This window comes from Mesoplodon densirostris, chromosome 18 (genome assembly GCF_025265405.1).
Source record: "Mesoplodon densirostris isolate mMesDen1 chromosome 18, mMesDen1 primary haplotype, whole genome shotgun sequence".
In the NCBI taxonomy this organism is placed as follows: domain Eukaryota; kingdom Metazoa; phylum Chordata; class Mammalia; order Artiodactyla; family Ziphiidae; genus Mesoplodon; species Mesoplodon densirostris.
This window is the reverse complement of record NC_082678.1, coordinates 23,751,811-23,876,538: the sequence shown is the minus strand read 5'-3', so window position 1 is coordinate 23,876,538 and position 124,728 is coordinate 23,751,811. Positions and strand designations below refer to the sequence as shown.

Genomic DNA, 124,728 nt, shown 5'->3' with positions numbered 1-124,728 from the left:
ATGTAGGATTTCATAAGCATCTGAACAAAATAAAAGTAAGCAGATCGCTAAGGACTAAAAAAAATAAGAAAAGATTCAGGTCAATTTTTAAACGTGAAGACTAGGAAAAAACTGAAATGTATTTCAATTCGCATTGCACCGTCTATCTCTGTAAAGAGTTACAAACTTCTTGACCTGCCAAAGTAAATCGCAAAACAAGAAATCAAAGTCCTTGAATTGGGAAATCTCAAATATTTGACATGGCTCCCAGTCCACAGATGTTAATAATCATAAAGCTGAGAGATGTTCTGGAGAAAAGAGGTATAATTTTAAAACAAACATTTAAAGTCATGGTATTTTTTACAGACATTTCTCTCCTTGGTAATTAGTTCTGTTTTTAAAAATAGTTAACAGTGAAATAGTACATGTCTTTTACATTAAAAATTGGCAAAAACAAAGTAAAAAGATGTTCTAAATGCCTCTTGGAAGGGGGATGGGGTGGACAGTCATAAAACTGTTAAAATTTTATATCAATAAAAGGTCAATGGCCCAAAGATTCTAAGTTTCTTTTAAATCACCTGAAATATAGTTTTTATAGGTTTTTATTATTATTTTATTATTTTATTTATTATTTTATTATTTTATAGGTTTTTATTATAAAAAATATAGGTTTTTATTAATTTTGTTGTTACACTTGTTTTAGACCCTGTAGACTCTATTTTAGGAATCATTTTCACTTTGCCTTTCTTACAATTGCATTAAGATTCACAACTACAATATGAATAATTAGTTAAATATATTTTACTAGTTTCACTTCTTGTCATTGTTTCTTGTGTATTCTTTTTATTCCTCTTTCTTGACTCCTTTACCCTGATTTATTTTTATTTTAGGGGCTATTTTCCTTACTTAAACCCAAGGATTTCCCCAGAAATATGACTGAATATGATAAGGAAATGCCTGCCCTCCAGCTAGAAGCACATTGAAATAGTGAGTAAAATACATCTAACACAGATGTTCAGATGTATAACCAACTTTAAAAAGGAAGAAGAAAAAATAAAGGAAAAAAAGGAAGAATCAATGGAAGAAACAGAGAGAAATGAAGGCACATTGCCAGAAGCTAAAACTGAAAAGAGAAATTAAAGCCAGAACTATGAGTGCTATGTCAGAAATACAATAGTCCAAAGAGGTATTTCAATACCCGATGACCAGGACTTGGCCCTTGACAGGTTGTAAAGCTGGGCTTCATATCTCTGCATGAATCCAGAAGCTTCACAGAACTGTTCAGTGCTAGAAAGAGAAACTAGAAAAACCTCACCTACTACCCAAAGGAAAAGTAGGGATATGTATTCTTTACCCAATCTCTGGGTTAAAAAAAAACAAGTTTCCTCCATAGAAAATGAGAATCCTGAGTATATGTCACACATGTCAGGTACGGGAAAGAAATCTGAATTTACTGTCCGTGCACAGCAATGTGTCTGAGAACAGTATCATAGCAGTTAGTGTTACATACTCTGGAGCCAAGCTCAGGTTTGAATTCTGGCTCTGCCATAGCTGTGTGACCTTGCATAATCTATTTAACAACAGCCCCTCAGGTTTTCTCATCCATAAAAATGGAGATAACACTGTGTGTGCATGTGTGTGTGTATACAGTATGTACGTGTGTGTGTATATATACAGTTAATAATATATATAGTAAATAATATATATAGTTAATAATGTATATAGTTAGTAATATAGTTAATAATATATATAGTTAATATTACATATAGTTCATATTATATATATAGTTCATATTACATACATATATATATATATATAGTTGGGGGGGAATTAAATTCATTAGTATAAGTAAAGTTTATAGAACAAGGCCTGATCCAACAATTCCACTCCTGGGTATACGTTTGAAGAAAACAAAAACACTAATTCAAAAAGAGACATGCACCCCAGTGTTCATAGCAGCATTATTTACAATAGCCAAGACATGGAAGCAATCTAAGTGTCCATCAACAGATAAATGGATATAGAAGATGTGGTATATATATTCAATGGAATATTACTCAGCCATAAAAATGAATGAAATTTTTCCATCTGCAACAACATGGATGGACCTGAAGGATATTCTGCTTTGTGAAATAAGTCAAACAGAGAAAGACAAATACTGTATGTTATCTCTTGTATGTAGAATCTAAAAAATAAAACAAACTAAAAAAAAAGAAGAATGCCTGGAAAATCATAAAAGCTCAAAAAATGTTACTTGTTGTTGCTGATATTCTTTCTTTTCCTCCTCCTCCTATTATCCTGGAGCCCCAGAGAGAAGACACGAATAATTCTATAGAAATATGTCCAGAATTCAGGGCACAAAGCAAGAGAGGTAAAAGTAAATATTCCTCCTGGAAGCTAAGCTCACCATCAAAATCCACCATGAAAGAGAATCAGCAGACCAAAAAAAAAAAAAAAAGGGGGGGGACTATTAGCAATCTCAAGTACTGAAGATAATAAAAATTATGATAGAGACTATAAAATATATAACTAAAAGGTTAAAGAAGTAATATAGGTTAGTTAAAATAGGAGACAATGAAAAGGAAGACTAATAGGAAAACAACCCATTATAATTTAAAGACACTTACAGTGATTAATAACAGTTAAGATTAAAAACTTACAGATAAGTTTTATAGCAGATTAGAGACAGCTAAACAGAAAATTAATAAACCAGAAATACCACTGAAGAAATCATATGAAATTTAGTGCAAAGACAGGACAAGATGGAAAAATATTGAAGAGAGATTAAAAGACATGAAAGACAGAATGAGGGTGTCCAGCACATCTAATAGGCATTTTATAATAAGGAAAATAAAGGGAATAAATAAGAGGAATTGTTCAGAGATAAAATGTATGAGATTTTTGAGGAATTGAAGACATGAGTCCTCAGATTAGAAAATCAATGTATCCTGTGCAGAGTTAAAAACAAACAAAAATCCAACAACTATGTTGCACTAAGATTTCAAAATATGGGATAGAAAGAAAGAGGAGAAGGGGAAATATTAAAAAATAATAAAATAGAAAAAGACAGATTATCAACCCAGGATCAACAGCCAAAAGATGTCATAAAACAATAGAATAATACCCTCAAAGAGCTGAGAGAAAATGAACCGTTAACCTCAAATTCTGTACCCAGCTAAATATGCATGAAATAAAGATATCTTTATAGCTCATTTATCCTGTGCAGCAGGCTGAAAGAATACTAAAGGAGATACTGTAGTTTAAGATAAAATCATAGTTTTTTAAAAGTAAATTGAACTCAGACAGAAAAAGCTGAGTGTCAGAGGGTTTGACAGATAAATTGCCAAAACTAGGTATTCATTTACTGTAAACAATTTTGTGGGAGAGGAAGCAGAACTTCCTGTCATCCTACACATTTCTTCAGTCTCTGCTGATGAATCTTCGAGATTTCTATGATTTTGTAGAGCTTTAATTGCTAGTTGAGAACACAGATGGACTTGGCATGGGAATGGATAATATTAGGGTTTTCACATGTGTATTATGCCACTGTTTTCCTCAGAGTTTGTTGTAAGGGGCTCAAAGTTATCTGGATTACTGTCTTCATCTATTTGTCACTAGAAATCTCCCATTTCACCTAAAAAGCAGCCCTTGTGAGCCCCTGTGGGAGGGCAGGCGTTTGACAGAGCGTATCATTGAGTGGGGTGGGGGGATGGTGGTAGAATCAGGAGCACAGGTGTGGATTTTGGCCTTATAGAGAAGAATGTTATTCATTCACACTAATGGGAATTAAATTCACATTAATGGGAAGAAAGTCAGAGTCTATGGGTCCAATGAAACCTGGTTGGTTGCCGAAGTTGTGAAAGCTTATGAAGACATTCTCTTTTAATTGCTTCAATTTCACAGTCAAGTGGAAAGCAATGTCTTCTCCTGAGAGTGAAAGAAAAGAATGAGGTGTTCAAGTGTGAGAAGCAATATACTTGACTGTCATTTAATTAGTTATTCAATCCAGTGAAAGAGTGAATATATTAGGGAGACATAGTGGAGTTGGCAGGCAGAAAACCATGGCTCCACTTGAAGCCAGTGTTCATTCATGTAAAGTGAGACTTTCCGTTCATTTTGTTCATGTGTGTCTTCTACCAGTGTTGATCTCCCAAATACAGGTTTAATGAAAGTTGGGGTCTTCCCAGGCAATTATGATGAAGGGTGAGAGGGTCAAGCATTGAATGTACACATGATGGAGGGGCTCCTGGATGAGGACCCCTAAGTGGAGATGGTAGATACCTCTTCTTTCTTGCCAACTTGATTTGGTCCACTGGCTCCTAGATTATGTTTTCAAGTCCATGGTAAGAGTGTGTTATCCCTGTGTCTGGAAAGATGGTGAACTTTGGGTGGCTTGGCTGTCCAAGGTTACATGCAAGCTTTAATGAGGTAAAACAAAATATGTGGTCATGATTCACCTTCTAAATAATGAAACTTTCAAGTAAACTAGAACTTAGCAGTTTAGCAGCATATCAGAGCTAGCCACAAGTTTCCTGGAATTTTAGCTGCAGCAGGATCTTTAGCCGTCTATTTCCTCTTTTGCATGTTTTTCTCTTACAAGCTTCAATATTTTGCTTATCTGCTTTATGAAGAACATATACAGATATCCATCTGTGGCCAGAATGACCAGGATTAGATATCAGGATTATACCAGCATTGCCCTAGGACAAAATGTCAGCCCCAGGGGTTTGTAGATATCTCTGTAGAGCTGCCCCAGCTGCAAGCATGTCAGTGCTCACTCAGACCTCTGGGACAGAGCGCGAACGAGCTCGCCTGCGTTTGGCACTGCTCTGGCTCCAATCTGTTGTTATCCTTAGTTTGGAGGCACATGATGTAGGTGCAGCTGTTAGAGGTCCACCCCGTGAGTCTGCCAAAAAGAGATAAAGCTGTCCCCAGAAAAGGGGAAATTGCTGTGAGCTTGGCAAGCACTTCGAAATGTGACTCATATAGAATTCTAAATAGTAGTACTTTTTAAGGACTTCCCTGTTTCTGCAGTTAACTGTGTTACTTTTTTAGAGCACCTTGCTGATTATTCTACTAAGGTTCAATCTTTCTATAGTTGAATTCTCCTCATCTGGGCAATAATTTTTTCCATTAATGGCCCATATTACAGAGGTCTAGATTGCCCAGCATGATGGTCAGTTGTTGTGGACACTCTTGGCAACTGATTAGGTCAATGTTACTCTTCTTTTTTCTTTCTTTTTCTTTTTTGTGCAGCGTTCATAATGTACTACGTGGTCATCACCGTGATGGTGTTATCTGGTGAGACACATTTTTCTCTGCTACAGGGATAAGCCCTGCCAAGCCAATGATGTAGCACAGATAGACCGTAGACAGACCAGTCTCCCCAGGCGCAAAAGAGAAACCTAGTACTTTCATTACAATTCTTTATAGGTTGAAGTTTACAGTCTGGTTTACACTGAATGCATTTCAGGTAAGTTCTTCCCTAATGACGTATGGAATAGCAGAATAATCAGATGCATAAGCTGCTTCCAGATCCAACTTCTAGGGCTGGCCTGCGGACTGAAATGTAACTGATGGAAGTTAGACACTAATGACGTTTAATTCCAAAGTGCCTGGGTATCCTTGACCTTAACTTTTTGATCTTTTTCTTCCAGTACTACCACTGTACTCATCTTATTGAAGTCTGCAGCATTGCCCACTAAGCACAAAAACTAGACATGAACATTTTTAGCTGCATTATGTGCCTAGCACAGAGGCTCATAGGGTAGGTGGTTAAATATATGGTGAAATGAAGTAAATTTTAAAATATATCTGCTTCATCAGAAAGTATTTTATTTTTATAAGACACAGGAAAAAATCTTTTAAATTGTATTAAAAAGGAAATTATGGGAACAGCCTCTAAACTCTATTGCTGATCAGTTCAAAAGCTCACAAGGGCTTTAGGTTATAACATAATAGGTAGTCCCCCCTGCCCCCCTCGGATCTCTGATAGCCTCTTTCAGTGTCATAAAATATTCACTATCAGATGAAACCTCTTGTCAATTTTCAAAGCTGTGAAGTCCTGTATGTCAGCTTCCACTATAAAATAATGACCTTCGGTAACCTTTCTTTCTTTCTTTTTTTTTTTTTTTTTGCAGTACGCGGGCCTCGCACTGTTGTGGCCTCCCCCGTTGCGGAGCACAGGATCTGGATGTGCAGGCTCAGTGGCCATGGCTCACGGGCCTAGCCGCTCTGCGGCATGTGGGATCCTCCCAGACCGGGACACGAACCCGTGTCCCCTGCATCGGCAGGCGGACTCTCAACCACTGCGCCACCAGGGAGGCCCCGGTAACCTTTATCAGTAAATCTGTGATAGGGATTTCTGGCCACAGAACTCATAGACTTTGTTGGTTGATGTAGGCTCTTATATTTACTAACTACTGCCTTGTTGGTTTCTTTACTAACATCATTAATTTGAAAATAGGATAAGCGAGATTTCATACATGCAGGAATACCACTGCAGAAGTTATAAATGGCATTCTTTAACACAGTATTCACAGCACTCCTTTGTTCTTTGGGGAACTTCTTTGTGAGTGTAGATTCTTCGATTTTGGTTCTTCTGTGTCAAGATCATGTCCCTAATAAAGCTTTAGGTTACTCTTACTTGAGGCAAACAGGGAGGACTCTTTTCTTTCAGATGTTCCACATTTTTATAATCTTCTTCAAGAGATTCATAGTGGTCCTTGAGTGAATTGTTAGTTTTTTTTTTTTTTTTGCGGTACGCAGGCCTCTCACTGTTGTGGCCTCTCCCGTTGCAGAGCACAGGCTCCGGATGCACAGGCTCAGCGGCCATGGCTCACGGGCCCAGCCGCTCCACGGTATGTGGGATCTTCCCGGACTGGGGCACGAACCCGTGTCCCCTGCATCGGCAGGCGGACTCTCAACCACTGCACCACCAGGGAAGCCTGAATTATTAGTTTTTCATACTGAATTTCCAATTCTAATTTATTTAGAAGTTCATTTGCTACAATGATCTCATCTCCATATTACTTCATATAGTCTTTAAGGTAGGTTCTTGGCCACAGTTTCTTTTTTTTTTTTTTTCAGGCTATTCAAGAAGCTTTTATTATTATTTTTTTTTTAATTTTTTTTATTTTACAAATTTAATCAGTTATACATATACATATGTTCCCATATCCCCTCCCTTTTGCGTCTCCCTCCCACCCTCCCTATCCCACCCCTCCAGGCGGTCACAAAGAACCGAGCTGATCTCCCTGTGCTATGCGGCTGCTTCCCACTAGCTCTCTACCTTACATTTGGTAGTGTATATATGTCCATTTGGCCACAGTTTCTTAATGACAGTTTTTAAAAAACATATTGCCAATCTTATCATTAATATGCGAGCATAATTGTTTCAGATCTGAGGTCATCCTTTACACTTCTCATAAAGTCTAGTAGCGAAGGCCAATGTTATTTTTTAAAAAAACATTTTTCCTTTTTGTTTTTCCTTTTTTTGGAGGTTGGTAAGCTAACCCCTCTCTTTGCCTTCCCCTCCCTTTCTCTCTGTAAAATGAGTAAATACAAGATTCCTCAAAACAGAATTAAATTGCACTTCACTTAAACTGCAACCACAGCCTGGGGATGGCTTTAGCTGAGTATCCAAAGTCCTTCCTAGTATTTTTTTTTCACTCTATGTGATCCTCAAGCTGGCTCTGAGGAGGGAAAAATACAACAATATGGTGGTCCCTGGTAGAACGAACATTTTCGTCCTCAGACTAACCTCTGCCATCTCTTCAGTGCTAGATGAGACTTTCCTTTAGCTTGATCGTGCTTCTAGGACTCCCCCCACCCCACTGAGGAGGGAGAACAGAATAGGGGCTTTCAAATTCTGCTTCACTTTTTACTAATCTCCTTGCTCATCCATTGGAGAAGTGTATGTGTGCTGACTCCTGGTATCTTCCTTTTAGTTCAGTAAAGGATGTTTGGGTTGCTAACAAAATTATTTGGGGTTTATAATGAGAGTCTGGGACCTTTTGTAGTCCCATTATAGATGTATATTTCTGCCATCTTTTTGGGGTTTTTTTTTGTTTTTTTCATTTTAGTAAATAGAGTAAGTAAGGGTACTCTGGAAATGGGCACTTGACTTGTACTGATGTCTAACAGTCTCTAATTCCTTCCTTTCTTGGGAGATTCCTGCTTTAGAGGAGCTGACTTTCACGTAGAGTCAGGGACCTGGCTGCAGTGTACCGGGAAACTCCTTGGAGATTCCTGTGTTGAAAGCCTAGGCATGTACAGAACCTTTGACCCAGTCATTCTAGGAACGTACTCCAAGTGATTAGGTAGAGAATTGCCAAAGACCTACGTGCAACATTCTTAGTTGCAGCATTGTTTACAAAAGGGATGTTTAGAAAGAACCTATATATCTTTCAATCAATTTTCAACTAAAAAATGTTGGGTACATCCAAACACTGAAATAATACACAAGCATCACAAAAAATGACATAGATATATAATCAACTGGTAAGGTGTGATGTTCACAGTATGCTGTTAAATAAGACAATTACGAAACAGTAGATATGCTATTATCCTGCATGTATAGGATAGAAAAATGTATTAGCTAAGCAAGAGAATTTTCATACTTCAGACCGGTTTAACTTTGTACGATTTTTTATAGCAATCATGCATTAAGTCAGAATTATTTTAAATTATCTTTTTAAAAATCAAAGGGATTAAATTTGCCATTGTAACTATTTTTAAGTGTACAATTCAGTGACATTAATTACATTCCCAATATTGTGCAACCATCATCACTATCTGGTTCCAAAACTTTTTCATTATCCAAAACAGGATATCTGTGACTATTAAGCAACAACTCCCCATTCTCCCCTCCCCCAGCCCATTATAGCCTCTATTTTTCTTTCCACTTCCATGAATTTGCCTATTCTAGATATTTCATATGTGTCCCTATTCAGACAACACCTATGTTTAGTTTATTTCAAGAAAATCATGTTATATGTATATTTACAACAATTTAAAAAAATCAAATAGATTGAGACATTGAGAATTTCTGGGCAATAAATGCCCATTGATTTTGTTTGTAACCATGAGTATTTTTAATCCAATCCGGAGCCATCCCACTAGGTCTTCTGAGGCACTGGCTTTTGTATTCATCCCATCTGCATCGTGCACTGCTGTGCTTCAAACGCCCACATGTTGCACGCATTCAGGCATCAGGAACTGCCTTTGGGCTCTGCTTCCAGCCCGGCATCTCACTGCTGCTTCTCACTCCTTTCAGGGTGGCTTCTGCATCAGTTGGTTTTCCTGCCACGTCGGGGACAAGCCACATTTTGCAAAGATCTTGTTTGCCTGAGCTCCTGTTCCTCCTCAGTGCTCCACAGATCACTTTTAGGCTGACTTTCTCCCCAGCTTTATTGTAAGTTTAAGGTATACAAAGTGTTGATCTGATACACTCCTATATGGCAAAATGATTACTGTGTGTTAGCTGACACCTCCATCACGTCACGTAACCATTTCTTCTCTGTGGTGAGAAGATTTAGGATCTACTGTCCTAGCAACTTTCAAGTATATAATACAGTACTGTTAACTACGATCATTGTGCTGTATATTAGATCCCCATAACTATTCATCCTATAACTTGAAGTTTATACCCTTTGGCCAATATCTCCACATTTCTCCGACCCCCTGGAAACCACCACTCTACTCTGTTTCTGTGAGTTCAGCTTTTTTTGACTCTACATTTAAGTGAGATCATGCAGCTTTTGTCTGTCTCTCTCTGACTTATTTCACTTAGGATAATGCCCTCAAGGTCCATCTATGTTGTCACAAATGGCAGGATTTCCTGCTTTCTTGTGGTTGAAAAATATTCCTGTGTAAGTGAGTATGTGTGTCTATGTGTGTGTGTGTGTATGACCCTCTTTATCCATTCACTTGCCAAAAGACGCTTAGGTGGTTTCCACATCTTGGCTATTGTGAATAATGCTGCAAAGAACATGGAAGGGAAGATAGCTCTTCAATATCCTGTTTTCAGTTCCTTTGGATATACACCCCCTAGTAGGGTTACCGGATCATATAATTATTCTGTTTTCAACTTTTTAAGGAACCTCCGTACTGTTTTCCACAGTGGCTGCACCAACTGACACTCCCACCAGCAGTGCACAGTGTTCCCTTCTCTCCACATCCTCGCCAAAACTTGTCACCTCTTGTCTTTCTGATGATATAGGCTGACTTTTTCAGTTGGGATTCCCGGACCACATGGATAGTATAAATTCTTGCCCTGCTGCTTAAGCATAGCTCAGACTTTTCTTTTTTACAGCCGGTGTCTGGAACAGCTTCTCCAGGCGGTAGGCACTGCCTCTCATATCCCCTGTCCCAGCCTGGGCAGCCTTTCGTAGAAGCTGGTTTCATGCAGCAATCATTGTTCTAAGTCCTCAACGCCAAACCACGGCTCCTCATGTGGGCACACAAATCCCAGGCTCAGTCTTAATGGTTGCCATCCAGGTACAACACAATACTGGGCCACTGCAACAGAAACTGAAACTTTTTGCTCTCATGGTATTTAAGTGGCTTTGTCTTATTTTACCCGGAATTTCATGCATTTGCAATGGGAGGAAGGTCTGTGTGAAAGGATAAAACTCTATGTAGGATTTAAACTCCACATGGGTTTTATTGAATATGACAAGCATGGTGCTTCCCAGCTGCATGGCTGCTTCATGGGAACCTGCCCTCCTGACGGATGAGGCCAGGGTTGTTCTTAATGGAAGGCTGACCGTCATTTGTATCATGGGCCCAAGACCACAGCGCGTTTAGCCTATATGTTGTTCGTTGTAAAAACCTCAGCTCAAATAGAGGCAAAGGCAGTCACAACCTTGGCTCTCTGGGATTTGAACTGGAAAATGCAGAGGAAGATTAAAGATGCCCGCAGAGGCAAGGAGGCGGGAGGGACAAAGGAGGCCAAGGGGTAAGTTAATACTCGAAGTAAACAAAAACTTTCAGTAAAAGCAGGAGGAGCAGGCTGAGCAAAGACATAGCGAGCAACGCGTGCCGCAGCCAGTTAGCTGGGAGGAGAAGTAAGCCTGTCATGAAGCACAGCCGGGTTGAGGACACCAGTGAGGTTGCACAATGTCCGGGTCACGGACATTCCTGGTGCATCTTGAATCTACAAGGACCTTCAAGCTGGCTCTTTCAGTCCTGTTCTTATTCTTAGATAAGCCTGGGATTAAAACAAGCCCCTCCTTCCCTGAGCTAACATGTGTGAGTCTATTCCTTGCAACTGGAGACACCCTGGGAGCCCAGAAAATACTACCAGGAATATAGAGATTTGTGAAATAGGAAATCACCAAGAATGTGGAGATTTTGTAATTAGTTAAGACATAATGGCTGAAAGCACTGAGAATGTTCTACCTATTCCAAAACTGTGTCTTCTTGGTAGTCATACCATGACTTCTTTGCGGCCATGGGCAAGAGCTGCAAAGCGACAATTTTAAGGGTGTAAGGAAAGAAACCGAGCAGAGTTACGTGCTTTTCATCTATAGCAGTAGGAAATTTACAAAGTTAAAGTCCAGGATGCCCTACTCAAAGCAGCTAAAGAAATCTGTTAAAGGAAGTGCTTTTATCCGGCAGCCGACGGTGTTCATTGGCAAATAGCTAGCTGTATCAGAAGAAATCACAAAACCTGTTGCACCTTTCTTGGCCATTTCCTGTTTGACAGGAATGAGAACATTTGTGGAAAGTGGAAGGTGTTATTTTTCACGGAGCCCCTCATTTTAACCAGTTATGAGAATCCATCACAAGTATGAAGCAAACCCTCCCCCTAGTGTCCTCCCACCCATCTCTGCCCCCATCCACATTAATTTGTGTTAACGTGGAGTTAATTGTAAATGCTAAATGCTTTATTTTCATTTCTGTTCATTGATGTTCTCGGTATATGACTTTGTCCCATACTTCAAGGGCTACTAAGGACAATGTCTTCACTCTTTGTACCTTCAAGGACATATTTTATCCATGAGAAAACATATAATGTATATAAAATAATATTTGGCTTGAAATATAAGTCAAATTTTTATGCACATTTTAAGCATTCTTATAAGTTAGGAGGACTTGTGTTTTTAAAGTGGAAGGTGTTGGGACTTCCCTGGTAGAGGAGTGGTTAAGAATCCGCCTGCCAATGCAGGGGACACGGGTTCCAGCCCTGATCCAGGAAGATCCCACATGCCATGGAGCAACTAAGCCCATGCACCACAACTACTGAGCCTGCGCTCTACAGCCCGGGAGCCACAATTACTGAGCCCGTGTGCCACACCTACTGAAGCCCTTGTGCCTAGAGCCCACGCTCTGCAACAAGAGAAGCCACCGCAATGAGAAGCCGGCACCTCAGCGAAGAGTAGCCCCTGCTCGCCGCAACTAGAGAAAGCCCGCGCGCAGCAACAAAGACCCAACACAGCCAAAAATAAACAAATAAATAAATTAATAATAAAATATTAAAAAAGACAAATGGAAGGTGTTACTTTTCACTGAGCTCCTCTTTTTGACTGACTGTGATAAGCCATCACAACTATGAAACAAACCCTCTCCCTGCTACCTGTGGAAAGAGTCATTTGTAAGAATCAAGGTAAGGGGCCAAGTCTTACCTTTAAATCAATGCCAAGGTGGAGGTAAAGGAACTGACCACAGAGCAGATAACAGAGTTCAGCTGATGAGCAAAGTCAGAGTCAAGAACGAGCCTGAGATGAAAAGTTCCTGGGGGGAATTGAGAAGCTTAGGATGGACACTGAATTTTTCTATGGGTCAGAGGACAAAGTTAGCAAAATTTCATAGAGCAGCAAGCCAGTAGTTGATATCCAAGCTACTTATCCTAAGACTCTAACAAAGAAGACATAGGAGAATCTCACCACTGCTTTATTTATAAGAGATAAATGTGCATGTAACCAAATGTCAGGCAACAGTAAAAAGGTTAAGCAAAAACCACAGTAGTACATCAGAGGAACGCCATGGAGCCGTTACAGAATACAGAAAGGCTATAATGACAAGGGAAAGTTCATTAACTATTAAGTGAAAAAATATAAAAAACTACTGTGCTCACTGATGTCAACTTTGAAAAAGTACTCACAAAAAGCACGTTGATTATAGGTCAGCCAAAATATTTACTGTGGTGTTTTACTACAGATTACTGTTATCTTCATCCATATAATTTCTATATATCCTGAAATTAGCAAATATTTATTTTATCAACAGAATACATAATAATTGGGCTTCCCTGGTGGCGCAGTGGTTGAGAGTCCGCCTGCCGATGCAGGGGACACGGGTCCAGGAGGATCCCACATGCCGCAGAGCGGCTGGGCCCGTGAGCCATGGCTGCTGAGCCTGCGCGTCCAGAGCCTGTGCTCTGCAACGGGAGGGGCCGCAACAGTGAGAGGCCCGCGTATCGCAAAAAAAAAAAAAAAGAATACATAATAATTATATCTAAAGGTTATACTGTGTAATTTCATCTATCAGCTTATTAGATCTTCTGACAGTCCATGTCACATTAAGTTGGTCTTTAAGCAAATCATGCTTTAAAAAGATGATATACTTAAAGTTTAGGTTTAAAAAAACCTACAGTGTTTTATTTGTAAAATGTGCTCAGCGGTCAGTCTTACTGATAATAACAAAAAACTTGTCTAACATTATGTGATTTTTGAATGAATGTTAAGCACAAAATAGGCCTATATTAGTGATTAATATAATGTCTGGTTATGTTAATTTTGTCTGCTACCTTTTCCTATCTTTGCCTCTTCCCTCCATTCTAAAATTTTAAAAACCACTTAAAACCTTAATCACTATTGGATGTTTAAACTACTGAATGTTTTGTTAATTGCAGTAATAACGAAAGATTATTCTAGAATTATGGAAACTAAGAATGTAGTAAGACCTAAAATCTAATATTAGGAGATTCAGGGTTTTAAGGCTCTTCCTGCAGGAGAAGTTTCCATCTAACTCTTGTATCAACTTCATCATCAAAATTTCCCAGCTCCTGCTCTTTGGAGAGTTCTAAGAATACCTAAGTAGGAGAAAATAAATAAGGAAACAAAAATGTCAAGGTGTTTCTGAAAGATGGTTGCACCCAGAGATTCACACAAAGTTTACCTGGATTGATGTTCTCTGGTTTAAAAACTCACCTGTTCCCAGGTAGCCTGAGAGAGGCTGTGTTCTTCCAGGTCAAAGGTCTGTTTCACTGCATTTAATGGGACTGACATTAGTGGCTCACAAATTTTTCACCAAAAGTATTTTCAAAGTAGGCAACATAAACGGTGACTTCAAATCCATGAGGTACTTTAAGATATAGGCCAAGTAATTAAATTTTCTTGAAGGATAAATTAGAATGCTGATACGGATAATCAAAAGATAGCAATACATTCATGTATAAATTACCTGTAAGCTTTCTTGTTAAGGAGTACCTTGTGTCCTATTATTTCAGTATTTAGCCTTTTGATTCTCTGCACATGTATGTTTTGGACTCCAGATCAATTGTTGGGTATTGCTTTAGTCTACATTTATAAAACCATGGAGTATACTCCATGCTGGTCCCCTTTTAATGAATCCCATGCTTCTTACATGTCAAGACCTCGTAAGTATCTAGCGTGCACTCTAGTCAATGTCTCTGGAACTAGTTCAGAACCCCCTCATCAATCCTGACTTCTCATCCCTCTGTATTTTCCATGTAGTTCCAGCACTAATATAAACAAATGGATCAATGGGGTAAAAGAGAGTATTGACAGATTGAGTCCATGGTCCATAGTCTTGCTCCTTGAGCCTCTGACTTTGACAAACATGGAGATGCCAGAAGCTCTCCTTGGTGTTCTTTGGGCTATCACGCTGATAATTATGCTCCAACAGTATGCAATGGAAGCAGGACAGAATATTCTGACTTATTTGCAGCTGGGTTTCCTCATTAGCAGAGGGGAAATCAGTTGGAGGAAAGCCAAGTCAAGGGGCACCAATACATTCCCTTCAAAATTTTTAAGACTATTCCAGTGGAAATTTTCCAAGGTTTGATTGATGTTGTAAGTTTTCTACTTGAAGTTATCTAATATGTATTCCACGTGAAAATATGCACCGTACATTAAGTCTTAATATGTCTAAACTTACCTGCCTCTAATTTGGAAAAGGCCTGAGATAGAGGGTGAACATCCTCGACAGGTAATTTAAATGCCATCATGGAGGAATACCTGGGAGGAGGAGAGAGTGAGGGTTACTGTGTTTTTTTTGTTTGTTTTTTTACATCTTTATTGGGGTATAATTGCTTTACAATGGTGTGTTAGTTTCTGCTTTATAACAAAGTGAATCAGTTATACATATACATATGTCCCCATATCTCTTCCCTCTTGCATCTCCCTCCCTCCCTCCCTCCCTATCCCACCCCTCTAGGTGGTCACAAAGCACCGAGCTGATCTCCCTGTGCTATGCAGCTGCTTCCCACTAGCTATCTATTTTACATTTGGTAGTGTATATATGTTCATGCCACTCTCTCACTTTGTCACAGCTTACCCTTCCCCCTCCCCATATCCTCAAGTCCATTCTCTAGTAGGTCTGTGTCTTTATTCCTGTCTTACCCCTAGGTTCTTCATGACATTTTTTTTCTTAAATTCCATATATATGTGTTAGCATATGGTATTTGTCTTTCTCTTTCTGACTTACTTCACTCTGTATGACAGACTCTAGGTCCATCCACCTCATTACAAATAGCTCAATTTCGTTTCTTTTTATGGCTGAGTAATATTCCATTGTATATATGTGCCACATCTTCTTTATCCATTCATCTGTCGATAGACACTTAGGTTGTTTCCATGTCCTGGCTATTGTAAATAGTGCTGCAGTGAACATTTTGGTACATGACTCTTTTTGAATTATGGTTTTCTCAGGGTATATGCCCAGTAGTGGGATTGCTGGGTCATATGGTAATTCTATTTGTAGTTTTTTAAGGAACCTCCATACTGTTCTCCATAGTGGCTGTACCAATTCACATTCCTACTGTGCTTTAATGTTACAATATTGGAAAGAACTTGACAGCTAAAATAACCAAAGAATTTCTCAAAAAGTTTCCTTTAGGGACTTCCCTGGTGGTCCAGTGGCTAAGACTCCATGCTCCCGATGCAGGGGGTCTGAGTTCGATCCCTGGTCAGGGAACTAGATCCCACATGCTGCAACTAAGAGTTCGCATGCTGCAACTGAAGATCCCGAATGTCACTATGAAGATCCTGCATGCTGCAACTAAGACCCAGCACAGCCAAATAAATAAAAAAGTCTCCTTTAAATAAAAAGGTAAATAGTTTAAATTTGATAAAGCATGAATCTGAGCCAAAATATTTGTCTTTAGTCATAAAAATTTGATTACAACAAAAATCTGATTGTCCCAAATTTAATGTCCAAGATAAATTCTTAAAAATAGCTCTGATAATCTTTCTTACTCAGCCTGTGGTATCTTTCTTTTGTGTTATAGTTCTTACTCTCAAAAGCCCATCTTTCCATGCTCCCTGGGACCTTTTTATCAAATTATTTTCTCTGCATTTAATTTTCAATCTCTTATACAAGAATTAAAACCTGTTGAACTCTCTCCTATTAAAAAAATTCTTTCTTGACCTCTAGCCCTCCCCCCTCCAAATAAGCTCATCCAGGACCACCATGTTGCACAATTCAATGAACATTCTTTGGTCCTTATTTTTTAGGCTTCTCAAAAGAATTAAATAAAATTGTACACACCCTCCTTAAAACTCTCTCTCTTCCTCTCTCTCTCTCTCAGAGCTTCTTTTATAATTTTCCTTCTAACTTTCTAGACCAGCTCTGTTTAATATGTTAGCTAATAGCTACACATGGTTATTTATATCTAAACTCACTAAAATAAATAAAATTTAAAATCTGAAGTGCTCAGTAGCCACATGTGGGTATTGGCTGCCATACTGGACAGCACAGATATAGGACATTTCCATCATCACAGAAATTCTCTTGTTCAGGGCTGTTCCAGACATGCTTTGCACACTTTAGTATTTGTCCTTATGGTTGCTGCTGAGGTGGTGGCAGTTTCCCCTTCAATCCACTCTCAATACTGAGAGTTCCTGGGGTCCATGCTAGACCCTCTCCCCTTTCCATCTCTTTTTTGACCTTATCCATTCTCCTAGCTTAATGGGCTTATATCTGTGTGTTAAAGATGCCCCACTTTGTTTATTGACAGACCTGATCTCTCAATGACCTTTCCCTTCTCTTCTGAGCTACAGGCCTACATCTTTGTATATTGGCATCTCCATTTGGATATCTCTTTATACATCATGGATATAAGCTTTCTTTCCATCCTATGCACGTAGAGCTCATTCTTGACTTAGATTCTTTTTTAAAAAAATTAATTAATTAATTAATTAATTTATGGCTGTGTTGGGTCTTCGTTTCTGTGTGAGGGTTTTCTCTAGTTGTGGCAAGTGGGGGCCACTCTTCATCGCGGTGCGCAGGCCTCTCACTGTCGTGGCCTCTCTTGTTGCGGAGCACAAGCTCCAGACACGCAGGCTCAGTAGTTGTGGCTCACGGGCCTAGTTGTTCCACCGCATGTGGGATCTTCCCAGCCCAGGGCTCGAACCCGTGTCCCCTGCACTGGCAGGCAGACTCTCAACCACTGTGCCACCAGGGAAGCCCTGATTTAGATTCTTTACACGTGACGTTTTCTCAAAAGAGTGACTCTTATCCCCATTCTTCGACTGGCCAAACCCTGCTCAGTCTTAAAGTCCTACCTTAATGTCATTTCCTCATTTGCATCTTCATTTGCTTAACACCCTTGCCTCACAAAGAAAGCAAGCACCATAAGAACCTTGTCTATTTACTGACTACTCTATACACAGTCTCCAGCACATGGTAGGTGCTCGGTAAATATTGTTTTCAAAAATGAGTAGAAGTAGTATATAAGAAAACTGTACATCTTTCAGTTAAATTCAACCTTATTCTGCTATTCACGTGGATTTGGTTATCCTTACTTGTAACTCATAGCTGACCTCATACAACTTTAAAGGAACCGTTGGGAGGATCAAATGATTTATAATCAATTAATTTAGGATAGAGTCAATCTTTCTGAAGCATGCGAGGCTATTTGAACTCTTGGTGCAATTTTATATTTGATAAAATGCTATAGGCTGATACAGAATTTTCATTGTCTATTTAAAACACCATTAAATTGATGGGTATATTTGTTTGTACTTCCTAACTCTGTCATTCCACCATTTACACACACACACACACACACACACACACACACACACATATACTCCATGCATCTATTCTCAGTATGAAACACTCACTGAAAATAACTTTTCAATTGCTGTCTTTCTTCTGTACTTCCTAGTGACCCCCAAACAACTTGTTTCATAATAAACAAGCAGCTGAGGCTTTCTTCCTGTCCGGACCAGTGTAAGACTAAGCCATGCGTGCTGGAAAGTCCTTATACCTGTCACCCAAGCCAAAAGCATCCTCACCTTTCCTGCCGAGCAGCCTGTGGAAAAAGCTTCAGAATCTCTGTGTGGAGAGGCCCCACCTGGGTGAGTTCCTTTACTTTTACTTCTAGTAAATAATCTTTACCAAACTTGCTTTGCTTTTCAGATGTTGAATGGAACCAATACAACTAGTCCAGGGAAGAGAAAGAAGAGCTGAAAGAAAAAAATACGTGTCTCTTCATTTCTCCCTCAATTGCAGATGCAGAGGAAGGTGTCTGATCATAGATCAAGGAGCTAAGAAGCATCAGCTGTTCACAGTGAACAGACACTCTCTCTACAGGAACTTGGGGGTCGAGTGCTGGCTCTGGATGGGCACCCACCTCAGCCTTCCGGATACCACGACGGCCATGCAGTCACACATGGCCTCGGCCTTGGCCGCGTAGTGGGTGGTCAGGAGGGCATCCCCCTCTCAGTGTGTTTAACAATGGTCCGAATTGCCAGCCTAAAGATGAAGTAGGGATTGTTTGAAAGTAATTTGGGAAAAATAGATGAATGGGAATGAAAAAGAAGCCTAAACAGAAAATGTTTGATTTGGTTACAAGAAAAAAGAAATCTTTGCTCTAGAGAGAAAGAAGAAAAATTGTACCACATTACATAATTATATCATCACATCAATAGGCCTCACAGAATGAAAAGTAGATGCCTGAAAATTGAGTAAAATAGTGTTTGTTAAAAAAAAAAAGTTGAAGTACAGAGAAACACCACACTGTAGGATTTTCAATAACTGAAAAATAAAACAGAAGAAGAATGAGGCAGGGGGAAGAGCAGCAAGAGGAAGAAAATTCAGTCGAATACATTCCAGAGGCCATGTGGTTCTTAAAATGTCTATTTTTCCTCCCCTGAGGAATTCTGAATACTGTATCAAGTTTCACTGAATCAAGTAATAGAGGGTGTGGGCCTTAAAGGTTAATGGAGCAAGACTAAAAACTAAATGAGTCATCACTGTAGACTTATACTATCGACTTGGGCACTTCACATGAAGCCCCTCACCACATGTGCAGCTGCCCCTCAGGGTCCATCCCTGTCGATGGCTCGTCCTGAAGCGCCACCGCTGGGCTCCCCAGGATGCTCAGCGCGAAGCATAGCTGGAACGAGAGGAACCACGTCTGGCACCGACCTGGGGGTGGACCCCAAGCCCCGTCCTACCTTTCCCTTCACTCCCTCCGAAAGGCCTTGAGGGGAGCTTCAGCTATAGTCCTGCAGCTTCAGTGCATCCACCAACCTGCAGGAAACACTGATATGTCCCTACCTAACACACTGCAGGTAACCCTAGCATTTTCAATCTGAAAAGAGTACACTAAGCCCCATTCACATTGTCCCAAATAATAAATCTTATGATTGGGTTCTTGTTCAGATTTTCAACCACTTTATGTGCATGAAAAGTAAAGACATTGTTCATCAGCTCCTTTCCATATTTAATGAGCAAGTTCTATATCCCTCCCTTCCTCCAGCTACAAATAGTGTGAAGGAGGCTTCTCTCTGTACCTTGAAATACTAAGAGCAGCATTCTCTTCGCCCAGTCCTTTCACTGCCAAACACAACTCCAGGTGTTCTTTGACTGTAAGATGGGGCCACAAGGAGTTCTCCTGGGGACAGTACCCCAAACACCTGATGACATCATCTTCCTGTTGCTTCCGAGGTGTTCTGCTGCCATTTAAAACCACCTACATCGAACACTGAATGTCAGATTCACATCTGGCTTTCACTCCAATCCTCCTCCTTCTAAGGGAGATAAAAACGGCCATTCAGCTGCAATCTTTTTTGAGCATGCAAGAGATATTTTATAAATTCTTTCATCTGTTTATCCTTCTTATTTTAAAAAAAATCATTTCATGCTGGAGAGGGTGTGGAGAAAAGGGAACCCTCCTGCACTGTTTGTGGGGATGCAAGTTGGTGCAGCCACTGTGGAGAAGTTTGGAGGTTCCTCAGAAAATGAAAAATAGAGCTACCATATGATCCTGCAATCCCACTCCTGGGTGTATATCTGGAGAAAACTCTAATTCAAAAAGATACATGCATCCCAGTGTTCACTGCAGCACTATTTACAATAGCCAGAACATGGAAGCAGCCTAAATGTCCATTGACAGATGAATGGATAAGGAAGGTGTGGTATATTTATACAAAGGAGTATTACTCAGCCATAAAAAGAACGAAATAATGCTATCTGCAGCAACATGGATGGACCTAGAGATTCTCATATTGAGTGCAGTCAGACAGAGAAAGACAAATATCATATGATATTGCTTATATGTGGAATCTACAAAAAGGCTACAAATGAACTTATCTACAAAAGAGAAACAGACTCATAGACATAGAGAACAGACACGTAGTTGCCAAGGGGTAGCAGGGCATGGAGAGGGGTGGACTGGGAGTTTGGGGTTGGCAGGTGCAAACTATTACATTTAGGATGGATAAACAACAAGGTCCTACTGTAGAGCACAGGGAACTATATCCAATCTCCTGGGATAAACCATAATGGAGAAGAATATTTTAAAAAGAGCGTCTGTATGTGTAACACTGAGTCACTGCTGTACGGCAGAAACCAGCACAACACTGCACATCAACTATACTTCAATAAAAGAAAATCATTTGACGGACTGCTCGGAACACTGATATTTAAGAGGACATCTCCCCTGGCCATGAGCTTGGCCCCCTCCCATGCCATGTACCCCTCCCGCGGTGGGCTTTGTTTCTCCAGCTATCATTTTAATAGATGTACTTCTCCCAGCTCCATTGTGTCCCAGCAAGCCCAACGCTTCACGTGGGGAAAGGTTCCCCATCACTATTTGTACTGTAGAGGTCAACTAACCTAAAATCACTTAGCTCAGGAACGTTTTGAAACAAAATAACATTTCAAACTGCACCTTCATCATTTTCTATATTACGGAAAGACTTTGGATTTACACCAGAGAATTTGGTCTTCTGGATCCAAAATCGGTTGGTTTTCTTGCCATTTGATTTGAGACAGGATTTGGAAGTAAAAACGTTTCTCTGCTGACATGTCAAGTGGTTTTCTAATCACATGTTAACCAAGATATATGAACAGACTCAAAGAATGGAAAATTATTTCCTTCATAGTCCTAAGTAAAGAGAATAAAGAACATTCTAATAGAGGAAATGTTATTGAAACCTTTGTCAACACAGAAGGAAACATTCCAAACGGCTCTTTTCTTCCTTCTTGTTGAAAAGCAACTTTTCTTTTTCTCTTTGTATTCCTTGTGTAAACAGCTTGCCATTATTACTGGTTTCTGAAAAACATGAGAAAGCATGATTTTCCTGTTAAATGTCACATATTTTGTGCACTCATGTTTTATCTTTCATTTCCTAGGCTATGAATTTAACCAGATTTTGTGCTAATAGTAATTCAGCCTCTTTTTTCAAATAAAACACCCAAATGTACGTTTATGAACGAGAACTTCTCTGTCAACTCCTTCTAAAAGTAATTCCTAATCAAATATGTTCCCTTTTTGTTATGCTAACCTTGCCTTTTGCATTAACTCCATGTCTAGCCCATTTGTTATTGATTTTCATACAGGGTAAATTCACTTGCTCTTTTTCATATGTTATTTAGAGTTGTTGACGTTTCAATATATTGCAAAATGAAATTGAAACTCTTGAAAAAGATGTGGGATTTTGTTAAAAATTGATAAAAAAATATAAGAATTCTTGAATTGTACTGATGAATGAGGATTAAAACCCACAAAGTAATGGAAGAAGAGAAAATTAAAGGAGTGATGACAGGGTAAGTACTCCCAAAGATAATGATTTGAATATGACCTACACATGGAAGTATTACAGAAACAAAAGCAAATTTTCACGCTAAAACCAACAGTTTGGGTTTCTCTGGTGGCGCAGTGGTTGAGAGTCCGCCTGCTGATGCAGGGGACACGGGTTCGTGCCCCGGTCCGGGAAGATCCCACATGCCGCAGAGCGGCTGGGCCCGTGAGCCATGGCCGCTGAGCCTGCATGTCCGGAGCCTGTGCTCTGCAACGGGAGAGGCCACAACAGTGAGAGGCCCGCGTACCGCAAAAAAAAAAAAAAAAAAAAAGAACAGTTTATCCACTCTACAGGACAAGCTAACTATCCCATTATTTCATCAGGGGTTGAGTCACTTGTTTTCACCTCATCCAAGTGGGAAGTAGTGAGTGCACTTGCAGTTTTCACTCGTTCAGTTTGAACATCTTCATCTTCTTCTTCTGGCTCTTCTGGATTTGGATAATTTTCACTTCTTCTTGGAGAGATTCTACAGAGAAAATCAAATAACATTAAAATGAAATTCTATCTGTAGAGCAGCTACCAAGAGAATGTTGCTTCCATTATTAACTCATTATTCTTTGCTTTAAGAGAATATAAATGATTAATTTATTACCTACAAGGTTCCCCTGGACAGTAATAACCCACTCAAGTAGCCAAGTCCCGTGAAATACTCTTTGACCATTTATTCTCTTTAAAACCTTTTATCCCATCGGTCAACCAGCTCTCTAAATTCTCTCAAATACAGACTTATCAGTCTTCTTAGTCTGTTTGCATCCAGATCATCATCACACTACATCATAAATGATCACCTTAACTGGCTTCTCTTGCCTTTTCAAAACATTTCACAACAAACTCATTTTTCATTATTGTGTCTTCTAGTCAGAGACCTATACTTGCCACAAGCAGGAGAAAAACAAGCTTTGATGCTTAACCACTGCATATATAGTTCACAAGATAAATACTCAATTTGCCTAAAATCAGTAAGATCCATGACTTAGAAACTATGTATCACTGCATTCAGTGTAATCCCCATTTTTTGTTTTTATTTTTGTTTTGTTTTTTCAGAATAACACTGTCCAGTGGGCTTAGCCAAGAGGTGGATAGTAAATCCATCCTAATAAAATGATGTTCAATGTACTGCTGTAAACATTAAATATTTAAATTATATTCAGATGTTAATGTTCTCCCAACCTGAAAACTGGATCTTTCCTCATTGTTTCTTTTCCATACTTCATTTCCAGACACCTTATAACAAAAAGGAAACTGATGCTCTGAAGGTACGGCTAAAGGCAAAGAAAAAAATAGAATTAGCGTCGTTATGGGACTCAAACTCCATGGGTAATATATGCCTTCTGTCATAGAAGATTTTATCATTTTCTTATAAATTTGATACAGATCTTAAAAAATACTTCTCACATGGAGACGTTTATTCAAACCAAGCCATATATGTGCTGCCTACAAGAGACTCACTTCAGATCTAAAGACACACACAGACTGTAAGTAAGGGGATGGAAAAAGGTATTCCATGCAAATGGAAATGAAAAGAAAGCTGGGGTAGCACTACTTATATCAGACAAAATAGACTTTAAAACAAAGACTGTAATAGGAGACAAAGAAGGACATTACATCATGATAAACGGGCTGATCCAATAAGAAGATATAACAATTGTAAATATATATGCATCCAACATAGGAGCACCTCAATACATAAAGTAAATATTAACAGACATAAAAGGAGAAATTGACAGTAATACAATAATAGTATGCGGGGGGGCTCCCCTGGTGGTTCAGTGGTTAAGAATCCCCCTGCCAATGCAGGGGACACGGGTTCGAGCCTGGTCCCCACATGCCACGGAGCAACTAAGCCCGTGCACCACAACTACTAAACCTGAGTTCTAGAGCCCGCAAGCCACAACTACTGAGCCCAAGTGCTACAACTACTGAAGCCCGCGCGCCTAGAGCCCGTGCTCCGCAACAAGAGAAGCCACCGCAATGAGACGCCTGCGCACCACAACAAAGAGTAGACCCCACTCGCTGCAACTAGGGAAAGCCCGCGCGCAGCAATGAAGACCCAACGCAGCCATAAATAAATAAATAAATAAATATTTTTTTTTAAAAATAAAAATAACAGTAGGAGAATTTAATGTCACACTTATATCAATGGACAGATCATCCAGGCATAAAATCAATAAGGAAACACTGGTCTTAAATGACATATTAGACCAGAGGGACTTAATAGATATGTGTAAAAAAATTCCATCCTGGGCTTCCCTGGTGGCGCAGTGGTTGAGAGTCCGCCTGCCGATGCAGGGCATACGGGTTCGTGCCCCGGACCGGGAAGATCCCACATGCCGTGGATAGGCTAGGCCCGTGAGCCATGGCCGCTGAGCCTGCGCGTCCGGAGCCTGTGCTCCGCAACGGGAGAGGCCACAACAGTGAGAAGCCCACGTACCGCAAAAAAAAAAAAAAAAAAAAAATTCCATCCCAAAGCAGCAGAATACATTCTTTTCAAGTGCACATGGAACATTCTCGGAATAGAGCTCATGTCAGGCCAAAAAACAAGCCTTGGTAAATTTAAGAAAATCATATCAAGCATCTTTTCCAGCCACAACTCTATGAGACTAGAAATCAACTATAAGAAAAAAACTGCAAAAAGCACAAACATGTGGAAGCTAAACAAAATGCTACTAAACAACCACTGGGTTACTGAAGAAATCAAAGAGAAAATGAAAAAATACCTGGAGAAAATCAAAGAAATGAAAACAAAAACACAACGATCCAAAATCTATGGGACACAGCAAAACCAGTTCTAGGAGGTAAGTTTATAGGGATACTAGCTTACCTAAGGAAACAAGAAAACTCTCAAATAAAAAACTTAGTCGTACACCAAAAGGAGCTAGAGAAAGAACAAACAAAACCCAAAATTAGTAGAAGGAGACAAATCATAAAGATCAGAGCAGAAATAAATGAAATAGAGACTGCTAAAAATAGAAAAAGATCAAGGAGAGTAAGAGCTGGTTCTTAGAAAAGAGAGGTGAAATTGAGAAATCTTTAAGCGGAAGCATGAAGAAAAAGTGAGAGTTCACAGCGGCAGAGCACGAGGATGTGGAGCTCCTGCCCCACAAACACATCACATCACACCTACCTGGGGAGCCGCTCTCACGGAAAAGCACCTGGAAATCGGAAGAGGAACTCGTGTACAACCAGAGCTGCAGGGGAGACGTCCACACAGCTGAGCAGGGCCGAGGACAGGCGCACGGTCGGCACCTCCGCCCCCGCAGGGCGTGATGTGCAGAGAAGGCTCGCACCGGGGTCCCTGGCCCGGGGGAGCGAGCGGGTCCAGCCACAGGCTGGGGTCCTGGGGTCCTCCGCAGAGGAGACAGGCCCCCTCGGCTGCCGGGGGAACCGCAGGCACAGACAGAGGGGCTGGGACGCCTGACTCCACTCACAAGGAGGGCCGCTCGCGGGCCCGCCCACAGCCAGGGCCAAGGGAGCTTCGCGCCCGCAGCTGCCGCCTCCCCGCCGCCCTCACTCCCGACGGAGCCAGCCCCGCGGCCCCCGTCGCTCCACACCGCAGCTGGGCCAGCCGGGCCCTTGGAACACGCCGCGGCTGCCGGCGCAGAGACAGCCGGGCGCCCGGGCACCAGCGCGCACGCAGGGCAGGCGCGCCCCGGGAGGAGAGGTGCGGATCCGGCAGCCCCAGCCCAGGAACGCCCGGGCCCCAGCCGCTCCATGGCCCAGCCTTGCCCCAGACCGGGGTGGGAGGGGGCGTGGAGGACGCAACCTCGGGCCGCATCCCGGCAGCGCCGCGGCCGCGCGCGCGCGCGGCGGCACATCAGCCCTCCGCGAGCGCGGGCGCCTCACCTGCTGCGGCGAGCCCCGCTCCGGGGCAGGGGGCGCACCGAAGGGGAGCGGAGCCCGACTGAGCCCACCATCAGGGCTGCAGCCGCCGCAGCCGGGGGACAGACCCCACCCCTGACAGGGTGGCAAGAGCCACCGAGCGGAGAGGAGGTCCCGTCTCACGTCCTGCACAGGCAGAGCCCCTGACTCCAAGCACACCCCCTGCGAAGGTGGCAGAGGCCAGGACACTCCGAGGAAGACGTGGCTCGTGTCCAAAGCGAAAACTGCCCTCGCACCAGAGACGCCGGGCACACGGCCTACACAGGGGCGCTCCCACGGCGAAACAGCCCTTCAAGACCACAACAGGCAAGGGTTTCCCCTAAATTCATAGAGACAGAGAAAGGCGGAGGAACTACTCCCAATCAAAAGAGCAAGAGAAATCCCCTGAAAGAACACATGATGAAACGGAGCTCCCCAGTCTGCCAGACCCGGGGTTCAAAAAGGTGGGAATAAAAATGCAAACTGAATTAAGAAAGATTCTCTGTAGAAACAGAAACGTCTGTAACCAGGAACTAGAAACTATAAGGATGAAGCAATCAAAAGATAGATAATTCAACTTCTGGGACAAAAAGCAATCTAGGAGCAATGAATAGCCAACTAAATGGCACAGAGAAAGAATAAATGAACTGGAAGATAGAATAATGGAAATCACACGATCATGGACAGCAAGGGGTTTGTCTGTTGTGTTAGCCAGAGTTTTACATTTTAATGAATATACGTCCCAATCAAACAGCTGTATAACTTGAGCATTTATTAATGGTCAGTAACAAATGACGACATATGGAACGTCTTTGCATATACTGACAAAATAGGAAGAACACACATTCAATATACAAACACCCGTGTGAAAATGTATATAATTTTATAAATTTATGAAGTTATAAAAATTTTGGAAATTTTCTCCCTTCTTAAACTTTTCTGCCATTAAGAGAAAACAAGGAGTCTGTAATCCATTGTGTATCCCCGTTCTGCCTCATTTACTATAATGCACGGAAATAATATTTATATTTTGTTTCAGCATCTTTTCCCAGTACAAAATTCCACTTACTTTTTTCTCTTTATTCTTCATTATTCAAATTAGCTTATTTCTTTAATCCATATTTAAAAGATTTTTGGTCACATAGCACCTTTGATATTTCTTACAAACCACCTCCAATTGTCTTGGGATACATATATCAGCAACGTATAGTAATAGTGATAATAATAGCAATCTAGTCTTTAGAATTTCTGGTATATATTATACTGTCAATTACTCTATATAGAAATATACCTTCAGGTTTTACGACCATTACATTTGATTGTAGAATACAGTAAGAGCAAGTATTTGGGGGATATTTAAATTTCCCATTCTTTGAATAAGAGCAAGCATATCACATGGTTATAAATCCTATATATACAGGTAGAAATATTTTCTTACTATTGAGATTGTTAGGAGAATGATTTCATCAATTACACTTTTTCCATTGTCCTGACTTTCGGAGTTTCCCTTATACATAGAGGACAACTGTTGAAGAAAAACAAGGGTTATATGAAAGTTTCTTTGCATTATGAATATAACATTTTTACATTAAATATGCCTATATTGTCCTTGATGGTCCATGGGACACTAGGGAATATTCCGTGAAATGGGATAAGACTTGTTCTATGACACTAAAGTCTGTTGTGAGCTGACACCCTTCAGAAAACCAGGGCTATCTGAAGGAAGAGAGAAAAGTTCCAGTGGGTATATTTTTTCCTTTGAGAATCTTGAATAGGAATATTCATCCATTTCTCACATTGACAAAAACCTTCTCAAAACATACAGAAACCAGAATACAAAACAAGTAGCTCTAGACTACCAGTATCCTGAAGAAACACTATTTTTTGCTCATATATCTGAGACCTGAAACAGGATGAGAGATACATGTTTTGACAACTCACCAAAGACAGGCCATACAGGATAAAAAGTATGAATATCACCATGAAGCCAGTAATGACTACAATTTGGATAAATGTTACAACCAGAGCCATAAAAATGGACATGATGAAGATGAAGCCAGCATACATCAATGCCCAGGAGAGCCTATGGTAGAAACAAAGGATTAATTCAGAATGTTGCACAATAGTTCAGAGTATATATTGCAAAATATTTCAGCGTACACATTCTGCAAACCAATAGACTAGAGTCAAATTTACTATAAAATGTGGCTACGTACATTCTAGCTATGTGATCAGGGGCAAGTTTCTTATCTTTTCTCACCTCATTTGTAAAATGGGGTTAATTGTGATAGCTATCTCTTATGGTTGTTTCAAGGATTCAAGGAAATAATGCACATGAAGACTTCAGACTAGCAATTATTATCATTATTTTTACAAATACAGAATGAATTTTAAAATTAATATGATTACATATAATTTGGTTTTAGTCAAGTGACTATATAAATGTCAAGGGAAAAATAATACTCTCACCTTTAAACTCCCTTTAACTAAACTTCCTTATATAATTGTTCTGAACATTTAATTGAAATCTCCCCGGTTTAAGTAAAGCCCATTTTCATTTTTTTTATCCTTATATGGCTTTGGACATTAGCCACTCAGCATATGTTTTTAAGAATCAGAATACAGCAGTGCTGCTAAGAAGCACAAAACTATAATAAAGCAAAAGGTGTCATGGGGGTTAAAGGTGTACAGCAGTGATCCTATATCACAGTAGTCAAGGCTGGTTGTTTCTGACAATCTGTGGAAATAGATGGAAAGAGATGTTTTAAAGAGGATAATGACTTCACTTTTAAAAACTGACCTTCCATGAAAACACTGATAAACTGCAAAGTTCCCTCTGGATTTATATAGGGCTTTCAGCGTAAGTGTGAAACTTTATACAGATAATGCATTTGGAAGTCTTTTATAAACTTTTGGGTAGCACAGAAAAGTAAGTAGTTATTACTATCACAAGTAAACAGCATTTTTCTGTGCACTAACAGTAAGCTTAAAGGATCACAGTTTTCCTAACTCTCCCAAGTTCTCATTACTTAATTTGAAATTTTAAAAATCTTTTACAAATCCAAATACATAACAATCTTATTCAGTTGATTTTGAAGATAAGGTAAATCTTTCGTCTATGAAGATATCTATTCCTATTAATTAAAGGTATTTTTTGAAAGAGCGAGCCACAGATTGAGGTAAAAAGAGCATGGAATATAAAGATTAGTTAAGGAGAAAAGAAATGAGAAAAAGTGGACAAATTTCATGTTCACTGAATTTATAAGAACATCAGATATATGTAAATATATAAATAAAGGCATAAACCAAGTCAAACACAATTATTTTCTATAATCCATACAAAATGGCATGTCCATTCTGGAAAACAGTTCTGCAGTTTTTTATGAAACTAAACTACCTTACAACCCAGCAATCATACGGGTAGGCATTTATCCCAGAGAAATGAAAACTTCTGTTCATATAAATACCTGGATGAGAACATCCATAGGAGCTTTATTTGTAATAGCCCCAAACTGGAAACAACCCACATCTCCTTCAAAGGTTGAAGGGTTAAACAAACTGACAGTCAGTCATCCCATGGAACAGTATTCAGCAATAAAAAGCAACAAACCATTGATAAATGCAGCAACTTGGATCAATTGCCAGGGAATTGTGCTGAGTGAAAAAACCAACCCCCAAAGGTTACGTACTACATGACCCCATTTATAAAGCATTCTTGAAATACCGAAATTATAGAAGCGGGGAACAGATCAGTGGTTGCCAGGGGGCAGGGAAGAGAGAGTGGAATGTGGTTGTACTCACAGGACCGTTCTGTATCTAACTGTACAGATGTCCATAATGTGGCCATGACTACAATGCTTTTACTAGATAGTATCTTTGGGGGAAATCTGGTAAAGGGCACATGGAGTCTCTCTAATTATTTCTTACAACTGAACATGAATCTGCTCAAAATAAAAGTGTTTAACTGGAAAATACTGTAGTTACTTGTAGAATGATGGCTAAATCGTTTAAAAAGAAAAAAGTATAACATGTACCTTGTCACTATAGATACAGTACAACTATAAAAAACCTGAGGGATTGGAGAGAGCATAGGTAAAAAAAGTATTTTTTTGTTATTATATTGAAGTAATACTATTAATGTTGTGAGACTGTTGTACGTATATTTCTGGATAAAACAAATGAATAATTAGGGATATTTTAATTTTAATATTCTCTGTATTTCTCCTGGAGAACCAGAATTCTCAGTGCATCTAAAAAAAGATACAGTTCTAATATGGAGGAAGTTAAGTAAAAACCCTATAGTACTATGTTTGAACTGTGTCAGTATGAATTCATAAGACATCTTTAATGTGTGTGTGTTAGTCTATATATAAAATTTAGAATACACAGTTAGTCTCTGTCTGTCTGCTGAGAAGCCTAGAAACAATGACCAATCTCACAGCAAAGAATATTTCATTCACACAGTGGTCTTGAAATATTTTCCAACTATAAGAAACTGGGGCATCTTGTCACACAAAATAGCAAGGAAACTATCAAAATAAAAGAAAACAAACAAACAAACAAACAAACTCAGAAACCAACCTGAAGCAGCTCCCTTTGGCCAAAGATGGAACAACTGGAGTTTCAATAAGAATAATTACAGTGGATTGAAACCTAATGTTTAAAACTTGTTCATCTGGGCCTCCCTGGTGGCGCAAGTGGTTGAGAGTCCGCCTGCCGATGCAGGGGATACGGGTTCGTGCCCCGGTCTGGGAGGATCCCATATGCCGCGGAGCGGCTGGGCCCGTGAGCCATGGCCGCTGAGCCTGCGCGTCCGGAGCCTGCGCGTCCGGAGCCTGTGCTCCACAACGGGGGAGGCCACAACAGTGAGAGGCCCGCATACCGCAAAAAAAAAAAAAACAAAAAACTTGTTCATCTTTCAAGGATTTTAGGGAAACAGTTAATTATCTTAAAAACTAATACAGGGGAAAATGGAGCAAAAAATTTGTTTTTAACCCTTGTTTTATCATTTTTTTCCCTATTCCACCCTCTTTTAAAAAAAATTAGCCCCAATAGGAGCTAAACTTAATTCATGTATATTCAAACCAAATTCTCCCAATTGTTAAGGTTCATAGAACTGAAAGTACTAGAATTTCATATAAGAGAAATGTACAGTTGCAAAGGGATTACTATAAATAATTTCATGATCTATTCACAATGTTTTATACAAGAAATTACTCTCAAGATTCTTTGGGAGTCCTGCATTCTTTGGATTAAATATATTATAGCAAAACTTATGCCTGATTAGGAAGAATGTGGAAGAAGTTAAAACGTATAAGAATTTTATAAGAAATATATCATGGGACTTCCCTGGTGACACAGTGGTTAAGAATCCGCATGCCAATGCAGCAGATACGGGTTTGAGCCCGGGTCCAGGAAGATTCCACGTGCCACAGAGCAACTAAGCCCGTGCACCACAACTACTGAGCCTGTGCTCTAGAGCCCGTGAGCCACAACTACTGAGACCGTGAGCCACAACTACTGAGCCCACATGCTTAGAGCCCGTGGTCCGCAACAAGAGAAGCCACTGCATTGAGAAGCCCGCACACCGCAACGAAGAGTAGCCCCCGCTCACCGCAACTAGAGAAAGCCCATGCTCAGCAACAAAGACCCAATGCAACCAAAAATAAATAAATAAATGTATATATATGCACACAAAAGAAAGAAATATATCAGTTTTACCTTAATACCTAGGATGCCTGCATCTGGTAATGGGGTTCTCTTGGAAGTTAAATTGTCAAAGCCACACTTTTTATGCATATTGCTTATTTTTAAAATCTCTATTTCTTGTCTTTGAAGAGAAAGAGTGGTAAAGAGCATATTCACGCAAACACCCTCCCCAGTAACTAATGCAATATTAACTGAATTTTTTTTTTTTTTTTTGCGATACGCGGGCCTCTCCCTGCTGCAGGCTCTCCCGTTGCGGAGCACAGGCTCCAGACACGCAGGCCCAGCGGCCATGGCTCACGGGCCCAGCCGCTCCACGGCATGTGGGATCTTCCCGGACGGGGGCACGAACCCGTGTTCCCTGCATCGGCAGGCGGACTCTCAACCACTGCGCCACCAGGGAAGCCCTTAACTGAATTTTAAAAATCTCTAGCCAGTGCAAACCCTGCTACCTTGGACAGTTCTGTATCAGGAAAACTTTCTGCTGCTAACTGATACATGCATCACATTGTTTTTTTCTTCAACTCGGGGAAGCATAAGCACAATCCTTGCTTATTTTCTACTGCTATTAAAATCTAATACAGGGAATTCCCCGGTGGTCCAGTGGTTAAGACTCCACAGCTCCACTGCAGGGGGCACAGGTTCGATCCCTAGTCAGGGAACTAAGATCCCACATGCCACGCGGTGCAGCCAAAACAAACAAATTAATTAATTAATTAAAAAAAATAAAATCTTAAACAAGTGAGGTCATTAAATTGAACTCATGCAAAAACAACTCGTAAATGTATCTCATTTCTTTATAACCTAATGAGTTTCCCAATGTATTAATGTGTAACACACAGGTAACTTACCAGAAGGCCGACTCTGGGAGACCCATCACTGTCATCTTAAATTTTTTTCATTCCTCTGTAATGTTTAATGATGTATACAAAAGGGGAGAAATAAACTACACAAGTAAAAATAAACCATTCAATTGTAGTTTCTTCCTTAGAAATGAAAGGGGGTATCCTCATATTTATTCCAATAACTGATGTCAACTCTTCCATCACAGAACGATTTGTTGTGACCTAAATTGGGTTGTTAACAAACAAATGCATTATGTTAACTACAGAAGAAATACACAAGAAAACCATATTTCGTTTCTTTCCATTTTCATATAGAATCATTTACATATTTCTATCAGCTTTTTAAAAATATGGTGAGATTCATAAAAAGGAATGAAATGGTGACATTTGCAGAGATGTGGATGGACCTAGAGATAGTCATACACAGTGAAGTAAGTCAGAAGAAGAAAAACAAATATCATATAATATTGATTACATGTGGAATCTAGAAAAATGGTACAGATGAACTTATTTGCAAAGCAGAAATACAGTCACAAATGTAGAGAACAAACTTATGGTTACTAAGAGGGGAAGGAGAGGTGGGACAAATTGGGAGCTTGGGATTGACATATATCCACTACTATATATAAAATAGATAACTAACGAGAACCTACTGTATAGCACAGGGAACTCCACTCAGTGCTCAGTGCTTCCCTAAATGGGAAGGAAATCCACAAAAGAGGGGATATACGTATACATATAACTGATTCACTTTGCTGTATAGCAGAAAGTAACACAACATTGTAAAGTAACTATACTCCAATAAAAAATTAATTTTAAATGTTAAAAAAAATTTTTTTTAATATGGTGTGTTAGACAGATAGATGATAGATAGATAGATAGATAGATGAGGCTGGAGGAATAAATTACTCTCACAGTTCAGGCAAGAGATGCTAACGTCTTGGACAAGTGCTGGTGGCAGAGCTGAAGAGAAGTATGTAGATTTGAGCTTAGAATTAACAGGGCTGGATGAGAGATGGGATGTGATGGGTGAAGCAGAGGAAGTGATCTCTGATAATTCCCCAGTTAAGTGCATGGCTTTGGCATTCACTGAGATAGAGAAAAAAATTTTAAAGACTCAGTCACATTTAGAGAAAAACACCCACATTCAGTTTGGAACATACTAGCTTGAATTGCTTATGGGGCATCAAAGTAAACAGTCAGCTACTTGGGACTACAGTAGAACAAACCTCGTCCACCACCCGTGTTTGCAAATAAAGTTTTATTGGAACCAGTCAAGCACATTGGTTTATGGCTGCTTTCACATTACAACAGCAGAGCTGAGTATTTGCAACAGAGACCGTCTGGCCCCCAGAGCCTAGAATATTTGCTATCTGGTCCTTTACAGGAAAAGTCTGCTGGTCAACAAGTTGAAGCAGGGTTGCTGGAGTTACCATCATGTAAATTGTAATTAACTTTATGTAAATGGATGACATTGTGTAGAGAAAATATATAGGGTGGAGAAATATGCCTTGGATAGAACCTTGTGGAACTACAGATTGAAAGAGGTGGGAGTGTAACGATGGATAAGATTGCAAGAAGACTGAGAAGGAATGGCTAGAAAAGTGAAAGAAAGCCAGGTGAATGCTGATATTTAGTTAAAAGATCAAGTAAGACAAGGAAGGAAACTGTCACTTGTTGATTGACATGAGAGTTGTTACTGACCTCAGAAAAATTCCTTTTGGTGGTGTGGTGGGAATAGAAATGATAATGAGTTGAGTCAAGCCTTAAGTGAAGGCAATCCTTTCAAGAAGTGGAGATGTTACAGGGAAGGAGAGTATTTGCTTGAGGAGGAAACATGGATGAGAGAAGGTTTTGGTAATAAGGGAAGAAACGGATAATTTTAAATACTGAAGACAAGTATCTAGTTGAAAGGGGGAAGCTGAAGAAAGATGACACAAAAGGGAAAATCTGTTGTGCAACTTTCCTGATAGAGTTGAAGGGATAATGTTTCCACCCTTTGAACTGAGGAAAAGGGTGGGTGTAGAGAGGAGTACGGCCATAGTTTGTCAGGGTTTGTGTTGGGAAGTTGGGGAGTGTTCCCATCTTACAGGTTCTATTTCCTGTGAGAATGAGAGGCAAAGCATCATCTCCTAAGAGTGTAGGGGTAGAGGGTGGAAGAGGAGGGAAAGACTACAAGTGAGGGAAAGGATACAGAAGATTTAAAATAGGCAGTTACTTCTATAATTGCAGCATGAATTGCGGTTTGAAAAGCCACAAACCCTCTTTGCCAGTATGTTGTCAAGGAACAAAAAATTTCATCACGCATAGCCCAACAATGTTCTTTAAAGAGGAAGAAAAACATTCCCATCATTATGCACTGGAAACAATTAATGGAATTAAAACATTAACTTTGGCTCTAAAGTGAAACATCTAAATGTCTGCTCCAAGTCCATGGTTACACAATCTAGAGCATTTCTAAAGCACTCTGCAAAACTGGAAGAAAGAAGAATATTATTAAATGGTTGCCACAGTAGTGAGACTCATTCTGTAACAAAAACTTACCATTAAGTTCAGGAACAAAAAGTACATTACTTCCTTTCTTGATTTTATTAATTTTTCTATCAGTCATTCCCAATAGGGGATTCGATGAAGTAGCAAAAAAGATTGGAATCAATTCTCATGTAGTTACCTGAATATTCAAAGTGTTCTCTCATAACTGGGATTCTATGTCCCCAACTGAACTTCGGCCAATATGAGTAAGTATCATTAAACACACTTCCCACCATTTCAGAGTAGTTTTTTGCAAGTACTATGTCCATGGTTTCTTCATCAGGGGTCCCAACGATTGTTCTTCCTGCCATGTGTAAAAAAATATAATTAATCATATGAACTTATTACTAGAGGACACAAAACCAAGTTGCAATTGTTTAGGTTTCCCATAAAATTATTGGTGTTATATACTATCCCAAAGAGGTGCCTCTAAGTTAAGGGCTGAAAGTCTTTCCTATTGTTTTTGTTTGTTTGTTTTGTTTTGTTTTTGCGGTACGCGGGCCTCTCACTGTTGTGGCTTCTCCCGTTGTGGAGCACAGGCTCCAGACGCGCAGGCTCAGCGGCCATGGCTCACGGGCCCAGCCGCTCTGCGGCATGTGGGATCCTCCCGGACCGGGGCACGAACCCGTGTCCCCTGCATCGGCAGGCGGACTCTCAACCACTGCGCCACCAGGGAAACCCCTTCCTATTATTTTAAGTTCAGTGTGAATACGTGAGAAGCTGTTAATGATACACCATTGACCCTCAACAGTGGAGGTTTCAACTGCACGGGTCCCCTGATACGTGCATTTTTTTCAAAAGTAACTGCATTACTACACTACCCAGGAATCAGTTGAATCTGAGGAGGCAGAACGGGGGGTGGAGGAACCTCAGATGCTGAGGAAACACAGATACAGGGGGCCGACTATAAATTGCTTGGATTTTCGACTTCCTAGAGGGTGGGCTCCCCTAAACCCCCTGTTGTTCATGGGTCAACTGTATTGTTTTTAAAAAACCAACTGGCAGCATATTTTTTAGCGTAATCATAATCCCCATTTAAGTAAATAAAAACTAAGTTTGTGTGCCTATGTGCATAGAGTAATATATGTCTATATATGTGACCATGTGTATGTTTGTGTGCATACTATCCAAAAAAGATACACACAAATTTATAGGGAAGGAAGTGGTGGCTAGGATGAAGGCAAAAGCTCTCATTTTTTGCTTCATACAAGTTTATATTGCTTAACTTTTTTAGGCTGGCTATTACTTTGGTAATTAAAATAATTTTAAAATTAGAAAGAAAAAGTATTTTAAATAACCAATAAAAATACTTGAGAATTTGGTGGGGTTTTTCCCTGCCAAGATTAGAAACTGACTTCTATCATGTGAAAATAGTATGCCAGTAGAAATAATTGCATGCAAAGAACCAGAGTACAAAAATCAGAAGTAAAGTTAGAACCCACAGAGACTTTTTAGAGTCAAGGACACTAACTTAAGAATTAAGCTCATACAACATTTACAATGAATGAGTTTACAATCTGCAGAAGCAATCCGCCCAACAGGTGGTTATTAAGTCCGCTAATAATTTACGAAGTCCAATTTATGGCCTCCTTTTTAAATACTTTTTTATATTTGCATGTTTTATGTCCTAACACTTTTAATCCTTTTAGCACAGTGTTTAAATCTCATGCAGGGTGATGTCTACGTGAAGAAACAGATACTCATTTTCACAGGGCGGCTGCATCTTTCAAAACTACTCAGCCTTCCCAACATAGAGTAAAAGGCTGTGAAACTTTTATGAGGACAATGCAAATTTCACTGATTTTTCTCTAGAGGTTATACAAATCCTGTCAAGGTCAGAACAGCAAGAGTTAGAAGAATACAGACCGAGACGGTGAAAGAGGCACTGTGACCAGGCTGCGCTGGCCTGGTAGCTGGCATTGGGTGTTTCTATAAGAAAAGGAGAGAGTCCGATGAGCCCTGAGACTTGGGGCTGGAAGCAGCAGACGGCTTGCTGTGTGCAGCAGAGACTAGTCCCTGAGGCTCTTGTAAATGCTTCCGGAGTTACAAAGAGATGAAGTCAGGGACCACACGGAGAATGCACGGAGCGCCAGGTCTGGGCAGAATCCACACTGGGCAGGAGAGCCCGTGCCCAGTGTGGGTAAGCGAGGCGTGCAGAAGTCAGGGTTCCAGAAGCTGCAATGAAGAAAAAAAGAACGGGGCAAAGTGGCCAGGGGTAAAGTGTGCAGTCATCTTGCATAGGGTCCAACCTTGTTTTCCTGCTCCAACCTTACTTTTTGGAGCATGCAACATACACACAATAATAATGACTCACAGGCTTCCCTGGTGGCGCAGTGGTTGAGAGTCCGCCTGCCGATGCAGGGGACACGGGTTCGTGCCCCGGTCCGGGAAGATCCCGCATGCCGCAGAGCGGCTGGGCCCATGAGCCATGGCCGCTGAGCCTGCACATCCGGTGTCTGTGCTCCGCAACGGGAGAGGCCACAGCAGTGAGAGGCCCGCGTACAGCAAAAAAAAAAAAAAAAAAAAAAAAAAAAGAAGTAAGTATGTCAGATACATACAGATGAAAAGCAGAAACATTGGTTAGCTAGTATGATTGGAGTATATGATATGCGTAGAATCATGATGGGTAACAGGGATCCTTCTGTGTTTTCAATTTAAAATTCCAGAGATGATCATTTGGTATCACAGCTCTGGTGACTTAAACGCATTTGAATAAATGTTGATGTTATATACAAATTACAATGTTTAGAGAACTTGCTGGATTTCCTTTTTTTGATAAAAAAAATCAACTCTAAATTCTTTTTTTTTTCCACATTTTTGCAAACCTCTTTATTGTTTGACTTAAAAGAAGACAGCTAGGTTCTCACAGATATTTCTGTATTCAGTCTGGTGCAGTATGTTTTTTTGGTTGAGGTATATGAAGAAAATCCAGCTTCACACAGATATGTACTTGTTAAAGATATATTTTAATAGCCATCTCAGGTAATTGTGGATATTCAACATGGATACCTCACCAAAAATTGAAAATGGTGGTTTTTTAAAGGTTAGTTGCAATGTGGAGCCTGAAATTATATCAATGAGCTGTTCATACTGTTACATTAAAACCAATTGGTCTGTCTTGCATCTTTTTTTTTTTTTGCTTTATAACAAATTTAATCAGTTATACATATACATACGTTCCCATATCCCCTCCCTTTTGCGTCTCCCTCCCACCCTCCCTATCCCACCCCTCCAGGTGGTCACAAAGCACCGAGCTGATCTCCCTGTGCTATGCGGCTGCTTCCCACTAGCTATCTACCTTACGTTTGGTAGTGTATATATGTCCATGCCGCTCTTTCACTTTGTCACAGCTTACCCTTCCCCCTCCCCATATCCTCAAGTCCATTCTCTAGTAGGTCTGTGTCTTTATTCCTGTCTTACCCCTATGTTCTTCATGACATTTTTTTTTCTTAAATTCCATACATATGTGTCAGCATACAGTATTTGTCTTTCTCTTTCTGACTTACTTCACTCTGTATGACAGACTCTAGGTCCATCCACCTCATTACAAATAGCTCAATTTCATTTCCTTTTATGGCTGAGTAATATTCCATTGTATATATGTGCCACATCTTCTTTACCCATTCATCTGATGATGGACACTTAGGTTGTTTCCATCTCCAGGCTATTGTAAATAGGGCTGCTATGAACATTTTGGTACATGTCTCTTTTTGAATTATGGTTTTCTCAGGGTATATGCCCAGTAGTGGGATTGCTGGGTCATATGGTAGCTCTATTTGTAGTTTTTTAAGGAACCTCCATACCGTTCTCCATAGTGGCTGTACCAATTCACATTCCCACCAGCAGTGCAAGAGTGTTCCTTTTTTTCCACACCCTCTCCAGCATTTATTGTTTCTAGATTTTTTGATGATGGCCATTCTGACTGGTGTGAGATGATATCTCATTGTAGTTTTGATTTGCATTTCTCTAATGAGCAAAGATGTTGAGCATCCTTTCATGTGTTTGTTGGCAGTCTGTATATCTTCTGTGGAGAAATGTCTGTTTAGGTCTTCTGCCCATTTTTGGATTGGGTTGTTTGTTTTTTTGTTATTGAGCTGCATGAGCTGCTTATAAATTTTGGAGATTAATCCTTTGTCAGTTGCTTCATTTACAAATATTTTCTCCCATTCTGAGGGTTGTCTTTTGGTCTTGTTTATGGTTTCCTTTGCTGTGCAAAAGCTTTTAAGTTTCATTAGGTCCCATGTGTTTATTTTTGTCTTTATTTCCATTTCTCTAGGAGGTGGGTCAAAAAGGATCTTGCTGTGATTTATGTCATAGAGTGTTCTGCCTATGTTTTCCTCTAAGAGTTTGATAGTGTCTGGCCTTACATTTAGGTCTTTAATCCATTTTGAGCTAATTTTTGTGTATGGTGTTAGGGAGTGATCTAATCTCATACTTTTACATGTCCCTATCCAGTTTTCCCAGCACCACTTATTGAAGAGACTGTCCTTTCTCCACTGTACATTCCTGCCTCCTTTATCAAAGATAAGGTGACCATATGTCCGTGGGTTTATCTCTGGGCTTTCTATCCTGTTCCATTGATCTATCTTTCTGTTTTTGTGCCAGTACCATACTGTCTTGATTACTGTAGCTTTGTAGTATAGTCTGAAGTCAGGGAGCCTGATTCCTCCAGCTCCATTTTTCGTTCTCAAGATTGCTTTGGCTATTCGGGGTCTTTTGTGTTTCCATACAAATTGTGAAATTTTTTGCTCTAGTTCTGTGAAAAATGCCAGTGGTAGTTTGATAGGGATTGCATTGAATCTGTAGATTGCTTTGGGTAGTAGAGTCATTTTCACAATGCTGATTCTTCCAATCCAAGAACATGGTACATCTCTCCATCTATTTGTATCATCTTTAATTTCTTTCATCAGTGTCTTATAATTTTCTGCATACAGGTCTTTTGTCTCCTTAGGTAGGTTTATTCCTAGATATTTTATTCTTTTTGTTGCAATGGTAAATGGGAGTGTTTTCTTGATTTCACTTTCAGATTTTTCATCATTAGTGTTTAGGAATGCCAGAGATTTCTGTGCATTAATTTTGTAACCTGCTACTTTACCAGATTCATTGATTAGCTCTAGTAGTTTTCTGGTAGCTTCTTTAGGATTCTCTATGTATAGTATCATGTCATTTGCAAACAGTGACAGCTTACTTCTTCTTTTGCGATTTCGATTCCTTTTATTTCCTTTTCTTCTCTGATTGCTGTGGCTAACACTTCCAAAACTATGTTGAATAAGAGTGGTGAGAGTGGGCAGCCTTGTCTTGTTCCTGATCTTAGTGGAAATGCTTTCAGTTTTCACCATTGAGAACGCTGTTGAGGATGGGTTTGTCATATATGGCCTTTATTATGTTGAGGAAAGTTCCCTCTATGCCTACTTTCTGCAGGGTTTTTATCATAAATGGGTGTTGAATTTTGTCGAAAGCTTTCTCTGCATCTATTGAGATGATCATATGGTTTTTCTCCTTCAATTTGTTAATATGGTGTATCACGTTGATTGATTTGCGTATATTGAAGAATCCTTGCATTCCTGGGATAAACCCCACTTGATCATGGTGTATGATCCTTTTAATGTGCTGTTGGATTCTGTTTGCTAGTATTTTGTTGAGGATTTTTGCATCTATGTTCATCAGTGATATTGGCCTGTAGTTTTCTTTCTTTGTGACATCCTTGTCTGGTTTTGGTATCAAGGTGATGGTGGCCTCGTAGAATGAGTTTGGGAGTGTTCCTCCCTCTGCTATATTTTGGAAGAGTTTGAGAAGGATAGGTGTTAGCTCTTCTCTAAATGCTTGATAGAATTCACCTGTGAAGCCATCTGGTCCTGGGCTTTTGTTTGTTGGAAGATTTTTTATCACAGTTTCAATTTCAGTGCTTGTGATTGGTCTGTTCATATTTTCTAATTTTCCTGATTCAGTCTTGGCAGGTTGTGCATTTCTAAGAATTTGTCCATTTCTTCCAGGTTGTCCATTTTATTGGCATAGAGTTGCTTGTAGTAATCTCTCATGATCTTTTGTATTTCTGCAGTGTCAGTTGTTACTTCTCCTTTTTCATTTCTAATTCTATTGATTTGAGTCTTCTCCCTTTTTCTCTTGATGAGTCTGGCTAATGGTTTATCAATTTTGTTTACCTTCTCAAAGAACCAGCTTTTAGTTTTATTGATCTTTGTTATCGTTTCCTTCATTTCTTTTTCATTTATTTCTGATCTGATTTTTATGATTTCTTTCCTTCTGCTAACTTTGGGATGTTTTTGCTCTTCTTTCTCTAACTGCTTTAGGTGCAAGGTTAGGTTGTTTATTCGAGATATTTCCTGTTTCTTAAGGTGGAATTGTATTGCTATAAACTTCCCTCTTAGAACTGCTTTTGCTGCATCCCATAGGTTTTGGGTCGTCGTGTCTCCATTGTCATTTGTTTCTAGGTATTTTTTAATTTCCCCTTTGATTTCTTCAGTGATCACTTTGTTATTAAGTAGTGTATTGTTTAGCCTCCATGTGTTTGTATTGTTTACAGCTCTTTTCCTGTAATTGATATCTAGTCTCATAGCATTGTGGTCGGAAAAGATACTTGATACAATTTTAATTTTCTTAAATTTACCAAGGCTTGATTTGTGACCCAAGATATGATCTATCCTGGAGAATGTTCCATGAGCACTTGAGAAAAATGTGTATTCTGTTGTTTTTGGATGGAATGTCCTATAAATATCAATTAAGTCCATCTTGTTTAATGTATCATTTAAAGCTTGTGTTTCCTTATTTATTTTCATTTTGGATGATCTGTCCATTGGTGAAAGTGGGGTGTTAAAGTCCCCTACTATGATTGTGTTACTGTCGATTTCCCCTTTTATGGCAGTTAGTATTTGCCTTATTTATTGAGGTGCTCCTACGTTTGGTGCATAAATATTTACAATTGTTATATCTTCTTCTTGGATCGATCCCTTGATCATTATGTAGTGTCCTTCTTTGTCTCTTCTAGTAGTCTTTATTTTAAAGTCTATTTTGTCTGATATGAGAATTGCTACTCCAGCTTTCTTTTGGTTTCCATTTGCATGGAATATCTTTTTCCATCCCCTTACTTTCAGTCTGTATGTGTCTCTAGGTCTGAAGTGGGTCTCTTGTAGACAGCATATATATGGGTCTTGTTTTTGTATCCATTCAGCCAATCTGTGTCTTTTGGTGGGAGCATTTAGTCCATTTACATTTAAGGTAATTATTGATACGTATGTTCCTATTCCCATTTTCTTAATTGTTTTGGGTACGTTATTGTAGGTCTTTTCCTTCTGCTGTGTTTCTTGCCTAGAGAAATTCCTTTAGCATTTGTTGTAAAGCTGGTTTGGTGGTGCTGAACTCTCTCAGCTTTTGCTTGTCTGTAAATGTTTTAATTTCTCCATCAAATCTGAATGAGATCCTTGCTGGGTAGAGTAATCTTGGTTGCAGGTTTTTCTCCTTCATCACTTTAATTATGTCCTGCCACTCCCTTCTGGCTTGTAGAGTTTCTGCTGAGAGATCAGCTGTTATCCTGATGCGGATTCCCTTGTATGTTATTTGTTGTTTTTGCCTTGCTGCTTTTAATATGATTTCTTTGTGTTTAATTTTTGACAGTTTGATTAATATGTGTCTTGGCATATTTCTCCTTGGATTTATTCTGTATGGGACTCTCTGTGCCTCCTGGACTTGATTAACTATTTCCTTTCCCATATTAGGGAAGTTTTCAACTATAATCTCTTCAAATATTTTCTCAGTCCCTTTCTTTTTCTCTTCTTCTTCTGGAACCCCTATAATTCGAATGTTGGTGCATTTAATGTTGTCCCAGAGGTCTCTGAGACTGTCCTCTGTTCTTTTCATTCTTTTTCCTTTATTTTGCTCTGCAGCAGTTATTTCCACTATTTTATCTTCCACCTCACTTATCCGTTCTTCTGCCTCAGTTATTCTGCTATTGATCCCATCTAGAGTATTTTTTATTTCATTTATTGTGTTTTTAATTGATGCTTGATTCATCTTTAGTTCTTCTAGGTCCTTGTTAACTGTTTCTTGCATTTTGTCTATTCTATTTCCAAGATTTTGGATCTGGGAAATAGAATCTTGGATCATCTTTACCATCATTATTCTGAATTCTTTTTCAGGTAGACTGCCTATTACCTCTTCATTTGTTAGGTCTGGTGGGTTTTTATCTTGCTCCTTCTCCTGCTGTGTGTTTTTCTGTCTTCTCATTTTGCTTATGTTACTGTGTTTGGGGTCTCCTTTTTGCAGGCTGCAGGTTCGTAGTTCCCGTTGTTTTTGGTGTCTGTCCCCAGTGGCTAAGGTTGGTTTAGTGGGTTGTGTAGGCTTCCTGGTGGAGGGGACTAGTGTCTGTCTTCTGGTGGGTGAGGCTGGATCTTGTCTTTCTGGTGGGCAGGTCCACGTCTGGTGGTGTGTTTTGGGGTGTCTGTGGACTTTTTATGATTTTAGGCCACCTCTCTGCTAATGGGTGGCGTTGTGTTCCTGTCTTGCTAGTTGTTTGGCATAGGGTGCCCAGCACTGTAGCTTGCTGGTCGTTGAGTGAAGCTGGGTGCTGGTGTTGAGATGGAGATCTCTGGAAGATTTTCGCCGTTTGATATTATGTGGAGCTGGGAGGTCTCTTGTGGACCAGTGTCCTGAAGTTGGCTCTCCCACCTCAGAGGCACAGCACTGACTCCTGGCTCCTCAATTTGGGATGATTTGTTGTCCATTCATGTATTCCACAGATGCAGGGTACATCAAGTTGATTGTGGAGCTTTAATCCGCTGCTTCTGAGGCTGCTGGGAGAGGTTTCCCTTTCTCTTCTTTGTTCTCACAGCTCCTGGGTCTCAGCTTTGGATTTGGCCCCGCCTCTGCGTGTAGGTCGCCGGAGGGCGTCTGTTCTTCGCTCAGACAGGACAGGGTTAAAGGAGCAGCCTCTTCGGGGACTCTGGCTCACTCAGGCCGGGCGGGAGGGAGGGGCACGGAGTGCGGGGCGAGCCTGCAGCGGCAGAGGTCGGCGTGACGTTGCACCAGCCCGAGGCGCGCCGAGCGTTCTCCCAGGGAAGCCGCCCCTGGATCCCGGGACCCCGGCAGTGGCGGGCTGCACAGGCTCCCGGAAGGGCGGTGTGGACAGTGACCTGCGCTCGCACACAGGCTTCTTGGCGGCGGCAGCAGCAGCCCCAGCGTCCCACGCCCGTCACTGGGCTCCGCGCTTTCAGTCGTGACTCGCGCCCGTCTGTGGAGCCCCTTTAAGCAGCGCTCTTAATCCCCTCTCCTCGCGCACCAGGAAACCAAGAGGGAAGAAAAAGTCTCTTGCCTCTTCGGCAGCTCCAGAGTTTTCCCGGACTCCCTGCCGGCTAGCTGTGGCTCATTAGCCCCCTTCCGGCTGAGTTCTCGCCGCCAGCCCCAGTCCTCTCCCTGCGCTCTGACCGAAGCCCGAGTCTCAGCTTCCAGCGCCGCCGGGGCGAGCAGACAAGCCTCTCGGGCTGGTGAGTGCCGCTCGGCACCGATCCTCTGTGCGGGAATCTCTCCGCTTTGCCCTACCCAGGTATGTGGGGAGTTTCTTGCCTTTTGGGAGGTCTGGGGTCTTCTGCCAGCGTTCAGTAGGTGTTCTGTAGGAGTTGTTCCACGTGTAGCTGTATTTCTGGTGTATCCGTGGGGAGGACAGTGATCTCCGCGTCTTACTCTTCCGCCATCTTACCCGTCATCTCTAAATTCTAACGTGAGAAAGTGTCTAAGGAAAAACACCCATCTTCATGAAAAAGAACCCACAGGGAGAAGCAACTTGCCCTAACGCACACACATCCCCAAGAAGTTAAACTGTGCAAATTCTCAGACGGCCAACCTGAGAAGTGTAAATCTGACACTCAACAGTATTAATTATATTTACACACACTTCTGAGTCTACCTTCCATTTTACTATCATGCTAAAATACTGTTTTACTGAGTTTAAAAAATTAAATCACTCCTTAGGTCTACAATATAAAATACAGAATAATTTAGAAATATCAGAACAAGATAATAACAATGTCCGTCAAGATGCTTGGCACTGGCTATGCCCTTTGTGCCTTAATTACCTTATACAGAGTAAAAGGTAAAAACAACAAGTTTGAGTTACTGTCAGGAAAATAGGAGTGAGGAACTGAGAAGCACCTTTGATTCACTGGTTTCTTTTTGTCCAGAAGAACAGTTAAGAATCCTTCAAGGACTTTTCCACAAATGTTTGCCTCTTTTAAAGCTGTTTTCATTCAGTTTGGCTTCTGAAAACAGGCCATGGTCTGTGTGCAAAAAGCCTGCCAAACACATTTTTACTTGATAAGTTGTTCTTTTTCCCAGGTCTTTCTTCTAGTCCAGTTGTGCCACAGGAAGGATGCAGCTGTGGATTGGTCCCTAAGTGTGTGTCACGTGGTATTTGTTTATTACTCTACCTTTCTGGCATATGCAAAAAAGTGATCAGATTCAAAAAAGGAGAAACAAAACCCCCAGTTCTGAGTAAGTCTATATTAACTTTGAATGATTAAAAAGTCAACAGCCACGACAAGAAAGAGCAGATTCAAAAGAAAGGACGTTGAACAGAGAAAGAAAGTGAGGATCTCAGAAATCAGAGTAATTTAACACGAGAAAACTTTACCGAAGACTTCACTGCAGTTCAGTTAAGTGGTTCTTTGTACTGACTGATTCCTATGTGCTAGAAGGTATGCTAAGGGTTTAAAATGAATTATTTTATTTACCCTCAAAGCAAAGCTGTGAAGTTGGTACTATATTTGTACACAGTTCACAGATTCAAAATGTGAGACTGAAAGTCGAAGTAATTTGCAGATGCTCAAATAAAGGCAGAGCCAATATGTGAGTCCAGAACAGTGTCTGGACTCCAAACCCACACACTCTTAGCTACCACTGTGAAAATTATGCTAATAAAAACAACGATATCTAACATTCGTTTAAATAGCTTAATAGTTTAGACTTGATGGGCAGAATATATATATTTTTTTTAGCTACAAATGCTGGACGTTCCCAGAATTAAATAACCCCTGTTTATCAACCCTGAACATTTCCTTACATGATTTGAACTGTAATCAATACATTTCTTGGGATGTGCACACAAGTTAATAACCACTCATGAAAGTGAAGGACAGAGAGAGGGTGAAGCACTCAGAGACTATTCAGGTGACTACCACACCTTCTTGATCCAGTCCTCTGTTGATGGACACTTAGGCGGCTTCCACGTCTTGGCTACTGCAAACAGCACCACGCGCCATGAACACTGGGGTGCGCGCATCTTTTCGAATTAGAGTCTTCTCCAGAGGTACGCCCGGGAGTGGCACTGCACGATCACATGGCGGCTCTGTCTTTAGTTTCTAAGGGCCTCTGCGCTGGTGTCCACAGCGGCTGCACCCGTCTGCATCCCCACCAACCATGCAGGAGGCCCCCTTTCCCAGCTCTCTGTTCTCAATCGTCTCCTTAGCCTTCTTCCTCCCTCTGGGTCCTGGGCCCGAGGTCTGACCCTTTGCTCCTGGCAGGTGCATCTACCGTCTCCCCTGCAAACCCAAGCCCCCGGGGGAGGGGCAGCTCAGCACCCTCCGTCTTGGCTTCACGGAAACGTCCAGAGACGATCGGCCCGTCCGTCCTCCCCCAGTCAGAGGCCCAATCTCAGCAGAAAGCACTTGACTGCTGAAACATGCCAGCCAGCCACTGAGCCTCTGGGGGGAGTCGTAACCTTTTGCTGGACGAGGGTCTGGAGTATTCGAGAATCACCAGAGCGCGGGGCGGGCACGCGCGGGGCGGGAAAGGGGCAAGGGGCGGGGCCTCCGCCGCCAGAGTCTTCCAGGCCTGCGCAGGGGCCTCAGTCGCGTCCTCACGGCCTCAACGACACACCACGCGTTCTGTTCGCTCGCAGGGCCGCACCCTTGGGAGTCCCGCCGGGCGGGGCCCGCGGGCAGAAGGCACCCTCTAGGGTGGGGAGGGGCAGGGCGGCTCGCGGGTCAACCAGAGGTCACGGGGTAGTGGCTGTTGGCCCTCACAGCTGAAGTTTAAGAGAATTCACTTCTGTATCACCGTGAATCCCGCCCTCCCCGCAACGTGATGAAACTCGTGTATTTGGGTCACTTTTACGTCTTTCAAGAAAAGTCACATGTTTTGCCCTCAAAGTCTTCCGTGTCATTTGCAAGATGCGTTCCTACGTAGCACAGAGTTTCCGTTATTAACGTGATAGGATCTATTTTTTAACATTTTCTAGTTAATTGTTGCTTGCCTGGAGGAGCAGGGTTCATTTTGCACGTTAGTTTTGAGCTCTGCGGAGCTCTCTTGTTTATTCTGATTGGAAAACTTCAGAATTTTCTAAACCAAACGTTAGTCTGCGTAGATGGACAGTTTTACGATTTCTGTTTTCTAGCAATTCTCACGATTCTCTGAAGTTGAACTCCTGGGATAAATCCGATTGTTCCTGATGTAGTCTCACCCTCTGACTCTTTTATAATATCCTGTTTCTTTTCACGATGCTGTATGAATTGTATCTTTCGTAGTTGGTATTTCCTTCGACAGTCTCTGCTTCCTCCAAATTGCCTTTTTTTCTCCGTGTTTGCTCATTAATTTTAAAAGCACACAGCAAGCTATGCTCAGATTTCTGACCTAGAGAAACTGTGAGTTGATTAATGTACATTGTTTTAAGATGCTACATTTGGGGATGATTTGTTATGCAAAAATGGATAAGGAATACACCAGTTACTTCTGTGTAACTCCCCAAAACACTCTAAGCCCTGTAAAGTCAAGACTGTATCGTTAACCTCCGTTTCCCCAGCTCCTAAGCTAGTGTCTGGCCCAATGTAGGAATTTAAGAACAAAAGAAAATGAATGTAATCATTGACAGACTGACCCACTACAAAGCTTGTGACTGAATTTCAGTCCAGCCTGGGAGCCGTTCACTATACTCCAGACACTCAAACACCTCAGAGTGATGTAAGACTTCTTGGGGCTTCCCTGGTGGTGCAGTGGTTGAGAATCTGCCTGTTAATGCAGGGGACACGGGTTTGATCCCTGGTCTGGGAAGATCCCACATTCTGCAGAGCAACTGGCCCCGTGAGCCACAACTACTGAGCCTGTGCGCCTGGAGCTTGTGCTCCGCAACAAGAGAGGCCGCGACAGTGAGAGGCCCGCGCACCGTGATGAAGAGTGGCACCCGCTCGCCGCAACTAGAGAAAGCCCTCGCACAGACACGAAGACCCAACACAGCCAAAAATAAATAAATAAACAAATGTGGGGTTTACCCAAAAAAAAGGCTTCTTTACCACGGTAAAAGAATCTTCTGATTATGGATTCCTCACAAATGTGTCATATATCATTGAGGTAACCAAACAGCATTTAAGTCAGGTACAGTTAATTTTCAGGAGCCTCCCAGGGGAAGTTGCTAAAAACTCCAGAGAACGGTTTCCTTCTTCAGGCCTTTCACAACTTTTGTCCAGACCCCTCTGGTTTTGCTTGAATCAGGATCTTCTCAAAGCAGGCAATTTGGATACATTCAAGTCTGAAAATCACCGCTTTAGCTAATGCTGATTCTTATTCTAATGTGCATTTCACAACCGACCACTGCTGACTGATTATCTTCAGCTGACTTGGCAGGAAGACAAGACAAATTGTGGGACTTCAGCCACCACTGGCCACCGTTGGCGACGTGCACCCCACCTGTGTGTGGGAGTGTGTGAACACCCCGAGAGGTCTGCCTATCACGTGTGGGGCTCCCACTAGTGAATTCAGTATTCTGCAAGTATCGCAAGACAGAAGCCAGATGACATGACAGGGCTAAGTGTCACTTTATGGAAGGAAGGGATGGAGAATATAAGCCCTGAAGTCACACTGCCTGGGTTCAAATCCCAGCTCAGCCACTTAGGAGCTCAGGGTCACTGGGTAAATCACTTAACTTCTCTGGCCTCAGAGTTTCCAGCTGTAAAGTGGAAGGTGAAAATAAACGTCCTTCTTTCTCGGGGTTGATGTAAGGATGAAATGTGATAGTCAACACCAGTGGCTCTCAGACTTGAGCCGCATCAGAATCACCCGGACGGTTTGTTAAAACACAGATGGCTGGATCCCATTCCTGGGGTTTCTGATTCCGTAGATCTGGGGAGGATCTGAGAATTCACACGTCTAACAAATCCCCAGCTGATTCTGATGTGTCTGGCAGGGAATCATGAGCCTACAGAAGTGCATAGAACAATGCAACAACGCCCTGCACAGAGTGCATCCTTGATAAATGTCAGCAATTACTCTTTCTAAATCTTAGTTGTTATACCTCGAGTCTGCTTTTAAAATATTCCAATAAAATGACACTTTTGACTCATCTTGATGCTTTCTCCCGCCTGAAAATTATCATGGACATTCTTAAGTCCTCATTTATATGGGAAAAAGATAAACTGAATTTTCTCAAATGTGTGGGTATCACTAGTTTTACTATTTGAAGCAGTAAAAATCAGACTGTGATTATATCTTTATTGCCAGTGACCCGCTGAGAACCTGTTTCCTGGAGGTTCTGTGTCATCGTCTCTGCCCATCCCGGTTGTCGCTAACATCTACTTCCGGGATGAGAGATAACAGAGGGCTCCTTGCCTGCCTTTTCGAGAGTCCCTGAAAGGTTTACTTTTGGTGGCTCCTTAAAGGGACCAAAGGAGAGATTTAACACTGATGATTGAAAACCCAGCCTCAAGCGCTTGCTGCACACAGCTTCGGTCCTTTCCAACCTCTGGCTGTCCTGCGGGGACTTCTCTGGCTCGCTCCTCATCACTTGTTCTTTGTTCTGACATTCTGAACCCTTTTGTCTCCTATTTCCCAAATGAACTAGCACAAGGATGACCCTTCTGCTCCGTGGAGTTTAGGCTCCGGCTTCCCAGGCTGACTTGCTGGCTCCAACTTGGACTCTTCTTGGGCCACGGCTCGCGCTGCCTCCATCCACCCCTTTCTGGATGCGGACGGGGCCCCTGCAGCACAGCCCTCTGCTGCCATCTGGTGGCCGGAGGCTTCCCATTTTGCCTTGTCTTCACGAGACACTTGCAACCTGTACTGTGTTGCTTTCACACCTGGCAGGATTGCAAACTGTGCGGAAACTGTGCCTCTAACCATCTCTGCGGAGGTGGGTGGGGAGAGACAGGACCTTAATTATGAAGTTTGAGATAAAACGTTTTTGAATAAAAAACTCCCTGGCATTGCCACATTTCCAGTGTGAGATTCATTCTCCTTCAGCTTTGAATTTAAACTGTAAGCTGTTATTCTAATTTCTTTTGACTTTCAATTACACTAAAATGACCGAGAAACTTGCAGTGGCTTTTTAATACAATTCAGTCCTCAATTTTATTTGCTCAGTAGTCTGCTGGATAGGCTTATGTATCTCCTACTGCATGAGAATATCCAGGAAGCCCAAGATCCTAGGGTTTGCATCTTGCAGTAACAATATATGTGTTGATTTAAATGACTGTAAGTCAAATAGAGCCAGTAGGATTTTTTTAAGGTTCTTACCTTGAACTTCAAGATGTAAGCAAAGATATACAGACGTGTGGGTCTGTATAGACAGTTATGTTTATCTCGGGCACACACTTCTAATATTCATAATGAAGGCTTGTAAATAGTGACCCCCCCCAAAACGAACAGTCCCAAATTGGGAACCTCATTAAGAAATGGCTTAAGAGGAGCAGATAAATAACTTGACATGTAACAAGAAGATAGGTCACAAAGTAACCAAAAGATAATCCAAGATTAACTCAAAACAGCACTAAGAGAAGCCTTCCAATATGCACACAAAGACCTTCAGAATAAGTTTGCAGACGGATTCTATCAAACTCTGATATAACATCTATATTTTAAAAATCAGAATTTAAAAGATGTGTCTTCTACCTGAATCCGAGTGGACCAGAACCAGGAACCCACCGCCCTCGAGCAGAATATGGAACATTACCTGTGTATGCAAAAACCACAGAAATGTGTTAGAGATAACTTTGCCATGGAAACCTTTGAGTAAATGAATCTATTTTCAACTCAAATCTATGCACTAAATCGGTGTTCTCAAAGAGGGATATTTTCTCCTGAGGGGACATCTGACAAAGCAGGTTATGCCAACTCCCAAGTGCGTTTATTCTGATCATAAATTCAGGGACTGCAGACAGAAAGCCCAGAACATTGCAGACATGAGAACACTGGGTCTCAAATGTGTTCTCGGAATTTCCTTTCTCAGGATGGGATCCTTGACTTCTAGCATCGTACCTGAATGTTATCCATTTTGCTACTGCTAAGACATCCTGCACTTTTTACGCCACTGTGATTCTCAGCTTAGGAGCCGGTGCCGAAACCAACACTGCTTCAGATGTTTATTTCCTTTACTTACTGGACACCTCCACTCAGACATCTAACGAGCATCTCAAACTTTAAAACTTATTCCCAATCTTTCCCCCACATCCTTAAACCTGAACTTTCATGCTCTTCATCCCATCTGACATTAAAAGAACATGAGGTCAAAGAGATAATAACTGAGGACAATTCCACCCTTCCAGTAGCTCAGACAAAAAAAAAAAAAAAAACTTGAGGCCGGTGACTCTCTTTCCCACAGTGCCATCCTAGCTCTACCTTCAAAACGTTGAGAATACAACCATTTCTCACCACTTCCTGACTCAACTCATCTGAACCTCTTGCCTAATCAGATGTAGTTGCCTCCTACCATGTCTTTCTTTCTCCCCCTTCCCCTCCCCACCACTGCATCCCTTTTACGTTCAACACAGCAGCTAAGTTGCTCCTGTCCAAATATATCAGATGATGTCCCTCCTCTACTCAAAACCCTCCCGTGACGTCTGGTCGCACACAAAGTCCACACAATGTCCATCACAGCCCCTGGGGTCTCTCTCTGAGCCCATCTTTTACTAGTGCCCCCGGCTTGATCGGTCCACTCAAGCCTCACAACTCCTGCTGCTCTCAAACAAGCCACACACTCTGCCTTGGAGCCTTGGCACATGCCGTCCCTCTGTCTACACTGCTCACTCACCAGCTCGCCGTCTCAGTGTGATGTTACTGTCACTCACCTGCAACATCCACTCCACTCCAACATTCCTTATCTTCTTTTTTCAGCATCTAATGCATTATATACATATATATTTTTTAGTATTGTCTCATTCTGCTATATTGAAAATTCAGTGAGGGCAGAGATTCTATATTTCAGCTATGTATTCCCAGTGTTTGTAAGTGCTGATTCAAAAGAGGCATGCAATAAAATATTTGTGAATACATGAATGATATACGAAGAGCAATCTTCGTTTAAACCTTAAAGATTTTGGACACTGTCACAGTTCTCAAGGACTACCTAATGCCTTGGTTTGGGGAAGGTAAATTCTGAAGCATGCATACTTAGTGGTTACGACCACCCTTTTAAAGTTGTATTTCTTTAACCAGCCAAATAAAAGCTAGACTTGCATATATTTGAAGACCAGAACTCCCATTTTTTAGTTTGTAGGAAGATTTATTCTTACCTTAAAGAGCAGAAGAGCAAGGATGACTTACTTTTTTAGTCTTTACTTTTTACTTTTAAATTTTGAATCATGTTGTGTATATTGCCTATTCATTAAAAATTAAAGCAGGGACTTCCCTGGTGGCGCAGTGGTTAAGAATCTGCCTGCCAGTGCAGGGGACACGGGTTTGAGCCCTGGGAAGATCCCACATGCCGCGGAGCAACTAAGCCCGTGCGCCACAACTACTGAGCCTACGCTCTAGAGCCCGCGAGCCACAATTACTAAGCCCACGTGCCACGACTACTGAAGCCCGCGCACCTAGAGCCCGTGCTCCGCAACAAGAGAAGCCACCGCAATGAGAAGCCCGCGCACCGCAACGAAGAGTAGCCCCTGCTCGCCGCAACTAGAGAAAGCCTGTGCACAGCAACGGAGACCCAACACAGCCAAAAATAAATAAATTTATAAACACTAAAAAATTAAAGCAAAATGCCTTTAAAAATTAAGAAATATAGTTGACATTAGAATTAAGGGTTTATCAATTTGTAAAGCTGGACCAAGAACACTTGTGATCTCATTCAGTCACAGACTTGATTTCACATACTTTTGACGTGTTTGGATGTAGTCAATGGAAAACAAGTATCAATTACATAATAATTACTTTAATAATGTCAACAGTATAATGTGGCCAAAGAAATTACGAGCCAATACATAAACAAGAGAACTAGCATTCAATATCTTTTCCTACAATAAGAATTAGATAATGTGATGCAGAACAATAATGATACACACTGTTAATAAAATGACTACAGTATTGTGGTTAATGAGACATAGAAGAATTACAAATAAAAAGGGAAATAAAACTGCAATCCAAGTGAGGGATTCATTTAGCCAGTCTTCAACTAAGAAGGTTACACTATAGTTACAACACAGAACTTGGAAAATCCTATTACCATGAATTTAGATGCAACCTGACAATAAAACTTAAGTGATATCTTGTCTTAGAAAAAAGCACTGGGTTGCAAAAACCTGAAACTGTTAAGTCACAGCTAGAAGCTCAAAAAGTCAAAGCTTGAGCATAAAAAAGCAGTCACCTTAACAGTTGCCAGCTTACTCTTTGAGGGTAGATCCAGGTTTTATGCTTATGTTAGCATTTACTGTAATTACGCCCTTGAGCAGTTCCAGTCTTTACCTGGGCAACCTCACTAGCATCACCCACCTCTTAGTCTCAAGTTATCAAGAGGTGAACTTCGGTGACCCGAGATGGCCCTTTTATTGGCAACTGTTGTGACCCTGGGAAGGTCTGTGTGTAGACATGGGATGAACTGGGAGATTGGGATTGACATATATGCACTACCATGTGTAAAACAGATAGCTAGTGGGAACCTGCTGTAGAGCACAGGGAGCTCAGCTCGGTGCTCTGTGATGACCTAGATGGGTGGGAAGGGGGGAGGGGGGAGGGAGGTCCCAGAGGGAGGGGATATATGTATACATATAGCTGATTCATATGTTTGTACAGCAGAAACTAACACAACATTGTAAAGCAATTATATTCCAATAAAAAAAATTACTGATTTTTTTGGAATTCTGTATTTATGCAAGTGTGGTAGCAAGCTTTCTAATGACGTAGTTTTGTGTATGCTATTTTTAAGGTGCTTAAAATTATTAAGTTGCTTAATCTGATGAATTAGATTTGCAAGAGCTGCTTTAGGTGCTTGAGAAAAATTGGTTCATTAAATTTAAAATCTTATCTAAGTGTTAAGAGAATCAATTTATTCAAACATTCTAAGGAAAATGATAAATATGTATTAAATATTTGGGAATAATTTAATCTGTTAAATGTAATAAAATGTAAGTAAAAATGATTGCTTTATATTTTCACAAAATAGATTTGAGATAAAAAGATCTACAAGAATATCTAGTTTAAGATTAAAATATGAATGTGAATTAAAACACAAGTAACTGTCAATGTTCCTCCTTGAACATTCTTGTAAAAACCAGACAGATACTAAAAATAAATTACTAACAATTCTAGTGCCAGGTTTTTTCTTCATTTTTAATATGAGACACTCATTATTCATTTATCGACACTAAATAACAAAGAATCCATTTCATACAAAATGAAGGGTTGTCTTAAGTTTTCAGTTCTTAAAGCTTATTACTAATAACATAATCATATTTATTTTTCTTAAATGGCAGCATAGAGAATTACTTACATATAACACATTATGAATGAAAAATAAGTAAACTTTTCCCTTATAAGAATAGCTGATATAAAAATTATTCACCTGAGAATTGATTCTTTGATTTTATGTAACATGTTCTTTCAGGAAGGAAAATGAAAAATCAATGTCAGGAATGTTAAAAATACATGAGGGATAAGCATTTCTATTTAAAAAAAATTAATGTGTATTTATGTTACATAAAAATACCGCATGATTTTTCCTCAAATTCAGAGCACATTTAGAAGAAAATGTTGTGTGACCAACAGAACCATAAAAGCATGACAACACTTACCCTAAATAGAATTGTGCCCCTATAAAATAGTGTTACTACCACTAGCAAAGCATTTGTCATATTATATTAAAGTACATAAGTATCTAACCTCTTCCTACTAGACTGTAAGATCTTACATGGCCAAAGTGGATAGTTATTGTTCTATCCAAAGGAGCCATTGCTTGAAACTTGATCACTAAGATGTCTGTTGAATAAAATTACTCTAAAAACATTTTTATGATAAAAATATTGGTTTTAGATAGTTTGGGCCAATTTAAAGGAAAAAACGGCTTTAAAGAAAACCCACGGCCTTTTACTGAGAACAAACTGGAAGAAAGATTAAGAGCTTACAAAGAGAAATGTAAAGGATGCTCATCATCGTGTTTTTCAGGCCTTGTTCCTAACGCTGCAGACAGATGTTTGCTTTATTAGTCATGAACCACGGTCACTCCGTGAAGTCCGGGTGTTCACTTTTAAGATTTGATTGTGGGTGGAAAATAGAAGGCAGGTGATGCGGATTTTTCTAATTTTTCCTAATATATGTATTTATATTTATTTGTATTGGTACAGAAAAAAGTTTTGAGATTATAATTTAAGACATTTTGAACTGTACACTGTCAATAAAGATAAATTTCATATTTGACCTGCTGTGTCCTTTTCTTCCCACCCCACTTACCCTTGTTTTCCTAAATAGTAGTTAAATTATACTTCTGAATAGAAAAAATTCTCTTACTGTGAAAAAATGGGAACAGAACACTCCTACATTTTAATTTTAATTAAATTAAAATAATTTAATTCATGACCAAAATATATTCACTCTAAGTATGTAAAAACTTTTTTAAAAGTCCTTTTTTAAAAAAAATGCTTACAAGAGCACAATAATAGTGAAGTAACTGAATGAACTTAATAGATAGGAAACGTGATTATGATTGGTCAGCAGAGTTACAAAAACACCCCCCTCCAAAGAGAAACCCTGGGTATTTACATGAATATTAGATACTAAAAGATATCTCTTTACGGCACTGGTTAGCAATGACTTGCTTAGAATATACAATGCGCTATTTACTAATTTATCTACAAAGGTAAAGATTTTCTTTCCAAGGTTTCCTTGTCTTCATCGTGTAGTACTATAGTTTAAAAGTTACAACTTTTACTAAAGATGGAAAAGAGAGATTCTCAGTTGAAGAACCAAAAGGTAGGTATCATGAGGCAAGTGCCTTGATAATAAAAGATTAAACGTACTAGGCCAACTGAATCCTACGAGGGGAAGTAACTTTGCTGCAGGTTGTGGAATCCAACCAGAGGCTGTAAAACAGCTCAGATTAGTTAGAAGACAGACCTCTGAGACGGCAGGTAACGTACCTGCACTGTTAGCAATGTGGCCAAAGCAACAGAGGAAGATATCAGTCATGTACCTTATACGGAGGCTGAGAAAGGTACACTATTGTACATCAGCTGCTAGAGCCTAAAAGCACAGCTGTCTTATTACACGGGACGGCGAAAACTTAAGTTTCACCTACATTAGTTAACAGCTTCATTAAAGGGTTTGGATCTTTAGAGTAGCTCAGTACCAAATCTTTCTGCTGTGGCTGCTGTTCTTTAAGACTCTTTGTAAAGCAATAAACACACCCCTAATATATTTGTTTTCACAAAGTTAATAACTTTCATTCATCTGGTTGAAATATAATGTCCACTAGTAGGATTTATATTATATTATACCTATAGTCCACACGTGGGATCTACAAGGAAATATTTCTAAGACTATCTTGACCATAATCTTACTTCAACTCTGTCAGAGAGTGAAATTCTGGTTTCTTATTAAAGGGAATTATGTATAGTTTACTTATCCTTAATTTAAGGCCCAAAAGCTTATTTACATTCCACCACGTTCCAAAGTGAATCTGAGATGAGTAACTAAATAAATCTACATAGTGATATAGTTAAAACTCTATAAAGGAGAGAGATATTCAAATAATATAGTTTATTTCTAGAATAAAAGAAGATGTGTCCTTTGGAAGGAAGATGACAAAAAAATTTCTATCTTCCACGAGGGGTGGAGGAGAAGGTATGGCTTAATTCTTGTAGCTCTACAGATGTCTGTCATTCTAGCCACAAACAGTCAAAAATCAGACTATTACATAATAAGATTCTACACATAGTCTTCCACAATAATGGAAACACCTCTGAATTTTACCGTAAGCAAAAGAACTGTAACAAGAGCACTGTACCTGAGTTACTTATGTCTAAAATCATCTAACAGAACAAGGTCTCGTTTCAGTTATTCTGGCTGATGAGTGCCACCCAGTGAATGTCACTTCCTGCAGACCTCTATGTGCACTGAGACTGTCCAGCGTTCAGGTTTTTAGGACGCCAACTTCCATTCAGTTTCTTTTAGAAATTAAAAAGGAGAAGCAAACTTTTGCTTTATGTCTCTGTTCTATGTGTTATTTATGTATTCGTTTTTTATTTAGATTGGGGTATTACATACTTATGTAACAAGATGGTATAAACTTAAAAGATAACTGTTCAAAATAAAATGATTCTATCACTATTGCTTCAAATCATAAAATCACAAGCACTGTTTCTGAAAAGTGAAAAAGTACATATTCAACTTCACATACAGACTACAGTGCAGTATACTTCAGATACAAACGTGCAGTTTCAATGCATTATACACAAGTTTTATTTGAAGAAAAGCAAAACACACAACCAACAGCATTTCAATTAACGAAGTCAGGAAAATCCCACGTGCTTTCATGGTTCTCCAATTACCGTTCAAGCAATAAACGTTTAAACCAAAGTTAAAATAAAGTGAAAAAGAAAGAAGGCAGTAAGAGACTGAGCAACACAAATTCAAAATACTACTCTGTCTTCCTGTGCTCTTTCCCACCAAAGTGTGCTGTTCGGAGTACCACAAGTGTTGTCTTCTTCCTCTTGTTCTTTAATGAGTTCTACAAAAACCTAAATGAAAATAAATTAATGAATACAATATTCTTTTGTGCAATTATCTTACAAAAATTTAAACTAAATCAGCAATGGCATAAGGCAATACCTAATTACATTAACGATTCAAGTATCAAGAGATATACTGCCATTAATATTATTTAAACAGAATAATCTCCACTAATCCCACAAAAAGATGAATGTTACTTTAGAGGATTAATAGATTATTTGTTTTTTGATTAATATATTAAAGTAGCATCATAAAAAATTATAAATATTTAAGCAATGTAATTTCAGATGTGCTAATTTGAAATACCACCCATCATGACTCATTTTCTTCAAACTGAAGAAAAAATACTGAGCTATTCAAAATAAGCAGATGGAGAACCTCAAGTTGTTTAAAATTTACAAAGTTTAGGAATATTCTATAGCGATTGGTCTCTGGCTCACAATCTCCTTCCCTGTCCAATATATACCTAAACAATTAGATACTGGACACCTTCTTCTACAGAAGAACTTTTTAAATTTAACTTTATAGTACCTGTTCCAATGTCGCTTGAGAAAAGCTGTATTCTTCAATGGCAAAAGTATGTTTCGCTGTTAACATATAAAAATAATATTTCACTTATTAATATTTTTAAGTAATAAAATGGCAATAACTACTGAGTGGCTAACAATCTGTTTTTTGTTGTTGTTGTTGTTTTAATCTCTATAATCAACTCATTTCAATTTAAAGCTGCCAATACAGGTCACTTTCCTCTATCTGCTTCCTTTCTCTCCCAGCTGCCCAATTCTCTACGGCCCATATTTCATGGGACGGACTTGCCTTATTCACCTTTTCCAAGCAGCCCCTCTTTCCCCTCCTTTTTCCTTCTTCCTCATGACTCCTGTTTTCATGTTTCTGTTGCTCCTGCTCTCTCTCTCCCATCCCCCAGTTCCAGTACAGTCCATTCTGGACTTCTTGCACTAGATTCTGGATATTGTTGGCCACGCGTCCATATGCTTTTCTGTATTTATTTTAGGTCCCTTTGTATTCTGTCCCAATATCAAATTTCTGGTTTTCTATTCATTCCTTTAATTCTCCCTAATTACTTCAAATGTTCTCTTTAATCATAAAGAAAACACTAGGAGGGAATTCCCTGGTGGTCCAGTGGTCAGGACTCTGTGCTCTCACTGTGGAGGGCACGGGTTCAATCCCTGGTCGGGGAACTAAGATCCCACAAGCCGCGAGGCGCAGTCAAAAACCAAAAAAAAAGTATATTTAATGAAGTAACACTTTTTTTTTCTTTTAAAAAGAAAGCACCAGGAAGTTTCATAGTTTACAAATGCCGTAAAATAACCTGTGCATGAATACGTGCCCCATCCAGGAGACTGCCTCTCTCTGCTGGTGAGGTATCTTTATCCCACCGACCATTTATTTTTAAAATGCCAAGATCCAATAAACTTCTTTAAGGTTTAGATTTAGAAATGCCTACCCTCTTGCACTATGAATTCTCCTCTCCCTTCTCTGCCTGCCACTGGTGTCTTGCTACTACTGCTACCGCTCTGGTCTAATACGAAGTAAGGATTCACGAAATTCAGTGCTCCCACTTCTGGACTGGACTAGTGAGGGCTAATTAAGATGAACTTTCTCAGAGATGCAACGTGAAAAACCACAGTGATGTCCAGAGTGAAAGGTTTACACTACTATACAGTTAATCTACAAAATCCCTAGCGTGTGAGTATTTACCTACAGTTTACATTAAATTAGTAAAAGGTCATCTTCCTACTTACCATAGTTTCTACAGTAAACTTGAGTCCCAACTTCTAAACTTTTAAATAAAATTCTTTAATAATTCGAAAGCCACCTCACAATGTTTTTCAAATATTACTTACCTTCTTCCAGCTTAGAAAAAGATTGTGAAAGGGACTGAACATCTTCCTTAGGAATTTTATAAGCCAAAATAGAAGAAAAACTGAAAGCAAAGATAAAATACAGGTAAATTCAAAATAACTACTATGCATTCTGAAGCTAAAGTTCAACATTTTGAAAGTTCAAAATAAAACTCCAATAACTTATTTTGATACTTATTTAGATAAAACTTATTTGAAATCTTAAAATATTTCCATGCACAATAAAATAACTCTCTCATTACTCCTGGAAAAGAACTTTGAAAACTTTAAATACTATTACATGTTGAAAGATCTAACATTAAAAATAAGTCAGCTTCATAAAACTCCATTCATCAAAGTACATTAGTCCAATATTGGTTATACTACATTTTTCATTAATCCTTAATACAATAACCAATTTTTACGATTATTGCTGTACAAAGAAATGTAACTAAAATTTTTAAACCTTTACCTCTCCTGACGGCTTGCATTTGGGAAAATACGCTGAATTTCTCTTTGAAGACGGTCTACTTCTAGATTTTCTATCCAGTCCTTTAATTTGATTTCCAAAAAGTATCCTTTTCCAAATTTACTCTTTAGATGTTGGACGGTCCCAATACACCTGTAGTAATTTTTAAAAGGAAGTACAGATATAAGATAACCTGACAGTTTTGAAGATAATTTCTCACTTAAGAATGATTTAAATAAAATTCCTACATTGGCAGACTTGTCAATTTATATAAAAGTTGCAAATATAAGAGATAATACAAGTCTTCATATATCCCTCCCCCAATTTGTTTCCCTAATACTGTCATCTTGTATTACCATGACACATTTGTCAAAATTAAGAAACCGACACCGGTATATTATTACTGAGTTTACTGCCTTTACTTGGACTTCACCGGTTTCTCCACTAATGTCCTCCTTCTGCCCCAGGGTCCACCCAGGATCCCACTGTGCTGTGTGGCCACGCCTCCTCAGTCTCCACTGCTCGGGGACACTTTCTTATTCTATCCTTCTTGGTCTTGGTCATGACTTGGACAGTTTTGAGAACTGTTTTTGTAGAATGTCCCTCAATTTGGGGTAGTCTGATGTTTTTCTCATGATTAGACTGGGGTGTGGGTTTTTGGAGCAAAGAACACAGAGCTGAAGTACTTTCTCATCACGTCTCAGGGGGCATGTGATGACCACGTGGCCCTGCCTGGTTAGGGTGGTATTTGTCCCATTTCTCTGCTGTAAAGTTACTATCCACCCCTTCCCATACTTTAGAATACAGACTGGCTAAGTCCAGGCGATGCTTGGGAGATACTACACAATGTGGCATCTTTCTGTAAAGAGATGTGTCTCTACTCCCACATTTATTTACTTACTCCATCGCTTACCTATATGAGTATGAACTCGTATATTTATTTTATACGCTGGGTTACAATCCCATACAATGCCTACCAATTTTTTAAAATAGCAAATATCATGCCTGAAAATAACACTCTCAGTTGTTGAATAATTAAGCCAATTCCAAATGCAGAGTGGCTGGCCAATTTTTGGGAAAAAGTAACATATTTCCAAGTGATTCTACAGAAAGCTGATAAAACAAGGGAGCATTTTTTAACATTTAAGCTAATGTGTATTATTATAAGTTTCTGAAATGACGGCGTTCAAAATCCAGACGCGTGCCCCGCCCTGCGCCCCTCCCCTCTCCGCGGCAAACAGCCACCTTAACTGCCCAGACACCAGGATAGCCACTCGGTCACAGACAGCCTCCACCTCCTCCATGCAATGAGTGGCCAGGATAGCTGCCCGCGTTTTGTTGTTAAACGCAGCTCTAATTGCTCTCCTACAAAATATAAATAAAATGAAAAGAAGGAAAGGTGGCACCTGAACTTTCATGAAAATACCTGAGTTTTAAAAATCCAACTTTTTGGTTAATTTAAATTTATCAAATATCATTGCTATAATTAGTATATTCTGCCCAACTGTGATTCTTCTATCCCAACTCATTTTACCTTATTTTTGAAAGCTTGTCAAATGGAAAGAAAGTTCACAATTTCAAGCATTTCCATGGGTTAAAAGTATGCTAACCAACCGATTACAGAAACCGATGGCTTTTCATGTTATAACAAAAATAGCCACAGAATCATAGGGAAACCTTAACATGCGTCTGAACCAAACCTCACATTTTATAGACATGGAAATCTAGGCTCAAAGAGTTGGTCAAACAATGATGAGTGCCTGGAAAGAGAGTTCCAATGGACATTTAGGACAATACTGTTATGAGATGTTTACTTACATATGTTACTTTATACAGGAAAAAACCTTTAAAAAACTATTCAGACAACAGTACTCTCATTTTTGTCCTGGCATATATAATATACTGTTAACAGCTGATGAAAAATATGATCAGGTTTAAAAAGTTTAAGGGGATCTCGAGAAATTTTTAATTACGATTTCTCCTTTTGTGCAGGATGTTTAATTGATACGTGTATGTAACTAACACAAAACCACCCATGATGCTGCTACAGCACAATGGGTCTCAAGTGTCCCTGACGTCATACTTACCACATGTGCTGTTTGGCTTTAGGGTCCATACCTGTGGATGGTTCGTCTAGCAGAATAACGGGAGGGTTCCCCAGCATACTCAGAGCAAAACACAGCTGGACGGAAAGAAAACGGAGCGTGGGGAGGCTATAAGAAACTCTATCAGGTGGACCTAGAGTCTGTCATACAGAGTGAAGTAAGTCAGAAAGAGAAAAACAAATATCGTATGCTAACACATATATATGGAATCTAAAAAAAAAAAAAGGTTCTGAAGAACATAGGGGCAGGACAGGAATAAAGATGCAGACGTAGAGAATGGACTTGAGGACGGGGGAGGGGGAAGGGTAAGCTGGGACGAAGTGAGAGAGTGGCATGGACATATATCACTACCAAAAGTAAAACAGATAGCTAGTGGGAAGCAGCTGTACATAGCACAGGGAGATCAGCTCGGTGCTTTGTGACCACCTAGAGGGGTGGGATAAGGAAGGTGGGAGGGAGACGCAAGAGGGAGGGGATATGGCGATATATGTATACGAATAGTTGATTCACTTTGTTATACAGCCGCAACTAACACAACAATGTAAAGTAATTATACTCCAAAACAGATGTTAAAAAAAAAATAGAATCTGAAAAAAGAAAAGAAAAAAGAAACTCTACCAGGCACCAGACTAAAGACACACTTGTCGTTTAACAAAAGTACCTTTCGCTTGATTCCTGCAGGTAGTTTCTTTACCGTTTTCTGGAGATGTTCTTTTAAATCAAGTGCATTTGTTATTCTGCAAAGTACACAATACAAAATGAGTGTACCATGATGCACATAAATACAAATATAAAGTGATCACTGACACTGTTTTTTTCCTAGAACAATTACTCTGTTGAAGCTCACTTTAAATAAATTAATATCTTGATTAAAAGGTTCACTTTAAAATATGTTTCATGACATTTATAGGTACATTCATTCTGTATTTATAAATAAAAATGTTTCATTTTCATGGCTGTCATCATTTGGTAAAGAATATATGAAAAATTAATGATCTTCTTCTATGAAAATTATGATCCACGGAAAGGCCTGTTATGAAATTTTAAAGCCGTGGCATGTAAACCTTTCTCCAGGTAACAAAAGGGTTCTAAAGACAACTATCTTACCGAATTATGACCTCTTTCATGTCACTGGCACTCATTCCTTTCACAGCTCCATAAATTTCAAAATGTTCCTGTAATGTAATCTCTGGCCACAGTGGGTTTATCTGAGGACAGTAGCCCATACACTTTACGGAATCATCATCTCCAGCTGGGTCTGAAGAATAGTCTCCTAGAAATACCTGCAGAAATATAAACCAAGTGTAATGACTATTTTTGCTTAACTTACATCGTAAAGGAAGTGGCAAGTGGGTTAATTCAAACTCCTTCCAAGCTCCTGACTTCCTAAAGTCAGGGTCACAGCAGGTCAGATTCTCACCCCTTTCTGATGAAGAAACGACACACATGGCTGTGTCAGAGATGAGTGACATGGCCAGAAAAGGTGGCCAGGGATGCCGGGTTGGGTGGGAAGACAAGGTCCATTTTAACCAGGAGGATCAGGGGGCCCCACGGAAAGGTGATTTTTGAGCCAAGGGAACAAGTGAATTTGATCATCTGGTTTTCTCTGGGGTAAGGAATAGCCAACATAAGGAATACCTAAGGTAAAAGGAAAAGAGTAAAGTGTGCCTGGCATTTTCCAGCAAAGCAATGAACCAGCGTGGCTGGTATGAGGGAAGCAGGTTCCTGTAATCAAAGGCTAGCTGACGGCAAGGTCAAGATTAGCTCCTCTATTTCCTGAAGTTAATACAACGGGCTCCTATTAAGTCAGTGGACAAATCACCCATGCTTGTAATCAGCATAAAAGCAGAAATACTGTACATGTGTGTGTTCTGCATGTGTGCATGCAAATTTGACTATGTACATTATTCTCACAGATAACCAAAAAGATCATAATTTGATCAAGCTATCTTAAAAAATTAATACTAAAAACATGAAATTTGAGCATCAAAATCCCATTTGTCACTAAGAAATTTATTTTAATTAAACATATAAATCATATTCAATATATCCCACACCATTATACCATACCTGGCCTGAAGTTGGTTCTATATCACCAACCAGAATATTAATAATCGTACTTTTGCCTGCACCATTTGGACCCAATAGTCCCAAGATCTCTCCTAAAGGAATTAAAAGAAAAATTGTCATATGTAAATCAAACTAAAAAATGAAAATTACTCTTCCAGAAAAGTTATTCAAGAAAAAATACTTAAATACCAGCCTTTTTTCACACAGAAGGAGACATATTTATTTGCCACTTTCTTTAATTTTCTTGTAGGAAGAAAATCTTTCTTTTCTTCATATTCTTTATGCAAATTGTTGACCATAATGGCTGGCTTCTAATAAGGGAAATAGGATTTAAAAAAAGAGTTATAACTCAGATATCCATCATTCAATGACAGGCCGTACACAGCTCATGGCCATATCGTAAGAACTATATTTGCTAATAAGGGGTACTGCATAGATAACTATCCATTTATGACGGGAATAATGGCTTGTTCAAAAGAAAGTGGACAAACATATTTTTTCAAAGACAGACTTCTTGGAGATCAATTCATATAAGGGGACAATTTTCGAGGCTAACCGTGTGCAGAGGGGCTGCTCACTGCTCACCACACGTGGCTCAGCAAGAGAGACTTGAGTTACCTCCTCGTGGCGCTGGCAGCTCAGCAATTCTTTGACCTTCACCCTTTCAGCTCTGACATCTTCATCTTCATCCTCATTGTTTGGTGGTTCTGGAAACTTCTTACTTTTGGACTTTGTTGTAAGGGTCCTGAAAGTATAAATAGATTTTCAAATAATTAAATGGTAAGAAATTGAAGCACTACATAGAGAAAAGACTGAAAAAAATATAGCAACATGAGATCTGTTGTCGGAGATCAGTTATCTCTTAAAGGTAGAAATTACAGAGCTATTTTTCACTCACTGACATCATTTGGATGATATTATCTAAATTCATTCATTTATTCAACAATTATTTATAACCAGTATGTGTCAAGCACTAGTTCACAGAAAGATAAAAGAGATTTAAAAAAAACCAACACAGACCCTGCTCTCAAAGAATTTATGTCTTGGGTGTACATGAGATGACCCAGGCAGCGTGGACAGAGAGGCTGAAGTCAGCATCCGTAGCAACACCATAAAGGTGGGCAGAGGAAAGAGTGCTTCCAAAGGAAATTCTGAAGTACTATTAAGAGAGGTAAAGAGGCAAATAGAAGTTGACATTATGGGAAAAAAAAAAAGAAAGAAAGGAGAAAAGTTTAAGGAAAGAAGTTAGTCACATTTAAGGCTGTAGATCAATTAAAGAGGGTGAGCCTACTTTACCAGACAGAGAGGAGCCATTAGTTACCTTACTGCAAACAGGAGCAGTCAAGAAGTGAGGGCAGGAGCCAGATGGCAGGAGTTAGGGAGTGAAAGGGACATGAGAAAGGAGGTGACAAACTGGAGGTGGAAGCTTTCTGGCTATAAAAGGAAAGAGTCTGTCTTTTCTCCATTGTATATTCTTGCCTCCTTTATCAAAGATAAGGTGACCATATGTCCGTGGGTTTATCTCTGGGCTTTCTATCCTGTTCCATTGATCTATATTTCTGTTTCTGTGCCAGTACCATACTGTCTTGATTACTGTAGCTTTGTAGTATAGTCTGAACTCCGGGAGACTGATTCCTCCAGCTCTGTTTTTCTTTCTCAAGATTGCTTTGGCTATTCGGGGTCTTTTGTGTGTCCATACAAATTGTGAAATTTTTTGTTCTAGCTCTGTGAAAGATGCCAGTGGTAGTTTGATAGGGATTGCATTGAATCTGTAGATTGCTTTGAGTAGTATAGTCATTTTCACAATGTTGATTCTTCCAATCCAAGAACATGGTATATCTCTCCATCTGTTTGTATCATCTTTAATTTCTTTCATCAGTGTCTTATAATTTTCTGCATACAGGTCTTTTGTCTCCTTAGGTAGGTTTATTCCTAGGTATTTTATTCCTTTTGTTGCAATGGTAAACGAGAGTGTTTTCTTAATTTCACTTTCAGATTTTTCATCATTAGTGTATAGGAATGCAAGAGATTTCTGTGCATTACTTTTGCATCCTGCTACTTTACCAAATTCATTGATTAGCTCTAGTAGTTTTCTGGTAGCGTCTTTAGGATTCTCTATGTATAGTATCATGTCATCTGCAAAGAGTGACAGTTTAACTTCTTTTCCGTTTTGGATTCCTTTTATTTCTTTTTCTTCTCTGATTGCTGTGGCTAAAACTTCCAAAACTATGTTGAATAATAGTGGTGAGAGTGGGCAACCTTGTCTTGCTCCTGATCTTAGTGGAAATGGTTTTAGTTTTTCACCATTGAGGACGATGTTGGCTGTGGGTTTGTCATATATGGCCTTTATTATCTTGAGGTAAGTTCCCTCTATGCCTACTTTCTGGAGGGTTTTTATCATAAATGGGTGTTGAATTTTGTCAAAAGCTTTCTCTGCATCTATTGAGATGATCATGTTTTTCTCCTTCAATTTGTTAATATGGTGTATCACATTGATTGAATTGCATATATTGAAGAATCCTTGCATTCCTGGGATAAACCCCACTTGATCATGGTGTATGATCCTTTTAATGTGCTGTCGGATCCTGTTTGCTAGTAACTTTGTTGAGGATTTTTGCATCTATGTTCATCAGTGATATTGGTCTGTAGTTTTCTTTTTTTGTGACATCTTTGTCTGGTTTTGGTATTAAGGTGATGGTGGCCTCGTAGAACGAGTTTGGGAGTGTTCTGCCCATACACAATGGAGAAAAGACAGCCTCTTCAATAAGTGGTGCTAGAAAAACTGGACAGCTACACGTAAAAGAATGAAATTAGAACACTCCCTAACATCACACACAAAAATAAACTCAAAATGGATTAAAGACCTAAATGTAAGGCCAGACACTATCAAACTCTTAGAGGAAAACATAGGCAGAACACTCTATGACATAAATCACAGCAAGATCCTTTTTGACCCACCTCCTAGAGAAAGGGAAATAAAAACAAAAATAAACAAATGGGACCTAATGAAACTTAAAAGCTTTGCACAGCAAAGGAAACCATAAACAAGACAAAAAGACAACCCTCAGAATGGGAGAAAATATTTGTAAATGAAGCAACTGAAAAAGGATTAATCTCCAAAATTTACAAGCAGCTCATGCAGCTCAATATCAAAAAAACAAACAACCCAATCCAAAAATGGGCAGAAGACCTAAACAGACATTTCTCCAAAGAAGATATACAGATTGCCAACAAACACATAAAAGAATGCTCAACGTCATTAATCATCAGAGAAATATGCAAATCAAAACTACAATGTGGTATCATCTCACACTGGTCAGAATGGCCATCATCAAAAAATCTACAAACAACAAATGCTGGAGAGGGTGTGGAGAAAAGGGAACCCTCATACACTGTTGGTGGGAATGTAAATTGATACAGCCACTATGGAGAACAGTATGGAGGTTCCTTAAAAAACTAAAAATAGAACTACCATATGACCCAGCAATCCCACTACTGGGCATATACCCTGAGAAAACCGTAATTCAAAGAGAGTCATGTACCACAATGTTCATTGCAGCTCTATTTACAATAGCCAGGACATGGAAGCAACCTAAGTGTCCATCGACAGATGAATGGATAAAGAAGATGTGGCACGTATATACAATGGAATATTACTCAGCCATAAAAAGAAATGAAATTGAGTTATTTGTAGAGAGGTGGATGGATCTAGAGTCTGTCATACAGAGTGAAGTAAGTCAGAAAAGAAAAACAAATACCGTATGCTAACACATGTATATGGAATCTTAAAAAAAAAAAAAGGGCATGAAGAACCTAGGGGCAAGACTGGAATAAAGATGCAGACGTAGAGAATGGACTTGAGGACACAGGGAGGGGGAGGGTAAGCTGGGACAAAATGAGAGAGTGGCACAGACATATATACACTACCAGATGTGAAATAGATAGCTAGTGGGAAACAGTCACATAGCACAGGAAGATCAGCTCAGTGCTTTATGACCAGTTAGAAGGGTGGAATAGGGAGGAAGGGTGGGAGGGAGATGCAAGAGGGAAGAGATATGGGTATATATGTATATGTATAACTGATTCACTCTGTTATACAGCAGAAACTAACACACTATTGTAAAGCAATTATACTCCAATAAAAACGCTAAAAAAATAAAAAATATATGTATGATCAAAAAAAAAAAAAGGAAAGAGAGGGGATAAGAGCTAGAGAGGGACTCAGGTTTCAATGCGATTGATGAGTACTTTGTTTTATATGGGAGGAAGGCGACTCCCTCACAAAGGGAAATATACCCTAATAAGATCCAAAAGGGAAAGACACAGAAAGTGAGACTGAGCAACATCCTTAAGCAGACAGAACACAGGAAGACTTGGATAACAAGGGGGACACCTTCTTCTGGGGCTGGGAAAAAGCAAAAGTGACGAAAGATGTGGACAAGTGTGTACACATTTTATAATTTATAATCAGGTGCTTCTGTTTCCTGAGACATATGGCAAGATCATCCACTGAGAAGTAAGAAGTGAGGTGAGCTGAGGTGACTCTGAGAATCTGAGGGATACAAAGAAGGCCTGCAAGAACTACGGAAAAGAAAAAGATAGGAGGGGACTTCCCTGGTGGCACAGTGGTTAAGAATCCGCTTGCCAATGCAGGTGACATGGGTTCGAGCCTTGGTCCGGGAAGATCCCACATGCTGCGGAGCAACTAAGCCTGTGTGCCACAATTACTGAGCCTGCACTCTAGAGCCCATGTGCCACAACTACTGCAGCCCGTGTGCCTAGAGCCTATGCTCTACAACAAAGAGAAGCCACCACAATGAGAAGCCTGTGCACCACAACAAAGAGTAGCCCCTGCTCGCCACAACTAGGGAAAACCCGCGCACAGCAACGAAGACCCAACTCAGCCAAAAAATAAATAAGTAAATAAAAAAAAAAGAAAGAAAAAGATAGGAAGGTGCTGAGTAGGTAAAGGTGTAGGGTTGCCAAACAGCATTAAAACGGAGCTGAGTTTCTATGGGATGAGTATGTAGCATCATCAATGGCTCTGATGCAAACAGAGGGTGAAGTGGAACAGAGACAAAAGTCACTGGCTTGGAGAAAATAAGAAACTGAGGGGCTACGGTGTTGGAAGGGTTACCTGTGTGTTTGCTGAAATCTCTCCCAAAACGAGAGCAGGAATAAAGGCAAAGACGCAGAAGGAGAGCCAGACACTGTGCCTCAATGGATGAGGGGCGGGTCCAGTGGCTAGTGAATAACCACTACACATTTTCCAATACTTTCCAGTTTTCTCCAGAATGTGAATATTCAGCAAATAAACAAATACGTGAGAAATATAAAAAAGAAATTCAGAACCAATTTAGTACCAATGGCCATATTAACTCTTCTTCAAATTTAAAACATCCTTTGAAAAAAAATGCACAGACTTGGAGAAAATATTTTAAAATATATCTGATAAGAGATTTGTAACCAGAATATATTTTAAAAACTCAAAATTCAATAATATAAAGACAACCCAATTTTTTAAATGGGCAAAGGATTCATATTGACATGTCTCCGAAGTAGATATAAAAATGAACAATAAGCACATGAAAAGACATTCATGATTCACATCATGAATCATCAAGGAAGTGCAAATAAAATGAGACACTAATGTGCACCCACGAGAATAGCTAAAATCAAAAAGACAATAACACGTATGGGCAACAACGTGAAGAAAACAGAACCCTCATCCATTCCTAGGAGTAAAATGGTGCAGTCACTGTGGAAAACAGTCTGGCAGTTCTTGAAAAGGTTAAACATAAAGCTACCACAATGACCCATCAATTCCACTCCTAGGTATCCTCCCCAGAGAAATGAAAATATATGTCCACACAAATACTCGCACCTAAATGTGCATCGTAGCATGACTCACAATAGCCAAAAAGTGGCAACAGCTTAAATGCCAATCAACCGATGAATAGATCAAATGTGGTATATACATACAATGTAATATTACTCAGCAAAAACAAACAAACAAAAAGGTAATGAGGTACTGCTACATGCTACAACGTGGATGAACTTCCAGAACATTATGCCGAAGTAAAAGAAGCCAGACAAGAAAAGACCCCATCTTGCATAATTCCATTTAAATGAATGTGTAAAATATGCAGATCTATGGAGACAGAAGGTAGATTAGTGGTTACACAGGGCTGGGGGCCAGCTGAGCGGGGAAAGGACGTGACCAGCGGACACAAGGTTTCTTTTGGGGGGTGATGGAAATGACCTACAATCAGATTATGGTGATGGCTGCACAACTCTGTCAATATACTAAAAAAAAAAATTAAAATTAAAAAAAATTAAACCTGAAATTTAAAAAACTGACCTGAAAAAGGGATCCTTTCTTAATGATCTGCCTCCATATTTTTTCTCGTAGTACTGTAAGAGGAAAATCCACAGCACACACTGCAGGTAAGGCTAAAAGAAAAACAGGTTACAGCTCGTGACTGAATCATTTTGGGTTTTTTTTTTCCCCGTGTACCAACAGAACCAAAACCACATACATCAGGTTCCTTACCATCACTGAAACACTTCATCACAATTTTTTTTTGCATGTCATACAATGAGTTAAGAATAAATGTCAATGGATGGACATATATACACTACCAAATGTAAAATAGATAGCTAGTGGGAAGCAGCTGCATAGCACAGGGAGGTCAGCTCGGTGCTTTGTGACCACCTAGAGGGGTGGGATAGGGAGGGAGGGAGGGAGGGAGATGCAAGAGGGAGGAGATATGGGGATATATGTGTACATATAGCTGATTCATTCTGTTATACAGCAGAAACTAACTTGACATTGTAAATCAATTATACTCCAATAAAGATGTTAAAAAAAAAGAATAAATGTTAATACAAACCAAGGTTGATTTTTAGTAAAATGATCCTTCACATACTTTTCTACCTCTGTAAAGTTCATCTGTTGTCAGCTTCATAAATTATAATTTTTAAAAAGCTTTGTTTTTGCTTCTATGGAAGCCAGAATTATCATTAAATAGAATTAATGACGTGAAAAAAACAAGTACATTAAAGTGGATGTATTCAGTAAGTGAAATGCACATTAGCTAGCATTAACTAACACACTTGACTTCTTATGCACCTTCATTTTTATGCAACGGAATAAAAACTAAAAAGAGAGTTAAAACCATATGACCAAACCACTCATAAGGTAACATGCTAACACAGTTATTTCTTACCGATATAACAGCCACCAAAAGACTATCCCATGGGTTGTAGGTGTCTTCTTTTCTTTGAATATTCTTCCAAGAAATCTAAGACAAAAAGTTTTGAAAATTTATGTGGCTGTGATACTGTGATATAATGAAATGTGGTCTTTGACCACAGTTCCTGGCACAGAACTTCTAAAACCCTTGGAATTTCCTGAGTGACAGAGGGGATAGGAGTGTGTCTCATCGTATAAAACAAGCCCCTCTCAACCTCAGCTGAGTCTATGCTAATGAGGGGACTCTCAGAGGAGGATGGAGGCTGACTGACAGAGGACCAGCCAGACTAGAGAGCTGGAACTTCTGGCTCCAGGTGCCACCACCAGGGAGGGGAGAAGAGCGTGGAGACTGATTAGCTCATCCTGCCCAAGTCATGGGACCTCCACAAAGCCTCTAACACGGGGCTCAGAGAGCATCCTCAGGCTGAGAGGATGACTCACTCCAAACTGCACAGGGACAGGTGCTCTGCCCTTGGGACCCTTCTGGACCCTGCCAGCTAGTTCTAGAGCAAAGTACTGACCCCCAACAAGGGGTCCAAGTCAGACAGAATGTGGGTGGCCTGGGGACCCACGACCCGTGACTGGAATCTGAAGCGGGGGGCTGCCTGAGGGACTGACCCCTGAACCCGTGGGGCCTGCGCTAACTCTGGTCAGTGTCAGAACTGCTGAATGTCAGGGAAAACCCACACGTTTGGTGTTGGAAGTGCTGTGCGCAGAGGAACCAATTTTCTTTTAGCTGCGACGTGTAGAAACGCTCGATTAAAATGAAAAAAATATATTTAACAGCAAACACGTCTTCTTTATAAATTAGCTACCTGTTAATATTTATAGCCATGTTTTGTAGTTAGATTAAAATCTTCCTCACCCCAAAATATGCCTATCAGAGTAGGTATAAATTAAATTATAAACTTAAGCCAAAAAAAAGGAGGGGAGATAGGTAAGGAGGTGTGTCAGTAGAATTAATCAGCAATCGTCCTAAATTAATAATTCATCACTTAATTTTTTTTCTAACCACAGAAATTGTTTTCAATTAACCAGGCTTAATAAAATTAATTTGTTCCTCTATTTTTTTCTCGAAAAAAAATCGCTCAAACTTTATTTTTCCTCATCCCTGTATAGTACAATACACTTGAAAAACTCCCCCAAAACACTCCCCACAAACTCCCCAGTCCAACACATATGGTCTGCAGTCAGATCATACTTCTAATTTATGTACATCGTTTTGGGCATGAAAGACCATGTAATGAACACAGTCCTTCTCCTTTGAGAATCTGGAGTTTAGAAACATGCTTGAAAAGATTCCACAGTAATTTTACATTTACTGCTACATTAATAATATTTAAATCAAGTACTAGCAGCCAACATGATTTTTTTTTTACTACTTCAGTACAAGAGCTAAGATCCCAAAGATTAGGCAGTAATTATTTACCCTTTTAAAAAAATATTAGAACACCTAACAGACCTACCTTTATGAAACAAATCAGGCAACCTAGAAGTGGATAGATTGGAATGGCTATGCACAAGGCATAATGAAGGATAGCTGTAACTGTATATCCCATAAAGTAAGTTATTTCGGTGACTGCAATGCAAGCCATTGCTGTCTAAAGAAAAAAATGAGAAAACAAATGAAAAGATGTTTAGCAATTTCAGACAAACTTACTGGGTGCCTCAGCATTAACTATGTCTTTAATCTTCTAATAAAACCTGGAACCACAGCAGATACTTAGCCAGAAAGTGTCAGAGTGCGGATACCAGTTTTTTGTAGCTGGCATCCTTGTCATGCTAGTTGTTAAATGCAACAAAATATCATCCCCTCATGGAGTGGATGGGGCTGAAGACGAATACACTAACAGACGCTGCTAGCTAGCTAAGTTCTGAACTTAGAAAAGACACAGTAACCCTTTCAGTATAATCATGAAAAGAGTTCATGGCTTTCAAATAACCTGCTAGGAAAAGCTGAGACAAAATAATATAAAATGTGACTTACCACAGAATAGATAAATGACCAAAATTCTTTGGTATTTACAATGTTTTTAAAAGTGAAAGAAGTAATATAGGTAAACAGAATAACTGATGGAACATAACCAATAAGGCAAAAAACCTGGAAGACAGAAATGTGTATTTTTATTTAAAAATATGAGTAGCTAACCGTACATATGATGTAAAATACCAGTCACATTAAATCACTAGGGAATAATTACTCTTCAAGTTTTATTGCTCAACAAATATCTCCAAAAAAAAACGGAAACTGTAGCTCCTTGAGGAGTTACTCCTAAATCAATAAAACTCATGTTTTTAACTGCTAACACAATCTTGAATAAGCCATTTAAACTAAATACTACTTATAGCTCTTTTTTTATGTCAAGTAAAATACTGTCTCTTACCATTTTATTATGAAAAGCAAGCATAGCTTGTTACGGCTTTATCAATCTCCATCAACTATTAGCTTCCATTTTACTGTACAGCACTTAATGCACTTTGTAAATTTTTAAGAAAAACATTTATTAAGTTATAAGGTGGAAATTAATCTGTAAGGTTAGGATGGCCTCTGGCAAAGCTCCTAAGTTGACTTTCAGCAACCCCAACCTACCAAGCTCTGTTTTTGCTTTTTTCTAATATAATTCATAGGAAAGGATCTAGTGTCAGTCATTGACATATGAATATGAATATGAATACAAATCACACTCTTCCTTAGTATTTAGTATGGCTAAAGTATTTAAGCCATACTTTAAATTATGGAATAAAAGAGCTTCTGCTTTGTGAAATTATTTTCAGGCACAGAGACAAAGAAGACATTTAAAGGAAGGACTGTTTAAGTATTCCTGATTACATACAAGTAGGCAGTCTACATGAAAGACCACCTCAGTTTCAAGGAATTATTTCATAATGGTAAAGTTATTGTTTTTAAAAATCACTTAGGGCAATATAAACTGCATTGATTATAGGTATCGTATACAAAAATTAAATAGATGTCGGTTCTGTTTTCTGGAACGTCACAATTACTCAATCAGACAATTATCACATTTATAAAGATCTAGCTTTTTAAAATAACATTTTATTCATAAATAGCATGAATACAACTGATGTTAACTTACCACAGAAAGGAACTTGACAGCATAAAAATGTAATCCATAATGAAATGAAAATAAACTGCCTAACATCAAAGTAAGAACCACAGAGAATAAGGGAACGTCAACAAGAGCCTGTCCAATCCAGTATGCAGAAGGCAGAAGACCCGAAAGTTTAAGTTGAGTGTAAGCTTTGATCTAAAGAACAAAAAAAGCAAAAATTGATTGTAATTTTAAACATCTTGCAAACGAAAACCTCTAGCAAATGATTGTAGAACTTTTAATTTTACATCAACAAAAAAGGTCACATTCTGTCAATAGGTAATAAAAGCCCTCCTACAGCTAATAAATTCCATTTAGCCTGTAATCTGGCTCATTATTTCTGAGGTGTAAACATTTCAACAAATTTTTCAGCATCAGGCTACAGCAGTGCTGCTAAGAAACACAAAACTAAAATAAAGTAAAAGGTGTCATGGGGATTATAGCTGTGCAAATAGTAAGCAGCCAAAACATAACTGCTTTTGAAATTCTGTGGAAATAGAGAGAAAAACAGGTTTAAGAAAAAGGATTCTCACTTTTAAATATTGACCTTTCATGAAAGCACCAATAAATGGCCAAGTACCCGCTGATTTACACAGGGCTTTCAGCTTAAGTATTGGTGATGCATTTGAAAGCCATTTACACACTCCTGTGTATAAAAAATGTTAGCTGTTTCTTATTACCACAAGGGAATAGCATTTGCAAGTGTACAAACAGTAAACTTAAATGATCATTGTTTTCCTAACCCTCTCGTTATTTAATTTGAAATTTTAAGAATCTTTCATAAATCCAAATATCTAACAATCTTATTCAGTTGATTTTTGTCATCTATGAAACATCTGTTCATAATAATTAAATGTGTTATAAGAAAGAGCTAGCCATAGAGGAGGTAAGAGAAGAGCGGGCTATAAATATTAGTTGAGACAAAGAAGAGAAATGATTTAAAAAATGGACAACTTTCATGTTCAATGAATTAGAAGAAGGAAAATATAAATTTTAATATAAGTATAAAAACATAGACCACGTCAAATGCAATGATTTTGGATAATCCATGCTTTTGTCATTCACACATTGCTGGTAGGAATGCAAAATGGTTCATCCACCCTGAAAAACAGCTCAACAATTTCTTATAAAACTAAACATGCAATCACCATACGACACAGCAAGTATACTCTCGGGCATTTATCCCAGAGAAATGAAAACTTACATTCACAGAAAAACCTGGAGCAAATGTCCATAACATCTTAATTTATAATAGTTAAAACTGAAAACAATCCAGATCCACACCATGCAATACAACCCAGCAATAAAACTTTTAAAGCACATGACGAGTACTCAAATAATAAGTGAGAGTTATTACTATTACCGTAATAAATGTATTTATACTCCATTTACTTCTTCTTGAAATAATAATTGCACAGAAGTCTTGCACTCACACAAGGCAGGTTAACTTTTTGTCTAAGATTTCTTATTAGTCAACTGCATCTGTAATTTTTTAACTGAGTCATTACCTTATGATTCTCTGCATTCTCCATGGCAAAGTAAGGTGGCATCGCGGTAACAATAACCCCAAGTAAAGCTGCTTGAAAATACAGCTCAATTTTAAAAACTATGTCTGTAATTTCCTGAAAGACAACCACAGAATAAGAAATAGAACTGGTAATCACTTTATATCATGTTACTACTTTCTAAAAGACTATCAAAACCTCCAAAGAAACATGTTAGGATACCTACCCTAGACAACAGGCGACATGAAGCAACAGGTGGCAGAGTTAACACAGCGGGCTATAGTACCAATCTGACACATTAAATAGCTATAGGATCCTGAGCAAATTACTGTCCTTCCATTTTCTTACGGAAGTACACAGAATAATACAGCATATTAATTAAGGTTCACCATTTAGTTAAAAATAATACTGTACGTGAGCGCAGTTAACCTGTCTACCAGTGGTTCTACGCAACGAACGTGACTCTCTGAGAATGACCTTGATGCCTTCACCGGTGCTTGGACTGGACTATGAGCCAGCTGGGATCTAGGAACCCTCCTTTTCTCCACTGGGAAAAGTCATACCCAAGCTCAGCTTCCTATGGAACCAGGAGCTTCTTATTCCCAGCAGGGGGGACTGTAACTCTGATAGGCCTGCGGATCCAGGTGCGGACAGCAAATGTTTCCAGACAACCTAATAAACAGCTGGTGCCCCAAATGCAAACTACCCAGAACCACTCTCAATGCCACGGGGTGATGTGGAAAGAGGCTGCATTCTGTCGGCCCCGGCCTCCCGAGTTTCTAGCAATAAAGCCAGTTCCTTAATTCATGCCATATGACGTTGTAGAATTTGTCCCAAATTCTGGTACCTTACAGTGGAAGACCCAGACAGAACCAACAAATGTGTAAGCTGAGTAGCACAAGAAGTGGAGATTAATGAGATGACAGTTGGACTCAATTACACAGAATCTCATCATCGAAGGGGAAAAATGTGGAACGTGAACAAGATTATATCTGGGAATAGGGAACTTTAAAAAGTCTCACCCTTTCCCTCTGGTTTTAAACAACGGTATGGTTGTATGTCAGTGTTTGATGGAAAATGTTAAGAAGCAAGATCTTCTGTAATAGTTACAGACACACACAAATGTTGTAACATCATAAAGACGTGCACGGGAATTAAACATTTTGAACTGTGGAGGAAAGAAGACAAGACTGGGGAGGGACACACTGCAGGTTTTACCTGTGTCTTTAACGATTTAATAAATAAGAAAAACCAAGATACTAACATTTGAAATATGTGGGTACTAGACACACAGTTGTTTATTTTCTGTAGGATTGAAATATTTCACAACAACAGCAACAAAAATCACAAGGGATGATCTACAACTTCGATGATGATTTCTATATCACCTATGCACTGCTGACTCACAAATATTTATTTCCTGCCCAGAAATCTCTCCAGATTCATACCTTCAAATGCCACCAGGATAACCAATCCCTCCACAGGCTCAAAGCTGAAATCAGGGGCTTCCCTGGTGGTGCAGTGGTTGAGAGTTCGCCTGCCAATGCAGGACACACGGGTTTGAGCCCTGGTCTGGGAAGATCCCACATGCCACGGAGCAGCTGGCCCTGTGAGCCACAATTGCTGAGCCTGCGCGTCTGGAGCCTGTGCTCCGCAACGAGAGAGGCCGCGATAGTGAGAGGCCCACGCACCACGATGAGGAGTGGCCCCCACTTGCCACAACTAGAGAAAGCCCTCGCATAGAAACGAAGACCCAACACAGCCATAAATAAATAAATAAATTTTTTTTAAAAAAAGCTGAAATCAGTATCTCCATTCTACCAAAACGAAGCCAAAATCTCTCTTCTGCCTATATTTTCAAAATTGGTGACTGATACTACTAGTATGTACCGCTTTACCCCCAAAATGTAAGAAATACGATGCCTCACAAAAGCAAGAGTGATAGAGTATGTCACGGTTTTTTTTTTTTTTTTTTTTTTGCGGTACACGGGCCTCTCACTGTTGCGGCCTCTCCCTTTGCAGAGCACAGGCTCCGGACATGCAGGCTTAGCAGCCATGGCTCACGGGCCTAGCCGCTCCATGGCATGTGGGACCTTCCCGGACCGGGGCACGAACCCGTGTCCCCTGCATCGGTAGGTGGACTCTCAACCACTGCGCCACCAGGGAAGCCCATATGTCACGTTTTTTAACATAGAGTTGCAAAACTCTATGAACATAATAAAAACCACTAAATTGTACATTCATATGGGTGAATCAGATGGTGTTTGAAGTACATCTCAGTAAAGCTTTTGAAAAACAGTATGGCAACAGAAAGCAGAAAATGTTATTACCGAAAGATATTTGTCCATTTATTTTTCAACATATGAAAAACAATACCAGTATTCAGAGAAAAATGTTGACTATTTTCCTGGAGACTTAAGTGGCTTTTCATTTCTATAATCCAACTGTCTGTCCTAGAGGAAAAATGACTGGGTGACTTCTCAAGGTTCAATACCCAGCATCTAGATTTCAGATGAGCAATATTAATTTTTAATTATCTAAATTTTTCTTCTCTAATATAAAAGCTACTCATGCTTTACAAAAATATCAGTACCAAGACAGAACCTCCTTGACCATGAAGCGAACTCATACTAGAGACTCCTAAACCCAGGATGTGAACCATCCCCAGCTCAAGTTTTAAGACTAGGAGATGTCACAAGATGAATTTCTACAGATTTCATCTGTTATTATCACTTGGCTTTTAATAGTTATTTTATGCACACACGCACACACGAATAAATATTTTTAAGTTTGCTTACTTGAACGAATGGGGTATTCCAGATCTGGATGCTTTCAGTCACATTTGAATGATAAAGATAGTAGTTGCTAATGATATTCATCAATACAGGTAAAGAATAAACCATAGTACTGTTGAAAACAGCAGTAAAAACATAGTCCTACAATTCAAAAAAATAGAGTTATTATACAGTATGCATAAATATAAATGAATATATGATTGCTATGTACCAAGCTTTTCTCACCAGCTAAGTTAACTCTCACTAACTGTACTGAAAACTGGTTCAACAAATCATAGAAATAATACTCAATGATAGATAAAAATAACCTGGTTTGGAATCTAGATATTTTGATATTTTAAACAAAAAAATAACATAAAAATAATTAAATTCTTCAGAGCTTTATTTATTGGTCCTCCATCAGGGCATAAAATATATCCTAAGTAAACACAGCCAGCTATTTCCAAAAGTAAATTTAAATTTCCAACTAATAAGGTCAAATCAGCAAACAATTGATTTTAGAGGAAATATCTTAATCCCACACACTACTCTTACCTTTTCTGACTGCATCACATTTAAAGCTGCGCTGTGCGGAGCGGCAGACACGTAGTCACTGTCATTAAACATCGTCACCATTATGTTCTGGTTGGTGAAAAAGCTAAGAAGATCACTGATATCTGAGTCTGGTATTAGAAGATAAGCAAATAACAAAGATTCAGTTTAAATGAGAAACAGACACAGGCTTTTAGTAACATTTAGAGCTCTCTTTTTGAAGAAGTATTTTCTCTCCATTAGCTAAGACATGATTAAGAACATTGGCTCTGGGACCAGTCAGCATGAATTCAAATCCAGGTCCAGACACGCAGACCTCAGAACAGAGCCTGACACACAGCAACTGTGCCCATTTCAGCTGCTGCTGCTGCTACTGATATTACTCGCATTCAGAGTTTACCTATAACATGTGAGATCTGGTTAAACAGTAAGAGTAAAAATCTATCTGGCAATTTTATGTAACAAGGTAACCTGCCACGCACAGAGAGGTGGGAGCCAGGGTGTGGAGTTAGGTGGCATCACTCCTGGAGGACTGCTGCATGATTTGAACAGACAAACTGTACAAATGTCAACTGTGTTACTACTTTAAAATAGTAAAACCCATAACCAGGTCTCCATCTATATTCTCTAAATAGCCTGGAGCTAAGGGGGAGATTCTGAATCCTGTCCGAGGTCTAAATCTATACCAACATGCCTGTTGAGTGGAAACAGTTCTCTGTCCATAATCACAAAAGCCAGGATTCAAGGACAGACAAGTGTGGCTTTGAGAGAAATCAAAACCAAACAAAGGAAAACACTAGCAGTAAGTGAGTAGCATGGCCGGTGGCTCAGACTCAGCAACAAACCTGAGTGTCAGAGAGAGAGGTGCTTTTAGTGATAAGACATCTACTCTTAACCTAGTGCCTTAACTGATCTCTCATTTCCAGATGCCAGAGAGGCTGTGTCCTCTCGAGAAGAGGGCTCTATTATAACTGAAGGAACTGTATCACCTGTGATAACAGAAAGCTTTGCCAGGAGGATAAGATACCACCCAATACATACACACAGAGACCAGTGAATCCTAAAGGAAATGTGGCTTTAGGACCAACAACAAGGTCTAGGAAAATGTGAGATAGATAGAAAGACAGACAGACGGATGTAAGCAACTCTAGAAATACTTAAAATTAACAGAGGGGACAAAACTTTGAAAATACTATAATTTCTGCAGATCAGTGAGAGTGAACGCCAAGCAGAAATACTTGAGATAATGTACAATTCCCCAAACACACAAAAAAAGTCACAATATCAGAGTGTAAGGCTCCATGTAGTACTATCTTTCAGCAATGTGAAATGTATATTAAAACCAAAATAAGAATTCTAATGGGAGCAATAAATTGAGAAACATAACATTTTCTATTCAAGAGTATTTTCTATCACTAAATACCTTCTTCCTCCAAAAGAATAAAGGTTACATCACAAACAGAGAGCTAGAATTGAAGAGTGATGATTGTAACGGCCATCTGTAACTGTCCCTAACTGTGACTATTATTTTAACACCGGGCAAAGCTTTTCAGTTAATAGTGAATCAAAAAGGAAAGATATTAGAATACAGGTGAAGTGTTGGGAAATATTAAACTCCAAAGAATTTGTGCGTGTAGAAAGGGTATACGAAATGCAACTTTCCAACATATTTCAGCAAGATAAGCAAATGAAGCTGCTTCTGTTTTACTGTAAACTACAGAGTTAGCTCAGTTTCCTCTTCAAGAACCTTGGGACTATAAACTATCCACACAGATGGGAGATGGTGTAGAAACATCTAATTCACGTCAAATTCTGAATTAGGTTTTAATATTTTGAAAATCGAAGTCCTATATCAGGTTTTTAAAAATTTATTCTGAGGTTTGCGCAAAGCCGTATGTTTTAAAATTTCTTTCATATTTGATTTAATTATGTAATAAAAAGAATCAATAGCAAATCCAAAAATATCCATTACAAATTTAATGTATTTGATCATAGAGATTTCTAAGACAATTGTCCTTAGTTCTAGTTTTTCAGATAGTCCTTAAAATTTGTTTAAACACTTCTATTTAGATATATAACTACATAAATATTACATGCCGTAACTCTTTCTAAAGAGGGTTTTTCAACTTCTGAAGTTTATTCTGTGCATCATAAACTCTGAGATGAAACATGCTGCTCTGAGAATAATGTCGCTACTCTTAAAAAAGGAAATTTTATGATTATATACAGTATAAATCAGAATATTTTAAAAACTGTCATCTACACTTAAACCAAAATTTCATTTCTGTAATATATTACTCAGCATCAGTGAGGAGTTTTACTTAATTTAGGTTCATGCACACAGACCACGCCTTTACCATATATATATTTCTAAAATCCAAATCTCTGACCTATATCTACCCCTCACCCCAGGCCCCACCAACACACATTCACAAACCTGCACATACTCTCACCGGTAGAATTTTGAAGAAGCAGACTTGTTCTGTATTTATCAGGTTTATCTCCAGGTTTTAGGAAGTATAAGTCTGGAACAAGTTTGATAGGAACAACAGCATTTTTAAAAGAGTGATGCACCAAAAACATAAAAATCTGAACTGCGAAAAAAATTAAAAGCAGAAGCAACCTGAAAGGAAAAAAAATACACAGTTCAAGGCACATTAATATGTAAATCTACAAAACAGTCTTCCTTCACATGACAGTTAAAAGGTACTCATTTTAAAAAGAAAAAAAAAAAAAAAGAAAGAAAAGAAAAGGAAAAAAAAAAACTTGAAAAATTCACACTTGGGAGTAGAAATTCTACTCTTCAAAATGGTCTCATGACAATATTGGAAAGAAAGTCAATATTCAATGATAAAATTAAAAGTTATAAAAGTATATTTTAGATCAGAGCCACGCTGAAATTTTTATAGGGCATGTAAACCTGTAGTTATAACTTAAAAAAAAAAACACATTATGTCACATTTATATCTCTATTCTCCTGAAGGAACCATTCCCTGCCCTACCTCTATCCTATGTACTCTCCAAATATTTTAGAAAATATAAGATACAAAAATATTTTAGATACAGTGAAGAAAATAAAAATACAGTGAAAACTTCGGATGACTGGTATCTTTGAAATGTCATCCTAACCACACCAATTTCCATTTCTCCTCTACAGTGAGTTATAAGGGCCATCATGGGCAGCTGGCCCAGCACATAATTCTACTAACCACTCAAAATACCCTTCCACCTGAGAGACAGGTAACTTTTCATCTCAGCCTGCAAAATATCTCTACAGTGTGTGTGACAGGTGTCACAACAGTGGGTAGAAAGAGCTTAGGTTATCACACATCGGCATTTTATAATTTTCAGAAACCCTATAATTTTAAGTCATTCTTAAATTGTTGTAAGTAGACCTATATCAGCACTGCCAGAAGCATACTGCGTTTAACTCTAGTTCCATAATAAGTTAATGGGTGTTTTAGATTAAAAACAAAATTCATGATTAAAAAATATTTGGAAACTCCAAGTTAAACAAAGTTGAAATAATTTCTTTACCATAGAACGGCTCATGTGTTTTTATATGCTAATGGACAACTCTTTAAGAGAGGAAGTGTAAGTTAAAATATTTTCTACATGCACGGTCAATGCAGATTTGACCATGGAACACTTCTTGTAGTAGGCTGAATGTCTGTCACTCTCCTCCCAAATTTATACGCAGAAGCCCTAACCCCCAAAGCGATGGCATCTGAAGATGAGTCCTCCGGGAGGTCATCAGGGTCAGACAGGGTCACGAGGGCATGGCCTCATGACGGGATTGGTGCCCTTAGAAGAAGAGGCCCCAGAGAGCTTGCTCTCTGGCTCTTTCCCTGTGTGCACACACAGCGAGTGAGCTGCAAGCCAGGAAAAGTCCTCAACAGAACCCGACCACGTGGACCCTGACCTCACTCCCAGTCTCGGGAACTGTGGGAAAATAAACTTCTGCTGTTCAAGCCACCCACACTTTGTTATTTTGTTATGGCAGCCGGAGCTGAGATTCTTTCATTGTTTTTTAGGGAGTATTTTATGAGAGTAGTGTTCAATTAAATAAACGGACACATGCTGATTTAAACAAAGGTTTTTCTCTCACTAATGCTGACACAGGAATAAATCATGATGATTTATGATGATAAATGATTTATAATGACAATGATACGTGATTGACATTTCTTTGATATTAAATAAGTCTGGGCAAAAAGCAAATGAATTCAGCATATTTCAAACATATAACAACACTCTTATTCTTGATTATTAAGTTTTATTTCTACCGCCATTCTGGATCTAACAAGACAGCGTGGTGTATAAAAGTACTTAACGTTACTTCTAAATAATTCAACATCTAGCAGCCCATGGGAACCTAACTGACAGAGACAAGGCTAAGTGGAAAATACGTCATTTTGATCCCAGTTCTACCAGCTATAAGCCCTTTTTTATATTTCTGTTTCTTCACCTGATAAGGATAAAACTTATTCTTCCTGCTGTTTACCAAAAAAAAGGTCATAAATATTAGTAATAGAGGCAAAACAATTGTGAAAAATGTAAATGCAAAATAAAATTTAAATACAATGACAGTAATTCAAAAATTACACAATTAGAGAAAATTATTTGTCACTCCCTCATTTTATAGAGGAGACCAAAAAAATGCTAGTTTTCAAAAAGAGTTAAGGCTCTAATGATATCCAATGAAATTACTAGAGGTATCATTTTTTTCTCTGACATTGTGAAATTACCATTTTAATCTTTCAAAACGACACAGATTATTTACATATGTCCCCATTTTAAAGACTAAGATGGTAAATCTAATTTGTATCCGTAAAACAACAACTCATCAGATGGAAGAGCGATTATACTTACACAGATCTCACTGATTTGCTTTCACGTTTCAAGGTAAGGAAGTGAAACTCTGCAATTTTAAACACCTGCTGTTTCCAAACACTCATGGTGCTCACCAGAGAAGCCTTGGTTTCAGAAAGAATAAGCAAGCTCTGTTCCATTTCATCGAAGGGTTTTGAATGCGATTCTTCCTCTGGTGGCTGCTGAGCAAATACACTATAATCTATTGGCCAAACCAAAACGACAGACACTTATGTTATATTCCTTAAAAAGATGAAAATCTTTCTGAAGCATGTAAATTTCAAAGCCGCACACACCTGGCAGTGATACAGGACAAAGGGGACAGTCATATACTTTGGCAATATTGTCAAAACTGAACATGTGCACAGCTTATGACCCAGGACATTCTCTCTCAGGTATAAATCCAACAGAATTCTGTACAGAGGCTCACTGAAACACATGCACAAGAATATCCTTAGCTAGTACCCTATGCAATAGCCACATGCTGGAAAGAACCCAAATGTCTATCAACAGGTTAAAGAATAAGACATGAAATATTCCTGTAATAGAAGAGTGTAAAACAATGAATGTGAACAAACTATTGTATAACCATAGTAGCTTGATCTTACAAACATTACATTAAGTAAAAGAAACCAGAATAAATATAAGCAAAAGAGACATGCTATATGACTGATTCCATTAGACCAAAACCTGACAAAACTACTGGATGGGGATAGAAATCAAGATACGTTATTTTCGCAACAGTGATTCAACTTAAAAGAGATGAAAAATAATAAAAAGAGACGAATACTGGTTTCGGTATGAAGAAGGACTTAGGCTAAGTTTAAGAAATGAGTAAACATTAAAAATTTTAAGAGTAGAGCAGAATAATGTATAAAATAATATTTAAGCACAACCTGGCTGTCTTGGCATCTTACCAACTCAGCAGTCTGAACGATGACTCAGTAGATGGACAAGTCCAGGCCCTGTCCTCCCCTGACACAGCGGCTAATCAAACTAAAAGCAGGTCCTGAGATACTGCATATCACAATCATAGTGCTCAGTGGGCTCCAACTGGCCTTCTACAGAATTTGATATACACTAATGTTTAAAAAATAAAACAATTAAAATCGACCAAACTGAAAGCAAGCTGATGTTAGAGGTAAATTTATTTTGCATAATGGGCTTAAAGGTACTATAGAGAAAAGTGAATAATACCTGAACAGAGCTCACCCTTCTCATTCTTATTCCCACTTCCCAGACGTTTCTAGAAACTACTTTGTATGCCTCGAAGTACTGAGCACCACACACACAAGCACCTTCTCCCTCTAGCTCTCTCCGCCATCCTCGGTATCACAGACCTATGCACTGTTAACTCACTCTACATCCTGACCTCTAGCTCCCTTTGTTTCTTCCATTGCCATACCTTTATCTCTACTCAGTTTCATCAAACTGACGGATGCCCAAATTTAAGGTCTTGCTCTCGCTCCAACCGATCCAACATTTCACGTGAACTTCCCTTCTCTAGCTGCAATCCGCCCCTACGTCCTCATCATAAACTCGCCTTTCTTCCTCCACGTTTGAGAGAAACATCCCTTTCCCTTCACTCTCAGGACCCAGCACCAGTCTCGCTACCCTTCAACCCATTCTCAGCTTAAACTGCACGGATCTCAACCACACCACTGAAATCACTCGTGTCAAGGTCATGACCGGCTCCCACCCGTCCACACTCCCCGTCTTCTAAGCTACCAAATCCCCCTTTTCTGCCGCCATCTTCCTCTTCACAGCAGTCAGCAGAGAACTGCCCACTCTCTCTTCCCTCAAACACCACACTGCCCCAGCTCCCGCATCTCCTTTCGTGAAGACAGAAAGAGCCCTACTGGTGCCCTCCCGGTCAGCCCTCCCTGGCCCTTCACTGCTCACCCTCGGGGCTTCCCTCCACTGCGTCCGCACTCGCCACCGAAGCACCTCATCCAGTCCCACAGGGCCATCGGTACACAGGCGGATCCAGCGTTTGTATCTTGAGCCCAACGCCCTCCTTTAGCTCCAAGTGTGTGAATCAAACAGCCCACAGGTATCCTCTCCACTGGGATGTCTACTAAACCTCTCAACAGTATAACCAAAATTCACACCTGGAGTCCTTCTTTCCACAAACCTGCTGCTCCCCCTTTCTCAGGAAAGGGCAAGTCCATTTCCAGTTCTCAAGCCAAAAGCTTAGACACTATTCTTGACCTCCCGTTCCTCAGCCCCTAACCCATCATCAGCAAGTTACCGCAGCGCCCCTAGGAGAAGCCCGCACTGTGCATGTTTCCCTATTGTCACAACCATCCTAGTTCAAACTGAGACGAACTGCAATAGCTTCCTAGCTGCGCTTCTGCTTCCAAACTTCCCTTAAATCCACTCATCATTCAACAACCCGAATGCAGTTTCTAAAAATGCAAATCAGATCACGCTACCCCTTTGCTTTCAAACTCTCTGGTAGCTTCATATCACACTAAGAAAACAAACAAAATGCTTTTCCAGACTAAACATGTTCAAAGACTAAATATGATGTGGCCCCTAGCCTCCAGCTCTGAGCTCACTACGTGCTACCTTCTCCTTGGCTCTCCACGGTGGCCTTTCTTTGTCATCAGAAACATCCAACCCATCCCTCAACCAACACCTCTGCAGTAGCGAGTCCCTTTATCTGGAAGGCTCTGCAATGAAATCTCACTTTCCTTGCCATTCAGGCCTCACTTTAAATATCATCCCAACCCAGTCCGCCCTGAGATGCCATCTAAGCTACCTGCCTCCTGAGACCGCCCCACTAATCCCTTCATAACCCCTATCACTCTCTGTAAATATCTATTTACCTGTTTATTTCTACCCTTTCTTTCCCAAAATATAAATTCCACATGCTTCTACAATTATTTGTCTGGATCACTACCTGTCTGGCTCATTGCCTAAAATCTGCCGTTAGTTTTGTGTTTACCTGCTTGGTCAATTTCCGCTTCAACTTCTAGCTTTAAGAATACATCTTCCAAAGTCGTCATGGAAACACCATAAGAAATAACACCCAAATCTGAATGAGTGTCTAGAGCAGTGAATAAACCTAAAGGAGAAAAATGAAAGAGCGCTGTGTCATTAAGCACACTATCATGAATTATTCTAAAATGTCGTTTTAAAATAGCACACGACTGAATTTACTGTGCTGGCACAGTGTTCTCAAACTGTTTGGTCTCAGCACCCCTTCAACATTCTTAGAAATTGCTAAGGACCCCAAGGAATGTTTGTTTAGGGAGATATATATCTATTAGACATGCATCGTAATATAAATTAAAACTAAGAAATACTTTATAGAATGATGGGCAGAGTACATTACGTTGACACATGTACTTCAATTCAGTTAATTAATGATTCCTTATTCTCAAAAGGAAACCACAGAAAACCGCATAGAAAATTTCTACCTAATTATAGGAATGCTATGGGAATTCTGCATAACATATCTTCAACAGTAAGAAATATCCTTTTGTTTAAGTCATCTGTCAACAGATAAAGGATACTGAGTTTGAGTTCCTCATCAAAAAGCAGAAAACTAAATGTCACAAATAACTCAAGGGTTTACCATATAATAATGTAATTCATTATGAAATCATGAAACTGGAAAAGAGCTTAGGACTTATACAAACAACTGTGTGTGTATACACATTTGTGTGTGTACGTATGTATATATTTGTGTATATGTATATCTATATTCTTATTCCCAGTACAAAAAAAGGGAACAATTTCTTTCTTTCTTGACAATAAAACAATTATTTACATAAGTTAACACACTAGTTGGAGTTTCTTGCATGCCGTTTATAAAAAAAAGAAATGTTAGCTTACAGCATGTCTGATTTTCAAAAGGAAAATAAAGCAGAAACGGAATATTAACTCTGGCGACCTGCGAGCGCATAAATATTATACAGAAAAATAAACCAAGTAAATTAAGAAAACTCATCCCCAACGCAAGAACCTGGTTCAGCAGTCAAGAAACTGAAAGTAAGGAATACCTGAAAATTTGTCCATGTCCTTGAAAGGCAAGCTATACACAAGCTGCTGGTCACTCTGTTGTAATAAAGTAGCTGCAGGTATATGTTGTTTAACCAGAGAAGAAAGAGATTCCGTGGCACAGTATCTGTCAATGTACATGCTAGAGAAAACCAAAAACCGTAATTTTTTATGATTACTCAGTCAACAGCCCAAAGTAAATTCTGAATGCTTTAAGTTAAAGTTAGTGCCATACAAAAATGGCCAAAGCACATCATGGCAAACCTTAAACATAAGTAACAATAGGTCAAGAATATAATAAGGAACAAGTCAATAAAGAATGAACGATACCTCAGGCGGTAGCCAATCCCCCATTTACTTTTGAGAAAAATTGAAGAACCAACACATTTTAACATTCCTTGTGATATGACAGCTTTCCTATCTGCAAAAAGAGATGTGCATTTCAATTTCAGAGTTAGTAACAGCATTAATAATTGGCATTTATATTTTCTGGATTATCCTATGAGACACCAGTGTATGAGCTCAATAAATTATCACAACAGCCTTATGAGGAAGGTACAGATTATCATCACCTGCTTTTTCAATGAGAACAGGAAGGCAATAAGAACATGTACAGTTGGCCCACGTTTCACGTGGCTATTAAGTGACAAAGCCAGGGGTCCCACCCAGGCAGTGTAAGTCTACAGTCTACTTTCCTAACATGCCCCAAATGTCTCGGACCCTTCCTATAAGGTTACTAACAGAAGCGCTTTCACAACTTCCTTAATAGCCAAATGTGAAAACGACAAGAAAGCAACAGAAGCAAAACGTTAGGTTTTTTTTAAACAAAGATACCACTGAGAAAATGAATGACACGCCCAATTTATTAGACTGTATTATGAACAGAAAGAGGTTGCTCGGGAACCTCGGAGCCTTGGACCTTGTCACAGCTACTAAAGTCATGTGCTGGTTTCAACCTGGATTCTTCTGTGTGTGAATGTGTTTAGCACTAGCCTGAGGCTGTTAAGCTTAGGAAGGCCTCTTACGAGGCTGGCTCCTGACCCGTGTCTGGAGACCCGGCTTTGAGCAGGTAAGGCTGGCCCCCGGCACCTGCGCTGCACAGGCAACGCAGGTCATGGCTGACACCTGCTTCCTGCTGGGTGGCCGGCAGGTGGCCCGTGTGAGGCAGAGGGTGCCACACGGCCAGCCCCAAGAACAAAAAAGAACAACCCTGGGTGAGAGAACAACTCGCTGCTGGATAGATGGAGCGCACCCTGGCTGACTCCGCGCGGATGGGATTCTTGGAAGCGTGCCTGTTTCTCCCGGACTTTGTCTCATGTGCCTCTGCCCTTTGCTGACTCTGCCCTGTACCCCTTCCATTTCACTGTAATAACTCACACCCAGGGGTGTGGCTGTGCTGAGTCCTGTGAGCTTTCGTGGCAGATTATTGGACCTCGGGTGGTCAGGGGGACACCCCAACACAACACAAAAACATGTAAGTTTAAAAAACTGTAATACCTCTTTTTGTGAAAACGCACAGCTTCTTTATTTATTCCTCAGAATTTAGCATTTCTATGTCTAATCTCCCATTTGGCCCCATGACCTTAACCTTTAAAAATAAAGTTAAAATCTCACCGGCAAGAATGTCAGCTTCATCCATGAAATGAGTACTAAACACTGTCACCCGATTAGCTTTTCTGTATTTAAGAAGATTCCAAACAATATGACGCGAACAAGGGTCCATTCCAGCTGTTGGTTCATCCAGCAACAGTACCTGTGTGCAAAGGGGTGGGCAAGGCAGGGAATCCTCAGGAAGACCAAAATATATAAAATTCATGCAGACCCTGCAAACCTTCCCCACTTAAAGTTACTCTATCCAATCAGAAATGTATTAGGTCTGAGTTTTCCACTCATATGTGAGTTAGCATAAATTTAAAAAACTATCGGTTTGGCATATGAATACTTTCTTTGGTTTAATTTTAAAAGACTAATGTCTGTAATGTATAAGACATAAGTATAATAACAATCAGATAGACAAACTAAAAAACAAAACACCGAGTATTTCGCTTTTACCTGAACAATTACATTTTGTAGATGTAACAACTGCTTGTTAGAGAATTATGTTCTGTATTAGTTCAGGGAAAGAAATTTATTTTAAGACTATTTTTAATTTTGAAAATATGGTGGTGGGGATTGGGAGGAAGATAAATTAACACAAAGCCTGCCACAGTCCTCCCCAAGCCACAGCAGCAGGGCGTGTGGCAGAATGGTGGGGACCCAGGGGGCTCCTGGCCACAGGTGTGCACCTGGCAGCTTTCTAACACTGTGCAAAGCAGTGACCAGCTGGCTCTCTGTTTCTGCCAGACAGAGAAGAGCACAAAACAGACCAAAAAATCAAATCAACAGAACAGTGAAAAACGGAACTATTCATTTGATTTTGTTCTTATTTTTTAATTTTTATTATAACCATTACAAATGTATAGAAAACTGAAGAGAATAATAAATATAACAATACTTTATAGTCACCACTGAATTTTAACAAATGTTATTTTACTTCAGATGTTCTTTCAGAGAAATAAAACACTGCAGATATAAAGAAAGTCAGTCCTATCCATTCCCCTTCCGAGAGATGACCACTAAATTAAAGATGCTGTACATCTTTCTGACTTCAGTTTTAAAACCTTATTACTATAATTACATCCATAATAACATATAGTATTTTATGTATGTTTAAAAGTTATACAATGTGTGTATGTATATCTTTCTACAACCACTTCTTTATTCAACATAATTTAAAATTATCTCATCAATGACACTAATATCTGCTTACCTTTGGATTCCCAAGAACAGCGATTCCTACAGACAGTCTTCTTTTCTGACCACCACTTAACTTTTTAGCCTGATTATCTTTGATAGCCTGCATGTCTAAATCCAGTAAAACCTTCTGCACCTATGAAAGTAAAGTGTCAATAAACGTTTTTTTAAATCACATCATTTACATAATTATCAATATTAGTTTTTAAGTGTTCCAATTTTAATATCAACTTTTAAAATGTTCTTTTAGTCCAGAACTTAATTTTGACATATATCCATGTATAATTTTGAAATAACAACTAAAAGGATTCCTGATGGGAAGGTCTGCTGTACTTTTGTGACCCCTGGGTGGTGGGAGGGGATCAGTGCAAAGGCTCCATGTGTGTCTGTGTGGCAGGGGAAGGGGGTGGAGGCGAAAAGAAAAGAAACATCTATATTGAGAGACTAGAATCCTCCAGATGAAACAAGGACTATTTTCTATGTGCTAAAACTTTTGCTCCGATTTCTAATTCTTTATAATGACTTTCTGTTTACTGGCTCAGAACAGGTTTTATATTTAGGTTTTCAAGCATATTTTTATTACAGAAGTTATTGCACAAGGTTACTAATTTACAGCAAATAAAAGTAAAGATTTCTATATAAATAACGTACTTCTTGTATTACATTATTGGCTGGTACTCCTTTGATTGAAGCCAAAATGGATAAATTTTCTTCTACTGTCAAAACATCAAAGTGTATATCTAACTGTGGACAAATGCCAATCATTTTTCTTGCTTCAAACATTTCATCTATTTCTGACACTCTGTGTCCATATACAGATGCAAACCCTAAAAGCAAAATATATGTATTTACATTAAATATATTAAGTATCAAAAAGTATATATGTTTTAGTATATACTAATAATTTAGTTATTTGTATGTAATAGACATAAAATAAGAGTCAATATAAATTTGGAGGACACAACGCACCCTCATTTCCATACTGGTGGAAATCACCATCATACTGGTGATTTGCTGCCACGTATATTCCAATCTCATTTTCCTTCATTTTCAGGGCATATTACAGAGTGGAAAGAGCAAAGAACCATAAGTTTAATACTAAACAAAATTATCTATTGGTGCATTAACTAATATTCCAGGAACAATTTTCCCTCATTTCCAGGCATTATGCAACAGTAAAGAGAACAAAGAACTTAAAATTTACCCCTAACCAGCTGTGTGGCCTTGAGAAAATCACTTAATCTAAACTCAAGCTTTTTTCTTCTATAAACTGAATACTAACAAAAATAATAAATCCTTATATGAATGAAAGGTATTATAATTACCCTCAAAGAGTGACACAGAGATAAGCAACAAAATCAAACTAATTTTAGAAGTGAAACTACATCTAAAAAGATGCAGAATCAATACACGGAAGTTTGGCCCTTTCTTAAATTAAAATATTTATTGTTCTGCCACTCTGTTTGGTTACTGTGGAAAAGTGGAGCTGCTGTACTGAATTCTCACCTACAGGGCAGTCACATGTAACAATTATACATTTGAGGTACTGCTCTTACAAATCTATTTTAGGAGATTGTACTGACACTCGTCATTCTTTCCTTTTGAACTACGGTTGGATACTTAGAAGCCTTTTATTTTCTCAACCAAAATGTCTACGGGCCTCATTTAATTTCCAATTAATTACTGATTTATCCTTCCTTGAAAATGAACAGTAAACAAAAACACAAGTAAAATATCTGATAAAATAGGTACAAAATTAGATCCTCTTTATTTTTTTTTATTTTTATTTTTATTTTTTTTTTGCGGTATGCGGGCCTCTCACTGCTGTGGCCTCCCCCGCTGCGGAGCACAGGCTCCGGACGCGCAGGCTCCGGACGCGCAGGCTCAGCGGCCATGGCTCACGGGCCCAGCCGCTCCGCGGCATATGGGATCCTCCCAGACCGGGGCACTAACCCGTATCCCCTGCACCGGCAGGCGGACTCTCAACCACTTGCGCCACCAGGGAGGCCCAGATCCTCTTTATTAAATGACTGAATCACTTTTATTTTCTATTGAAGAAAAAATAAATGTGTGTAATCACAAAAAAAAGAAAAATATCTTTACAGACACAGAAGTTGATCCCAAATCAGTGACAAAAATCAATCAGTACAGGGCTTCCCTGGTGGCACAGTGGTTGAGAGTCCGCCTGCCGATGCAGGGGATGCGGGTTCGTGCCCCGGTCCGGGAAGATCCCACATGCCACGGAGCGGCTGGGCCCATGAGCCATGGCCGCTGAGCCTGCGCGTCCGGAGCCTGTGCTCCGCAGTGGGAGAGGCCACAACAGTGAGAGGCACGCGTACCACAAAAAAAAAAAAAAAAAAAAAAAAAAAAAAAAAATCAATCGGTACATATCACAAGGATAAATAATTACCATGGTACCTTAGTTAATAACCCTAATAAAACAAAGTAAGGGATTTTTCTCTTTAAGTCAAAAAACTCACCATCCGAAGGTGGGCACAGTCCACAAAGAATATTCATCAATGTACTCTTTCCTGTTCCACTGTGGCCAAGTAACGCAGTAATCTGACCCTCATATATGTCAAAGGATAAACCTAGTTCAGGGAAAAAGGAGGAGTCTCAAATGTGATTTTTATTTCTGTTGAGCCATGTAAGATAATACACAATACTTGAGCAACCTTGAAAGAAGTCAATAAATTTAAAGACAGATTTAAAGTTACCAGCATATTTAATAACATAATGTTTAATATTATAACACAATAATAATTCTTTGTTTAGTCAATGGTATGAACAATAAGAAAAATGGTACAAAATAAGCTTTTTCTTTTTTTATTACACTAACAGATTTAGAGGGGGCACAAAACATGGTGGGGGGGATTTCTGTGTACCCCCTTTGGGGAACTTCCAAGGGAATTAAAACAAAAGGACAAACAAATTTGTTCCCAAGGGTATTTAGAGGCATGTTAAATCTACGGGCAAAAAACTAGAGATTAACCAATAGCTTGGAAAAGGCTAAGTAAATGCTTTATAAGTTGAATTTAAACAGGAGTAAAGTAGAATGAATATCACCGGATGGATGTGTCAGTGTTTGAAAGGAGACAGCAGAAAGGGGGCTGAAAACCCAGCTTCAAATAACTACAACCCCTGATCTGATGAAGGTGACCTCAGGCTGATAGCATCCCAAGACCTGCAGGCCAGACACAGCTTCAACTCCTGCCTGAGTGTCCAGCCTGCCAGCCCGCCCTACAGATTTCAGACTTGTCAAGCCCCACAGTCGTGTGAACCAATTCCTCAAAAATCATCTCCCCGCTTCCCGCCCACCCCTCCTCACAGTGCTCTCACTCTCTGTGTATATGTGTGTATATATATTCTAACGATCCTGAAGAACCCTGATGGACACACTGCTAAACACGCCACAACTGTCAGGACAGCTCCCCACGACAAAGAACTATCAGGCCCAAAACATCAATAGTGCCAAGGCTGAGAAACCTTGTGTTAGGACAAAAGAAAAAAAAAAAAAAAGGAACTAACATATATACACATGCTAATAATAAAATGAAAAAGGACTCAGATTTGTTCAAAGAGTTGACTATTTTTCATCTTGATAGATAGTACTTTTTTCTTTTACTGCTTTGATGTTAAGTTTTATTATGACCATTAATCACATAAATAAGTGGAAGTATCCCTAAAGGAAAGAGAGAAAATTGTGGTAAAGAATTTAAATTTCCCACAAACTACGTACGTTGTTTTTCCATTTGTACTTGAATACTATGGACTGAACACTAGGAAAGCTACTTACTTCTCAAAGCCTCCACATTTTCACCTTTCTTTCTGTATGTCTTCTGAATACCACTGATTCTGAAAAACACCATTTTCTACTTTATAAGTATTTAAAGCAATCTATAAATATGTGTTTCCATGTATAATATTTTTAATCAAAGCTGTCATATTTAACGGGAATAATGATAAAGTATCTTCCTACTAAAACAATAAACCAAGGAAATCTGACATTAATAATAAAAGTATTTTAAAGAAACTACAAGAGAAAAGTATAGTATTCCTCTCCATTTTAAGTGTTATTCATTCATTTTTCATGATAAGCCAACTTCTAAAAAGAAACTGAAACATCTGACTCAAGCAATTTATAGATTTCTTATTTCACAGTTGATTCTTTTCTGTTTGTAATCAATCAATATTTGTTTATCAGCTAAGGGAGATTAAAAACCAAGTGCTATTTCACATCAGCACTTGTCTATAAATGTGACGTGATTCTCTCCTTCCACTTTAAATGTTTTACATAATTCTTGAAGGAATGAATGGTCTTGTTCACCAGTTTTAAGAAGGCAGACCGGGTCTTCCCTAGTGGCGCAGTGGTTGCGAGTCCGCCTGCCGATGCAGGGGACACGGGTTCGTGCCCCGGTCCGGGAGGATCCCACATGCCGTGGAGTAGCTGGGCCCGTGAGCCATGGCCGCTGAGCCTGCGCGTCTGGAGCCTGTGCTCCGCAATGGGAGAGGCCACAACAGTGAGAGGCCCGCGTACCACAAAAAAAAAAAAAAAAAAAAGAAGAAGGCAGACCGCCAGCCCACTGACTGCATCTTAAATATCTAACTCTCCCTTGCTTTTATACATGTTTCTTAAATTTAAAAAACACAAATTATACTCCACTTTTTCTTTCACTTTTATTTCTTTTCTCGGTCTCATTATTTTTTTAACTTGGTTTTGACTGAACTAGCAAGGAACAGTAATGAATTTCTTTCATTCTCAGAAATTAAGTTGATGTGACAAGTTAATTATGTCACAATTTCTAAGGGTCTATGAAATTAACAGAGCACAATTTAGTGTGGTGTATATCTCAGACAATGTAGCCTGAATAAAAATAGAAAGTTAATGTTTATTCTGTTTTAATCTACATAATGAGGAAACTTTAAAATAGCTTAATTTTATAAATACTAGGTTTTATTACTTTTAAAAATTTCTATTCAAACATAAAATTTCAAACCTAGCAGCAACCTTATTCTAAATGGCCGCAAAGAAAATAAAAATTTAAAAGAGAATTATCCCTTAATACTGTTTTTTAAAAAATCATGAAATGTGCACCAAATCTCCAAAGATACCATAGTTACATGCATTATTTTAAAGATAGGATTTAAATGTGGCACGTTCCATAAGCAGTTCTTAGACCTAAACTGCCAAAGATTAAATCATACCTTATGGCTTCTTTTCCTATAAATTCTGAAGAAACAGGCTCAACAATTTCACTAAAACTAATAGTCCCACTAACATTGCCCTCTGATAACTCCTTATAATTTCTTCTGCTCTTTGACCAATATGATGGCTTCAAAAAATAAAACGATGATCTCCGTAAACCAAATTCTCCTGAAAAAAAAAAAACTAAGTTATCCTAACAAATTATTTCTGAAAACTAGTTATTAAATCATAAAGGCAGTCTGTGATACCTAAGACAATCTAGATGTAAAGTTTAGACATAAAATACTAAATTAATAGTGTGTGAAAAATAAAAGTTTTACTGACAAATAACTCTTGTCCATAAATAGTTTCAGAGTTGCTGAGAGTGTAGGGAACGTAAATGTAAGCAAAGTACATTTTCTGCCCTACAGAAACTTACATTGTCATGACTACATGTACATACTAAACGGCTAAAACACAACATACAGCATGAGGCATGCCACACACAGTGCTAATAAGAGTTCAGAAGAGGAAAAGTTTACATCTGGATAGTCTGAAGGCTTGAATGAGTATCATCTTAGTCTTTGAAAACAGACAGTATTCAGACAAGTGGATTATTGTTCATAAAGAAGACTTTTTAGAACTAGGAGAATAACAGAGCCACCAGGACTGACACAGGAGACTTAGCTCTGACTGCCCACACAGCATGTACGTATTTTCTCCCTTTCTCCCCAAGGAACTGACCCTCCCCGTCCTTTCTCACATTCACTCCTCCTCTAGACGAGCGTATGTTTCAAAGGGCTCTGATCCCAACTACAGAGAGATGCCAGTGGACCTAATGAGCCCCTGGCAGGCTCTGGTGGCTGCTACCACTGCAGCCACAAGCAGGTGCCAACCAGACAGGAGCGAAGGGTTTACTGGGGGAAAGGCAACCTCTCCCTCTCCCTCTGGATGGGAACAAAGAAGCACAACCCCGTGCAGCCAGGAGGAGAGCAAACCTGCCAGATTGAGACAAAGAGGCAAGAACACGGAGAAAGTGGGTCCCTGATGACACAGCGGAGCAAGTCCAGCTGACCTGGGGTCCATCCTATCTTTGGACTTTAAATAAAACGCTTGATTTCCTTCTTGTTTAAGACAATTAAAGAGGTTCTCTGTTATGGGTAGCTAAAAATAATGTAACGGATACACTGCAGATGTGTTTAAATAGATAAATAGGACCGTGTGGATGGATGTAAAATACAATACAGAGGGGGACAGTGGCTAAGAAGTGACTAAATACATAAAAGTGGTGTGGAGGAAATTAACATATAACAAGTTTCTACTTGATTCACCAGGCTGTGCCCACCCAGCAAGGTGTCTGAGCAGGTGATTAGCTTGATTAGAGGGAATGGTGAGGTTCTTAGACAGACGTGCCACAGCAAAGCCCACCATGCCTTCCTGCAACAATAGAAATGTCCTCATCTGTGCTCTGCAGTGTGGTGACTAACAGCCAGGCGTGGCTACCGAGCACTTGGCATGTGGCTTGCGATACTGAGAAGGAACTGTTAGTTTATTTAGTTCTAAGTAATTCAAGTTTTAAAAGCCACATGTGTCTTTCCATATAAGACTGCAGGTCTAGCACACAGATAAAATGAATGAGGAACTCAGAGGGGAAAGGAAAGGGGGTGTTGGTTATTTAGTGATATTTTGAATCCACACAAGTTTGCTTCAGGGCAGGATGAGGGATGTGGGGAATGGGAGGGGTCACAAGGTTGCTCGTGGCGTAGGAGCTTATGGGGGAAAATAACAAAACACTGTAGCCAAATCGATGGACGTGGGGAAGGACTGAGTTAAGGAGTTCAATTAGGGACTGAAGCCTTTCAAAACAAACTGATCTCTTTTCACCCACAATCTCCTTACATTCACTAGCAGTTAATGCATAAAGTACGAAATATACTTATTAAAAATTAAATTAAAAGCTGTAACAGTGAATACGACTTAGTTACAAGAAAAAGTTTTTAATTAAGTTAACCTTATGTGGGCAAAGTAACCTAAATATCTTTACCATAAAAGCCAATAACTACCTGCATACCTGGAATGACTTGATCAAGATAGACAGCCAGAAGGACATAGAATATGCTGTTAAGGGCCAGCATGATAATAGTAATAATTAGAGGATATGGCCCTTCAGTCAAATTAGAAAATAAAGCACCTTCATTAAAATCTTCTAAATGCATGACCTGAAAAACAGAAACACCAACTTTATTATATAAAAATGATAAAATATTTTATCATTTTATAAAATAGCTAACACTATTTAGAGTTTCTTATAATATCTAGAGTCAGTAAACTGGGCCTTTTAACAGATTAAACAGTCTACCAAATTAGTAACATGAATTTATAAAGAAAACAATAAACTTGACCAAACCATGAGTTTATTACAGCAACCCCTTTCAACCATGTTTTCAATGCTGTGCTTCTAAAACTAGTATACATCTATTCTTGGGGCATGTACAATAATTCTAATGCTATGATTATCAAATGAAATAAAAACTAACGCAAACAAAAGGGTCATGGTCCACAGAGCAGTCAGACAAATTAAGTATTAGGGGATAAACTTATGGTCAGCACCTTTCAACACTGAAAAGGGAGAAGGTACTATAATTAATTAACACCGCTATTAAATTATTCATAGTAGCTATATGTGATAGAGTAGAAGGAAAGCAATAGAGACTGAGGCCTCGTTTAGGTCTCAGCCCTGCCATTAAGTAAATAAACTTTAATTATGCTGTTCTGGATTTCAGTCTCCTCACCTGTGAAATGAAGGTGAATTAAATGACATTCAAAGTCCCTCCCACTCAACATAAACCTATGAATCTATAATTCTCCCTTCCTAAGGGGACTCAGTGGACTCTCAAAACATGTAATAACAGCTCTTAGGTCTCAAATAATTAAAATTCGTTTAACTCAATACTCATAAACAAGCAAAGTCTCACAAATCAGAAGTCTATCCAGCCAACATGAATAATCTCTTGTATTAAGTAATTACATTTTTTCTTTACACATTAACCAAATTTGTGTTCTAATACATAAAGCAGTTTCTTATAAGAATTTTCCCCTTAGAACCTGAGTGCCCCGTAAAGACTAATAAAAATCAAACTTATAAATCTAAATACTATTTAGGTAAAGATAATCTCATGAATGCTGGACGTATAAAATCCACAAGGTACTACTTTCACTACTGCAAGAAAAATTTGTTCTGCTTCACACACAATTTTCTCCCAGGCACACATGTGAGACAAATTTACAATAGGGAGCAATAAAACCAGGCCACAGAGCAATCTAGATTACCTGACGCATAAACCAATGACTTCTAACAAACTGGGTTACTGCAGTGAAACAGATTACTGAGATACACTAAAGTGAAAAGTGGAGAACTTATTTATAAACAGGTCATATAGATAAAAAACTTTAAAAATGGAGAAAATATAAATGAAACCAATATAAAATGTACTCCAATATTCAAATATCATTCCTTTTTCATGTTGAAAATTTTAAATAGTTTTTTTTGCAATCTAAGGGCAGTATTCATGGTAGTATAATATGCTGCATGGAAGTGGAGAGAAAAGAAAATATTTCGTGAAAGCAAGATATGTATATTACCTACCTGTGCAATACCAATCAAAAAAGTACACTGGCAGAAGGGACTTAGAAGCCACACTAAAGATTTGGGAAAACTTTCCATGAGGACTATCAAAAGGCCAACAAATCCAAAAGCCACAGTGACTAAAAATTCAACTATTCCCACATGTTTTGATTTTTTAAAAAGAGGCGTCAGCATTAAAGCAAAAAATACCTGTAAGATATAAATATTAAGGTTAAAGCATTGTTCATATACACTGGTATGAAAACAAAATTAAATTTTCCTTGTGAAAGAACAAGTTATTTTCATTAGAAAATACATTCATTAAAATACAATTAATTTCTAAAGGCCATGGTGAGATATTTAATCTTCATACAAATAGTGCTCTACATTAAAAATTTAAACCGACAAATAGTAAAAACTGCATTTTATCTATGTAATAGGCAAACACTATCTCCTCAGCACTGTAGAAGCCATAAACCACCGTGTGTTTCTGCAGTTAGATACGGACAATATGAGCAAAACAGTATGTCAACAGGCTTTTACACAGAGCCCATCTTTTCAACTTCACGTGTTGACAAGAAACAGAGCCAGTTAAAAACCAGGCAGTTATACAGAGGAGCATATCAGTTATTTGTAAATTATCATATTAAAGAGCAGGAATGGGACTTCCCTGGTGGCGCAGTGGTTAGGAGTCCCCCTGCCAATGCAAGGGACACGGGTTCGAGCCTTGGTCCGGGAAGGTGCCACGTGCCGCGGAGCAGCTAAGCCCATGCGCCACAACTACCGAGCCTGCGCTCCAGAGCCCACACACCACAGCTACTGAAGCCCGCGCACCTAGAGCCCGTGCTCCGCAACAAGAGAAGCCACCGCAATGAGAAGCCCGCGCACCGCAACGAAGAGTAGCCCCCGCTCACCACAACTAGAGAAAGCCCGTGTGCAGCAACGAAGACCCAATGCAGCCAAAAATAAATAAATGTTAAAAAAAAAAGAGCAGGGGTGATAGTCAAAATATTTAACAACGGATACAGCATGGGCACATAAGCCAATCAGAATGGAAACAGGGACCACTTAAAACAAAAGCTTGTCATGAACATCCAACATTTAACCAAACTACTGAATGGAAATCAACACTGTCAAAGAGCTACATTTACAAAGATATATCTTTACACGACATCATCCTGTAACATAAATTAACTTGAAACAGTCAGGATCTCATAAAAACAAAGGAATAAAAAGTCTAGTGCCAGACAATCTTAATGGTGTATAATAAGCACAATTAAACGAAGACAGTGAAAGACAGACACAGAGGAACTGTGGAATACATCATATGAAAACAAGTTAAATTTAAACTTGAGAATATTCTGTAACTTTTCTAAAAATATGGAGGCACAACGATACAACTCATGTATCAGTAGCCTAGTAACAATCTTGTCTTTCACGGGAAATCGACTGTAAGTAAACCAAACAGTAAGACTTTATTAATCAAATATTTTGACAGTTCTTTATTCCCATTTCAAGTGAAAGTACTTACAGATGATAAGCCATACAGGAAAAAAAGTAGAAATATCACAAAGCAGCTACTTTGAGGAAATAAAGAAGAAGCTGTTGCAATGACTGCCATGAGAAGTGACATGAGAAAAATCAAACTTGTATACAGAAGGACCCAGGAGAGCCTGCAATGGGAACACAGATACATTTATGGCTAAAGATACAGGCTTTAACAATTAAAAAAAAAAACAGAAACATTTTAAACAAAGCTTCAGCTTTATTTTAGACATTTTATTCTTAAAATTAAGCCAATCTCTTCATTTCTTTGTATGTTCATCTATTGAAAATTAAAGCTCTCATACGTAATTAAAAATACAGTATTGGTTGTCAGTAAAAGTATCATCTGACACAGAGATAAAATGGTGACTATCTTTCCAAGAGTCAAAAAAAAAAAAACTGTACAGGTTTATAGAAATTCATGATTAATTTAAATCTAAAACCCTCAAAAGTTCAACAATGCACAATACTTCTGATTTTCTTAAAATATGAAAGAGTTTAATGACTGACAATTTTCTTTATGGTACATGCAACAAACTGATGGCTTTTGGTACTTTAGACAGTAGAGGTTACCTTGCTAATCAACAACATAATTACTACAGGAACACAATGTGAGATCAGGAAGATCAACAATGGATTCACTACACGACTCAAAATTTCTACTCATAATCAGAGCTCAGTGAAATCACCACAGTATTTATTTTCATTTTATTTTCATTTTTCAAGTTAGCAGATAATTTAATGTATGCTATCATAAAATCACCAAGATAGGGCTAAAAGATATCTGAACTACCAAAACTAAAACCATTATTTTACAGAGGCAAAACTGAGGCACTGAGAAACAGATTTGCCTTCCAGCTACTGTTTCCTCACAGAATACTTTAATAACCAATGTATCTCAAAAAACAATCACTAGGGGCTTCCCTGGTGGCGTAGTGGTTGAGAATCTGCCTGCTAATGCAGGGGACACGGGTTCGAGCCCTGGTCTGGGAGAATCCCACATGCCGCGGAGCAACGAGGCCCGTGAGCCACAACTACTGAGCCTGCGCGTCTGGACCCTGTGCTCCGCAAAAAGAGAGGCCGTGATAGTGAGAGGTCCGTGCACCGCGATGAAGAGTGGCCTCCGCTTGCCACAACTAGAGAAAGCCCTCACACAGAAACGAAGACCAAACACAGCAAAAATAAAATAAATAAATTAATAAACTCCTACCCCCAACATCTAAAAAAAAAAAAAACAATCACTAGTAAAACGACAGGAGAAAAAAAAATGAGCAAAGATGCTATGTCATACAGAATGACCCCATTACATAAAGTGTTTTAACTGTTGCGTTGAGCTAAATGGAATAAAACGGTCTACAATAATAACTCACATGCAACAGTATTAACTTCCCCCCCCAGAAGAGGTCAAAATAATGTTGTTATTACATAGTGGAAAAAGTAAGAAAAATACACCTAGAATTATTTATAAAAATGCATGCCTCTATAAAATTATCATTGTATAAAAATGCTAATGTGCTCATTTGTGAACTTTTTCATTTGTTTCTCTAGAAATTATTTGCATATTATCATCTTAAAAAATTCACAGAGGTAACTTTCTCCAGGGGAAAGAAAGCCCATATACTACATACACAAGCTTCCGTCATTTTGATTACATTTTAATAACATGTATATGCTATGATACCTGAGGAGGACTGTAACAGGCAATTAATTTCTAACTTTCCAAAATCTCCTATTTTCTATACACTGAAATATACACTGAAATACATGGAGTACGCCTCATCAATTCAAACAAAATATGAAATAAAATTTAAATATATAATATCCACATGAGCTTTCCAAAGCTCACCTCCTTTATGTTAAAACAAGCCAATCAATTGCTGAAGCATTTTGATTGGTCTCAAACTCCGAGACAAAGGCAGTAACTGTGAGGAAACAGGATCAGCACCTCATCGAGTCAGGTGAATGACAAAATCACAATATTCTAAAGATCTGTATATACTTACACGATTATTAATCACACTGAATAACAAAGTCTTAATAACATACCAAAAGGCAGTGTCATGCAGTCCCATTATCTTTAAAAACTCTTTTAACTTCTTCTCTTTTTCTGCCACGATATGAATTGCCAAAAAGTATCCAAAAGGTGAAAATGCTATAACTAGGTATATTAAAATTACTCCTCGGGGAAAGGTATCTATTTCCACAACAGCAGTTTCTCCCATAAGGACAGCCTTAGTTGGCTCCAGCTCCTTCCAAAAAGAAACATTGGTCTTCAACTGTAATTAGAAAATGTAAATACATCCAATTTATTTAGTTCTGATAGTAGCCCCTAAAATAATGTGAGTTATACCCCCAAATTTAATCAATAACCTCGTACAAATACCATTCTCAAAAGGCTACACACCAGAAATAAAGTGATTGACCCCCGCATCATGATACCTATAGAAAACTGCTTTTACTCACTCTGGAAGCATGTCATAAAGTTTAAACTCTGAAGTTGGGAAGTATATAAATTTTTATTAAATAATTTGTCAAAGAAAATAAAACTGCACATTATCACCTTTAGCTGACAATTATATGCATCTTAATAAAAACATGCATTTATAAAATTGAGGAATTAAGGAATGATTACTAGTACTATGAAAGAATGACTCTTTTTAAAATGTTGTTTTAGATAGTAAGTCCTATTGTTTTAAAATCTATATATGCAGCACGCATATAGACAGAATAACAAAACTAGTTATGCCATACGATTCACTTCTACTTAACATTCAAATGAATGGCTAAACTGAGATCTGCTCTACCTGTTCATCTACTATGATCTGGGTTGTGGACAGCTAAGGTCTCTGGCCAAAACACAAATAAGTACTTTTAACACTGTCAATGTGATATGCCCTATATTTCACTGTCACTACCTTCATCTTCTGTGTTACTGAATACTGTATCTACAATACATTATACCATGTTGTGAGAGTTTATAAGACAATTCTATATATATTATCTCATATGGTTCTAACAACAATGCAGTCAAGTAAAGCATTATTTTTGTAGTCATTTTACTACATAGCAGTCTAACAACCAACAGAGACAGGTCTCCTATTCAAGGTCTCCTGTTCATTTCTGCTAAAATGTGAAACAATGGATCAGGTCTAAGCATGTCTTTAGAACGTAAATGCAACATTTATACACAATCTTAGTGGCAGTACAGTATTAAAATACAGAACTGGGAGCCCAAAAGCGATAGTCTGAATTAGCTTTGCCACTAATTAACTGAGTTTTGGAAAGTCACTTTTAACCTTCCTGTGCTTAAGATGCACGTATAAAATGCAGACAATAACAGCACCCTTTAACATAGGGGTGTTAAAGATTAAATGGGTTGATCTTAGTACATAACTTCTTAGAAATAATGTTTGGCGAACAAGTGATAAATGTTTGTTAAGTAAGAAATAAAATCTACCACTGTGATTAAGATAAAGATACTCACCTTCTTTAAACTAAGTTATGCTTATTCAAGGGAAAAAGTCTGCAAATGTAGACCTTTCATAAATATTATCTACAGTCAACACAGATATGATAATACTGGTATACAGAATGCTGAATCACATGCTTAGAAACCATCAAATAAGGTGGGTTTCAAAAAAATTAGGTCAGAAAATATGACTTCTCCCTTATCTTTTTCCATAAAGGAATTGTATTAAGTTATGTATTTTGTACTATTTTTTTTTTTTTTTTTGCGGTACGCAGGCCTCTCACCGCTGTGGCCCCTCCCGCTGCGGAGCACAGGCTCCAGACGCGCAGGCTCAGCGGCTATGGCTCACAGGCCCAGCCGCTCCACAGGATCTTCCCGGACCTGGGGCATGAACCCGTGTCCCCTGCATTAGCAGGCAGACTCTCAATCACTGCGCCACCAGGGAAGCCCCTCTGTATTTTGTACATTTGACAGCAGTCAAATGAAATCCTATGGTAAAGACTTAGGGGATGATTGGTAAAATACAGTTTGACTCTATTTTCTTCCTTTTTCATATTTACCTGTATAATGGCAGCATCTATCGAGGCCTGTAAAACTGTGAACCCTGAGGACCAGTACTGAACAGCCTCACATGATTTGGAACAGCCAGCTATGGAGAAAAAAATGTGAGACATAAGATTCTGCAATATACACGTGTTTTCTTTAAAGGCAGCACACATGGGGTTACCAAAGTAATATAATTAATCAATCTCTACAGGACCAAAGAAAATAAGCAATGGCCCTCCAAAGGCAAACAAAATCTATCACGTTCCTTATTGTTTACTTCAAATTTTTGAAATTAAAGAGTTACATGTGTTAGGATACTGAATCGTAAATGAATACAAATGGAAAGAAATTAATGGTAAACATAGTTATTTAAAATAACTCAGTTTTCTGTTTTGAGGCAAGCCATTCTACAATGACTTATCAGCTTTAAAGCTCTTCCAGATGCAAGGGCAAGTCCAGGTGAACAGCACAGAAAAAAAGAAAAATTCTATAAGGGCTTTGCGGAATCAAGCCACAAATACAGTACTTAACAGTGACTTTAACATTAGTCAAGAAATGTTTGTGGTTGATAATTATCTTTTCAGAGGTTTAGGCAGTGAAGGCTGTTTTCCATGTTTCCAACATAAAACTAATAAAGTTTATTGGTGGAAGACCTTGAGATTTTAAAGGTATGTGCCATACCACATATGAAAACAATTACATGGAGAAAAGAACAGACTTAGAATGTCATATAATTCAAGATAAAATTTTGTTTTGTTAAACAATATAAATGTATTAAAATTAAAGTGGATGTTACATAAATTATACTTCATATTATATATATAGATGTAGATAGATAAATATACACATATTTTTATGCTACAGTTGACAGTCTTCTTATCTGAATAACTATTATTTAAAATGCCAATGGTGGACACCATCAAATTTTGCATATGAACTAAGAGCAGCAAAAATGGGAATTTAATTCATTTTCATTGATTATTTAGGGCCATTTACCTCTTGAATCCATATAAACAGAAGATACTGGAATCATATCAGGAAAAAAACGGAGTTCATAGGACATGAAGTCTTTGAAAACCACACCTACAAAGTTGCTGGATTTAGAAAGACTGGATGCTAGCAATTCTTTTTCACTTGTATATTCTTCGGTAATTATGACTATAAAATATGATAACAATTTAGTTAGCTCACAAATTTGAATAGTTTATTGTAATACAATACACCAAATTTAACATTATATTTGATGAATGTAGTATTTTATAAGCACTTGTTTGATGCTCTAACTTCTTAGAAAATGAATACAGCTCTTCTAAAAAAAACCTAAAAAATGGATATTAAAATAGTGCAATTTTACAGACACTATTTCTTAGCTGTCATTTGATTACATAAATTATGTATGTGTTATGTAACACATAAGTTATTAACATAATAAAATAGATCATATACTTTATATGCAATATATGTAGATCACTTATCTATGTCAAAGTAAAACCATACAAATAACTCCTTGACAAATGAGTGGATATTTTATTTTCAAATATTCCTTCTTATGAAGAAAATTCCATAATCCTTCCTCAGAAACTAAATATGTATTTTAGTAACTATGACACACTCTTCTTTGAATAAAAATTGCCATTTAAACCCAATACTGCTTGTTCTTTTCTTAGAAGATCCATGAAAAAATACTGTAATCATCATTCAGCTCTTTTCACATCAATAATCTTAATTTTTAAACATTTTCTTGAAGTTTTATTTACAAGCAAGCAGTCTTCACTACAGGAGGTTCAGAACATGTCATGAAATGGGGAAAAAAACGTAGGATCAGTACTTAACTTTACTACTTATTAGCTGTGTGAGAACAGGTAAGCAATTTAATTCCCTGAACTTTAGTATCCTCACCCACAATACCTAGCTGATCACAAGGGGTTGTTAATATCAAATGTAGTTACAGACATGAAAATGCTTTGTAAATTATTAAGTATTACTTAAATGTTAATTCTCATGATTTTCCAGACCCTTGAAGGTGTACATGGAACTCCAGGATTGATCTGAAGCAAGAGGGTGTTAATTCAACACCCTACCAGTTAAGTTACCACGTATGTATGTACAATCTCACGTTCAGAGTTCTGCCATTAAAAAGACAGAACTTAAAAAAAAATCTACATACATTTCTACTATTCTGGCATGTAACTTAGTACACACTCACTTGGATTTCTTTAGCATATATACTTTGGTCCTACTCAGAATTACCAATGAATTTCATTCTCAACGTTTCTGATGAGTTCTTCTTAGCTGACATGCTAAATTCTTAAGGCTATCATGCTGCTTATGCTTAATATGATAAACCAACAAGTGTATTCTATACTAGTAAGATAAAAATATTAAATAGTAATTCACCAGAAAGAAACCACTGGGGAGAAAGCTATCTGGCTCATGGTTGTATAAACACCTTCTATTCAGTGACACATTATCTAATAATGTGTGACACACACTAGAAGCCAATTACAACTAACAATCCTATATGATGGAGGATAACAGGTTATTTTCTTATTTTCTACAATTCAGCATTTCATTAAATCAATCATCCTGGCATCGGCATTACTGTCTTTACCATGTATTTCTAGTTTCTTAATAGTTAACGTGAGTCAGAATCAAAATGAAATATTCCTTCAAACCTTTTATACTATACAAATATGCTTATTTTATAAACAGTCTATGAATTAAATATAAAATATTAAAACATAAAATATGCTTCCTATTACCAAGGCTACAAATTAAAGTTTCACAAGAATCATAAGGCAGCAGAATTAAATGATGTTAGTATTTCTATAAAACTATGTTTTGGTGAAAGGACATTTATCTAAATGTTAAGAATGGTATTTGCTCAATAAAGCAAACAGCAAAATACTGAAGAGGCTTTCTGCAAGAGACAGAATACACATGTAAACTCACAATACCGTTAGGAAGGTGATCAGTAGAAACCTTCTGCATGATGTCTCTTGTAATATTAGTCACTGGTGTAAATCCAAGAATTACGTTAGAGAGGACAGATTTGTCCATGGGGTTAAGTTCCATGTCAGGCACTTCTTCATACTTCTTATTTGGATGCATCATGCTAACTAATATTAACCAAAATAAAAAAAATAGTGGAAAAAGAATTTCCTATAATAAAGGAAACAAACAAAATGATTACAAAATATAACAATGGCAGCAAAAATCATCAAGATTTCTATGAATATAACTAATACTAACAAAAAACATGAGGAACTTGGGTCTCCTTTCTTAAGTACAAAAAATAAAAGCAATTCTATCCTAAAAGAAATACTGTGCTGAACCTAACCCAACAGCATATGAATTTTTCCTTTACATTCAATTTTACTAAAATATTTTAAAATTCAAGTCACCATAATACATTTAAATGACATAAAAGCTAACATTTAAACATCTTAGATTACTAATATAAAATATAATAATAAATTTACTCATACCTGACTTTATTCAAAGTAACTTACCAAACATCTGTAATAGGGATCACCATAAAAATGTCTTTATTCAAGTCTGAATTAAAACTCATGCTTTAATTACAGCTAAGCTTCTACTACTAAAACTATACTCAATTATATTCAGTAGTCAACTTTAATAGGGATGAAGTCATCATTGTTCCATCTTGCTGTTTACTTGTTCTGCTGGCTTCAGGAGAAGATCAACAATACCATTCCATCCTTTAAAATCACTATTAACTGGTTAGCCAGAGTTCTTACTTTCTTTCACCTTTTAAAGTAATGTATGCTAAATAAATAAATAATAGAGTCATGTATGCTTGTGGGAACAAATATGTGACATAATTTTAGTAATTATGGGCAATTCAATCCAGAGTCCAAAAGATGGCCGGCCATAAGGAATAAACTGTGGAATAATGTTCCATGAAGTTATCTGCAGAATTTATTTTTCATTCCATGAAACGGGAAATGCATGCCTCAAGGTTCAAAATCAAGCACTGATATTAGAAATTAACTAAATTTAGACATCGTTATTAAAATTTTTGACATTCAGAAAACATGGGATAATTTAGATGTTTTTCTGAGGCCAACATAACAAGTTTTTACAAGCAAGTTAAAGGGACCTAAGAATATAAAATTATAATAAAAATGTATCCAGCAAAACAAATTATCTTTTAAAGATGGAACATATTAATGCAAAATAAACTGCAATAAGACATAATGGTCATTTAACTTACCTGAACACTACTTTTTTTAGTCCTGCATTTAACTAGGTAATTCTTCAGTAGGAGTGTTCTGGTCTGTCTCCAAACTCCAACTTCCCGAATTGCAGTAGCCATGTTTTCTGGATTAGTTTACTAAAGAAAGGAGATTGGAAAAAAAGAAATTGGAACCACACAGTCAAGTATATGCCATTTCTAATGTCAAAGACAGACAGATTCTTCAGCCTCAGGCTAGATAGTTAAGCACACTCCACACCGTCTCTCCTACCTGGACAGAAGGCATGGAACGGTAACGTGAAGATCCTGAAAAGTAAATAGTAGCATGTGAAACAAGGGGGAACCGGAACTCCACTTTTTCTCTTCCAGTGTCCTCTAAACTGAACGCACTGGAAGTGGGCACTGGGACACAGAGAAAGCTCCGGAGGAAGCTCTCTAGTTCTGGCTCGGTAGGAAACGGAAGTCTTCTGCTCACGGAGAACGAGGAAACACCCAGTCTTTTATTCTTTTCTACATTCTCCTGTGCCCTTGTCCCCAAGCAACCCCGTTTACAGCAGTGTCAGACTGCAGTGATGAAAGATGAACCCAGCCAAACTCTCTCCTCTGAGTGGAGCTTCTTCCACAAGGGCTGGGGGACAAAGCCCGCCGCTTTCTGCTCTGCTTCCTTCCAGCCACAGGGCCCTGAATGCGGCACATGCAGCCGCCGAAGTGCGTGGCCCAGTGGGGCAGGAAAACCCTATCTTGGCAGCTGGAAGATGGAAAAGAGGAGCCACAGGGAATCAAAAAGTAGCAGGGAGAGCAAATGAAACGAGGAGTTCAGGGAAGTAACGCAATGAAGTTGTTTATTAGCTCCTGTACTAACACCCAATCTGGGTAAACGTGGATCTAATCCTGCTCTGTGCACCAAACACTTGAGGAACTGAATTCACAGACAGACCCACTGCCCAGATCCAGATGGGTCACTAGGCGGCACACACGGACAGATCCAAACTGCACTGCAAAGGCTTCTGAAAACTAAACTGAAATTAGAACCACAGTTCAGAGAATGTGGGCAGAAACTGAAGACCTGAACCTAACCAGGTGGACAGCACACTAAAAGAAGACATTGATGCTCTCTACGGGATGAAAACAAAACCCGTAGTCTCACACAACCCAAAATGACTCTGGTAATGAAGCATCTGAAAATGTCAACTCTACCCACAGGTGCCACTGCCAAGATGACACAGATTTTGAAATTATCTGACTAAAACTTTAAAGCAGCTATTTAAAAAGTGCTCCAGCAAACAATGGCAAGAAAACATTCATTTCATTCTTGAAAACAATGAAAGTGTCAGCAAAGAAACAAGATATCAAGCAGCACCAAACAGTAATTTTAGAACAGAAAAACACAGCAACAAATAAACAAAATCCATACAATGGGCTCAAAAACAGAATGGAGACAACAGAAAAACAGTCAGTAAACTTGATAGATCAAGAGAGGCTACTCAATCTGAACAAAAGAGAGAAAAGAGGTTTTGTTGTTGTTGTTGTTGTTTTAACAATTAACAGTACCTCAGAGAACTGTGAGACGATAACAAACGGTCTAACATTCAAACGATCAGAGACCCAGAAAGAGAGAAGTGTGTTAATGCTGCAAAACATATTTACAGAATTACTGGCTGAAAACTTCCCAGATTTGGCCAGAGATGAAACACCTAAGAGTTTCAAGAAGCTTGATGAAACCCAGACAGGATAAATCGAAGGAAATCCACATTCAAACACATCGTGATTAAACTGCTAAAAATTAAAGACAGTGAAAAATCTTGAAAGCAGCCAGAGAATAACCACTGCATCACCTACAGGAATACTGCTTTGAATGAGAGCAAATTTCTCATAAGAAACTCCATGGCTCAACTGGGTACTCACACCCTGCTGGCGGGACTGCAAAGTGGTTTAGCTGCTGAGGAGAACAGTTTGGCCATTCCCCAAAAGTTAAACAGAGTTCCTACATGATCCCACTATTCCATGGGGACTCAAACAAGTGCACGTTCACGCAGGGTCACAACTGCCAAGACGTAGAAACAGCCCAAATGTCTACCAACAGACGAAGGGAAAAACAAATTGTGGTGTATACACACAATGATTTACTATTTACCGTAAAGAGGAATGCAGTACTGATACATGCTACAACGTGGATGAACCTCCAAAACATTACGTTAAGTGAAAGAAGCCAGACACAAAAGGTCAAATAGGATTCCACTTATATGAAATGTCCAGAATACATAAATCCACAGAAATGGAATGCAGACCAGTAGTTGCCAGAGGAGAAGGGGAGAAAGTGCTTAATGAGTACAGGGTTTCACTTTGGAGTGACAGAAACAAGTTTCACCTCGGTATACTTTTTGAGCTGTATGACCTAAATCACCGCATCACAGGCCCAGTAGCCCTCTTCCAGGCTAAGCTGACCCTCTGGAGGCCCCTGGGGCCCCTTCTGCGAGTGGACCTCTGTTGGAGCCACATCGCAGGTCTTCAAAGAGGTTATATGCAAGCAGAAGCCAGCCTGGCCGGGCTGCCGAGTGCACTCTCCGTGGTCCCTACTCCAAATGGCTCGGCCCCGTCACCTAAAAAGTTATCGAGAGGGCAGCTTGGAGGAGACACCAAAAAAGTCCCACTAAGCCTTCTTCAGAGAGATATTTGTTCTTTGTTTTATATAAAGCTATTTGATGGCAGCCACTGGTGTGACCCCCTCTACAACAAGAACAGTCTGTTCCAAGCTGGCTGACTGTCTCCACCTGGATAAAAAAGCAGGCAACTTTTTAGAGGCAGCTTGTCTTACCCCCCAAAAGGCAATATACATAATTAAAGTTTGGATCAAATAAACATCCTCTTTATATGTACAGTAGAGAGCTTTGTCTTAAATTTAGCGATGAGATTTAGACAACTTTTATTCCCTCTGTGTTTTTTTCTATTTTCTCAATTTTCCCATCAATATGTGTTCCTTATATGGTGGGGAAAAAAGTAATTACACAATTAGACATACTGTACAAATATTAAATGAGTAAATTAAAAAGAGCAAAATTGCAGCAGCCAAGAAAGGAGGATACACTCAATAAATTCTTCCAACAGTCTCATTCCTGTTAGATCAGATCCTGCAATGAGCTGGTGATCATCTCTAGGCCGATGAAAGAAAGGAAGAGAGGAAGGAGGGAAGGAGGGAGGGTGGAAGGTAGAGAGAGGCAGACTGATCACACTCATTCAAGGATGATTTACTATGAAACATAGAAACACTAACCAATTTAACAGCAAGAACATTCTCAAGTTATCTGCCAAAACACATTGATTTAGTGGGAGCCACTGAATTATTCATTCAAATTGAACGCTGCCTACTTGATGCTTCATTTTTAGAAAACAGGCCCCTCCTAAAGCAGCTGATGGACTCACAGTATTCTTCCTTCTTTTGAGAACTGCTCCCTGGACTCAGGGTTAAGTCTTTAACAGCCTTGCCTGAAGCCCATGAACCTGTGCACACACCCCGCCATTCCACCAGACACACCACGACTACCATCACCACGACCACCTCTGAGCGGTAGCACTCAAGTTTTCTCCGGGTAGAGAGGAGTTTTTAACTAAGAGATCCAGAGACTGGGACTCATGGAAACAGTTAGATTAATAGAGGCATTTAAGAAAGTTCATACATTCTCGGTACTAAGCTTTCCCCTAAGGTTTGATACCTACTGTGTCCAAAACCTGATTCTTCTTCCTTGGACTATGTGAAATGCCCTATTATCTACCCAGTATATTTTCTTTTCACTTAAGCTGGCCAGATCAGTTTCTATTTCTCGCATCAAAGGACTCAACCAGTGTAACAGTATCATGTGTTCTTAACTCCATGGTTAGAAAACTCCAAAGGATAACAGCGGTTTTCAAAGTGAAGCGTGTCAGGAACAAAGGGAAATGTTAAAGACCCACATGCCTCCCTGCCTACTAAGTGTACAATTCCACTGACGCTAACGGGAGTGAGCGTGCAGGGCCCGATAAAAAGTGGAGAACCACTGATGTAGTTTTTAAAGTAGCTTTAAAGTAATATTAACAGGGAAACGTCTCTGCAGAAGATGATATACAATGACTACTCAAAGGAGTCACTTCAGTGTCTATTCAGCCTCAGTTTTGTCCTTTCTTCCAAAGCACAAAATCCCTTCTGAAGCAAAAGCTGTTTTCATGCTGTTTTCCTTTTGCCCCTGAGCTCTATTCTAGGTAGATTTTTCTTCCTCATCATTTTTCCTCAGCCAGAACGTCTTCTGTCTCAGCGCAGAAAGAATTCAGGGAGAGGCAGAGTGAGAGGGAAGGAAGAGTGTGTGACGCTTGTGAGAGATACAAGCCCACAGGCAAGGGAGTGCCGCCCTGAGAACTCAGCGGGCTACATTTTTATAAGCAAAGGAAAAGTGGGGAGGGGGCAAAAGACCACCTTCTTTTCATTCTTCAAGTCTTCCACTATTAACTCCTCCTACATGGTGGGCGGGGGAGTTTTTGACCCCATATGGCCCAACCGGGATCGTCATGGCGCTATGGAAAGGAGCAAAACGGCGGCACTGTTCCACATACTATTATGATATTGTAAATTATTTCAGGTTTTGGTGTAATGTCACCTTTCCCCGATATCTCTGCTCTTAGTGCATGCAGACATGTAAGCCCCTTCTCAAGGATCATTAACTTGCCGGCTTCACTTGCCAGCAGGATGTGGGTCTCATGCCACCATTGTTTTATTGTTTGGGGGCATGTCTCGTGCTTCTGCTGCTTGGTTCTGTTGTTAAGCAAACCTGCTTTCTTGCGTGACTGTTAACTTACAGGGTCTCCCATACTTTTTGATTTATGATCCCCTAGTGGGATTAACTATTTAATTACCTACTTTGTGTCCCTACTCTGTTCCTGTCAGAATGACCAAAAGAATAAATACACATAAAGCTGAAAATGGTGCCTGGAACATGGCAAGTAATTACACATGTTGATCACTGCTGTCTATAAAAGCAGTATAACTAATATCCTCAAGGAATATCATACTCATGAAACAAGGACAAAGCAATGAAGAGAAAGCTGCGAGAGAATTTGGAAATGGAACAGATAGAAATAAAATTCTTGCTAGCTGGGAAGAATGCCAAATTGGTGAGTTAGAATGAAGACGGAGTCAAGGAGATTCCCCCAGAATGGATGGCCAAAGGACAAAGGGAAGAAAATGCTGACCAGAAAGCACTCTGTTGTGAAGTATATAGATGAATCAGTGTTATGACTCACCTGCACAAACTGATGCTTCTTATATTCATAAGCTCCAGTCTAATCATGTGAAAAATGTTAAATTTCAATAACCTTGAACTTCCATCTACTCAAATTATTAAAACAAAACATCTTAAAAAAGAAAAATCAATTGACTGCTTGTTTTCTTCAAGAAAGTAAACACCTGGTTTGGGTGTTTGAAAACTAAAATGAAACATTCTTAACATTGATCCTTCATTAACTTTTAGTTTAATGTTCACCTAACCAGTACCTTCACAGCTGTAGACAGGTTTTTATAAACTGACCACAATGAACCTCTTTGCCCACCTGGGCACCCACAACCCACAGAGTCTAAGCAGGTGCAATTTGAAGAGGGTCGTGGGGAATAAATCAGGCGAGGGTGGCTCTGCATCATGATGTGAAGCAGTAACTACTGTAAAAGGCTCCTTGCAAACCACACGTGCTGAGGGAAATATTGTGCTGCTTCTTCAAGTGCTGAGACCACAGTGTCTGAGAATTAATGTTTGTCCTTTGGGAGAAGACAGAAGGAAAAAGAAAAGAGGGGAGCCTGCACCTCCCACTGGTGGGGTGATCATAAAGTCCCCTCTGCTGCCCCCGCCCCACACTGCTTTGCAGGGTAGGGAGGGGGGATTTGGGATGGAGGAAGGATATGGGAAGGCAGTGCTTTCTATACTGAAGACCTCTGCCGAAGATAAAGAGACAGTGTCTGAGCTGAAACCGAGCCCTATGGGCGGGGCAGTGAGGTTTCCTGAAAGAAAGGTGGAAATCCACCCCGCAGAGTGACATGAAAGTGGCTCTTCTGACTCAAGTGCACAGCTGAAAACGGGGCTGCAAAGTTAACAACGAGGCACGGCCAGCAAGGGGACATCTGTAAAAAGTTTAACTTGTCCTGTGCCTTTTCCTGGACCAAAAGAAAACCCATATTTAACATAAAGCTCTAAATTTCCTCTTTCTACACTGTAATTCCCCTTAATTATCCCGAACGTTATAGCCTTATGTGGTGAGATTCAAAAGGACAAAAGCAAAAGGCAGTAAAGGATGCTTGGCCTGCCCCGCATTTAACGGCTGTAAGTGGGAAAAGAATCATACAGTCAACATCCAGCAGGAGTTTACTCACAAGTAACAGTTCACACAAGTCCAGGGCATTGTAAATAGAGACGACCAGACAACCGGAAAAAAGCAGCTTTTTGAGTAGACAACACATGTAAGACCTCTTTTGCAACGTATATTAGAAGAGGACCCTTGAAAGCACAAGTTAACAACTTAAGTACAATAAAACTTCTAACGGCATATTTTTAACAAATTGTACTTTTTGGAAAACTTATAATACTTGATACAGTTCCAAAGTCTTACCAAGGCAGTACCTTTAAAACTCTTTAACAAAGCCAATTCTTAACTGCTCAAGAACTATGACAAAGACATAGAAGTAAGGGTACAAAATTATTTTTAAGAATCTTTAAAGTGTCTTTCCATTGCTCCACAGCATATCTGAGGAATGTGTTAAGCTTGTTATAGAGCTTTAAATAATAATTAGTTTTATACACCTAGTATCACTTAAGGTTTAATTAAATATTTAACTTTCTGCTGGAGGAAGGAGGGAACGAAAAGTGCTCACTGAACTGAGAAAGCACCTTGAGACCGAAAAACAAAACAAACGAGGCAGGCATCTCCACGTAATCAATGGATCAGTTTATTACAGGGTAACTTACTCACAGGGTGGGCTCGGGATCGGGGGACAACGACCCGCAGCTGCACTCCCCACCGGCGGAGGCCACTGGGACGACTTTATGGTTAACCTAGAGTATGGAGGCAGGTGCTTGGAAACGGGACGTGTACTCCTAAGTCAAAATTCATGAATGGGTAACTAGTCTCGTGGGCGCCGGGAATATACATCATCATTGTTTGGGGACTAACGGAGCATAGAGGCCACCTGATCCTAACGATTATTAAAACAGTTTCTATTAACTGCAAAGCCTTGACAACAGAGAAGTGACTTACTGCACAGTTCAGTCCTGGGTAAGGTGGGTGAAAGGACAGGATAAACTGTAAGAGCCCAGGATGGCATCAGTAATGCTAACAGCCATATATCCATACTTTTCCTAGATAAAAATAATTCACATTAAATCTAATAAATTGCAAGAAAACTGAAAGCCCACTAAAGCCCATCTTCCTTTTCTAATGTATTAATAGTTGACTTAAAGACTAAATTTACATAACCCAAAATTCAGTATCAGAAATTCACTACTGTATTAAAGAAACATTGATTACTATATTATATGTGCTATGAAATATATTTCACCTTTCTCAAAGCAGTAAAAATGTGCATGACCTTTAGAAATAACTGTCAGAAAAAATCATCTAGAATGTATTAATTTTAGTTCTGAGAGGAACAAATTAAGATTATATCCTATAAAACAAAGGAATTGAGCCATCCGAATGTTCACAGCCATCCTGGCAAAAGATGTGGTCAGTCACCTTAGCAAGTTTGAAAAGATTCCTGGAAAGGATCTTAGCTGAACGTATCCTCAACAGACGACTATTAGAGGTGACTTCTGATCCACCCAAGCAGAGCTGATTATTACTCCTTTGTTCCAATATATAAACTGTAATTGCAGTTACCATACTGTGTCATCATGATTTGTTTACATCTTAATCTTGAACTTGAAAATGAAATCTGTGACAAAAAAAGACTGCCTTCTTTATCTTTGCTTCTCTACCACCCATGGTAATAATAAAACCAGTATCATCTTACGGCAAGTTGCTTTATCCAGATTTGCTGAGAGTCTTTATAGATCAAAGGTCTGTAACGGAGCCCGAGGGGGTTAAATCCAGCCCACAGCCTGTTTTGTACAGCCCAGTAGTTAGGAATGTTTTTCACATTTTTAAATGGGGGGGGGGGGGCGGGAATCAAAGAATAACAGTATTTTGTGACATGTAAAAATTATAGGAAATTCAAATCTCGAATCTAGAAATAAAGTGTTCTTGGAGCAGAGCCAGGCTCAGCTGTTTTTGTGCTGCCTGTGACTGCTTTGTGCTACAACAGCAGAGTTCAGTATCAAGACAGAGACCATGTGGTCCACAAAATCTAAAACATTTACTATCTGGCTCCTCACAGAAAAAGCTTGCTGACCACCATTACAGACAAAAGGAGGAAGAAAGAAGAAAAGTGGAATAGTCATTAAACATTTACTGAGGGATTTATGCACCAAACTTTAAAAAAAAATACAAAACGGAGTTAGACACTGTCACTGACTTTGCAGATAGATAAAATTTAATATAATGTGATAAGTGCAACTGGGGGAAAGAGTCTGGGAAAGAGTGGAATGCAAATTCCAGGCAGGGAAAAAGAATGGAAGAACTAGACTCCCCAAAGGGGCTTGACTTGTTGTGTAAAGAACAGGGAAACCTGCAATGAGGCAGAGGCTCGGGCAAAGTGAATTGGGGCAAAAAGGGCAGGCGTACCCTCTAGATGACACTGTTAGGACAGGCCCTGGAAACAGGTTGTCAAATACCTTGTATGCAAAATTAGACTAGACATCTTTGTGTACCCATACTTCCTTGAATGCACTTTTCATACCTAAGAATAATTGTTTAATTGCCTGGCAATCCCATATTTCACTAGTCCTTTCACTCTCCTAATCCCCAAACCCCCAAAGCTTCCACCCACAGCATCGCCCTCAAATGATGACCTTGATCCCCACTTCACTGAGAAACTGAAGCCATCAGGAGAAATTTCCAAAATGTTCCACCACCCCTTCTAGCCACCTACCTACAGCCGCATCAGAGATAATGTTATACATTTCAACAAGGTGCCATTTCGGCCTAAACCGAAGATTTTGTTTCCACTAGAACTCTGAGAGATAAAAGCTAAATGGAATCTGGTATCAACTATACCTTTAATTTAAGATTTATTTTTTAGAAGAAGAGGTTAAGAACATCTTTGGCAGATGACTTGAAAGAAGCTCCTGCCCAGCTACACACATCACTGGCTTCTCAACTAATAAAACAAAAGTACTATTGGGACTTCCCTGGTGGCGCAGTGGTTAAGAATCCACCTCCCAATGTAGGGGATACGGGTTCAATCCCTGGTCAGGGAACTAGATCCCACATGCATGCCACAACTAAGAGTTCGCATGTCACAACTAAGGAGCATGTGTGCCGCAACTAAAGGAGCTGGTGAGCTGCAACTAAGGAGCCTGCCTACCTCAACTAAGACCTGGCACAACCAGAAATAATTTTTTTAAAAAGGCACTATTAAAATCAAGCCTTTTACAGGAATTCCATGGTGGTCCAGTGGTTAGGACTCAGCACTCTCACTGCCAAGGGCCAGGTTCAATCCCTGGTCGGGGAACTAAGATCTCACAAGCAGCGCAGCACAGTCAAAAGAAGAAATCAAGCCTTTTAACTTAACAGGGAATAAATTATAAATGTTCTCTTCTTCTCTAGTGTTTTAAAATTTACTGAAGGTAGTATAATAATAAAAGAAAATAATAATTGTCAATATGATTTAACCTAAATTTTATGACAGTATTTCTTGCTGAATGGGAAAATAATGCAACGGTACCCACATGACAAGTTATCCAATACCTTTTCTTATATATAACAGGTTCCTAAAAACGTGTGCTTAAAACTATTCTAGGACGATTAATTCACACACTAGCAAAGATCCCAATTTATGAGAATACTACGAAATTCTTTTATGCAATCATCTTCTCAAGCTCAAGGGCAGAGATTACGAATCGTATTCATCTTGGCATTCTTGGCACATAGCTTAGCATCTAGAATATAAAAGACACTCAGATAAACCTGTAATGTGTTAATAAACTTGCTTTGACCCTGAATGCAAGATTTCCCTATACTGAATCCTGTTTGAAGGAAAATACACTTAAACAGCACATATTCCAGGATTAATTCCTTACTAGTTAGCTTTTAACCCAAATATCCCCAAGAGCCCTAACTGCCCTAATAATGTTCTCTTGTACGGAGTCTTCCCTAAAAATATGTAACATCGCTCTCTGGATAGAAGCAAAATATAGGGCATCACGGACGAGAATTTAGAGTCTGGCATCCCTGGGTTGGAAGCTCAGCCCTTTTGGCTAGTTGGGACCGAAATAAGTGACTTAACTTTTTTGGGAAGCGTTTTCCACATCTGCCCAATAGAATAAGACTCCTCCGACCTCCTAAGGATGCTGGCAAGGCTGAACGAGATAATACTGAACCTGGCTCACGGCTGGGAGTCCAACATACACTCCTTTTCTCCCCTTCCGTTCCTGCACAACGTCCTCGATGGAAAGTAAACGGGACTGCCTTTATTCTTTCCGACTTATTAATTTAGAAACGTCTGTCCAAGCCTTGGGAGCCCAGGAGCAACCCTCCTGCAGCTATTAGCGCCGGCAGCCTCCCGAGCTTTCGCGTCTGCTATGGTATCAATACTTCCACGCCTGGAGCCTTGCGTTTCAGGAACCTGGGCATTTCCCCCCAAACCGTGCCCCGATCTCTGCGCATCTCTCCCGAACTCCTCCTAGTGCAGAGTGAGGAGCAGCCCGAAGCCCCCAAGGGAACCCGCGCTCGCGGCCAGGTGTTCAGAGGGAATTTCCTTCCCAACATCTCCGCCCTCCGCAACGGCGCCCTGAGGATGGAGACCACCCCGGCCAACCCAAGGCGGGGGTCCCGCGGCGACCCCGGCATCCGCACCCCGACACCCCGGGCGCGAACAGTATCCTCCTCCACAGGACGCGCCGCAACCGCGCTCCCCCGGACCTCGGGGACCCTCCTGCCCCCCGGCCGCCGGCTCGGCCCCCTCCGAGCCCCGCTGCACTCCGCGCCCCAGACCCCCCGGCCGCACCCACCACCCCTCCCCCGCCGGCCGCCCCTCCTCGACCCCTCACCCCCTCCCAGGGGTGACAGCCACCCCGGCGGGCCTCACACCCCGCAGCCCTGGGCGACCGCGTCACCTCAGGGCCGGGCCGCAGCGCCGACCGGCCGGGACACGCGGGGTCTGCGAGGACCACAGCTCGGAACTGTGTCCGAGAGGGCGGCCGCCCGCGCGCGCCCCCGACGCCTCAGGACGGGGAGGGCAGGGGCGGAGAGGGCAGGGCAGGGGCGGAGAGGGGAGGGCGCGGCGCCGGAAGCCGCGCTCCGCCCCGCGCAGGACGCACCTGAGGGCGGGGCACCCCGAGGACGCAGCCCGCAGACGGGCGCGCTCCCGCCGCTCGGCCCCGCGCATCCCGGCGCAGGCGCGGCGAGCGACCCTGGGGGCGGGACTGTTAGGGACGGGGCTGTTAGGGGCAGGGCTTCTAGGGGCGGGGCTGCTAGGGGCGGGGCTGCTAGGGACGGGGCGAGCGGGCGCACCAAGGCCCGGGAGCCCTGCGTCCGCCTGGCCGCCCGTCTCTGCAGCGCGGCCTCGTGGCTCAGCCCCCGGGGCCCCCGGCGCCTCGGATCTGCCTCCTTCGTGGGGACCTCTCCCAGCTCCCCCCGGGACACAGGCAGAAACAACGGGCTTGAAGTCAGGGACTCCGGTTTGAGTCCAAAGTCTGCAGGATCCTGGAGTGTGACCTTGGTCCGCCGCCCCATCCTTATCTGCCTCCTGCGTCATACCCACTAAGAATCCTTTCTTCTCTGCTCTCGGCTTCTGAGCGGTTCCCTCCCAGGTCTGCATTCCGCAGCCCCTTCTCCTTCCCGCCGCCCCGTGTGGGGTGCAGTATCTTCGTGCCATCAGACCCTGACCTAGGACATGTGGACATTAAAAGATGCTTTAGATTCCGAAGTGTCCTCCTGAGAGTCTGGGATGTGGCAGGTCCTGAATTTTCCAAATGGCCTGAGACATACCGCATCTGTGGGAGATTCTATACCTCACTTATATTTGCTAAAAATGTAAACTGGTGTTTTGAGTTTTATTGCCCAAAGTGACCTAAATGGTGGTCAGAGTTATTGCAAAGGAAGAAAAGCTCACAACAGATTTTTACTCTCCAGATTTCTGTATGGTCACATTTCTTTGCACAGTTTTTTTACTTTTGGGGAATTTAACTATTTTAAGATCTTAAAAATTCCATTGATCCTGTATACATTGTTTTTTTTTTTTTTACTTATCGTAGTTTTTCTGCTTCTTAAATTTAAACCAAATCTCTCCAACAATCACTCTAAGTTCTACCAAAATAAACAAAAAACAAAAAACAAGGAAACGTGTTATTTCTCCTACTGAATATGGATTAAACAGGAAATTCAAAGAGCTTTAGCGGAATCCATGATGATTAAAAATCTGGCAGTGAGAGTCAGGGGAAGGGAGATAGAATGTTCTAGGAATTACATTAGAAAACTGAAGAAGTCAAGTAGTGAAAACTATACATGATGTATTTTTTTCTCTTTTGGAATATCTAAGACATTTTAGTTACAAGTTCAGAAGAATGCATTCTTAATGGCCTAGGATTTGTGGGCACGTAAATAAATGGAGGTCAAAAATAAATCTACTTGTGAAAATGTGTTACTGAAATATACATTCACCCCAGTTCTCCGATTGTACTTCTCACTAGTTGCCTCAGCCTCTTTAACTTCAGAAGTCTATGCATCATTTCTACCACTATTCTAGACATTTGTTTACTGAGTTTCTTATCCTTGCAATGTTCTCTGTCATTCAGTCTGCCTATACTTCTCTTGCTTCAGGATAACATGACCAAAAACAAAAAAAAACCTCATCACCCCAGACAAAATGATCTCACTTTCCTCTCAACTGCACACATACTACCATCTTGTTCACGTGATTTTACTTATATACTCTCTTCAATCATATTGTAAGGAGTCTGAGATTAAGTGCTTTTTCTTATACCAATTTGAATGTCCAGGTCTTGTGCATCATAATGGTGCACAGTAAGTGCTGTGGATACACTGCTGATGAGAAAACACATGTACAACAGTATGTAAACACTGTCATTATTATCCCCCCAAGAGGTCACCAGGCACTGAACAAAATCTACCTAATAAAAGAAAGATATTAAATTCTTCTTATGGATGGATGACAAAGTTATGAAAATATGGTTTGTGGAATCATATCACAGAGAGAATACTAAATAAGACCTTTTTAATAAAAAGACTGCTGCAAAGTGATGAACTGGCCATGACATGTTTTACTGTATCTTTGAGCCTGCTACTTAGCAGACTGCATGTACCTTGTGAACAATTTAGCCACATAATCTCGATCTAAATTTCCATAGTTACCAGGTCCCGGTACTAAATAAGCAGCTGCAGGAAAGATGTTCCTTTCCAAGCTTCTGTATCTAGGAAAAAGCAAACAAGCTATACTGCTTGGTTGTCATGGTGGCAATCCAAATCCCCATATCCAATTAATAGAGTTCTAGACAAATAAATCACATGGGAATACACAGACCATAGAAGTCGTAGATTGAGATGTAACAAGTTGCCTAGTTGAACAAAATAAACGAGGACGCACCAGAATTTTCACAGTATTTAACGTAGAAAAAGAGAATTTTTCTTGCTTGCTACTCTAAACGCCAACCTACATCCTAACCTCCTGCTGGCAAACAATGGATTCTATTTGTGTTGCTTTTTTACTTCCTAGAGACCAAAGCCTTACTTCATGGCTTTCTGATGCTACTTTATCCAAAATTAAGAGCAAAATTGCTCAGTTGTTAGGGCATGGTTTTTCTACAGCTAAATCAGTACATTATTTTGCATGATTATCAATACACTGAAAATTACATAAACCATTTTAAAAATCTATAACTATTAAACACTATTTATTATTATTTGTTTTTAAGCATTTACCATTTCTACAAGCTAAAAAAATGTGCCAAGAGAGTGATGTGGTTTCTAAGCTTAGTGTTTAAATGAGCTATAACTTCAAAGAAGTTCAAATTGGTACCTTTTTCTAGAATAAGGCAAGACAAATCAAGAAACACAGCCTTGACTAACAAAGCTGAAAGAGAATCTCATGTTTTTAACAATAGATTTCCAAACTACCATCTCAAATGTGGCTGAGATTGTTAACAAATGACTTAGGGAAATGATTAATAATTGGTGGAAGGTTGGAGAAGGGAATGACTTCCAAAGGTACTTTTAGTTTGTTTGGCGTTTAATACTGTTACTACTACTAATTATTACTACTGTTTTCATTACCCTAAAAAGAATTTCAAGTATTATATTCTTTCTTTGTGTTTCCCCAAATGGAAAAATTACTCAAGGAGATTAATATTTGAAGAATGTCTAGCCAAATTTGATACTTAAAAACTCAACCAACCAACAAATGTCTATGGAGTTCCTAGTAGTCTTGCTTAGCAAGAAGCCCCACTGTGCAGGGGAACCAAAAAAAGGTCAAGAAATCAACAATTACTCTAAGACCACAAAATAATAATAGTAA

At 39.4% G+C, this 124,728-nt stretch overlaps 2 protein-coding genes and 1 pseudogene across 4 annotated transcripts; all 3 read right to left on the bottom strand.

Moving 5' to 3' along the window:
- Window positions 1-5,921: 5,921 nt before the first annotated feature.
- On the bottom strand, window positions 5,922-7,391 carry LOC132479007 (spindle and kinetochore-associated protein 1-like; annotated as a pseudogene).
- A 6,527-nt stretch (window positions 7,392-13,918) lies between these two features.
- On the bottom strand, window positions 13,919-26,037 carry LOC132479127 (ATP-binding cassette sub-family A member 10-like). Its single transcript, XM_060082716.1, is given in 16 exon segments — window positions 13,919-14,017; window positions 14,136-14,191; window positions 15,106-15,185; window positions 18,468-18,583; window positions 18,586-18,613; window positions 18,806-18,885; window positions 18,888-18,927; window positions 19,476-19,570; window positions 19,632-19,707; window positions 19,971-20,149; window positions 21,155-21,246; window positions 21,616-21,733; window positions 22,608-22,728; window positions 23,433-23,524; window positions 25,387-25,634; window positions 25,719-26,037. Coding segments are annotated over 16 exon segments (1,839 nt in total).
- Window positions 26,038-57,695: 31,658 nt separating this feature from the next.
- ABCA5 (ATP binding cassette subfamily A member 5) lies at window positions 57,696-121,395 on the bottom strand. Of its 3 annotated transcripts, none has more exons than XM_060082414.1 (39): window positions 121,313-121,395; window positions 110,109-110,228; window positions 108,829-109,033; window positions 106,868-107,029; window positions 105,886-105,974; window positions 103,903-104,132; window positions 101,843-101,984; window positions 100,333-100,521; window positions 98,758-98,905; window positions 96,707-96,875; window positions 95,298-95,356; window positions 93,982-94,092; window positions 92,153-92,328; window positions 91,518-91,637; window positions 90,323-90,461; window positions 89,039-89,129; window positions 88,711-88,850; window positions 87,651-87,770; window positions 84,701-84,902; window positions 82,282-82,451; window positions 79,832-79,959; window positions 79,301-79,438; window positions 76,506-76,619; window positions 74,983-75,153; window positions 73,875-73,988; window positions 73,354-73,488; window positions 71,862-71,936; window positions 70,994-71,085; window positions 65,251-65,377; window positions 64,826-64,943; window positions 64,633-64,724; window positions 63,670-63,845; window positions 63,224-63,299; window positions 62,545-62,639; window positions 61,703-61,822; window positions 60,461-60,610; window positions 59,992-60,071; window positions 58,658-58,713; window positions 57,696-58,134 (listed from the first exon to the last, which is right to left on the bottom strand). In XM_060082414.1, exons 2-39 carry the CDS (start codon window positions 110,208-110,210, stop codon window positions 58,027-58,029), a joined length of 4,929 nt encoding a protein of 1,642 aa, XP_059938397.1. In that variant the 5' UTR covers window positions 110,211-110,228; window positions 121,313-121,395; the 3' UTR covers window positions 57,696-58,026. The 3 variants fall into 3 exon arrangements, with proteins under 3 accessions (XP_059938397.1, XP_059938396.1, XP_059938398.1); XM_060082413.1 differs by lacking the exon at window positions 121,313-121,395 and adding an exon at window positions 110,362-110,394; XM_060082415.1 differs by lacking the exons at window positions 110,109-110,228; window positions 121,313-121,395 and having other exon boundaries at window positions 108,824-108,898.
- Window positions 121,396-124,728: the final 3,333 nt, after the last annotated feature.

Coding starts and splice junctions, on each gene's coding strand:
- ABCA5 (XM_060082414.1), bottom strand. CDS start 110,210: ATGGCTACTGCAATTCGGGAAGTTGGAGTTTGGAGACAGACCAGAACA. Junction 65,378..70,993: donor AGAAAGGATCCCTTTTTCAG/GTCAGTTTTTTA, acceptor TTATACTTTCAG/GACCCTTACAACAAAGTCCA. Junction 62,640..63,223: donor CTGCAGGAATCAAGCGAAAG/GTACTTTTGTTA, acceptor CTTTCCGTCCAG/CTGTGTTTTGCTCTGAGTAT.